This window comes from Camelus ferus, chromosome 26, assembly GCF_009834535.1.
Source record: "Camelus ferus isolate YT-003-E chromosome 26, BCGSAC_Cfer_1.0, whole genome shotgun sequence".
Classification (NCBI taxonomy): Eukaryota; Metazoa; Chordata; class Mammalia; order Artiodactyla; family Camelidae; genus Camelus; species Camelus ferus.
This window is the reverse complement of record NC_045721.1, coordinates 8,921,376-9,043,271: the sequence shown is the minus strand read 5'-3', so window position 1 is coordinate 9,043,271 and position 121,896 is coordinate 8,921,376. Positions and strand designations below refer to the sequence as shown.

The 121,896-nt window shown below is 39.9% G+C and overlaps 1 long non-coding RNA gene across 1 annotated transcript; it reads left to right on the top strand.

Annotated features, from left to right (window-relative positions):
- Positions 1–2,771: 2,771 nt before the first annotated feature.
- LOC116660063 lies at positions 2,772–71,077 on the top strand. Its single transcript, XR_004315427.1, has 3 exons — positions 2,772–2,895; positions 17,459–17,590; positions 70,968–71,077. It is a non-coding gene; the product is annotated as an uncharacterized LOC116660063 (long non-coding RNA).
- Positions 71,078–121,896: the final 50,819 nt, after the last annotated feature.

Here is a 121,896-nt window from a genome sequence, read left to right as displayed (position 1 = left end):
CTTTTCAGATAACCTTTTTTTCTAAAAATCTGGATACTTGATATATTTTTTCCTGTTAGCCAATAATTATGAAAAATCTGGATGTGGGTCTTTTTCTCATTAATTTTTCTTAATGTGTGATGGACCCTTTCCATCTATATACTTTCTTATCAGATGTTTTTCCCTCAGAGCTTTTTATACCCATTATTGGCTCATGGGGTTCTAGAGGTCTTTTTGATACCTCTAATTTTCTCTTTTCATAGCAAGTTTCTGGGAGTTCCTACTCTATGAGGGTACAAATCTAGTTCCAACTTCCTGTTTGGACAGGAAACTCCACCTCAAAGCTTTTAAGCACATATTTCTCCATAGATCAGGGGCAGATACCTGGGCAGGGCAGGCCACTGAGGCAGAGTTCAGTGGAAATCCCAAACTCAGGCCTCAGTGAACTATTGTCTAACCATCTTCCGCTCAGGAGGTAACGGGCAGACAGCGGTGTCAGGGACATTCTGGGTGCTGTGTTGGGGTGGGCAGGATATGAACCCAGGGAAGTCGGAGCTAGTTTGCTAGATTGGGGCAGATCAAGGGGCAGGGGTCGATCTGAGGTGTCCAGTTCAAGGGAAGCAGTGGAGACCAAGAATGAGATCCAAGAAAAAGTTTTGCATGGTGAGTTGACAAAAAAGGAGTGATCCCGTCAAAGAGACAGAACCCACCCGGATTCTGGAATGAAAGTATACCTGGCCAACAGAGCCCTAAATGATGACGGAAATGCTCTGTATCTGAGCTGTTCAATGTGGTAGCCACTAGCCGCTGTGGCTGTTGAGTACTAAGAAACTTGATTTTAAATTTTATTTGATTTTGGCAACTTTAAACGTCCCACGTAACTAGTGGCTACAGTGTTGAATAATGGAGCTCTAGAGTGGCTTCCTCTTACCAGGAGGGAGCCAAGGAGGCTGCAGGGTCAGCTTTAACACTACCAGCTTCCTAGACAGTGAAAATTCCTCCTGGAGTTGGCAATAGATTGATTGTCAGCCTCATTATTTGATATTCAGAAGTTTTATCATTTTCTGCATCTTCGTAGGTATTTTGGTGGAATGTTAAATACCATTTTAGAGCTTAAGTCTACCGTATTTCCCCCTCCCCCCCTCCTTCTCCCCTCCTCCCTCCTTCCCACCTTCCCCTCCTTCCCTTCCTTTCTTCCTTCCTCCCTCCCTTCCTTTTTTCTTCCCTGCCATAATTTTGCAAACGATGATAAGATTTCTTAGCCCCAAATTGTATAATCACTTTTTCCTTCCACTTCCTTCTTTTGGCCCTTTGGGAATAAAATTTTTATTAGGTATAGGAAAATAAATGCTGAATTTTCTTTGAATGGCAGGTGGATAGGATGGCACATAAAGAAGACATTCTTTCAAATTCTCAGTTCGGAGCTCTTCTTCTTAGCTCTGATCATCTTTACAGTATTATCCTAGATAGTCTATACAATATTATCTTCCTTAAGGGTATTTTAAAATAAAAGAAAATAATTTGAATTTGACAGGAATGAGTTTTCAGGGAATTCACTTTATTATATACATTCACCCACTAATCGGTTAATTGGTTCATGAAGTCATCAGTAAACATGGTGAGCTTCTGTTTTAGGCAGGTCTCTGCTGCTTACTCTGGAAGAGAAAAAGGGGATAAAGTAAAGTGATAGATGCACAATCTGGAGGATACTTAAAAATTTTTTTTAATTAAAGATCCAAGAAAGATAAAAATTAAATAACACTTGATTATGTATTAAGTATATTGACTTTACAAAAAAGAATGTAATCATATGAAATTTGAACAGTGCTGGAAAATCTGAGACATACGATTTTTATATGCTTTGAAGCAGTTCTTGCTTTGGAGAAGTCAATGTTCTTAGCTGAGGAAATAAGATATGCACAAAAATGTAGCCGCTGAAGGAGCAAGGCTGAGCTCTAGCAGGTTCATTTTTTTAGAATTAAAACTTGATAGTTGTATGTCATTTTTGTGACCTGCTTTCTAGAAACACAAAAAAACTTCTTTCGTACTCCTTCACCTTCTCTTCTTTATAATTTTATCTCATGTGCAGCTTCAGTGTTTCTTTCACGAAAAGTAAGATCTAGGGTAAATCAGAACGAGTGATGCTCTGAACTCCGACGTTCCACACGTATGTGTTGTATCTACCACATGCCATGCAGTGGGCGAGGTGCTGATCAGGGAATGAGATGCCCCTCACCTGGACAATACTGCAAAAATCGAGGCTGGATTGACACTTGACATAGTGGTGGATGTCTGCTACATAGAGAGAAGAAAGTAGGAGGGGATCTGAAGAGGGACTTGTCAACACAGGGTGAATGTGTAACTCTGAAGTCAGCTGGAAAGCTTTAGTGTCATTTTTTAAGTCCTCAAAAGACCTGTATTTTATTTTTTCTGCTTTTTCCTTGGTAAGCGTTAGCATCAAATTGAAGCAATTTTATGTTTCAAGGAAGGAGTGAATGAAAGGGAAGGAGACCCTTAAAGGTCAAAGATTCCAGTACCCACTTCGCAACCACTGTGACATGTCAATTACAGAACGCCTGAAAAGTTTTGCTTTGACTGTAGCTCTCTCTGTGCTGACCGTCAGTGGTGCCTCTAAAGCTCATAGAAACAGTTTGGATAGAATAAGATTTTTTTTTTCCCTAAAGAAGGGAAACTAACAGTCTTGCTAATCAATACTTCTTTGGGGGCCAGTATTGATTTATTAATAGGTCCATGTGTCCTCTCTTCAGCGTCTTGGAGGGCGAGTCCCAGTTATTTGTAAGAAGACAGTAGAGAAGGAGGGAGAAGAAGAATGCAGATCATAAGGCTTCCCAAAGAAAGGAGCTGTGGTGAAGTACTGGGCTTTATTCTGTACAACCTTGGCATCTTCTAGTTTTGGTGAGTTGCGTTTCGCTGTATTTCTTTATTCTTTTCCTAGTTATGACAGAGAGAGAAGTGCAGATGACTGGCTTATTTCTACAGCAAGCTAAGGAGTAGTATAATTCAAAGTAGATGAAGGTGATCGGTTTAGGGTCAACATGTGGCGGGGCTGGTGGATGCTCAGGTGGGCAGAAGTAATGACCCCTCATGCATCAAAGACTGAAAAAGATGCCAAAAAACACGAATCAGTTGCAGGGGTTCTGGAATGCAAGCTGAGACTTGGATTCTGTTCTGGGTCCTAGGATGAATTCAGGGAGGCTGGTCTGCGGCACAGTGACTTGCCACGTCTGCAGTGCGTGAGGCTATGGAATAGAGTTTTTGGACATGCCGCTCCATTTCCCTGTTACACGTGCTGTTTCTTTCACTCAGAGTCCTCTGCTCCAAAACAGAGTCAGGAGTTTCTCCCTCCTAGAGCGGTCTTTGAACTACTCTGGGTGTCCATAGGCTGACCAGTGGCCCATGTCAGGCTTTCAGATGGAGGAATCTTCACAGAGAAGAGTATTGTCTGCTGAGACAAATGGTCTTGATCTCTCAGAAATATGAACCAGTATAATCCACATGGGAATGGTTAGTTGAGGGTGGTTATTGGAGCTGAAATTGCTGGTAGTTACACTGATGTGGTCTCTTTTTGAAACCAAAAGAACCTAATCTAGATGAGGTATTTTAAAGGTACAGTAAAAATTGATTTGATTTTTTTATCCTTTGGTTTCTGTATTGGTCAATGAAATTGTTTGCTCACTTTTTTTTTTCTTTATGGAATTTCCCCTAGAAACTCAATATACATATTTTTTATCTCAGGGCATCTTTATGCTCTTAAAAATGATTGAGGGCCCCAAAGAGCTCTTGTTTGCATGGGTTGTATCTATAAATATTTACTGTATTAAATTAAAACTGATAATTTATTATTTATGTGTTTTCTTATTCATGTGTTTAAAAATAATAAATGCACTATATGCTGCTATAAATAACATTTACTTTATGCAGAAACCTATATACTTGCCAGAACAAAAAAGTAGTGAGTGGAGCAGCAGCATCTTGTTTTTGTGTATCTTTTAAATGTTTAACTTAATAGGAGACAACTGGATTCTCACATATATATTCAATCTGTTGCCGTATGTTTTTCGATTGAAGTGTATGAAGAAAATCCAGCCTTACACAGCCCGGAGGTGGAAAAATAGGAGAATTTTTATAGTCTTTTCAGATAGTTGTGGGTAGTTTTCTTTGATACTATTTCAAAATTTGACAAGTGATAGTTTCTTAAAGATTAATTGCAAAATAAGCCATAAAACCGTATCAGTGGACTTTTTGTACTTTGTTATATCAAAACCCGTTAGTCTGTGTTACACTTTGAATAGACTTTTTACCCACAGCTGATTTTGTAACATTATGTCTTGGTCATTTGTTGAAAATATTGGTTTATTTAGTTATTGAGATATGTAACATGTATATTTCATTCTAAAATATAAAAAAATAACATTCATAACTATTAACACTGATCTCTGAAAAGTCATTAAGGTCAAGATCATTATAATGGAGATATTTTCCATAATTCCAATTTTTGCTGAAAAGCTGAAATTTTATCTTTAGTAAAACGCAATCTGTTTTCCTCACAGCAGTAGGCTTCATTCATTTTTGAGAAAAAGTTTTGCGAAATACTCAAGTCAGAATAACCATTGTTTGTCAGTCATTCTTTCCAGTAAATCTGATGTTTCAGAAAGAAGTAGCTAGTTTTAGTTGCAACTTAATTGCACAAGTGCTCTTCCTCAAGACCACCATTGCATTAGACGCGCAGCAGAAGAGCTCTATGGGTGCTTCCATTTTGGCACATGGAGGGTTAAAGAGTGTACTCAAGGGAGTGAGAGTTAGTAAGATTCAGAATTGCTTCACCAAGGACATTCTTAAGTAGAATTGGCTTTTTTTTTTTTTTTTTTTTGCAAGTGCATATTGGTGAAGAATACAGTGACACTGGTACAGTTAGATGCCACTCACTGCCTTGATTTAATGTAACACAAGCAGTGTTTTCCACCATTGCTTTTATACCCTCAAAGCAAATGTCAACACAAGGAAAAAGGCAAATAATGCCTTAGTTTTATTATGAAAATAGTTTTGACCCTGTGGACCCCCTGAAAGTGTTTCACAAAGTCCCTGAAAATTTCCCTGAGGACCCTAGGACTCTGTGGGTCACACTTTGGGAACTGCTGCCCTAGAGGGCAGGTGTAGGTTTTAGCACACTGACACTTAAAGTTTTGTGTTTGCATCACACTTTCTATTACTGGAGACTGGATGACAAGAGTGAGGGATTCAAAAGTAAACACTGTTTTTTGGTTTTTGTTTTCCCCGAAAGCACATTATTGAAAAGTTAAAAGAGATGCTAGGAGGCTAAATAGACTTCCTTGAGGATTTTATGTTTCAATTTTCCCTAAACGCTACTGTGTAATTTTAAGTCAATAGCATGTCAAGTGTTCCAAGGAATATGGGATCATAAACTTAGGAAAAAGATTGTCTCCCAATGAGAGAAACACAATCAACCTCAAACAAACACGCAGATTTCAGATTCAGGCAGCTTATGCTTTGGGGAATTAGAAGAAAAGACCTGCAGAGTTACAGAAAATGTGAATTTTGTGTTACAGATGTGTTTCTAGAAAAAGTAAGATTAGGGTAAGTAGTAAATAATTACAGTGAAGTGAAGGAAAACATTGTCTAAATTCTAAGAGATTTTAATGCCTAAGACTGAACTATAAAAATCTGGATGGTAGTAATTAAGATTTGGAGAGAAAGGAAAATTAACTTAAGCTTATTAATTAGCATGTGCTAGTAAGATTCACAACATTGACAAAGAAGAAGGCTTTAAAATAACACATTATGAGAAAAGGCCAGCACAACAGTGTATTCATGGAGAAAATGTCAAATATTTGGAGAATGTTAACAGTCTGTATAAAAGAATGACTTATTTTTAATTCATGTGATTAAATCCAGACCACAGAAATGGTCATTTTGGGGGTTTTGTTTTTAAAAATAAAAAATCCTTGAAGTGACATCCACTCTAATAACACAGTCAATTAACTTTATTTTTAGATCTTCCCCAAACCATGCAGTGTGACATTGATACAAAGTTATTTCTACCCTCACTCTGAAAATAGGGGATATTTTTGGAGAAATCTTATTGCATAATAGTATTTTATTATGTGAGAATCCCACAACCTATTTGTATACTTTGCTCCATCTCTACAGTAAAGTATAGTTTGCTAATACCTTTTTTCAGCATAGTTACATAGAATTCTCTTTTTTTTTTTTTTTTTCTAACCAAAGAACTGCCACAATCCACAATGGCTTCCATATCTTAAGTATTTCTCACACCATTATAAGTGATGGCACACAATACATAAGTTTGTGTCATGACAGAGAATGATGTAGAATATACTAGTGGACTCGAGTGAAAAACTTATGTGTATGCTTGCTAATTATATTACATTTATATGTTAGTTAATGCATAGAATAAAAAGATACACACACAATTTTGACAGCAGTTTTCTTCCTCTGAGAGGTGGCAAAGGTGGTGGTTCATGATTACAGGGAACTTACACTTTTTTCCCTCTCATTTCTATGATATTTGAATTTTTCCCTAACAAGTATATATCCCTTCCAAAATCAGGAAAGATACATTAAAAAATAAAAACAAAAGTAACCTTGCATTTTGTTTAGAGTAGAAAGTTTGGAAAGTCTTAAGTTAGAAGAAAAGAAACCTCTTAATCAAGTTGGAAAGATAAGACATTAAAGTAAGTAGAATTCCAGGTAGGAGGGTCATCCATATGTGAGTATTCCAGTGATACACTTTGGCACCAGAAACTGCTTCTAACTGTAAGATCAGAAATCACCTTATTTCATCTTATAATCGTGGTGCCAGATACAAATTTCACTCCCAGATTATTTTTCTGTCCTTATGAATGAATGAAAGTATCAAGTCAGGATGGAAAAGTCAAATGCTCTGAGAGCTTTCAGTGTATACTATTGGTAAACATTTGTTTACCTCGGTTTGGAAACACACTATGAAATCAGTTGGGGAGGGGGTACACCACCCCCGTCCACTGTAAATAGACAAAACCATCTAATTATCTAATTTCTGAGAACCTCTTTGCCTTATGGAGCAATGTCATCTTTCCCACGGTCAGGGTGGCTGGTAGGGACAAAACGTGCTCTAAAAAGGCTTCGTCTGCACAGAAGTGAGAGAGGAAAGTGCCTCTGAGTGTTATTCGCTAACTGATCTTAACAAAGCCTCATGTAGGAAAGTGGTCTGGCCCTCGCCAAAATGGGGGGCAGGTGGAGACATAAACAGGAAAGGACATGGAGAGACCCTGGGTCCAGCCCGAGAGACTGCGCTCACCAGAGAAGCAGGTTTTCTGTTCCCTGGTCAAATCCTTGAAGAAAGAGGGGCTCGTTTCTCAGAACATTTTGTCTGTGGCGAGGGTGGCCACATGTCCCACTTTCCTCAGGATGGTCCCCCATTAGCTCCTGTTTCCTTAGTGTCATTATTAATAGGCTCCTCTTTTGCTCTCAAAAGCATCCTCAAAGGCGAACTCTTCTTACGGCTGAACTGTGGAGGAAACGTCTTTGTGGGTGTGGCAGACTGTGGCTCGGTTGGCAGAAAGGTCATTCCCAGCCAGCTTCTCTTCTGTCACCATCCATTACGGGGGCCAGGAAAGTGAGATACTTTGTGCAGCCTCCTTGCAGCTAGGATCGGCCATCTTACGCAGTTTTGGCCAATGAGAACTTTCCGGGAAAGTTTACAAATCTCTTGTTACTGATTTATCCCCTTCCTTTTATTTTGATTGTGGACATGATACCTGGAGTTGCAACGGTCACCTTGAAACTGAGATCCAGGAGATCGCAGAGACCCAAGCCCTAACGGCACTGAGCACCTGATCCTACTCCAGCAGTCAGCTAATTCTGAGAACAAAGTATAACTGTTCGTTTCGGTTTCTCTTAGTTGCGTGTTCTGTTACCTGAAGCTAAAAACATTCCTGCTTGACACCATGGGTTATTTTCTCTCCTTCCCTTACATTACTCAGGCAGGTGTGTTAGGCCTGGAACTCAACCTTGCTTTTTGGCATGCAGCCTACTGCCCTTTGGTGGTGCCAAATGAATCCTTTTAATGTCTCCCACTTACAGGCGCTGTGTCCAAATACCTGATACGCAGAGTGACTGAAAGAGCAGAGAGGGAGTGGGGGCGGGAGGGAGGCAACAAGTTTCTTCTTTTATCAGAGGTATTTCTTATTTTGGAAACACAACATTTATTTTCTGAGAACTCTAAGGACTGCGCATTTGGCGAGGATTATTCATTTTTCATCTTCCTCACTAATGTCTTAAGGGAAGAACAAGATAAATCTGAATGTCACCAGCATACATATGGAGCTGAGGGCCACAGTCACTAATTAAGTCCTCTCCAGAGACCCACTGGGAAGTCTCAGCCCAGGAGAGACAGCTACCTGCTGATGTCTTTTTTTTTTTTTTCCTCTTAGAGTCAAAAGACCCCAAATTATCTTGGGTTAATGAGAGTGGTATAAGAGGGCTAAGGTACACCTTACAGTCACCCCACAGTGCTGGCTAGATGGTTAGGTCCTGGTTCCCTGATAATTACTACTTTAGGGGGATAGGCATTTTATTGCAGTGCTACTGAGGAAGCAAAATTCCAATCATAGCAAGCCCTGAGGCAGTTCAAGTGCGGCAAACTAGTCCCAAATAGAATTCACTTGAACCTTGCCAAAAATAGGAATGTCATTCTCTTGAAGCTTAAAGGAAGAGAAGAGTAATTAGGGAAACAGACAATCCTTCGAAAGGGCCTCCTTTGCCTTCCTGAAGTTCATATTTCCACTGAGTTCAACAGTGTGGTAGCTTAAGAAAAAAAATCTACTTCAGTCTGTGTTTTTCCAAAGGGTTCCCTCCATCTCTTACTAGTTCCTTCCCTTCAGCCACGTTGAGAACCTGACATGAAGTTATCAGTGCTTCTCCCAAGCCTGGTCCTGCTCTACAACATTCCCAGCCAAAATCAAGCCAAAATGATTCCAGAACTCATTTTTATGAGACTAAACAAGAGTGTCTTTCCATTCACATCAGACAGCTGGATTCTGATTTGATGATTGACCTCACATTTTTGTCAACTTTTTTCTTTTTTAACCTGAAAGCTAGGTGGACCCTACATTTTTGGTGGGGAAAGTACGTTAATCTAGATACACAGTTTATTTTCCTGGAGAAAGGATGAGCAAATGGCCTATTTTTTCCATTAAATTTGCTCTAAAAAATGGATGTATATCCCTAAAAAGGTTTGAATCTGGTCACAGAGGATGCAGCCCTTTTAGCCCAAATCTCTGCTTGACCCTTCTTCCACTAGCTAGCTTTTCTTTTTAGGAAAAGTTAAGAATCACTGAAATTTAAAATCTGATTTACAGGCCGACACAGACAGCACATCCCCATGAGAATCTGTTTTTCTGTTTGGTTGAAATAGAATGAAACATTTACAATTTTGGGTATTTTCTGTATAGGCTAGGAGGGTGATACTGCTAGCCCAAGAAGATTAAAAACGAAATCCACTGGGCAACATCTAACCAAATACCAGGATGGAGCAGGCCACCCGTGAAGGTGAAATCAAGTTCTGTTTCAGAAGCAGGTCTAATAGAGACAAGGAAGTAAATTATTCCAGTTTTGCTCCAGGATAAAAGCGAACATTTGTTTCATTGATTTTTGCAGAGCAGAAGGCAGTATTCCACAATTCTGTAGTTTCTACAGCAAGTTTCTAATATTAGCTGCATATCTATAAATCCTCTGTTCATAGGAAGGTAATTATTCTTTATACGGCAGATGGATTCTATTAGGTTATCTCTGTGACATCAACAAATAATGACATGATTTCTCAATAAAAAGGACTCATTTGGTAAATTTTCCCAGACAGCTATATTCTTGCTCTCTGAGGACCTGAATATTCTTTACCCATTTGTTTGTATTAAATTGAATTTGCATGATTGCGAGGTGGGTAGGGATTCTCCTCGAATTGTGGAGAGAGGGACAAGCAATGTAAGTTGAAAAAGAAATAAAATTCTCTTAGGAAATTTGTTTTAATTGTATATACCCATTCCATCAGCTTTTCTCCCAAACGACTTGCCTTTATTTTTCTATCCTGACTTCTGAATTTATAGTAAAAATTAGGAGTAGATAGAAAACTAATGTTGAGTTGATTAATGATAATGAAAGTTAAGATTCACTGGCAGATGGTCGAGGAAGGGGTCATAAGCTTCAGAGAAGTGGGAATGTGATAGTGGATAAACCACGTAAGACCAGAAAATCCTATGCCTGACAGTATTCTGTGGGAGAGTCCAGAGACCCTCAGTTCTCTCAAGTCATAATGAATCACTGAGAGGCTCAGAGGCTCTGTCGACTGGGCGGACAGTAGGAGATGCTGTTATAGAACTGGGCTCCTGATAGTAATGGGGGTGAGAGAAACTGAAATATTAGGGTTCAGGTGGCAGTTTAACCATCGGAAGAAGGACACAGACAGTCATCACAGCAAGTGGCAGAACCCGAGTTGCAGCCAGGGGTCTCAGCCTGCAGGGAGCCAGGGAGATGCTGAATGGGAGCAGCGATCTTAGAGGTTCGACAGGTGGGCAGTAACAAGGCTATCACCTGATCTAGACAAGCAAAATAAACCAAGGACAGATGATGAGGAAGCGAGGAGCAATCACCCTAACAAAACTGAAGATCCACTGCTCAGTTTTTGGACCTTAGCCCGTTCTCAGATGTAAGACCCACTGATTGAAGGAGAGGCCAAGGCTGTGTGAGGAGGGACCCTGCAACCCCATGCTACATTTAATCTGTATGAATTCTCTGCATCTTGCCCTAAATAGACCTCCAGACATTTACTAGCATAACTTTCACTGGGAAAAGTGGAATGCTCAGATTTTTGAGGATTGTTGAGCACAGAGTCTGATTCTCATTGGTGCCTGAAGACCCAAATTGTCACCATGACCTCCCTGCACAATGAATGGAGTCTTCGCTCCGAACTGGCTTACTGTTGACTCTGCGTGGTCCATGGGCCCACACAGATGTTACTTCCTTGATTCCCCAAATGTGTAATTCGAAGGAACAGAGGTGGCAGAACACTCACATTTGTTCACTTGTTGTGAGGTAAGAGATCTCATAGAAGGAAAGGCCAGTTGAAAGTCTCTAAATCTGACCCTTGCTCCAAGCTCCCCATCTCTGGCCTGAATAGTAAATCAAAATAAATACCATATCCAGTGGGGAATATTAATGCCACTCTATCAAATACTTAATGAATGCAGAGTTGGTGGTCCCTGCTAGATCCCCATTTAATTCACTAGTCTGACCTCTACAGAAACTACATGGTTCACACTGAATGACAATTACCGCAAGTGATCAAGCAGTAACCTCAATTGCAGTTGCTCTACTGGCTGTAGGATTTTTTTTGGAGGGGGAGCAGATTAACACAGTCTCTGGTATGCGGTTTGCAGCCATTTATCTAGCTAATGTGTTATTTTCCATCCCTCTTCAAAAGGAGGCTGAGAGGCAGTTTGCATTCACACGAGGCAGAGAAGAGTATAGATTTAGTTAGGGCCTTCCCCCAGGTCGTTATTATTAACTCTTCCATCTTCACTCGTGATACAGTCCAAAGGAGTCTGTATCGTCCAGCCGTCTGTGGAACATCCTTTCATCCGCTACACTGACAACACCGTAATTGAACCAGATAAGCAAGAAGTGACAAGTACTTGATAAGACACAGGTGCTCCAGAGGGCGTGTGATAAACCTATGAAAATTCATGGGCCCTCAGTGAAGTTTGCAGAGATGGAGAGTTTTGGGGCCTACTAGGACATCCCATCTGAAATAAAAGACACATTGCACCTCACACTCCCCCATGACTAAGAAGGAAGCCCCATACTTGGTAAGCTTCTTTGGTTTCTGGAGGCAGTACGTTCCATATCTGGCAGTGCTGCTCCGTTCCTTGTAATGAAGAACACCGGCAGCTGCCAGCCAGCTTTGAGTGTAGGAGAGTCTGCAGCCGGTTCAGGCTGTGGTGTAAACAGCCCTGCCACCCAGACCATAGGCCGGGTAGGCCCTGTAGTACCAAAGCTGTCTGTGGTGGCGAAGGACACTGGGGACTTGGTAGCAGGTCCCAGAGGAGAATCACCCTGTAGAACCCTGGGGTTCTAGAGCGCTATGCAATAATGGAACTTTCTGTGATGTTCACGTGTTCTCTATCTGCTCTGTGCAGCATGGCAGCTCCTAGCCACATACAGCTACTGAGCACTTGAAACGTGACTAGTGTTATTCTCTCTCTCTCTCTCTCTCATTTTACTTAATTTAAATTTAAATTTAAACTTAAATAGTCATCTGTGGCCAGTGGCTATCATGTTGGACAGTGCAGATCTAGAGCAAGTCCATTTCACCTGCTGCACAGATTTATACCACTCAAACAGCAGCCCCTGCACGCTCCTCGCGTGTGGTAGAGGCGGAGCGTCTGACCAGGGTGCTGTCACGTAAGTGACTGTGTGGCCAGAGCTATTTCTTTTGAGCTGGGTCCTCTCCTGAGTGTTAGTTGTGACTTCCAGATCAACAGCAGCATCAGAGTTTATCTTACTAACCCTTCTCTTGTCATTTTCCCCAATGAAGAAGACCAGCCAGGATCCTGGAGAAGGTATTCTCAGATGGAGTGGATTTAGGAAAGAAGAAGTGGCTGAGGGTGGTGTTAGGTATGCACTGTAGTGGATACTGTAGTGCACTGCTCTTCAGGACTGAGACTTTCATCCCAAGATGATGGAGATAATGGCTGCAGACAGCTCAGTTTGTCTCTCACTGGCAGTTGTGCTCAGCCACAGGTAGCTGCTTCACCAAGATTTATGGCCCATGTCAGTGTTGACCAGCAAGAAATTACTGGTGGTTGCAGGATGACAAAAGCCCGGGCCCCTTACCTTTATTTGGAACACATCTGTAGGGTCATCCTACTTCTGGGTCTGTATGTAAGATCAGCTAAGGCATTAGTTGCATTCACATTGTGGGACAGCTTCTCCCTTGGCCGTTCCTGCCTTCCTCACTTTTTTTTACAGGTATATCTTTCTTAAGATTACTTCCTAGTAAATGTACACGCATGTCTCCATCTCAGATTCTGTCTCCAGGGAATGCAATCTAACACGTGTGTTAATCCTTTACATATATTACCTTACTTTGTAGGGAAAGGATTTAAAATTGTCCCTGACTCCCACCCCCCAACACCAGATTCTCCAGATTCAAGAGTTATTTGGCAAATAATGAGTGAGTATAACTGCCCTTGGCACTAAAAGAAACACTGCTACCATGGTCACTTGCTCAGTATTGCTACTGGATGGCTCTGGGGAAGACCAAAACTTCTCCTGGGTATTGGTCAATTGAAGAAAGGCTGATTCGACAAGGACCTGATTGTTAGAATGGGAGGAGGAACCTGCACACAATGATTAAAATAGTGCACAGTGTGACTTTTGGGCAGTAACAAGGTATGCTGATGCCATCAAGCAGTGGACACCATCCTTCCCTGTGTGTGAGGTCAGATAGAAGCTTGTTTGGTCTCCAGTAAGCATGGTCTCACCCATCTCACCTGCCCACGTACATGCATGTCAGGGATACGGACGTAGGGAACCATTTTCAATCAAGCACTAGGGACAGCGTTCCAGCTACTACTGCTGCAGCCACCACCCCAGAACTTAGTGTCATAGAGCATTCTGCTCGTGGGTTCTGTGGGTCAGCAATTTGGACTGAGCACAGTGAGGACAGCTTGTCTCTGCCCCACATTTTCTGCGGTCTAAGCTGGGAAAACTCAAAGCTGGGAAGTGGCTCGGTAGCTGGAGACTGGAATCATTTGGAGGCATCTCACCCACGTGTCTATAGTTGATGCTCACCTTTGCCTGGGACCTCAGCTGGTCTGTCTGCCCGGAACACACACATGTGGCCTCTTGACGGAATCTCTGTGTGATAGTTTGGGATTCCTGCCAGCATGGAGGCTGGCTTTTATGGGTGAGCCTCCCAGGAGAGCAAGGCAGATGTGTATGGCACTGTTATAATCTAGCATCAGAAACCATATAGCTTCACTTCTGTATCTTGTGGCACCCTGTTGGTAGAAGCTGTCTCAGACTTTCACCCATAATGAAAGGGAATGGGAACCTAGGGACCTCCACGTGGTGGGAGGACTCTCAAGGTTGTGTGGTGTCTTAGTCGTCTCAGCTGCTGTAACAAAATACCACGGACCGGGTTGCTTAAGCAGCAGACATTTATTCCCCACAGTTTCGGAGGCTGGGAAGTCCAAGATCAAGGTGCTGGCGAGTCCTTGGTGAGGGCACTCTTCTTGGCTTGCAGATGGCTGCCTTCTCGCTGTGTCCTCATATCGCAGAGGGAGGAAGCTCTGGTTTCTGTTCCTCTTCTTGTAAGGGCACTAATCCCATTGGGGGGCTCCACCCTCATAACCTCATCTACACCTAATTAGCTCCCAAAGTCCCCACTTCCTAATACCATCACATTGCGGGGTGGGGTTTCAGCATGTGGATTTGGGGGGGGATACAAACATTGAGCTCGCAGCACATGGTAAGAAGGGCGCATGAGACTGGAGGTATTGCTGTGGGCGTCTGTGGAAAATGCAGCGTGACCCAGGTGACTCCCAAACCACATGACTTCTTAAGATCTCCCTTCCTTACAGGCCTGTTCTGTGTGCCAGAGCCTGGCTGGGTTGGGATGTTAGGATGAAAGACTGAATTCTCCCTATCTCTTTGTTGAACCAAAATGAATCAGAGGGATTCCGGAAGGTCTTGCAAAATGCGAATGCCTGTAATGAGGACACGTGGCATGGTACCTTGCTCCTGGCTTCTGTCCTGGTTTGTTTTGCCCTAACTTCCAACCCAGACTCCTTAGAATAATAGGCACCCAGCAATCTGGGATTTTAGCAGAACTCACGCCTGACCGAACGTCACGGTGCGTCTGGGGAGAACGGAGGGTCCTTTCCCTTTAGAAGAGAGCAACCGCTGCTCGGGATCCCTGGGCCAGGAATTAGGAGAGCTGGGTTCCCGCTCGGGATCTTTTGCTTTCTATGACCTTGGGAATTTAAGGGACTTAGTTTCTACCACCTGTAAATGGGGTTGGTGGTGCCGAATAAGAATTTCATAGGATGTTTGTGAAGAACAAATGAAATATGTTAGTGAGGAAGTCCTCACATTTGTACGGCCCTGTATGGGGGAAGATGTCACAAGGGGTTTATTTATTACCTCTTGTCCAGGATTTGGCTCTTCAGTGGATAGGGATTCCTCAACATATTAATAGTTGCTTTTTGGGTAGAACCACCCTGAGCGAAGCTCTTGCTGCCTGACTGCCAAGTGGTTGACCTTGGACCTGCCTGCCAAGCTGGTGTTGTACCTGGCGAGGCTCACCCCACTTTGTGGCTGTCCTTTCTACCTCACACGACCCAGATGAGTTCATGTTCACATCCTGCTGAGGCTCATTTCCCTCTCTGGCCAGAACATTACTTGGACGCCAGCTCTCAACTTTCCATAGAGACATTTGGTATTTTAAGATCCCTCAAAGACAGTTATTGTCAGTAGATGATCCCAAATAGCTCTTAAATTTTTATTCTTCTAGTGATGAGAAAGAAGAAGGAGGCTGGAAAAAAACTGTGATTTTCATGAGTCAAAAGAGTTTCATACATTTAATAATTGCAAGTGACCATCACCACCAAAGTAGAAGAAGGAGGCAGACACTGCCACATCCTCTGCCGCTCTAATGTCTAAGCAGCCTCCTCCAGGTCTCTGTTTCTGCTGATTGGAGTAAAGCCAGCATCTGGGCACGAGTAAACATTCTTACAAAAAAATCAAGAAAAACGTGAGCTCAGACTACAGACAGAAAAGGGAAACACCGAGTTCTGGAAAATGATCTTCCTGAAATCTCAATATGAATAATAAAATCTACACAGAGCCACAACACTTAAGAGTGCATGGTGGGGGCGGGTGGGTAGAGCTCTGGTAAAGCTCAGGGAAGGTGGTAGAGTGCATGCTTAGCATATGCGAGGGCCTGGGTTCAACCCCCAGTACCTCTGTTAAGTGGAAAAAAAGAGTTCATGTAATTCCACATTCCTAATGAGCTGACTTTTAAATCCATACTTTGAATTTATTTTCCAGTTAGCTTACTCACTGTCCTTTTTTGATCACTCTTTACATGCATGTACACACAGGCACACACACACACACACACACACACACACACACACACACACACATCATACAGACCATATTCTATTTTATTGCTTGGAACTTCCTAGCATTTTTTTTTTCCAGTTTGGTGAAGTTTGGGTTTTTCAGGGATATTTTTAACAAAATGAGGATTGGGGGTTAAGTGGCAAAATGAGGAGGAAAAATATTGATGGCGTATTGCTTTGGTGCAGAGAGGCAGCCGCATTCCGGGGCAGGATGTGGTTATGGGCAAGTTTCGTGCCATGAACGTTTTCTTGTGATTCATGGAAACACCCAAAGCTTTGGTTGCACATATTCAATATGTTTTGAGCCTACACTTGCTCATAGGCAGAAAATTTCTATTTATAAATGGAAGGCAGAAAATGTTTTAATTTTGAACTCTAAACATAATTTTGTCTTGACATAAGCAAGACAACAAAGCCATGAACTCTGCCCGAGAAGAAGCTGGCTCCGCTGCCTTTGGGGTGCCCCAGTTACACAGTCTGAGCCTTATGCAAGTATTTCACGTGGCTTACTGTTTTGTTCCACTTGCAACATTCAAGCTCTTTTGAAGTCCCTTTCTCTGACTTTTGGAGGCCTTTCTTCCTAGTAGGAAGGAATTATTTGATAATTGGCAGTTTCATAAATACCAGCTCTACTTTAAAATTGTTTGTTTAAATAAGGAAAGTGAAACTGATATCAGATTGTCCTTTTGATTCCTCACAACATTCTTTCAATAATCCTGATAGAAATTCTAATTTATGTTTTTGGGCAGGTACTTTATTAAGTTCTTAAATAAATTATTTCGCTTGTCATCACAGTTCTGTGTGAAGTAGGTACTGTAGCTCCATTTTACAAATGAAGAAATCAGTCTCAGAGAGGTTAAAGAAATCAGTTAAGGTCACATCCGTAATAAGTGCCTGGACTGAGATTTAAGTCTCCGTTGCCCAGTGTCAAAGACCAAGCTCTTTCGATTTTTAAGACATTGCTTCTCAAGTCACAGTTATAAATTTCCTGGCGAGTCCATGAGTCACCATGTCAATGACACAGGTGATGAATTCAGCAAACCTGGCTCCTCTTCCTCCTGGCCCGTGGCCAGACTGCATATCTAAGTCTTCTGAGGAGTTAGTTACAGACAGGTAATAGAGTTCTGGCTGGTAGACTCTACAGAAATTATGTGTGTGTGTGTGTGTGTGTATTTTATATTAGAGATACAATTTTCAGGCCTGTTCCATAAAATCCTCTGTGTGACTCCACATTTTCTTCTCCCATATTCCAGGGGAGGATAGCATCCAGGGTAACCGTGGGAGCCACACAAGCCTTGTGTAGAAGATGCCAGAGCCTCTGTCTGTCTGGGTCCCTATGTGACTATGTGGAATGGAATTCTCTCCTGGAAACAACTGGATTTTATGTGAGTAAGAAATAAGCCTTTGTTGTGAGATTTTGGAATTTATGTTAGAGCAGCTAGTGTTGGTTTTAGGGTACGAATTCCTATGTCATGTAGGTGGTGTGCTGTTGTGATGGAAACCTGAGATGTGTGGCACTGACTTAGCAGTTGGGTGGTGAGAAAACCGATACCCCACACAGAGGAACGCTGGGGTTCCATCGTGCGCAGTGACAGTGTTTTTGGTAAAACTGTCACCCTGAGAAAACTAGAAATCAGATCTTGTACCTACTGAACCTCTAGTTCCAAAGTTCAAGATTGAGAAGCAGGGTGTTACGAGTGTGTACTGATTTTTATTGGCTGCCATTATCAAGGTATTGCAAGAAAGAGGTGAGCTCAGGAAAGAATGGGCTGGTTTGGAAGGAGAGATGGAAGGGACTGGAGGAAGCCCAGAAGTTAAAGACCTTAGAGGTTTGGAAAAATTTTACTGTGCTGGGGCCCAAAACAGTAAGGTGATAAGACAGAAATGTTTTGAGTCCCAGAGACCCATTAAAAATCAGCCTTAGGTAAAAATTCTTTCATTAATAGCCGTCATTTGCATATCTAAAAACTCACCAATGTGCTATGCTAAATTTAACTAAATTGATTATTAACCTTGAGATACCTTTAATGGTATAAAGAACTGCCAGAAGCTATGAAACCTTGAAATTTATAAAAACGTATCCTGGATCAAATTCTTAGTCAGAGTCCCCAGTCTGACTATCGCAAATCATAGTGGTGGTTAGGGGTGGCGATGGTGATTTTTTCCCGTTTAAATAAGAAAAAAAATATGTGAGTTATACACTCAGCTATTGAGTACTTCCTACAAGCATGGTATTGGGGTGTGTCAACGGTAATGAAACCAAAATCGATGTACAAAAGCAGAAGTGATGCAGGGAGCTAAAGTTCAAAGTAAAAGATTAAAAACTGCCAGAAGAGAAATAGAAAACGTTATAGGATTTCAGAAGAAGTTGAAACGACTGCCAGCTAGAACGTTTATGGAAGACTGACCTCAGGCAGAGCATTTGACCTGGGCTTCAAAGGACAGGTGGGACTTTGATATCCATGAAGAGTGGTGGGCAAGGACATCGGAGGGGAGTAGAAAGGCAGCGTTAAAGGCATGAAGTGGGAGAGCGTCCTCTTGGGCTCGCCTGTATTTTGGTGAATAAGATTTAGAGACAAGCCAGACTTTTGAGGACCTCGGATTTGACACCAAGAGTGCATTCTCTAGGCGTTGGTTAATGTGGGAACTTTCAACTATTATCAGCAACATAGGCGTGTGGTTCGAGCTATGGTAGTAGAATGTAACATCATTTGGAGAGAGGATAAAATGGACAAAGAAGACTTGTTTGCAGATCATCACTGTAGTCTTGGTTGTGGAAAGGCAAAGGAAGGACAGATGCATTACAGAAGAATTTAATAGGATGAGGGAAATACCCAAATCAGAGACACAGCATAGGCTTAAAATGTAGAAGTAAGAATTATAAGCCTTGATTTCTTGGTCTGTCCTTACATTATGGAAATGTAAGAATGCATTGTATTTTATAAGAATTTCATGAGATCCAAAATCCTGAACTGGTCATTACCTTTTTCAGTTAACATAAGGAATGAAATGTCAAAATAAAATTTACAATCTGTTGCACACAGTTGCTATAAATAAGAAGCCAGGCAGGGCAAACGTGTCGGAAGCGTAAGCCTACTTTGCTGTCTGTATAAAAATCTCCAAGTTAAAGGATAGTTAAGAAGAATCAGGCCTCTAACTATATCCATTACATTTCTAAATCATGGTTGTGTAGGGAATTATGATTGTCCCCTTTAACGTTATTAAAATATTTCTCACAAGAAAAGTGCTGCCGACTACTGCCAGCTTAGGGCAGGTGGAAGGCTTGGGAGGTGGGAAGTTGCAGATGTGACCCCATCACCAGGGACTGACCCAAGCTGGCCACTGGCAGGCGAGGGGCTCTGACCCACGTTGTCACAGAACGGAGACCCGCACCAACACCGTAAGACTTGGGGGTGGAGATAATCAAAGGGATCCTGCACAGGGAATGGTGTGCCTAGAAAGTGAGAGAGAAACACAATAAATAAACAAAATGAGCCTACAATGGCCACTGTGACCTTCATATGAAAACCAGACTGGGGCAGATATAGAGGAAATACAGACATCAGTCTCGATCGTAAGTGTAAATGCAAAAATTTTAAACGGAATTTTAGTAGATTAAATCCTAAATGAACTATTAGTAAATCAAATCCAGCATGGGTGGAAAAAAATTCCAAGCTATTTTCATTAAAGTGAAGCAAAACTGCTAGCTAGAAAGACCTGAGTGGCTTAAAGAACACAGACATTTATTTCTCTGTCACATTGTTGCTGTAAAGCTCCAGGTTAGCTGGCTGTTACATGTGTTCACTCGGGGACCCAGGTTCCTTCAATTATGATTCATCATTATTACTTAGGACAGTGGGTTTCTAACTTTAGTGCCAGTCAGAAATCACCCAGAGAGCTTTAAAAAATTCAGACTGCTGGGTCCCACCCTTAGACTTCCTATTTCGGTAGATTTTGAGTGGGGCCTGAGAATTTGCCTTAAAAAAAATGCCCAGGTGATTATGGTGCTACTGATCTGGGACCACAGTTTTACTAGAACATCACTGTCATCTGCATAGTAAAAAGTGGGTCACCCTGGGTTCCAGGCGACAGAAAAGGGAAAAAGAAAGTATAGAATATGTTTGGTTACTATCTTAAGGTAAAATAAACTGCACACATCAATTTCCTTCTCTTATGGCTGGAAAGAATCTAGTCATCTGATTACATCTAACTGCAAGTCAGTCTGGATAATACAACCTCTATAGACAGTGGCATGCTGGGAGAATCTCTTCCAGTTCTGTATTTACTGGTATCACACTGGTAGCTTGAAATTGGTCATAGTGTAAATAGAGCACAGAAACTGGCGAGAGCTACAAATCGTGGCTCCCACCAACCCAAGGGCCAGTATTTAAATGTTTACTAGCACTCTCTTGCTCAGTTGCCATGGTCCTAGCTTCAACTCTATTACTGTGGATGTAGGGGAGAATAAATTTTGGTGGGCAATTAGCAGCTTCTGCCACAATAATCAAGTAGGATTCATTTTAAGAAGACAAAGATAGATAAATATCTATTAAATAAATAACCTAAATAGAAAAATCTATTAAAGTAATAGATTAAATTAATGTAATGAATTGCATGTGATTGTCTCAATAGATGCAGAAAATGTACCTGTACAAACTCAGTTATCAAGTGGGAACAAGAATCTTGATAATGTCAAGGAGGGAAAACTCTTCCTCACCCTCTTAGGTTCAATGATAGAGGGCCAGCGAATTAAATCAACAAACAACAGATTAGCAAAAGACAATGTTTATTCACGTATGTAAATGGGAGCTCATAAAAATGTGACTCAAAGAGGCAGATAGAATTTGGGGCTCATGTATCATCTTCAGAGAGGATAAGGAAGGGCACTTATGGGAAAATGAATGACCTTTAGGGAGATGAATGGGGCCTTAAGAGAATAGATGGGAGATTTGACAGTTTTGTGACAGTTGTCTGTTCAGACAATTTCTTACCCTAGTGCCAACTTCTCTGGTGATAGGAGTCACTTTTCCCTGATTGCAAAACTCCTGGGGAAAGGATTTATGGCCATTGACTTGTTTGGAGAAGCTCTGCTTTTAGGCTGCTAAGGGAGGCTTAGAAAAACACACACACACACACACACACACACACACACACACACAAAATGAAACAAAACTCTTCCCGCATCTATTGATTCTCATATGTCTTCAGTTCAAAATAATCCTTATGCTACAATGGTAGACTCTGGTTCCCTTCAAGAGTATATACTAAGAAAACCTACGGCAAACATAAGGAGACACCTCTTTTTAAGAGCTTTGGCCTAAACATGGCACATTCCACTTGTATTCACATTCCGTTTACTAGAATTTAGTCACATGGCTAAATCTAGTTGCAGGGGAGACTGGGACATGTTATTCTGGAATACGGGTGGGGTGAACAGCCAGCAGCCTCTGCAGTGTCCTCCTCCCTTGCTTTCTTTCTCTCTGTGATGCTTATCACCCCCCAGTGTACATGTTTACTTGTTAATTTGTTTATTGTGTCCCTTGTCCACTAGAATAACTTCCACAAGGGCAGATGCTTCATTTGGTACATCAGTGTCTTTGTAACCTAGTATAGTCCCAGGACTATGGTGTACGTTTGGTAATTATTCATTGAATGACTACTGAATGACTGTGAGAATTTTGTATCCAAAATTAACACAAGGCATCATCCTTCCACAAAGATAACTCCAAGATTTGATTCCATCTGAGTGAGAGAATGATAGTGCAAAGTACAGACAGGGCAGAAGAAGAAACTTGAATTTTTGGAACAATATAAATTTGAATTTTTGGTGGGTGAGTCGGATGGATGAAGTTCTTTGGAAAAACAAAGGACTAGAACTGGGTCTGTAGAATTGGTCATATCTGCATCACTGTGATGGATAAAGCTCTCAGAGAGAACAAGATTATTAAGGAGGAGATATACAGAGAGCAGAGCAGAAACTGTGGAGAAAGGGAAGGATGAGGACCCACTCAGAGGTGGCAGAGATAGTGTGGTCCTGGAGATAAGCATAGTGAAGAATCAAGGAATCCATAAGAGAGAGGATTTCAAGACACATGGCATCTTTAAGGTCTGCAGAGAGTTTGAATAAAGCAGGGCAAGAGAAACCACAAGGGAAGCTGAGAAACTTCATCTAGCTGTGTAATCAGGAAGACCAGGAGAACATAGGTTTGGATGAGGAGCCTTGGATCCACCCCTGGATTAGCTTCCTCTGCTGCTGTAAAAAATTATCACAAACTTGGTAACTTAAAACAAGATACTCTCTCATAGTCCTGGAGGTCAGAAACCTGAAGTGAGTTTCCCTGGGCTGAAACCAAGATGCCTGCAGGTCCACATTCCTTCCAGAGGCTCTAGGAGGAAATCTGTTTTCTAGCCTTCTCCCGCGTATAGGGCTGCATTCCTTGGCTCGTGGCCCCTTCCTCTGTCTTCAGGGTAGCAGTGTAGCATCTTCAGAGTTCTCTCTTTCTTCCATTTTCACAGTACCCTTTCCTCTTCTGTCTTCAAATCTCCCTCTGCCTCCACGATAAGGATATTTATAATTATATTTAGAGCTGTGCTGGGTAATCCAGGATAATCTTCCCATCTCAAGATCCTTTAACTTAATTTCCTCTGCAGAGTCTTTATTACCATAGAAGGAAGCAGCCACAGGTGCTAGGGATGCAGACCTGGATATCACTGGGGGCCACCCTTTCAGCCACCATCCTCCCCTTTACTGGTTTATTCTGTTAACCAAAGGGCCATTGAGAGAACAGCTTCAGCGTATTTGGAGGCAGAAATGGGAAGAGTGGGAAGTTGAGAAAGGGGAGAGCTCCAGGAAATCCTTTTGGAGGGGGGGATGTTGGTGCAAGAATAGGCAGGAATAGTGGCTGTTTCAGGCTGGGGAAGACTGAGAGTCTGTTTGTAAACAGAAGAGAAGGAGTTAGTAGACCTCTCACTGGAAGGCGAGCCTAACACCACGACTCCTGCCCCAATGTGTTCACGGGAACAGGGGTTGTGTCGGCTTGTTCGCCACCACATCCCGAGCACTGCAGGCCCTGCTTAGTACTTCGTATGCACTCCGTAAAACTTTGTAGAATGAGTGGATCATATGTTTATGGAGAACTAGTGTAGACCATTGCGCTCAATCTGAAGAACTAAAGAAACCACTGAAACCTACTTTGAGCTGGTTTAACAATGTAGTAACTGATAAATTACAAAAAAGTTTGTAGGTGCCAAAATGCACTTGGCCAAGCCCAGCGTTTCTCAGATACCTATGGATATGTCATGGTTTCCAACCTTCCAGGGAGCTGGGGGAGCTTGTCACAAAGCTGCTTCACCTGTGGTGTCTCTTTTCTTTTTAGTCACACTGCACATTTTCTATACCCTGATCAGAAGTCCAAAGAAATCATCCATTAACCTATTATGTGTAATGTCTGTGTAGAGATTGGAATATTGATATTGGCATAAGGAAGCCCTGAGCAGGTTTGAGTGCAAGCTCTGAATGTTACTTTGAGGCACTTTGGCAAGTTGCTTTACCTCTCTGAACCTCAGTTTCCTCTTCTGAAAGCGGGGGTACTAATATCTGCCTTGAAGGGTTGTGGTGGTTGGGTGAACTGATACATTAAAAGTGCTCAGAATCTAGCAAACTTTCAATACATGTCGCTATTACTACTGTAGGCTTCTGGGGCTCATGTCCCATGCAAGTACATGAAAAAGTTCTAGAAAGATCACTGTGTGCAACTTGGGGGTCATGTAACACAATTATATCATGCCCAAGATGAGATTAAGGCCTTCAGAGTGAAATCTGGGTTTAGGCACTAATTGTGTGCCCTTTAGCAAGTAATTTCATTCCTGTGGGCTTCATTGGTAAAACAAGGGGCTTTTGTTACATAATTTCCAGTATCCTTTTCAGATTTACTTTTTCTGGGTCTATATTCATTGGACTCCCTGCTCTGCAAGGCAGGAATTATGGTTACTTTATTTACCCTTATTCCTGAAAGTGCACGGTACCCAGCACTTAGTAGACCTCAAGAAATATTTCTTGCATGAGTGAATAATCTAGTTGCACTGAAGTCCATCTAATGAAGGGACCCATGGACTGGTTTCATTTTTGCTACAAAGTGAATTTGTACAAGTTGAGCTTACGTCTTATGATGTCACTGTTCCTCATCAAAAAATTGAAGAGGGTAATGGCACGAATCTGCCACCACAGATCTGGTGTGGGGTGAGCATTAATCAGTCTATTTTAATTAATTGTCTTTGAGGGAAAAAGCAAGATCAAGATTAGTGACAATCAGGAGTATTTTTCAGCTAGTGATTCTGAGATTAGCAGTTAATGGTGTTTATACATAAGAATAAATTCATAAATATAACAACCTAAGACTTAAAAACTTAAAACTTGAAAGCTTACTAACACAACAGTATCAGTAGTACTTGGTGGCAGTGAAGGAGAAGGAGGTGTTTCCATGCTTGGATGGAAGGTGGAGGCTACAGGGAAAGCACATTGGCTACAGGAAGTGAGGAAGCTTGGAGCGGGCACTCAAAAGAATGGACCATGGGCAACAACAGATGATGGAAGCCAGTGCCTCTAGGGAATTTTCAGAAATTTTGATGTGGGTCTGGGCTTTCTGTAGTCACATAGGATTAAGCTTCTGTTAAGCTGAGCTGGCACAGAGGGAGGTGGCGCACTGCTGGTGCCTCAGATTCTTGCTCTTCTTACTGAGACTGAATAGGCTTGGAAGTAGATTTTCTTAAATAAATGTTGTTATATACCCTTAAATCAATTTCCAAAGACTTAAAATGTTGTTGGTTTTTAAAAAGTATTTTTTACCAGCTATGGCTGTTTCACTGGGAGACTGTGCACATCACCATTCCATATATGACACTCTCAATATTTTTTTCCTACATCCTATATACATTCTTGATTTTGCTAGGACAATTGAAGATAAGAGATAATTCATTGAAAATACATATTCATGTAGCATGTAATGTAGCTGGGAAATGAGATTCACGTATATGAATGAATATAAACAGTTCAAGATAATAAATAACTTAACGTCAAGCTAAGAATTGTAAACCATGATCATCAGTAAAGATAGGCCCATAAATGGAAAGTCAAAGACAACCTCATAGTGAAGATGGACATCGAGTACAGTCTTTGAGCTGGGGTGTTGACCTCCTGCCTTCATTTCTGGACTTCGGTAGAGGAGCACCGTTGGTGTAGCTGGCTGGTAGTTGTGTATGTACCACATTAGCTGATAGGAGATAAGAGTGAGAAAAATTAGAATAGTGTATTGCATTCGATTAGTTTGTTCCCTGCTGTGTGCACTTTGGATCAGGTTTTCTTATTTGATGTGTAGAAAGCAGTATTTATACAGTGAGATTTAGGTAGGTGAGAAGAACACAAAGCTAGGAGACATGATACCGGCGTCTGCCACCGTACAGCATCATGATCCTTAGCAAGTAACACTTTCTGTGGACGTCAGTGTTCTCATTATTCAAATAGAAGTAGCTTCTAAAGGTCCCTTATTTATTCATTAATTCTTTCTGTAAACATTTTTGAGCACTTACTTTGTGCCAGCCACTGTGCTCGACTGGGAATCTGTAACCTCCGTAAGATGTTATCCTTCTCCTCAGGGAGCTAGCGGGGGGTCCCGAAAGTGAAACATAATGTCCTACTGTAGAGAGTTCTCATCAAAAATGAGATAATGATTTGTAAGCACTTTGAGACACGTAAAAAATATCGTTCTTCCAATATTAGGGGGTGTCCTAAGAGTGATCGTCATAGTCGTCAACAACCTCAGGATGCAATTAACTTACTGTGGTTTTTTTTATCCGTGGGCATTTGGGCTACGAGGAAGACTGTGTTTCAGGTAAGACTAGAGCATCTGTATTCTTCAAGAATGTTTCCCACAAATTGACAATCATTAAAATTAACCTGTGAAGTTAATTACGATGTCTGACACGGATGGCTTTGTCTTTAGGCAGTTATGTTCTTGACCAGATGAGGTCTTCCTTTTATTAGTTTATGAGTCACAGGGCAAACATGGATGTTGTACTGTGAATGCTAAATCAGGACCAAGGAGCCCGAGTTGCTTCTGGCCTTGGAAAAAAAACCCCACCTTTTTGGCATATCTGTTTTTGTTGTTTACTGGGAGTGAAGGCGCCCTTTACGGCCGCTGTGAGTACAATCACCTTCTCAAGTACTTGGCCCCGGGCGCTGCTCTGAGCATCTCCCATTCATCTCTGGTGCTTTGGCTTTTGGAGCTCTGACAGGGTGCCCGGTCTCCTTCATCAGTTCTGATTCCCCTTTCCTTGTGCGCGGTCTCTCTCTCTCTCTTTTTCCACCGTCAAGGTCTCACCAGCTCTCTGGGAGAAGGATTGCATCATCCTTACCACAAGCCTGCCCGGAGCTTTGGGTGCCCTGTCACTGCATATGTCCTTTCCACTCCCTTCAACCAAGGAGAAGAGTGACAGATTGCTGGCCGAGAGCATCAGATGGCTGTTGGCTAATGATGGCTATAAATTCTGATAATCATAATAGCAATCATAAATAATATAAAACAATAGCACTGCAGCAGCTGACATTCATGCTGCTCAGACTCTTATTTAAAGGATTTTGAAGCATTTCTGGGGAGACTTGTAAGAATTTCAGTCACATGCTGCCTCCTGGCCACAAGGTCTTGATGAGTGTTAAGGAGCCAGCTGTTTCTTGAAGGGAAAACAGAGAGATGGGGACAACTGCCCCAGAGGGTCACCCATCGTACATTAGAACTGCATGGGTGAGAAGTAAGTCTCTGTTGTGTTAGGCCACTGAAATTTAAGGTTTATTTGTTACATCGGTGTAGCATAACTTATCCTGACTAGTATGTATCACTTATATCTCTGCGACTAATTTTTCTCATTGGCTAAGCACTGGCGACACCATGGCCAAGTTAACTCTAGTCAAAAACAATCGCCATTCATTCTGCTTTTATCAAGGTAGGTGTGTTTGGAGACATTTTGCAGTCACATAGTAAGTGATTTTTAGAAATCTCGGGAGAATTGTGTAAATTCTGAATTCCAGGTAGGAGATAGTTGCACTGAAAAAGTTAAGCAGTTGTCCAACTCCCATCCAAAGTGTATTCCTGTAAATTCTACATAAGAAAAATCTTGTCTCTCTCTTGCGTTTTGGGAACAAAGCTTATTAATCATGAAACATGACTTACAGGTTTAGTATTTATAATTTACTTAAATTTAACAAACATAAAGCATATAGATATTGGTTGGTTATGTTATACTTTAGAAATGCTGTATAGCATTGTTATCTAAGTCAAGTTTTTCTAATGGGCAAACTAAACATGGTGTGTTAACTTTTATATCCACAGTGCTTCAGTCTTGATTCTTGATTATAAGCAACAGAAACTGTCTCTGCATCTATTTGGATGAACCCATGTGGTCATGTGGTCCAGGGGTAGGAAGAAGGAGGATTCCTTCCTTTTTTGTTCATAGAGGGAAGCAGGGCACCATGCTGTACCAATTCTGCACCCAGTGGAGTGGGAGAATTTCTTGAAAATGGGGGAGGAGATGCCTTCCCAGCAAAGCTAGGTAACCAGCCGATGATGAAAACTACCACAAATGCCCACTTTTCTCAGCAAACCAGAATGCACGTGGAAAGTGTGGATTTCCTAGCAGAGCGAATGGAGGAGCCATTCTTCCTTAATGGGGTATCACCCAATGAGTATATAAAGGCGGTACTAAAATATAGGGTACCTGTTTTTCAAATTTAATGTTAGCGGGTTTTTTTTTTTTTTCTTAAACAGAATACCTTACAGAGCTCTGATCCTGATGCATCAAATAGAAATGGTGTGGTAAAGCAGGCATGGGGGTCAGAATTGTTCCCTTCCTGGCGCCCGGTGGCCACGAGGTGCCTCATCAGAGCTCCAGCGCTCCTGGACTGTTGTTTGGCATCTACTCATCAGGAGGGCTGTTTTGAATCAGGTCTTGGGTTTCTGATGCCTTGAATCTTTTAACTCTCCTTTCCTTACTCCCCACCACCCCACACTTGGGCTGGATGAAACTAAACTATAAAGAGAAAGAAGCAAATGTCAAAAAAAACACCAAAACAAATACAAAGGCAAAGCTCAGACCTGCGTTCTCATCTATTCGAATGGCGGTGGACCAAAAGAGAGAAAAGAAGAAAACCCTAAGTAAGAGCACCTTTCTGCTGAGGTTCCAAGTAAGCCGGCGTCTTCTCTCTTGCATGTGAATTGCAGTTTGGGTTTACGATCAGTGATGTGATGATGGATCCGTCTTAGCTGTGTTTTGTAGACAGTGTGAGCTGCAGATGTGGGTGCTGGGCCTGACAGCGCCCAGCGGTTCCATCATTTCTGGCAAACTCCAGCTGGGATGTGCTTCAAATGATCTGGTGGTTCTTCTCTTCGCTAAGCTGACGTGTCCTTCACGTCAGACATGAATAGTGACCGAAGTACTGACCTGTTTAGGGCCCATCCTCCTCTGTGGCCAGAGGAAAGTTAGAGAGCTATTCTCAGCCTGGGTGTGGTGTGGGGATTTATGACCGTTGAGTCCTGAGGATTAATCTTTAGGCAGATAAGGAGAGTTCAGAGGACGCCTCTCCCTGCACTGTTTTTTCAGGTGCCTACCGCTTAAGACAGTCAATATACCAAGTCGCACATTTGGAAGTGGCATGGCCCAAACTCCCACAGCCCCATTTTGGGGGTGGCATATTCTGCTGCCCCTCACCCTGCGAGCTGGGTGAGCAGCAAAGGAGGCCCACATGGCAGATGCAGGTGAGCCAGAGTGAGAACAGGAGGTGAGGGTCAGAGAGGAAACCGTTGAGTCGTAGAAGGTAAGCCAGGGTCATACGCATGCACAGAGCCGTGTACTCATTTTTAAAGATGGACATTTTTACTCTGAGTACAGTGGGAGACACTGGAAAGTTTTGAACAGAGATATGATAGGATTTAAAAAAAGAATGAGAAGGTAGAAATCATTGGGCTTTACGGGGAAATGACAAGTGGTATGTGAACACGACAGCCTTTGTGAGTGCCTCCCATGGCCTTTTCACACCGCTCTCCTCCAGGAGAATATTTATATGGGATCTTGATTTATTACCCGCTTCCTGCCCAGCTGGAAGATGCCAGAGTCTCTGGGTAGGGAGCTCCTCCCACCAGCTTCGCTAAACACTTTTACTTGGAGAGGTTTTTTTTTTTTTTTCTTCAGATTAAAAGACAAAATGCACATCTTAAAATTTGATTTGGACACAATGGACTAAATCTAGTGATTTCCCACCCTCAAAGCATCTTGGAAAATCTGTGAAACATGCTCTTTGAGTTCACCTGATCTTTGCTTAGAAACCAGTATTTTGAAATGATATTGTTGTGCATACTGGCGAGGTTTAAGCAGTGGGAGCTGACTTAATTGACACAACATCGAAGAACTGGCTTTGGAAAGTGGTGAGAACCACGAACGTGCAGGAAAACCAGGGCGTGAGAGTGAATTAAGAATCTCAGAGGTGGTGCCACTGGACTGAATCACTTGCAGTTGTTTTTGTTTTTTCCCCATCCCTGCAAAACTTCCCTGCAAATTCACAGTCCAGACAGATGATCCCGGGTCTCACCTGGGCTGTGGGCTGTGGGCAGTGGGCTAGAGCAAGACGTGACGATGGATGGCCACGGTGACTGAGAGACCATCCCTCCAAAGGATCCCCGGGCACTTGTATTAATCAGCCTTCTCCAGAGAAACAGACCCAAGAGGATAGATGCAGATACCGTATAAACTATTGATAAGTGGTAGGTACGAGGGGATTTATTACAGGAATTGACTCACACGGTTAGGAAGCCAAGAAGTCCCACTACTTGCTGTCTGCAGGCTGAAGAGCCAGGAAGGCAGGTGATGTAATTCAGCCGGAGTCCGAAGGCCTGAGAATCGGGGTTGACGACAGAAATCCTGGTCTGAGTCTGAAGGCCTGACAAGCAGGAGTGAGGGCAGGAGAAGACGGAGGTCTCAGCTCCAGCAGGGGGAGCAGGTTCATCCTTCCTCTGCCTTTCTGGCCTATTTGGACCCTCGTGGACTAGATGACCCCCCCCCCCCCCCCACTGGTGGGGCCTCTGCTTTATGGGTTTCCTGTTCAAATGTGAATCTCTTCTGGAAGCAGCCGCCACAGACACATTCAGAAGTAGTGTTTTATTAGCTGTCTGGACACCTCTTAGTCCAGTCAGCTTGACCCATAAAATTAGCCCTCGCAGCACTGTCACTCGAGAGCTGAGCAGGCCGGGACGATAGTCCGTCGCGGTCTGTGTCTGCCCTGTCCAACACAGTGGCTACTAGCTGCATGTGGCTATTTAAATTTATATTAAAATTAAGGAAAATTAAAGGAACTTAAGAATTCAGTTCCTCAGTTGTACTAGACACATTTCAAAGGTTCAGGTGCCACATCTGTCTTCTGTATTGGACAGCACATATATGGGACACTTCTATTGCCATGGAAAGTTCTTTTGGGCAGCACAGTTACTATATGTACTAACAGTAATACATCTGCATAAATTTTTTATATTGTCCAAGTGATTGATATAATTAAAAAAATACCCTCTCATTGTCATTACATTATCTCATCCCCATTTCTGCCTTGTGATGTAGACAGAAAGGATTTTATTATTTCCATTTTATAGTGGAGAAAATTGAGGCCAACAAAGGTTGAGCAACTGGCAGTAAAGATCCCCTGGCCAGCGCAAGGCCATAGACTGGGGACCGGGACTGGGGCTTCCTGCCTCCCTGAGCAGGGTCCCTTCTACTGATTCTGACTGAGGATCCCGACTTAGAGGCCCTGATGATACATGGTGTGGTAGAAAGCCGCTTCTCAAGCTATTAGAACAAGGAACAAATGTCTTTGTTGTCACAACTTGAGTCCTTATAAATTTCCCTGTCAGAGAAATAACCATGAGATGCTAGCAAGGTGGGGCTTTTAAAGGCTCCTTTGTCAAAGGGAACTGTGTACCCACGATGTTATAGGAAGAGGGACTGACGGAGAGGACATACTTTATCACAGGCTGGAGGAAAAAATGGGGGAAATTCTCAGACTCCTCTTCCCAAATGGGTGTGGATCCTGGAAGTACTTGGTCCCAGAGCCTGGGACCTGCCGGCCGGCACCTGGGTCTCCTGATGAGTAGGAAGAGGCAGTGTCCAGGGGGTGTAATTTTAAGGTGGAGTCTGTAGGCTCACAAAGCTCCAGCTCTTATCTCCACACTGCAGAGCCTTGGTAATGCAATTATAAAGACATTAGACTTGTTCCTATAAGCTGTGCATAAAATGAGACCTACTGACTTGTGGGACCTGGGGCAAGACCATAAGTGGAAACTCATTTCCCAGATGTCTAACTGTTTCACAGTTATAAATCAAGACAGGCCCATGGCTGGGTGCGTGGCTCTGCTCAGATCTCCCGGGAAACCCGCAGATGAAAGGGGCCCCACCCTCTGGGGCCAGCCCTGCTCCCTGCGAGTCGGCATGGCCACCGTATGGGCCGGGGCTGGGTCAGGGCAGGTGGGAGCCTGAGCCTGGGATCCTTGATGGGTCTGGATGCTTCTGATCCAGGGATGACTGACTCGATCTATTACCTCAAGGAGCCAGGGGACACTCCCCCTCTCCACGTGTCACTTTCTGGTGAAGGGCTTCCAGACAGTTCTAAGCAGCTTTCAAACAGCACGCTTGCAGAGCAAACGGGAGGGAGGAGACTTAGCTATGTGGGAAGCAGGCCTGCCCAGACACCCACTGCAGGGTGACTTGGAGCAGCCAGGCCTCGGGTCCCCGGGGCAGGGGCTGCCCTCCTGGTGGTCCCCTGTGCGGCCCTGTCCCCCAGCACACGCTCAACAGCTTACAGTCCTGCCGGACCTGGTTCGCCTTGTCCCACTCCCTCTCCCATAAGCTCTTTTGCTCAGTAAGTTATTGAACTTCTGAAACATTTTCTTAGAAGACCAACAAAACAGAGCAAAACAAAGCAAGGCAAACTTGCTGTTTACTTACAAATGCTGTTTGTGTGATGAGGCACCCTGTCGAGCAGGGCAGAATGACTCAGAAACTGTTTCATTACTTTATTTAAGGACACTTTATTCCATCCGTGGCTTGTCATTTTGTAGTAGATTCTGTTCAAAGTTAGTTCTAAAATTACATGGCTCCATTTTTTCTCAAAGTGATGCCATACCTTCACCTGAGGGAAACCACACCTACCCCCTTAAGCTACATCCTGGACAAGAGTCAGTGCACCTCGCATTGCTACCTGTCGGTGCCTCAGTCTGACTGTAGGCAAAACAGCAAAACCGAGAGAAACAGCAGCCCCTTAACCCAGAGGCTTGTGGCCTGAGTGCGGTTCTAGGAGTGCGTGCCCTGAGGCAGTTTACATATCCCTCACAGCGTCGCCATGACACCACTCACCACACCTGCTCCAGGATCATTTAAAGTCCAGCTGTTAAGACAGGGCTGATCTTTGGACACCATGGAGTCTACCATTGTACTTAAAAAAAATTTTTTTTTTAATTGAAGTGTAGTTGATTTACAATGTTAGTTTCAGGTGGACAGCAAAATAATTCAGTTATACATATACAAGCATATTTTTTTTAGATTCTTTTCTATTATATGTTATTACAAGCTATTGAATATATTTCCCTGTGCTATACAGTAGGTCCTGTTTATCTATTTTATATGTAGTAGTGGGTATCTGTTAACCCCTAACTCCTGATTTATCCCGCCCCCACCCCTTCCCCTTTGGTAAACCATAGTTAGTTTTCTACAAGTCTATTTACAAACCAGGAATAGACTCATGGACATAGGATAATACCATTGTACTTTTTACCGCTGAAGGCCACCCAGCTAGTTAGGAGCAATTTTAACTCTGTATGGGTTAAACAAGAGACATTTATTTCAAATAGTTCTGCAAGCTGGAAGTCTGGGACCAGGGTGCCAGTTGAGTTCTGGTGAGATCCCTCACAGAAAGAGATAGAGAGAGGGGGTGGGGAGTGGGGGGAGCATGCTCTGGTCTTCTGATCTTTTCTTCTAGTAAAGACACTAATCCCAGCATGTGGGGGGCACCCTCCTGATCTCATCCAAGCCTGATTACCTCCCAAAGGCCCCACCTTCAAATGCTATCACATTGGGAGTTAGTGCATCAGCATGAATTTTGGAGGGACACAAACATCTAATCCATAACATCAGGACAGACTTCATTCTGGTCTGCCACACAGCTGAATATACCCTCACCCAGTGTGCTTTGAATATTAACTTCTAACCATAGACTTTATAATTTTTAAATTTCCACAATAATTTTTTGAATTATAAATGTAATACATACTTATAGTAGACAATAGGAAAAGTTAAAGAAAATAAAACTTACCCACAACTCACCAACTGGAGACTCACAGTTGGGTTTATTTTTTCCTAAATGTATGTATAAGCATAAATATATACATATACATGTCCATAAATAACATTTTAAAAACAAAATTTGATTCATACTATAGAGTGTTTTTAATTCTACTTCTTTACTTGCTTTAAATAGTGAGCCTTCCCCCTTCCCTTAAAAATAATTTTTTACTTTCTCAATTTTTAATGTTTTTGGCTATCTGAATTATGAATTATCTGCATTTATAGCTTGTTTTTCAAAGATATATATTTGCTTTATATCATCTCAGTTTTTAACCTCTAATTTTTTAAATGCATTAAAAAACTGTATTTTTCCTAATTTTCAAGAAAGAAATAGTCTTTTCAGCTCTACACATGAAGAATTTAACACATTCTCACTGCACCTTTCTTCATGACAGAGCCTCAGTTTTAAGGACTGTTAGATGCTGTGATTTTTTTTTAAGATGGATATATGCACATAGGAAATTATTATACATGTAAACCATGCATTTTGTCACAAAAGGTTTAAGTTGGCAATTTTTCTACATTATGCTAATTGTTTCCACAAGGTAGAAATACAGAGGATTGGCTTAAATCCTGGATCCCAGCGTCTCCAATCAGCCCCCAATGTTCTTGCAGATTCTCAAGAGAACTCTCCCTGTTATCATTCTAAAGCATCACATTCCAATGCCCGTGGAGAATCTTGGCTCTAGGCTAGACCACATGGAAGCTCGGGCCCTATTTTGTCCCATTTCTATGGCCATGTCCAGAACAGTCCTCCTTGGTTCTGATTCCAAGCCAGCATCACAGAAAGATGAATCCTTTAGAAAGTGCATCAAAGGAGGAATATTTCTCCCTAATATCTAGGGCTCTTGATTTCTGCCAACCACTGCAAACCTCTTTCTTTTCTCCTGGATCCTACGCTTGTTTCTACTTAAGCAAGATACATGAATTTGGAACAAGAGAGTCACAAACCATGTGCTGTGTTACACTGTTGCACTATGAGCCTTTGATTTATTTTTGCTACAACCGTGGATACATCTTGAAAGGATGCTGTTCAATGAGTGAACCACTGAGTTAAGCAGGTCATAAGATGGGCTATAGAATAGGGCTCTGTGCTGGAAATTAGGGGCATGAATGGCAACACCTTGTTGAATTGGTACCAAAGAATAATTCGGGATTCAATGGAACATGTGAGTACTTTGCCTTCTGACAGTGTGGTCATGGTCGTAAAGAGTGTTATTTTAAAAAGTGGCACAGTACTGAAGTGTGCCTGTGTGAACTGCATAATAACTAAAGGCTGTCAAAGAGCATAAGGCATTATTCTCTAGTGGTTTTTGTGTTACAGTTATTCCTGGCTTATTTAGTGTTGGTGTTTTTTGAGTGCCAAAAAATTATAGCATTTAAAAAATGTGCCACATAAGCAACAAAGTTGAGAACTGCTGATCTGGAACCTTTCTGTTGTCACCAGTCAGAGACCAGAGCCAAGACTTCTTATTTTCTGGAGAAAAGGACACACAGAGAGAACAGCCAACCGAAAGAGAAACAAGAAATGTTTTATGGTTTCAGCTTTGCTAGCATACCAGTCAGTCCATGCCAACTTGTTCTGGTTCTACCACCTTTAACTCCTACAGGGAGAGAATTCTCCCATCAATAGGTTAATTGTGAAACTGAACTGTCCGTACTTTGGAAAAACATTCATCCGTGGGCCATGCAGGTTGCCTTCTCTCCTAGAGTTCATATGGGGCATTCCAAAATATAAGAACCTTTCTGATGAGCTTTTCCTTTTATTGCCCTTGTATATGTGCAGCTTCCCAAGTTATTTCTCCTAACTCCATTAACCCCTGTGTCTCAGATCCCCAATCTTCCATTAATGGTGGGCTCTTCCTAGTGATGCAGATTTAACCCCCTTGTGAGCCCCACATTCATTGTGACTTTGCATTTCCTCACTCCAACTTTCTTCTTATTTCTGTACGTTTCCTGACCAGCAAACTTGCAAGGATCTTCTTATCACTGATTTTGCTCTTTACTTGTCTTAAGAGCAGTGCCTCTGAGGGCACAGTAGGAGGTGGTGTATCTTCTGCCTACCGCTCCCAAACCTTGCTTTTCCTAAAGTCCCAGGGCCCTGCATGAAGTTGCTACGCTGGTGCTCTGGTAGAGCGGAGCTTTGCCCTTCTTATTTACAGAAGGGTCTGGCTCTTGCTTCCTCCGAGTAACAAGCCATTCTCTTAGTTTCATCTAGGAACAGCTTGTAGAGGAGAGGATCTAGAGCATCAGTTACCCGTTGATGTCAAATGTTAGCAGGTGAAAAACCTGCCCAGTGAAACTCTGGACCCTGACAGGCAAGCAGAACTCCTTCTGTAAGACCACAATCCCTGCTGACCCCACAAAAAGGCTGTCCACAGGCCCTGCAACCGGCCTCCTTGGTTCTAGTGGCGTGGGATAGGCAAGCCGCAAGTTATGCTTCTCAGTTACTCCCAATGGTCAGAGAGCCAGTGAAAATTCCTTTTCAATTCTACAGTTTTACAATCTCAACCGAGACTTCCTTGGCTCTGGCGATGAGTCTTCATGGTGTTTTGGCTTGCTTGTAGGAAAAGTGAGTAAGACAGTCACCCGAGATTTGTGGTCTCTTTATTTTTAACTATTTGTACAATGTATAAATCCCAACTTAAATAATTATTTCTTTGCCGGTCTCTTTGCTCACTTAGAAGTCGACACATAATTCCTTCTGAGAGTATGGAAAATTATTGTTTGGTAGTCTCAGTTTCCAATGCTGTTGTAATCTAGTGCTTAAAAAAAAATCTTAGCTAACTTGTGAGCAGGAAGGGAAAGTCAGGGACTGTGAGCCACCTGCCATCTTAATTTGACATCTGTTCTCGCTGCTTTCAAGCTCCTGTGCTTCGAAGTAGTTAAATGGGTCTTTGACTGAAAGGCATTAAAACAGGCTTAAGACAACCAAGAGATCCTTAATACATGTGATCAGTTGAAAGTCAAATAAACCACCCTTTTCAACATCCATAGCAAGGAAATCTGGGAAATAACTAACTCATTTTTCAAGGTAGTTTGGTAACTCCTCCATCAGGGCATGTAACATAAAGGAACAAATAACCAGCTGCATTCTCTCTGACCTTTACTTTCTCTAACGATAACTCAAGAGATGACTCTCTTCCTCAGCTCTGGATCTGAAGTCATTTCTGCACTCAGGTGAAGATGAAGCCTGTTCAGATCATTAGTACAAGTAATTTCTCATCAGAGTGTGGCAGTCTACTTTCAGTTACCCATTGGGGAAGGGCGATAGGGTCAGTGAAATAGCAATCATTTAGACACTTGCTATAAACAAAAGTTGTTGCCTCTTTTCACAACTACCTTAAAAGCAGTCTGTTGCTTTAAAATGACTCTTCCACGTTCCCTTCTTCTTCTTTTTTTTCCATCTGCTAAGAAGCAGTGAAAAAGACCAAATGTAAACAGCAGAAATGAGAACAAAGGGGATAAGGATCAGCTGCTTCTTTTGCATCATTTAGAATGCGTTCCTGGCAGAGTAGACACTCAATGCATGCCTGCCAAATTATATAATCTGAATATTCAGGATAAGAATTTGGATGGTTTCATCTGCCTGAACACAAGAGTGGTACTCCTAGAGAATTTGTTTGGCTAGAGGGAAAAACTGTAAGTGCCTTGAAAAAAAAGTAACTGGTTGTGGGGAGTCTAGCACAGTCATAGAGTGCATGTATGCTAAGCACGAGGTCCTGGGTTCAGTCCCCAGTCCATCCATTAAAACAAACAGACAAACAGACAAACAAACCAAATTACCTCCCCAACAACAACAACAACAAAAACATAAAAAATTTAAAAAAAACCCCAGTAACTGGTGATAATATTGCTCATAACTGGAGGCTGGCACAAGATAACTTCATAATAGGGCTAGGGAAGGGAAATTATTTGGAAAGGCCTACTTGACTCGGTGATGGGTTAGGAGAATGCAATAGTAACCAAATAGGTCAGCCACACCAGGGGTCATCCTGGCTGGAGCCAAAGCAAGTATAAAAACCCTAGAACTAAGTTTATCAAAATTGCAGGATATAAAGTCAGCAGGCAAAAATCAGTTGTATTTCTATACGCTAGTAATTATCAGTTAGGAACCAAAATTTTAAAATAATATAATTTGCCATAGCTCAAAAAAAAAAAAAAGAAATACATAGGTATAAGTCTAAGAAAACATGTACAAAGTCTATATGTTGAAGCTGACAAAACACTGATTTAAAAAAAAAGATTGAAAAAAATACCGTTTAGGTAAGAGACATACCGTGTTCATGGGTCGGAAGACTCAGTGTAGTAAAGATGTCAGCTGTCCCATCTAATCTATGCATTTAATGTAATACCAATCAAAATCCCAGCAAGCTTTTTTTTGTAGATATAGACTAGCTGATTCTAAAGTTTTTATGCAAATCCAGTGGAACTAGAATAGCTAAAACTATTTTGAAAAGGAAGAATAAAGTTAGAGGAAGCTCAGGACCAGATTTGAAGCAGCAGTAATCTAGGCTGTGTTACACCGGTGAAGGGATGGATGCATTGATCACTGGAACAGAACAGAGACCCCAGAAACAGACCTACACAAATATGGGCATTTGATTTTTGGCAAGAATATAAGAGTAATTCAGTGGAGAAAGGGTGGTCTTTTCAATAAATGTTGTTGGAACAGTGTGTCATTTACACACCAAAAAACGAAACTTGGCTTTGAGTTTACACCAGAATTAATTGAACTGGATCACAGATCTGTATGTAAAACATGAAACAGTAAGACTTTCAGAAGAAAATTCAGGACCACAGGGTCTCCTTGTCCCAGTTCTCCTGCCAGGAAGGAACTGTTTTCTCTCAAACATAGTTCCCGCCATGCCCAGGCTGTCCTGAGAGTGTGGCTCTGCCTGGCGTTTGCCTCAGTGCAGGGCAGGGAGAATAAAAAGAGGGAAAAAACGGGGATCCCCTCCCTCACATTCTCCATCCTACAGGAGCCTCTCTTCCCAGTCTTCTGGTTAGAAAGAAAGGGTCTCCTTCTTGGAGATTTTTCTATCTGCACTTGCTGTGCAGTCCCTGGATTTGAGCTGCCCTGCGGTCTGAGCTGGGAGATACCGAGTGGATGGAGTCAGGAAATTCACTGCCATCTGGGTTGTTCTTCAGGATTTGATTTCCCTTCCAAATATGCCTTCTATTATTGACTTGTCAGAGTCCCAAGATGCTTGCTTTATGCATCTCGTCTAAGGATTTTTATTGTAATTTGTGAGAAAGATGGGGTAAGTGTGTGCTTAAATCCATCTCAGTGGAACTGAAACCAGTAATTCTATCCACACCCCCCCCCCTTTTTTTTGAACCAAAAAAAGTAAATTTTCTTTCACTGGTGATTTGTTTGAAGTGGGAACAGTGCCAAGTTTATCAATGAGACAGAAGGGGCATCTGCTTGAGGCTTCTGGAGGAACTTTTTCTCCCTGATGAAAAGAGAGTCCATGGAGAAATCCCACTCTTCCTTCCCGCCGCTGGATGCTGCTGTATGAGACATGGTGCTGGAAACTGAGGCTGCCGTCTTACACACTGAAAGAAAAGCCAAAAAATTATGTAGACGTTAAATTGGAGCTTAGACGTCACTGAGGGGCACATTAGCTGAACCACCTGCCTTTAGACTTTTGCTTACACGGGATCATAAATTCCTAACATGAAGCCCTTTTCTTTGAGGTACTTTTAAAATTATGGTCCAAAGCATTCTAAATGATAAAATAGATAATTCCACTTTTCTAATTTAGAAATTCAGCCATCCACAAGAATAACTGTGATGGAATTAATGAATATCTCTCAGTAATCTTTAAGTTGTATTTTAAAAGAGTTTTTGAGTTGATAGCTGGTTAAGAGATGCAACATATGGGAAAAGATTGATGCTGTGATATTTTAGAACTATAAAACTAAAACATGATCAGATAGTCTCAAAAGAAATATCGATTGAAACAGAATTGTTCTTGGTTCCTCTGTGGACTTGGAGATACGTGATAATTCTATTCGTCACGTTTCTTTATTCACTATTTAAAAATATTAGTAGGATCTACATTTATGGTACTAGAAACTTGTTCTGGACACTTGGGGTATTAAGATGAGCTGGAAGTGGTTGGTATTTTTCAATGGCATACAGTCCAGTAGGGGATAGAGACATATAAACAAATGCTGTGGTTAAAAATGCAGGGTGGTATAGACTGACATGCGGCTATATATAAAATCATTGAGAAATCTAAAACAAAGAGGAAAAAAAATAAAACAAAATCTAAAACAGCCAATTTTGAGGTATTGTTTTTCTGTTCTATGATAATATATTTACTTTTGTCTTATGTGAGTGTAGTGCATTTCTTTTGGTTCTAGATTATTAGATAGTACAATATGCTTCATTTTCGTCATGTGAGACTCTGAAAAGAATATTTTTTTTGCATGTTTCTTGTATACTGGCCCCTGTATTGTTTGCTTCCCCAGAGCAGATTTGGACTGTTAGCTCAAAGCCCACTGGCACCAAACTCAAATTCTTACATACCTGCCGGCTTTTGAATGCAGCTTATGTCAGCGTACTTGCAGCCATTTACAGCTTGTCTACTTTGCATGTCCTGCAGAACTGCACCAACAGCTTCTCGCTACGGATCAGACAAACCGCCATGGCTCTAAAAGACCACAAGTTACTGCTGCCCGTTTGCGTTCTGTGACCAGATTCCCCCGGTGCTGCTGAGCCCTCACTGCATCACATCTGCCCCCTCGGGAACGCCCCTGTCTCCGGGGGTTTCCCTCGCTCTCCTCCCCTTCTGGGAAGAGGCGCCACTCCGCTGTCTTTGGAACGTTTTCTGCTCGGAGAGGCTTTCCCTCTCCTGCAGCCCTGTCTAAGCACCGCCCAATAAAGCTTGCTGTGCCGTGCAGCGCTGCCAGCTGTGGGCCTGTCCTTGCTTTGAGCAACCCTGAAGTCCTCCAGCTCACCACGTATCTCTGCTGTTATTTTTCTTTAGTGTTCATTTTCACAAGTGTATCCTCTGGATTTCTCTTCCTTGTACGTCTGCTAGTTCTCCCACACCTCCTTCAGTGTCTGTCCGAACCTTTCCTTCTCAGGAAGTCCTTCCGTGACCTTCCATCTGATGTCGCAACCGTTCCTCCAGCCTCATCTCCCTGCATTCCCACATCTCCCTATCTTGCTCTATTTTTTCTTAATTCGATAGTATTTATCACCTTTTAGCATACTATACACTTTACTGATTTGTGCTTATTGTATGTCACCCTCTGTTAGAGTGTTATTTCTTCAGAACTTGAAGATACTGCTTCATTGTCTTTTCTCCCTTAGTGTTGCTGATGAAAAGTCAAGGCGTCTCAATCCTTTGTAGGTTGCCTGGTTTTTCTCGCTAGAAGCTTTTAGATTCCTTACCCATGGAGTTCTGAACTGCACAAAACTTTTTATAGAAAGAAGTCTTGTTCTTTCTTCCTGTTTGGTATTTAGTAAGCATTTCATTCTGAAGACTTGGGTCTTTTTTCGGTTCTGGAAGTTCTTCTGTATGTATACACACACATAATATAATACACACACATTTATCATTCTGTGTGTGTGTGTAAATGTAATACATACCCCCGCCCCATGTGCCTTAAATTCTGTGTGTGTATTATATATACAGTTGACCCTTGAACAATGCTGGGGTTAGGGGCATTGACCCTAAACACAGTTGAAAATCCAGGTATGATTTTAGAGTTGGCCCTCTGTATCTGAGGTTCCTCATCTGCGGATTCAACCAAGATCATGTTGTACTGTGATATGTATTTATTGGGAAAAAATCTGTGCATAAGTGGACCCATGCTGTCCAAACCCATGTTATTCAAGAGTCAATTGTGTTAATTCATTTCCTCCTTGCTATTACAGATCTTGTAGATCTGTTTTTCATGCAACTTAAGGCTTATCTCATATTTTCCACCTTTTGTAAGTTTTTTTTTTAATGCTTTATGGGAGAATTCCTTAGTTCAGTATGAGTTTAGTCCATTATGCCATTCTGCCGATCTGTTGAGTTTTAAAATATGATATTTAAAATTTTAAAGATCTCCGTTTATTATATTTTCGTAGAAGCCTTTTCTTATTTCTCTGAGGATATGACCTATCCTTATTTTATAATTTTCTCTTCCTTTTTGTTTAGGCAGTTTGTTGAGTTTAACTCTTCTCTTTCATGGGTTTTGATTTTCCTCAAATGTTCAGTGATTCTTGTTGGGTAGCTCCTATTTTTATTTAAGAGTCTCCTTTTTTGCCTCTTGGTGGTCCTGAGTGTGGAAATCTGGTCTCAGGTGGTTTAGGGGCAGACGGGATGTGTGGCCAGTGGGTTGTGCGTGGTCGTAATCCTCTGGGTGTCGTCACTCGGGGATTGTGGGTTATGGGGGAGGGCGTAGTGCTCACTCCACCAGCCTGCGTGCTGAGAGTCCAGCCTCCTGCTTCAGAGAGCGGTGCTCAAGGCTTCTACTTAGGGACTGAAGCCAGAGCCCTCTACTTCCTTTCTATTTTTTTCTTCCGTTGCTGTTGCTGTGGAAGTTTAGTGTGACTTTGGTCTTGGCCTTTTATTTTCAGCCCCACCACTTCCACTCAGCCTGTGGTTCTCAGCTTTGTTTGCATATTGGAATCTGCAGGGTCGCTTTAGAAACTTCTAAAGCCTTTGTCCCACTCCCAGAGACGTTGATTTACTTTGTTCGAGAAGCAGCCTGGGCATTAGGATTTTTTTTTTCTTAATTTCTCAGCTGATTCTAATTTACAGCCACCATTGGTAACCACAGAGCTTGGAAATGGCCTCAGGCAGATCATTCATGGAAGGGGAGAGAAAGTTCTTGGGTTTTACCTTAGGGCAGAAACCATTCTTGCCTGCTGCTCCCCAAGAAGCAGACAGAAAGGAGCTGCTCATGCAGTATTTTTTGCCGTAGTTCTTTAATTAAACATTATTGCTGCCCTTCCTTCCTTTGTATGTGTTGAGTTCAACTTAACGTGAAGTGTTTAGAGTCGCTTTTGTGTCCATAGTTGTCTCTTTTTCTTAGTTGTTTTGGAGCAAAGTTTCTGTTTCCATCCTTTCTCCCTCCCTCTGCTGTCACTGATGTCCCATTTCCCCAGATTACTCAAAATTTCATAGTCATTAACACTATGACTTGTTTTTCAGCACAGCTGCAAATTTATTTTTAAGTGCTTATTTTTTTCTGGTTATTTCAGTGGAGTTGAAGAGAAGTGGATGGACACATTTTTGCTCATTCTATAAAATTTATTCCATCTCCCAGTTTCATTCTCCATTTGTCTTTTCCCCCTAATAGACCTATAAAGTGTGGAAAGAGATGTTTTACAGTTTCTCACAGCAATCCTGTTTTTGTTTTATGTAATTTGATGCTTTTATATGAAGCATAAAGGTTCATGGCTATTACAAATTTTATGTAGATTTTGCCTTTTATGAATATAAAATGACTCTCTTTTCCATGGAAACATTTTTTGCCTTCTATTAAATTTTGTTTGAAGTAAAAAGAGCTATACTTTATCTCCTTCTTATTTCACTCATCTGAGAAGCCTTTGCTTATCCTTGAAAAACATTTCTTGTCAACTTAATGTGTTTCTTTAAACTTAAACAGTATATGACTAGATTTTCTAATGGGGAGTTGAAATAATTTAAATTTATTATCACAGCTTGTATGCTTGACCTGGCCTCTGTCATCTTGTTTTATATTTTTGCTTTTTATGCTTTCTTGTTTTTCTCCTGCATTTATGTCTTCTACTTTGTGTACGATGCTCTGTTTGCTTTTACCTTTTCCAGTGTTCTGAAAGGGAAACATCCCTCTGAAAATTTTGTCTTTTGGTTTTTAGAAAATGATATTTCGTCTATTATTAGTCATTTTTTGTTTCAGTAAGAGTTCTTATGTGCAGAAATGGAAACTGACTCTAGTTAAATTAGGCAGAAAAAGAATTTTTTTTGAAGGATAAGGAAGCGTTCACAGAATGATGGGAAGGAGGGCAGGTGCACAGGGCGAAGCCATCGGTGGTCCTGTTGCTGAGCAGGCCACAGCCCGGAGTAGGTCTCAGGATGCCTCGCCTGCCGCTGTTGTCTCCGTATCCACCAGACGCTTCCTCTGTCGCCTGTACTGATGCCACCCCGGGTACCAGACTCCACAGCTGCCACACCAGGTGACTTCTGAAAGGTCTCTGCTTCAGGGCATCATTTGCTTCACATTAATGTCCCAAACGGGAGCACATGATGGACTAAGTGTAAGTCTCCAGCCAGTCACAGAGCTGAAAGAGGTTGGAGGGGGCGTCTCTGGCCATTTCTGCTTCTGCAGTGAAGGAAGGTCCTGCTCACACCGTTCGCCACTTCCCAGGTCTCTGCCTAATACTCAGTCCCCCCGGAGTTTTGTCACAGTCCCTTCTCAGTGTTTTATCGGCGACAACTGAAATGAAAAGTTAATTACTACTGGGAAACACTACATACCCCACTGGGGTAAAGAGAGGAAAGAAAAGGAAAGTTGGTTAAAATATATTCGTAGCAAGGAAGTGTGGATACAGGTTATGATCTTTATTTATTCAGCTGACCAGATGGCTGTGAGTCAGTACCGTCCAAAGGAGGTTTCTGTAACTGTGGAAATGTTCTGTACCTGCACTGCTCAGTACAGAAGCTGCTACCCACATGTGGGCAGGGGACACTGGAAATGGGCTAGTGAAGATGAAGAACTAGTATTTTATGGTATTTAATTTTAATTGATTTAAATTTAGATTTAAATAACTCCATGTGGCTGATGCCTAAAATACTGTCCAGCACAAATAAGAATGCCCTTTCTTCATAAGGACAGAGGAGAACACAGTTGGACCCTTTCCATTCCTAACATGCTCAATGGACAACTTTAAGTGGATGATTACTGAAGCCCTACGCAGACAAGATTAGCCAGGTTTCAGGGTTATCCTGAAATTGGGCAAAGAGCTGCAGTAATAAAATGATATTGTTCCCTTACTGTCAGCCATTCTTCAGTGAGTTGGGCTCTTTCCCAGTCCAATCCTTTGCCCAATTTCAGGATAACCCTGAAGCCCAGCTAATCTTGTCTGCGTAGGGCTTCAGTAATCATCCACTTAAAGTTGTCCATTGAACATGTTAGGGAAGGAAGAGGTCCAACTGTATTCTCCTCTGTCCTTACGGAGAAAGGGCATCCTTATTTACTTTTTATAAATACTGTCAATTACCAGTGACTCTGGTACCTTATTTTATGTATTCACCCAGGGGCAAAGGAAGCACAAATAGCCTGATGGCAGTTCAACAGGATGGTTATCCTCTTCCTTGCAAACAAAACTTCAACGCTAGGGAATAACAAACAGAGTTATGAAATGAGAATGTGTAAAATTTTTGTAGGTGTATTATTAGGTTGAATTCTTGGAGGTGTCATACCCTTTTCCAGCCATTGGCTCCTCCTGAACCCATATTCTGGCTGCAGAAGAAACAGAACATTCAAGGTATCCTTCAAGAGTGCAGTCTAACTTGGCAGGTCTTGTCTCTCGGCTGGAGTGACCGTCTTGCACAGCTCATTACAGTGTTCTGTAAGTCCAGCTGCTTTCAGATGATGGGATACGTGATAGAACCGGTGGTGGTTTTATTGCTTTTTTCCTTCACTGTAAAGTGAATTCCTTGGTCAGAAGCAATGGCGTTCGGACAGCACGCCTGTATGTAAGGCAGTCGGTAAGGGCGGTCCTTGTCGGGATGTAGTAAGGAGGGAAAACAAATCCAAATCCATTGAGGTCACATTGCTACCTTTGCCAGGAAGGAAGGTTTTCCATATAGTTAGCCTTCTACCAGGCCGCTGGCTGGCCCAGGTGTATAGTATTATACTGGGGGCTCATATTTGGTATTTTAGCAGGAAAGTTGAGCAAACAGTAGTGGTGGTAGGTTGGTCAGCTTTTGTAATGGGAAGTCCATGCTGGTAAACCCACACATAGCTTCATTCACACATGCCACCACAAATTAGATGGTTTAGCTAGGGACGAGGGGGCTGTCTGTCTGCTTGATCATGAAAATCACCCTCGATGGCGGGCGTTCATGTTGGATATAAATATTCTTCCTTTCTTTTCTGAGAACCCTCTAGAATAGCAGCTCAAATTAGAATTAAAACCTGCTTAAGTTTTGTCCATCTACTCTATTCCTCTAAATCTCAGACATTTTCACTTGGGTCTTCCTTTGATCTTGCTTCCTAATATTACCATCATGCCTCTGGCACTTAAGTGCCCACCCAGTGTGGCCTTTGTCACCCTCAGATCTTCCAATTTTCCTTAAAATCGGGAAACCAATTTCTACTGCATCATCTTCCCCCAGTCTCCCTGCCTCATAAGGAATTGTCTCTAACATGCTTCTTAGAGATGCTTGTGTTCCTTTGCTTGTGAATTTCTTGGGGTCTTTGTGAAAGGAGTCTCTTCTGGGGGCTTTCAGGAGATGTAATGATGCCGTGGATGGGCAAGTCTCTCATTATAAAGACACTGCAGCATTCCACTCTTCCAAGTCCTCGGATTCCTTCTACATCATACCAAAGTAGTTCTGGAATCTCAGATTCAACTGGTGAGAGCCACCTGTGAGTCTAGGTTTTAGTTAACAAACTAGGCAAATAATGATAGAGCCATTTCAGGTGCTCAAGCTATTACAAAGAACACAGAATCCAGTTAGAATATCTTTATTAATAAATTCAGATTTATCCAATGCTTTCATCCCTCTTGGTCTATTGTCTGAATCCATTTCCACATACATTCCTCAATTTAAAATAAATCAGTGTAAACAGGCAAAGCCCTACAGAGAGTGTGTGTGTGTGTGTGTGTGTGTGTGTGTGTGTTTAAGCAAGCAAGTTCCTCCTGGGTTTGATTTTGACTTTGTAATTGAATGCCTGGAGCATATTTATATATGGTTCTTGTTAGAAATTTGTGGAAACTAAGGCAAGGGAGCTATGCCGTATGTCAGGTAATATATGTAGGGCTGCATCAAATCAGAGAGTGAGGGCTCTTTTGGCTGGCGAAGACGGCTTACTGGAATTTGAGGGTTTAGGGTATAGAGTTCTCCAAACAGTTTCATGCATCATAATTCCCACTCTTGAGACTGCACTGTTTCTTGATCTATGCTTTGATTTTTACATTAAAAGAGTTCGTGAAACTTAGAATTCAACCAATAACTACATTTACAGCTTTTGGGCACAGACTGTTTTGTGTTTTACTGCCCCAATATTACACCTGTAGGAAATAAGAGATTCTTTTAACACGATTACAAAATACCCCTAAGTTTCGTAAGGGCCTTGATCCCAGAAGTTAAAGATTGTGTTTCCCTTTCTTGAACCCATTAGGTGCCGTTAAAAGCCACTGTCCGTTCTTCTTTGCATGTTTCTGTAGATTAAAGTTCTGAGTAGGAGTAAATGATAGACTCAGTTTGGGCCTCATGTCCACAACGCAGCTGCTGTATTAGAGAAAGCAACTCGTCTCAGTGTCGCCTGTGCTGGGAGATTGACCCTTCTTCCCACCTGTGATTTCCTAGGCATAGGGAAAACGGCTCAGATGCCAGGAAATCTAAAAAAAATTAAACTACTTGAATTATTCACACTAGGAACAAAGCAGTATTTCTGGAGTCTCCTCTGTAAAGCATGAAGAACATGGATTATTATTGTTCTTTAATTTGTCTCATTTCCTAAATCTGGGTTTAAAACCAAAACTGTTTTTATTGAATTATTTTTTAAAAAATATTAATCTTCTTTAAGATTCTATTTGGATATTTGTATTAATTTTAAAAACAAATTTCATAGTTTCTGAGTGCTTAAGTGGTGACAAAACATAGAGTAATTGTTTCTTTTCCCAAACCGTACTTTTAATTAATCTTTCATTTGATGCAAATAGATTTTAAGCAATCATTTTCAAGAAGGGTATTTTACAACTTCTATTTTTTGAAAATTTCAGTTCTGCAGAAGTGCTGAATGAATACTCAAAATGGTTACCTACATAAATTTTACCTACATTCACCAAATCACCACATTTGCATTATTCTTTCTGTGTGAGTATGCACATATACACACACTTATGTTTTCTAAACCGTTTGAGAGTAATTTGGGTCATCATGATACTTCACTACGAAATGCTTCTACATCCATCTCCAGAGAAAGGAAATTCTCCTACACAACCATAAAATTGTCACATCAGGTGGCATATTTTCTGGGCTCTTGGGCATTATTCTATTTGTGGTTTGATAGGTTTTTGATGTAGGTTGAAAAGTGTTTTAGCAGGGAGACCAATTTCTGGCAAATACCATGAGAAGCTTGGTGAAAGGCAGTTGGGAGGAGAGTGGTATAGATTCAATGAAGATAAATCCTGTGAAATAAACACATTCTTAGGTTTAAAAAGATGGAGAGAATTTGTTGCTAGCAGACTCACCTTACAAGAAACAAGAAAGGAATTTCTTTCAGGCTGAAAGCAAGTGACTCTAAATAGTAATTTGAATCTACGTGAGGAAACAAAGAGCAGCAGGAAAGGTGAGTAAGTGTTTAGAAAATGCAGTATTAATGCGTATTTGTTCTCTTTTCTTTTATTAATCGATTTAAAAAGCAACTGTGTAAAATATTATGTATGTAATATATTGCTGGGCCAATCACATATAGAAATGTTACGTACTTGTCAGTAACAGCACAAAAGAGGTGAGTGACAGCAAAGCTGAACTGGGCGAAGGAAACGATTCCAGATGATAACTGGAACCCAAAGCACGAATGAAGAGAACCAGAAATGGAAAGTGGGAAGTTTAGTATAACAAAACTACAAGTACGTATTTGCTTTCCTGTTTTCTCTCAGCTCTTTAAATTTATACCTCAAATCATATAGAGAAATAGTTATAACATTTATTGTTGTATTTTAATATTGGAAAATTTAATACGTATAACAGTAATACAACAAAAAGTGGAAAAAGAGAAAAGAGCTGTGTAAGAGTAATATTTCTATATCACACTGAAATTAGATCTAAAGTATAAATCTAAAGCTGATTCTGATAATTTAAGATGCATTTCATAATCCCCACAGCAGCTACTAAGGAAATAAACTTAAAAATATAGTGGAAAAGAAGCAAATAAATTTAAATACATCATTAGAAAATATACACCTAATGCAAAAGAAAGCAGTAAAGGAGGGTTGGAGGAACAAAAAGACGTAAGATTCATTGAAAACAGAAAGTAAAATGGTGGATGTAAATCTAACAATCATATAGTTATAATTAATGACTAATAGTATCATGATATTCTAAGTAATAATATCACTGTGAATGAATGAATAATGTAATGTAATCAAAGGCAGAAATTGTACTGGATAAAAAATACGATTCAACTATTTACTATCTAAGACAGACACACTTTAGATGTAAAGATACAAATAGATTGAAAGTAAGTGTTGGAAAAGGATATATAGGTGACCCTTGAACAATTCAGGGGTTAGGGGCACGCACCCTTTGCACAGCTGAAAAGATCTGTAGAACTTTATATTTGGTCTTCTGTATCCACAGTTTCACATCCGTGGATTCAACCAACCGTAGGTATGTCTTTTATGTTTAATTTTTATGTTTTTTAGGTATAGAATTTCCACTTGATCCTTTTATATAGTTTTAAATATACTGATGAAAATACCTATCTTTCCAACTCTTTTATTCATTTTTCTCTATTTTCTTGAACATATTAATCATAGTTATTTTAAAGTCCTGGCTAGTTAACTCTAAAATTGCGATCACCTGTGGGTCTATTTCTGTTGATCACTTTTACTCTTGTTATTCTTTACATGTGAAGGAATATTTGAATGAAAGCCAGACACTATTTATTCAAAAATGTGGAGACTTCAGATTCATGGGGAGGCTTGCTTTCTCCTCCTCTGTACAAAGTGGCAGTCAGTTGCCTTAATTCCATAAGGAATCATGAACGGCCATGCCTGTGTAAAGGTCAGATTCCCTCAGGCTCAAGCCTAACCCTCCGTATTTTCATCTAGAATTTTGGTATTTTGATGGGGAGCATTCTTTTTTCGTGGGTCTCAAATTCTAATCTTTGTGTTACGAGCCTGACAACAGAGCTCTGTTGTGTCCTTCACAGGCTTTCCAATTACATTTTTGTCTCCTGCCACATATACTGCTTCAGTATTCAAGAAATGTTTGGAGGGAAAAAACCTGCCATGTGCTTGAAACTTTCCAAATGTCCACCAAAATCTCCCCAGCTTGCTTTCTTTTCCTGAAGCAGCCCTCCTCCACGGGTTGCTCTGGGCTTCGCCTAGACTCTCGGCTTCATCAGCCCTCCCGGAGCAAGAGCCACGGCAGAAGCTGGCTCACCTCGCTGCTCCCCGCCTTCTGAAGTCTTGGTTCGTTTAGTCTGGTCGCCTCAGTAACTCTCTTCTGCTTTCGAAAAGATAACTTTCGTATTCCATCTGGCGTTTCTAATTCTGGGTTGGAGCCCTGGTCTTTGGACAACCATTACAACCTACTTGGAAGTGAAAGTCTTTGTGTAGTACACATTTTAGAATAGCTTTCTGTTTATTCACGCATGAGTTGCAATTTAGCTGATTTCAGAATTTAGGGGACATATTTTTCCTTGAAACTATAAATAAAATCTAATTTCACCGCCTTCTTGGCATTTAGAGTTTGATGAGAGTCTGATTTTTATTCCTTTTGTGGATATACCCATTTAAAAAAATGTCTGTTTTTAAAAAGTCTATCTTTTTCTGTCTTAATGAAAATAGTCTTCTTTCCCCCCCAGGGTGTCTCTTTATGTGGGTCTCTTTTCAGTGATTTTGAACAGTTTGTGGTAAGCGCTTCACACTAGGCTCCCTTGACAGCTTTGAGACGTGTTTTTCACTTCAGCTTTAGGTTTTGCTTCTTTTCTAGTTGTTGTGGTGTCTTCTTAAGAATTCTTACAACACTTAGGCTCAGTCTCTGTTTCCTTTACTATCTTTTCCATCAACTTATTTTTGGTCATTTTGTATTTTTTTTGTACTGCATTCTGAAAAATTTACCAAATTATTTTATGCTGGTATGGTTAGATTTTTCCAAGCTTAATCTTATGCTTCATTGAATCCATTTGCATTTGACTCCTAATAGTGTGATTTTTATCCCCCTTAAATTTTTCCTACTTTGTGTCTCTTTTTCTCTTTCCTACTCATATTTGTCTTTTATTCTTAGTTTTTTTAATCTTGGCTTCCTGCTGCTGTTTCATAGAAGTCATGCATTCTAATAAGTATGACAAAATTAAAAATTTTCTTCTCTTTCCTTTAGCAGTAATTTTCGGAGATTTATTATCCTCGTACATTTTAAGAATGATCTTCACTTTCATTGCAGTATTTTTAAAATGAATTATTTATTAAGGTATAATTTATATTTATGAAAATACATTCATTTTAAACGAACACTTCAGTTAGCCTTGCTAGTTGTGTATATCTGTTTATCCACTACCACAATCAAGAAATGGAATATTTCCACTTCCCTAAAAAGTTCCCTGTACTCCTTTTGTAGTTAATACATCCAACATTTATTTCATGGAACCACTGATATGATTCCTGTCACTGTAGATTAATTTTAGGCTATTCTAAAATTTCATAAAAGTTGAATAATCTGATACGTACTTTTCTTCCCAACTTCTTTTAGTCTGCATACCGTTAGTTTGTTCCTTTTTGTCGTTGAGTAGTATTTCAGTGCATGTGTAATCTAATGTGGTTATCCATTTATGTTATGTTTTGTTTGTGTCCCCCTCAAGTTCATCTTTTGAAGCCGTAATCCCCAATGTGATGGCATTTGGAGGTGAGGTCTTTGGAAATGATTAGGTTTAGACGAGGTCATGAGGGTGGGTTCTCACGATGGGATTAACGTGCTTATAAAAAGAGGAAGAGACTAGAGACCCTTCCCCTCCATGCTGTGAGGACACAGCAAGAAGGTGACCGTCAGGAAGCCAGGAAGGGAGCCCTCACCAAAAACCTGACCATGCTATCACGCTGATCTTGGACTTCCTCGTCTCCAGAACTCTGAGAAATAAATGTCTATTGTTTGAGCCAGCCAGCTGACGGTATTTTGTTATGGCAGCCTGGGCTAAAACAGTTCTCCTGCTGATGAACTCTGGATTGTTTCCGGTTTGCAGCCATTATGAATAAAATTACTGTAAATATTCATGCACCAGTCTCCCTTTGTCCATATTTACTTTTAAATCCTTGTATGTATCTAAAACAGCTATTATGAAGTCCCTTTCTAATTTAGTCATTCCTGTCTTTGTCCATTTCTATTAACTGATTTTTCTCTTGGATTTGGGTAACATTGTTGTGCTGTTTTCATGTGCATAATTTGCATTTGGATGCTGGACATTGCTGAGTATCTGAATACCCCCACCTTATCCTTCCCTCCCTGCCTTCCTCTAAAGATTTTGGAATTTTTCTGTGTCAGGAGGTTAATTTATTTCTAGCATCTTCATACTTTTGAGAATTGGTTTTAAGTTTCTTCCAAGTGGATTTAGCCTAACTCCCAAGGTATGGGCTCACTGGGAATGCTCCAAGTGTTCAGCGATATCTCTCATTGTCGGCTGTGAGAACTCATACCTCCTGCCCTACCTTAGGGAGCTGTTTAGCTTTCAGCTTCCCAGTGCTTGTTTTTTTCCTGGCAGCTGTTCTTTGCCCGGCTTCCTGGAGTCTCCCCCTTGTGCATCACAGCTTACTGCGAAGTCAAAGACTCAAGGAAGCCCCTCTGCAGAGTTCTGCAGCTCCTTCTCCGTGTAATTCCTTCCTCTTCACCATTCCACACCACGAATGTCTGCTGCTCCAATCTCCTTGAACTCTGATCTCTATTTCCTCAGCTCAGAGACTGCAGGTCTCTGCTGGGTTTTCCTTTTCCTGTTCCAGGGGCTAATAAATGCCTCCAGGTGGAGAGCTGGCGCAATCATGAGGCTCATCTTGTTTGTTTCCCTTTCCTCAGAGGTCACAGTCCTGGGCTGCGTGTTATCTAAGGTCTGAAAATAGTCGTTACGTATGTTTTGTCTAGATTTCTAGACATTTACAGCAGGAAGCCTACTCTAGTATCAGCAGTTCATCATGCCTGGAAGCAAAAGTCTTATTTCAGTATTTTCAAGAGGTAAATAAAAATTAATTTTTCTATTTAATTATTTCAAAATGGGAAGAATCTGTCCATCCCCAGTATTTTCTTGGAGTCCAGGTGAGTGGTTTGCTGAGATACTACTGTTTGCCCTTTTGGAGGATGGTTCAAAACTCTTCCACATAGATAGCTCGACAGCAAATTGACTTCGTCATTCTCAGTGAAATTCTCAGCAGTTACTTGTCTTTCAGCTAATATTGCTGAACATGGAATAGTCACACAGGACATAGATCTTTGATGGTCTGAATAAATGTTGTATGAAACCTTGTGGTTCCCAGTATGTTGTGTAATTAGGAATCCTCCTCTTTTTATTCACAGGGAAATCTTCGCTGCCCTTCTTTGAGGGTGGTAAAGTACGACTCTCTTTCTTTCTGTGTAGTGTGACATGAAGATGTTACATCTTGGCACCACGATAGTAGGTAGAAGGGTGGTAGCCATAGTAGGAAGTGAGCTCCAACTTTAATTTATACAAAAGCATTTATTTAGCACATATTATACCTCAGACACTCTTTTGGGAGCTAGAGATAAAAAACTATCTTGAGCTTGCATTCCATTAAATCAATCCATTGCACTGATAAACCAAATAACCCTGCAGGCGTACTATTTTAGGTTTTTGTAGTTACAATAGACATTTCCCCATCTTTATGGTGTAAAGCCACCTGAGTTAAGTTTTCTGTTACTTGCTGTTAGGAAAGGCAGTCTCCAGTGGGCCCTGGGGTGGGGCTTCCTTACCAAGAGATGAAGAGCCCACACAGCCTGTGTGGGGCTTATTGCCTTGTGTGGGGATATCGTTTCCTGTTTCAAGTTCAGCATATGTGCCTTTGTTCTACTTGAGCATGTATGTCGGTGGCCTTCAGGCGTGTCCCCAGCTTTCCGTATTTCAGACTCCACAGGGGAGGGGCGGGTTCTTCCATGGTGGCGTGAGAGGGATGCATGTGGGAAAGTTGCCCTGCATCAGCTGCTGAGAGACACCCTCTATGAAAGCTTATCTTGCTCTGTCTCTTAAAGTAAAGCATTGTTCATCCAGAACTTGACTGCATTGTGTTTTTCTTGGCAACTCTGATGCCAGATTCAGTGTGCAGAAGTGTTTGGAGCCCTGGGATGGTAAATGACTTGTGGTGTTCTGCTGGACACTACCAGACAGACTATTTAGTGAGTTTATACCATAATGTTGTCATTTACCACTGCCAACTCCCCATCCCTCTTCTAATCAAATTCTTGCCTGGTTACTGTTTAAAAACGATATGCATGCGTATCCGACTAGACTGATAAGAATGACGGCTAAAGTTTACGAGCTTTTAGTATGTATGGAGTACTTTCTAACCACCAAATATGCATTGAATCATTCTGTCCTCAAAACAAGGCAATGAAGGAAGTACTCCTATTACCCCCTTTTACAGATTAGGGCGCTGTGAGCTTTCCCAGAGTCACATTCCCAGTGAGTGAGGTGTCAGGGTTTGAATGTAGGCTACCTGGTTCCAACAGACGAGCTCTTAACCACAGTGCTGTTCTGCTCAGCACTTGCTTTGATTCATTTACTATATTGTGGGTATATTTTTATGCATTAAAATATCCTCTTACAACAGAATTACCCATTACTCCAACACATTCAATCATTTGAATATCATGCTGTATTCCTTTAATCAACATCTTTTTTTGGCATTTATTTATTTCTAATTTTTTCATTCAAATAATAACTTGCCATGTACATTTTTATATATTATTTTTAGAAAATCTCTCCAATTATTTCTTTCGAAAATTTCCTAGAAGCAGAAAATTTGGAACCAAATGTATTTTAAGATTAAGTTGAAAATTGCAAAGTTGCCCTCCAGAAAATATGCATCAATTTGTACTTCTACCAGGAGTATATCTTCCTTGGTATTTTAGTACAAAATTTGGGAAGCATTACCATTTAAACTTGAAATTCCTTTCATTCATTTTTAGTACAGATTTTTTTTCTACCCATAAACATTTTATTTCTTAAAGTGATCTGTCCTTATCTTTTTCTCCTCCCTTGGAGAGTATCTACCTGAATTCTATGTTTTTAACATATATTTTGAGTTTTAAAGGATTGGTCTCTAAACTTGCTGTGGGTTTAAGGTTTTTTCCTCTGAGACCTTGAGACCTCACTAAAATTTTCGTTCAGCAGGACCTTTCATGAGTGGGGTAATTACTTAGATATTGCGGATGGAAATGTTATTAGAAAGTTAAAATAAAAACTGATTTTGGGCTGGAATCACTTAGACTGACAATTTACTTAGATCTCATTAACTAGTTTTCTGTTTTCTTATTTTTTCTTAAGCCTAGATATCACAGTGACATTTAAACTCACGTTCATAAAGAAAAGCCATTTAATAAGTTCAGTATAGTTTATATCATTATTAAGGGTAATGGTGTGGTTTAACTTAAGAGAGTTTGACTTTCATTCTGTTTCCACAGACATTTTGCCAAGTAAAGACTTCTCTTTTGTACCTGGAGTGACGTTGGCTCAATGCACACTTCTAATAACTAATACCTGTGATCAGAATGTTGGCTCTTACTTGTACTCACAGTCCCCCTTCCCTGACTATTTATGGATTTCTTAAACAACAATTTCATCTTTATCTTCAGCTGTGTAAGAAAGCAGGTTTCAGGGTGAAGTAGAACCAACATAAATGAAGGTAACTGCAAAGTTGATATTGATTTTGCCTTTTCCCTTCCTGTCTTTTTAGATTGTTTTCTGCACATTTCTCACATCTCTTCTCCTGATTTATGTGAGGTACTCTTTCTTGCTCCAGGCCTCTCACTGTCTTGAAACATGAAAGGGAACATCAAAGACTTTCCTCATTTTGGGTTTTGGATCTGACTCAACATTGACAATGGTGAGGGGCTCAATGTCATACTAAGCTTTCAAGTTTAGCTCAGCAATGCCCTTCATTTCTCTGTACTGATCATAACATTTCATCCCTGCTTGAAGCTTAGATGATCATTCCTGAGTGACTTTAGACTCATCTTTGGAGTCAGAAAATCCCAGAAAGCATCTTTTCTTGGGGCATTTTATTCTATTTATTGAAAACATTCTGAACAAACACACTTTTCTGGGTATAAAATGCCTAGGACTGTAGATCATACTGGGAAAATTGAAATAAACAAGTAGAAAGATGCAGTCACATTGTCCTGTTGCACCACAAAATTGTATTTCAGGTTATTTTCTTCTGACAATTAGAAAGTAGGCTCATCAAAATGTAGTTCTCTGTGTCCCAAACTGATGGACTTTAAAAAATTAATATACTTAATATATATTACATATATTATACTTAATACATAGTAATATATATTAAAAATTAATATACTTAATCTACTAGTCAAACATCTAGCTTCAGAAGGTGTTGTTTACACCACAGTCAACTCAACTATTATTATTATTTATGTTGTATGTATGTAATGTTTTTAGAAATAAAAAAGTGTTATAAGAATTTCCCTTGTAAGCATTGATTCAAAACTAGCCAGGGCTTGATATTTTTACAGGATAAATTCTAAAGTAAAAAAAGCAAGAAATCTTTGTGTTTGAACTCCTTTCAAGGGAGTGTTCCCAGGTGATGCTACTCAGTTACTGTTCCTTATACAGACTAAAAGATTACTCTGCTTACAATTAGCAGTTTACATTTTCATACCTGTGGAATTAGGGAAGTAGCCGGCAAGTTCTCCCTCTCATCTGACATCAGCTGTAAGTTTGGGCATCCCCAAGATCACCCTCAGGTTGGGTACTTTGCTAGAAGGATTCACAGAACTCACTGAAACCTGTTATATTCATGGTTAAAGTTTATTACAGTCAAAGGAGACATACAAAAATAACCCACAGGAAGAGACACATAGGCAGAGTACAGGAGATCTCAGAACGTGAGCTTCCAGTGGTCCTCTCCCAGCCGAGCTCGAACTGCATTAACTCCACTGGGAGGATGAGGAACAGTATGCACGTGGTGTTGCCAGCTATGTGTATACTGTGAGATGTTGCTATGTAACACGGAACCTTGGTGCCCAGGGTTTTTATGGGCGCTTTATTGTGTAGACATGGTTAGCTAACCTCAGTCTCCAGCTTGTTTAGAGGTTGAGCTGAAAGCACGTGACCCAAAGACTCTACCATAAATCTGAGTGCTGAATTATCTGGCATAGTCCAAGGCACTCTTATCAGACAGGACATTCCAAGGGCATAGCGCTTGCTTCCCAGGAGCTAAAGGCGAAAGCAAGAGCTCTCTTTGGGCAAGGTTAAATTCTTTACTACATGATACCAAATTTAGCAACTGCCTTTTGATGCCTGTGAATGCATAGTAGGATATGTTTCTGCATGTATTTGGGGTAGGAGCAGCGATCTGTCATTTCGGGAAGGTCATAGCAGGGTGGATTTATGTGTAGGTTAGGATGTTTGAATCTGTAGTTAGTTCACCTGAAACCACCAACAGGAAACATTTATCCTTTGGCCAATATTAGGGTGGTTAATATCAAGTATCAGCAGCATACAACATGCTTACATTAAAAGACAAAAAAAAAAAAAAAAACCAAACCAAAACCTTTTTGAGTGCATTTTAGATGAAATCAGTTCTGTCAATGGAAAAGTATATTTGCTTAAGGATTAAGAAAAAAGCAGTGCCAGTTTCATATTTTCCTTAAGTTCATTTCCATTTGTTTCAGAAAACACATCCATTTCAGTTAGGATCAACTTTTTGAGTGAGCAGTGAAGGAGCAGATAGACAAGGGTCTTCCTGAAAGCTCTTACAGATGGAATTCAACAGTAGAGACTTTTTGTTCCTCCCTGTTTCTTCCAGTTCTGGGAGGATTGTTTATCATCTCTCTCAGAGCTGCCCCCTTGCCTCTTCTATTAGATGAGAAGGTGTACACCATGCTGTCTCCTGCAGTCTTCCCGATCTTGGTTAATCACAGTTCCATCCTTCCAATTGCTCAGGCCAAGAACCTTATGGACATCTGTATTAGTCATTCTTGCTGCATAACAAATTATCACAGACATAATGAATGAAAACAGGACCCATTTATTAGCTCACAGTTCTGTAGGTCAGAAATCTGGGCATGGTACAACTGGGCTCTTGGCTCAGGGTCTCACAAAGCCAAAATCAAGGTGTCAGCCAGCTGCATTCTTAGCCAGAGCTTGGGTTTTCTCCCAAGCTAATCTGGGTTGTTGGCAGAATTTAATTACTTGTGGTTGTAGCACTGACGTCCCCATTTTCTTGCTGGATGTCTGCCAGACTTTACTCTTGGGTAACTCCTGTCCTAGCCATGTGGCCCTCTCACAACGTGGCAGCTTCCTTCTCTGAGCCAGCTGGATAATCTTTTTCCCAGTCTGCTAAGATGAACTTTTATATAACATCACCTAATCATTGGAGTGACTAATCCATTACCTTTGTCATTTAGTGCAACCTAATCAAAGGAGTGACTATCCCATCATATTCACAGGTCCTTCCCACACTGAAGAGAAGGGCATAAACACCAGGGGTTGGGAATCTAGGGGTCATCTTAGACTTCTGCTTGCTACCACATCTTTGTATTGTATTATATTATTTGATACAATAATCACACACTGCTTATGTAATCTGAAGCAAAACTTTGAACCAATAAAATTTAAAAGAAAAGGGTCAACCAGAGACTTTAAACATCCACGTAACTGGAAATAAGAAAATAAGAGAACAATTAAAAAGTTCAATAATTCAAAAATTTAGGAAGGGAGAAAACTAAAAAAAAAAAAAATTACATAGTTAAAAATGTAAATTGCTAGAAATAAATCCAAATTTATCAAGAACATCACAAATGTTCATTATTCAACCTGCTGTCAATTGGAAGAGAGTCTTAGGTTGGATAAAAAAAATAGAGTCACAACTACCTGCAGTTGAAAGAGTGCGTCTGAAACATAGTGACATAGAAAGGTTTATCCACTAATTCATCCAACTAATGTCTGTGCCAGATAGTTTCTGAAGACTTGCAGTGAGCAAATCAGAGCACCTGCCCTCATGAAGCTCACATTATAGTGGGAGGTGGTGATAATGAACAAATGAGCAGATACTGTCCTGGAAACGGATCAGTGCCACTAAGGATGAGGCAGGGTGAAGGGATAGAGGGTAGCTTGGTGTGGGAGGCACGTGTCTTTCAGATGTGCTGTTCAGGGATGCTTCCCTGATTAAAAAGAGATCTGCAGGGATTGAGAGAATGAGCCACGTGGTGTCTGCAGGCAGAGTCAACGCAGAGACCCTGGGCCGGGGTTGTGCTTGGTGTGTTTGAGTAGCAGCAAGCTGATAAATGTGGCTGAAGCAGGTGGACAGAGGAGGAAATGTGCAGGGAGAGAGTGTCTGGACAGGTCACATTGGGCTTTCAATGAAAAATAAATGGATGGGGAAGGATATTTATTGAGCGCCCATTTTGTGCCACACTTTGGTGCTTAGTTTTGGAAATACAAAGTGGGTAAGACAGATGTGGGTCTTGCTCTCTTGGATCTTTTGCTGAATTTTGTTCTATGAAATATCACTTCTGGTCACAAAAACGCAAACAATAGCAACAGCTTACCCTCTTTGGAAATGGTAGGTCCATCCAGGCTCACCTCGGGCCACGAAAACCACTAATGTCATTATTTCTCTTCCTTCCATCTTTTAAAAAAGCTGTGATCTTTTGTTTGCTCTTTTAAGAGTTCAGTTTAGAATATGACATGGCTGGGCAGTTTTTGGTCTGTCTTTTGGTGATGAATGACTGACCATTCAGCCTTACAACAACTTTTGGCCAAAGTTGTGTTAACCAGTGGCAGGTTTGCCAAACAGCACTTTGTATGACAAAGCACATTTTATTTGTATGCATCTGAGTTTTCTAAATCATCTTTGCCGAGCATTTATTTATGCCACAAAGTTTCCAAATGCTTGCCCCAGTCATTGAGGGGAAAGGTGTCGGTTCCAGGGCAGTAGAATGGGTTATTTCCCTGCCCACTTTGTGCGTATTTCACCCCATTAAGCCCAGGCATGTGGCATTTAGGAAAGGATTTATTTGTCACAATTCAACTGCAAGTAGGACATTCCCTTCTGAGCGTTTTTGGAAATGTATGGCACTCCCTTCAGAGCTTCATTTGTCTGTGTAGAGATTGCCAAGACCCGCAGTGCTCAGATTTTTGCTAAGTGCAGTCAGGAGAACGCCTCCTTTTTATTGCTGAGCTCTTAAAACTCAGGAGAAAAAAACAGAAAGCCCTGGAGTGGAGGTTCTATGCAGGTGTGGGGAGGGGGCCCCAAGGAGCAGCAAGATGAGCTCTCCCAGTTTTGGGTCAAAACGAGTGCCAACTCACAAGACAGAAAGCATGTTTATGCTTGCCACCCTAATGTTTGGTCTGTCTCATTAGACATAGTGAATCATGTTTGCAAACAGGCAGAGAAAATTCAAGCTGTGTGTGTTTATCTTCTTAGAGATAACTTTTGTAGCAGGAGATTTTTGTCATTCTTCCTGTTGGTAACTGGTAAATACTTCTCTGATTCTGAAGTTGTTTTTGTTTATTTGTTGTCCCATTAAAAAAAGTTCAGTTAGGTTAACTCTGCCCCTCACCTCATTCTGTCCTGGTGGTACAAGGAATGGCATCTGATTAGCAAACTAGATTAATTGTAGTTAGTAATTATATGAATTGTGTATAGTCTTCCCAGCTTGACTTCCTCCTGGGAGGGCGGCTGCCCTGGGAGGGCAGGTGTTCCCTTCTGCTTGTTCTGTCAGCGAGGCCGAGCTCACCCTGTTGTCCACCACTCCCTGCGACCCAGTCAGGTGAGTGCCTGATGCTGGGGTTCAGTGGCCACGTCTTCCTACCCAGCCATTTCCTTACAAAGTTGATGTTTTAGCTCTACCTTTGGCCTTTTATTTTTCTTGTGCAAATGGTTCAGATCCCTGTTTGGAAAGAAGGGTGCTCTTTATTGATGCCACCTCAGAGATTTCCACTGCAGAATCCCCAAAGAGTGATTTTATGGATGTAGAAAGCAGAAACCTGGTTATCGACCATCACTACAGGAGAGAGACCCAAATTCAAGCCAGTAGCTTAAAATGGCAAGTTGCAATAATAGTTTAGCCCTCAAAATAATCTCTGCATAAAGAGCCTGGCAGTAGTCATTTAACCAACAGAAAAGCTAATCAGCATTAGTCCTACAGAAAGAGGTCTGAGCAGAAGAAATCCACGTATCAATGGATCTCTTTGTGAGGGCAAAAGACCCCAAACGCTAATACTCCTCTTTGTTGCAGATGAGTTGCTGTCACATTGCCCCAGCAGTGAGCAGTTCTGTGTAACAACTGCTCACTTGGCTTTCCCTTCCAGAACAGCAGTCACAATCGTTAAGCCTTGTTCTTAAGCTTTAGTCTGCATGCTGGGTTTCAGCCTGGCTAAATGCTATAAATGGGGAGATGCTGGGACTCAGATGGGGCCCATATGAAGTGGAGTTCTTATGACAGGGGTGTATGTGCATCATAAACTTTTTTCCCCAATGTGTAGATGACATGATTTTACATATGAAAATCCTAAGAGATTCATTAAAACAGTGAGTTCAGCAAGGTTATAAGGTAGATCAGTATTAAAAAATCAAGTATTAGATGTGTACACCAGTGAAACTACCACCACGATCAAGATAGCTAACAAAATTGTCCATCTATCAAAATGCATCAAATGGCACACCTGAAATGTGTGTAGTTTCCTGTACAGGAACCACACCAATATAAAGGTGCTAAAAATCAGTTCTATTTTTATATACTTTCAATGAACAAACTGAAAACGAAATTAGGAAAACAATCCCAATTCACAGTAGCATCAAAAATAAAACCTACTTAGGGATACATTTAACAAAAGAAGTGTAAAATTTATATCTTAAAGTGTGAATCATTGTTGAACTAAATTAAAGAGGATCTAAATAAATGTAAAAGAAATCTCATGTTCAGGGGTCAGAGGGCTTAATATTGGTAAGATGCTAATATTCTCCAGACTGATCTACAGATTCAGCACAATCCCTGTCAGAGTCCTAGGTGGCTTTTTTGTAGAAATTGGTAAGCTGATTCCAAAAGCATGAATTGCAAGAGACTCAGAATAGCTAAAACAATTCTGAAAAAGAACAAAGTAGGAGGGTTCACACTTTCTGATTTTGAAACGTAACTACAAAGTGATGGTAATCAAGACAGTGTGGTACTGACATAAAGACAGACATATAGATCACTGGAGTGGAATTGGTATTGACATGAGGATAGACATACAGACAAATGGAGTAGAACTGAGAGTCAAAAATAAGCCCATGCATCTGTGGTCATCTGGTTTAGGACAGTTTGTACATTAAGATATTTTTTGAGAGAGAGAGAGATCACACTTACCTAACTTTTATTACAGTATATTGTTATGATTGTTCTGTTTCATTATTAGTTATTGTTAATCTTATTGTGCCTAATTTATAAATTAAAGTTTATCATAGGCATGTGTGCATAGTAAAAAAAATGTAGTAGTATATTTAGGGTTTGGTATCAGCCGTGGTTTTAGGCAACCACTGGGGGTCTTGGAACGTATCTCCCGTGGATTGGGGGGATTACTGTACTAGCAGCAATATGAGAAGTGGAAGCTACTTAAGAGATTTTACCCTATACATTAAAAAAAATTATTTTCCTAATTCTAAAGGAAATGCATACTTAATATGAAAGTTATAAAGTAGAAAAATCATAAAAGACAAAAATTATTTATAATCCAACAGCCCATATTTTACCAATGTGAACATTTTGGAATGTTTGCAATTTAAAAAATGGCTTAGATAGTAAATATTTTAATACTAGGAGTTCATATCCCAGTATTTTAAGTAATAATATGTGTTCCCAGCCCATTCAAAAGCCCCAACCAATTCCTAAAATATGACTAAAATATTCTTAAACATCTGTAGAGAAATAGACAGGAATGTAAAGTATTTAAAGCACCAACTACTTATTTAATACTTGACAGAATCATAAGTGGGTATGTTTGTGTGTTTTATGAAACAGTGCTGAATAGTGTTGGATAGAAATGAAACATTTCTCCTGCATTGCAAAGAACATGCACTGTCATGTCATTCAAACAGTTAAATATGTCAAAGATGCAAAGCAATGCAAGTGACAGTTAGCAAAATGAAATCAACAGGGCAACTTAAAAAAAACTTATTGAAGTATAGTCCGTTTACAAAGTTATATCGGTTTCTGGTGTACAACTTCATGTTTCAGTCACACAGGAATATACATATATTCCTTTTCATGTTCTTTTTCATTATAGGTCACTACAAGGTACAGAATGTTGTCCCTGTGCTATACGGAAGAAACTGGCTTATCTATTTTATATACAGTAGTTAATATCTGCAAATATCAGACTCCCAGTTTATCCCTTCCCACCCACTTTACCCCCTGGTAACCATAAGTTTGTTTTCTATGTCTATGAGTCTGTTTCTGTTTTGTAAAGAAGTTTATTTGTGTCTTTTTTTTGTTTTTTAGATTCCACAAATAAGTGATACGGTATTTTTCTTTCTCTGTCTGACTTACTTCATCTGTGTTGCTCCAAACAGCATTATTTTATTCTTTTTTATGGCTGAGTAGTATTCCATTATATATATATAATGGATATATATATATATATATATATATATCCATTAATATATATATATATACACACACACACACACACACAACTTTTTGTTTACCTTAGGCCAAAGATTTTTTTTTTTATAACTTTTTTTGTTGAGTTATAGTCAGTTTACAATGTTGTGTCAATTTCCGGTGTAGAGCACAATTTTTCAGTTATACATGAACATACATATATTCATTGTCATATTTTTTTTGTTGTGAGCTACCACAAGACCTTGTATGTATTTCTCTGTGCTATACAGTATAATCTTGTTTATCTATTCTACATATGCCTGTCAGTATCTACAAATTTCGAATTCCCAGTCTGTCCCTTCCCACCCCCTCCCCCATGGCAACCACAAGTTTGGATTCTATGTCTATGAGTCTATATCTGTTTTGTATTTATGTTCTTTTTTTTTTTTTTAACATTTTTTATTGAGTAATAGTCATTTTACAATGTTGTGTCAAATTCCAGTGTAGAGCATGATTTTTCAGTTATACATGAACATACATATATTAATTGTCATACTTTTTTTTTCCTGTGAGCTACCTCAAGATCTTGTATATATTTCCCTGTGCTATATAGTATAATCTTGTGTATCTGTTCTACATTTTGAAATCCCAGTCTGTCCCTTCCTACCCCCCACCCCCTTGGCAACCACAAGTTTGTATTCTATGTCTATGAGTCTGTTTGTATTTTGTATTTATGTTTTTTTTTCAGATTCCACATATGAGCAATCTTATATGGTATTTTTCTTTCTCCTTCTGGCTTACTTCACTTAGAATGACATTCTCCAGGAGCATCCATGTTGCTGCAAATGGCATTATGTTGTTGGTTTTTATGGCTGAATAGTATTCCGTTGTATAGATATACTACATCTTCTTTATCCAGTCATCTGTTGATGGACATTGAGGCTGTTTCCATGTCTTAGCTATTGTAAATAGTGCTATGAATGTTGGGGTGCAGGCGTCTTTTTGAAGTAGGGTTCCTTCTGGATATATGCCCAGGAGTGGGATTTCTGGGTCATATGGTAAGTCTGTTCCTAGTCTTTTGAGGAATCTCCATACTGTTTTCCACAGTGGCTGCACCAACCTGCATTCCCACCAGCAGCGTAGGAGGGTTTCCTTTTATCCACAGCCTCTCCAGCATTTGTCATTTGTGGACTTTTGAATGATGGCCATTCTGACTGGTGTGAGGTGATACGTCATTGTAGTTTTGATTTGCATTTCTCTGATAATTGGTGATATTGAGTATTTTTTCATATGCCTATGAATCATCTGTATTTCTTTCTTGGAGAGTTGCTTGTTTATGTCTTCTGCCCATTTTGGATTGGGTTGTTTGTTTTTTTTTCTTATTAATTCGTATGAGCTGCTTATATATTCTGGAGATCAAGCCTTTTTCAGTTTCATCTTTTGCAAAATTTTTCTCCCATTCCATAGGTTGTCATTTTGTTTTGTTTATGGTTTCCTTTGCTGTGCAGAAGCTTGTAAATTTAATTAGGTCCCATTTGTTTATTCTTGCTTTTATTTCTATTGCTTGGGTAGACTGCCCTAGGAGAACATTTTTGAGATGTATGTGAGATAATGTTTTGCCTTTGTTTTCTTTTAGGAGGTTTATTGTATCTTGTCTTATGTTTAAGTCTTTGATCCATTTTGAGTTTATTTTTGTGTATGGTGTAAGGGAGTGTTCTAGCTTCATTGCTTTACATGCTGCTGTCCAGTTTTCCCAACATCATTTGCTGAAGAGACTGTCTTTATTCCATTGTATATTCTTGCCTCCTTTGTCGAAGATTAGTTGACCAAAAGTTTGTGGGTTCATTTCTGGGCTCTCTATTCTGTTCAATTGGTCCATATGTCTGTATTCCATTATATATAATATAATATAATATAATATAATATAATATAATATCTATCTATCTATACCACAACTTCTTTATCAAGTCATCTGTCGATGGATATTTAGGTTGTTTCCATGTCTTGGCTATCATATATAGTGCTGCTGTGAACATAGGGGTGCATGTATCTTTTGGAATTAGAGTTCTCTCCAGATATATACAACAGGGCAGCTTTTAACAAAATATTTAATTGCCAGTTAGTAGCTGCCTGAATGAGACTAGTGGGAAAGAGAGCTGGAGGCCGTAGTCACAGCATTGCTGCCTGGGGAGTGAAGGGTGGGTTGGTGGTGGGTGATGGGATGTGTGAGTGAGCTGGAGATAAGATGAGGAAAACAGCAAATATATGAGGTTTCTTCTTATCTAAGTTCAGGAAACTTTGTGCTCAGTCTTCTCTTGTTGGGCTTAAGACACCAGAAATTGGTCTGTTTTCCACAATTCATTGGAGAAGAATGCTGCAACCTCACTCTTAGATTTGCAGTATTGTCTTCCCCAGAGAATTCTATTCCCTTGATTGAGATGTACATTTATGATTTCTCCCTTGTTTAGTCTGTAAAATTAGGGTCAGCCAGATGGTCAGCGTGACTGATTTTACTTTCTACAAGTAACATTAATGGAAATGAATGCCTAGCCTTTCATTTTATGCAGCACAGATGTTGGCTAGTTAAGCTTGCCTATAAATCATATTTTATCCATAAACTCCAGTGTATTCTATTTAGAACCACAGAGTAAGAAACTAATAAATACAATTAAACTCTTAATCCAGGGAGGACTCAGATTTTAGCCTGATTTTTATTCTCTTTCTCTCTCTCTCAATGCTTTTAGTAAAGTGATACAAAATAAATATCCAGGCTGTATGGTTTATATTCTAATTCCTACTTAACTCTTGGAATGGGGTCTTATTGAATTTTGAAATGCTAGTAGGGAAATGGTATTGATGTAGCTTGGAACAAACAGGTGCAGAAAAAGTTTTCGTAGGATGAATTTCTATCTCTATTTTATAAAAATAAACCCCCAGGAAAAGGGATCAGGGTCCGTTAACCTAATCACTATTTCTACGCTGCAAGAAAATGGGCTGTTATTCTTCATTTTTCACCACACTGATTAGTTTAAGCACTCACACTCTGGCTTCTGAGATCCAATGTCTGTTTCCATGGGAACTGCAGTGGCCAGTAGCCCCTGAGTTGTCAGGCGCTTCTGATAATCTGGGGGAGCTCGCATCTGGGTGCAGGTCAAGTTCTTCCTCCAGCATCTTTGTTCATTTAGTGGTTTCTGAGCCTGTAGAGATATCTTGAGATATAGGAAGCTGAAATATGTAAGTTATATTAAAATGAGTGTGTGCATATATGTATATATATATATATATATATATATATATGTCTGTGTTATAATTTTTACATTATAGTGCATAAGGTATATTTTTTTATGGGAGTAAGAATTGACTGGGGAAAAAAAGGGATTTAAGGAAGGCCATATAGCGTAAAACAGAGCTCTTGTCTTCAAGAAACTTAAAACTTAACTTATTTGGATGGTTGTCTCCTGTATTCCATGCTCAAAACAAAGATCTTAAAATACTCTCTGGAGAATGTTCCAACCAAATGCATGTTCTTCAGCCCTGGCTTGAGTTTCTGCCCTGAATCCTTGCCCCTTTTTCTCTATCATGAACCAGGATGTGTAAACTAGAAAGATGTTTAAATATCCTTGCTTTTAAGTCCTTATGTGTTTCAAGTCTGGGGATATCCTTGAGCAGTTAGAGCTTTGATTTATCTCCTCTGGTCCTTACTCTGGGCACTCTTGCTGCTAAGAAGGAAAGCTGTCTCCCCCAAAGGGTCCTCAAACACATCTCTCCCTGAAGCAGCCTCCAAGAACTCCTTATCAAAATCCCCACGAAGACTCTGCTGTAAGGGCCCCTTAGATTTTACATTGCTCTCACTTAACCGCCCCCCCATCCGTCCTTTCATCCCTTCAACAAATATTGAGAGCTGCCATGTGCTGGGCCCTGTGCTAACTGTGAGTACAAAGTCTGCCTTCGTGAAGCTGAGAGTTTAGTGGGGAAAAGCCGTCACAGAAGTAAACACATACCTCATCTAACAACACGTCACACAACAATACAAACACACACCTCATCACATAACAATAAAGGGCTTCAGTAAGTATTGTGAGATTTCCACAGAAAAGAATAAGGGGTGGGACCTAATTTATACCGGGTAGGATTCATGGAGGTTACTTTCTACACTCAAGATGCAAGTACTGAGTCTGAAATACGTGGGGTGGGACAGATGGAAGAGGATGTCTCCTGGGTTGGGGACTTTCTCCAACTTCCCTCACCACTTTCTGCCTTTGCCCTCACCTCTGTTGAGCACCTTTATGGTGGTCCTTTAGTGCTCTGTCATCAGTTTTGGTATTTAGTTGCATAATAGATTCCTCTTTGAGAAAGGGAGGTTAGTGGGGTTTGGAAGCGGCGATATAGACACTCAGCAAGGAACTAACAACCCAAAGGCACCCACGTATCAAAAGGACAATGCAGACAGCAAGGGTGCGTGAGGGCAGTGGTTGAGGCGGCTGACGAGGGCTGCAGGGGAGGCAAGGACTTGGGCTGGACTGAGAAATTTCTTCTGCACCCAGCCTCGTGTTCTGAGGCAGCAGCTGCCAAGTCCAGAGCCTCTCCAGGGGTGCTCTCTTCTCTGCATGTGGCAGGGCGAGCGTGGTGGTGAGGGTGGCCTGGCTGCAGATCGCTGGCTGAGGACTCATCTGATGACCCCTGGCAGGTCCCTGGCGATGTGATACACTCAGTCACACTTCACAGTGGTAAGTGTGCTGTGGGACAGGATCAGCTCAGCCTGAGAGATAGCCAGTACGTCTCCCCATGTCCAGACTGATGAATAGCTTATGCTGGGTGAACAGAAATTAGTATCAACCTCATTCACTTTATTGCTTGTGAAATCACGGCAGTGACTTTTAGGATGGCTGGTTTTCCCCTTCCTTTTGTGATGTTAAGAGGTCATCCCATCATTTCTGGCTTCTGTGGATCCTGCTAGAATGTCAACTAGGGATAAACTTGGAGTTTGGGACTGGCAGATACACCTACTACATACAGAATAGATGAACAACAAGGTCCTATTATATAGCACCGGGAACTAACTATATTCAGTGGCTTGTAGTAACCTTTAGTGAAAAAGAATATGTATATATGTATATATATAACTGAATCACTATGCTGTACACCAGAAACTAATATAACATTGTAAATCAACAATACTTCAATTAAAAAAATGGGGAAAAATGAAAGTAATGCATTTTTTTCCTCTGACTGTTTTTAGGATTTTCTTTTTGTTTTCTATGTTAAATATACCTATTTTTTGTACCAGAAAGATTTTGCATCCAATGAGTTTTTGGCTTAGTCACATATTATAGAGTAGTTTAGAATAAACAAAAGGTGTAAAATACACTCACAGGTTTTGTTTTACAGCTTTATTGAGGTATAACTTAAATACCATGGAATTCACCAACTGCAAGTTTACAATTCAGTGAATTTAGTATGTTTATAGAATTGTGTAACTGTCACCACAGTCCAGTTTTAGAACTTTTCTATCCCTTGATTTTTTTTTTTCCAGGTCCTTTGCTGTCAGTTTCCACTTTACATACTTTCTCTCTGCCTCCATTTCTAGGCAATCACAGAGCCACTTTTTGTCTCTGTAATTTGTCTTTTATGGATATTTCATATAATTAGAATTACCTATGTAGTTTTTTATGTCAGGTGTACAATGTGTTGATTTGATACACTTACATATTGCAGAATGATTATAACTGTAATGTTAGCTAACACCTCCGTCACATCATATAATTACCATTACTGTTTTGTGGTAAGAACATTTAATATTTGCTCTCTTGACAACTTTCAAATATATAATGTACTGATAGACTATTGTGAGCTATAATCACAATGCTGTGCATTAGATTCCCAGAACGTACTCAGCTTCTAACCGGAAGTTTGTGTCCTTTGACAGATATCTCCCCATCCCTCCCACACCTGTGACTGGTGACCACCATTCTACTGTTACTACAAGTCCAGGTTTTTTAGATTCCACATGTACATGAGGTCATAGTATCTGTCTTTCTTCATCTGACTTATTTAACGCATGTTGTCACAAATGGCAGGATTTCCTTGTCATGGCTGAGTATGATTCCATTATATGTATGGAATATATATAGTTTCACATTTCCTTTATCCATCTGTTCAGCTTGTTTTCATATCTTGGCCATTGCGAATAATGCTGCAGTAAACATGGGAATGCAGATATCTCTTTGAGATCTTTGGATAGACATATACCCAGAAGCAGGACTGCTGGATGGTAGGGTAGTTCTACTTTTAAATTTCTGAGGAACCTCCATACTGTTTTCCATAGTGGCTGCATCAATTTGCATTCCCTCTAGTGCATTAAAATTCCATTTTCTCCACCTTATTGTCAACACCTGTTAATGACACTTCTTGATGACAGCCATTCTAACAGGTACAGGGTGATCTCTCATTGTGGTTTTGATTTGCATTTCCCTGATGGTCAGTGATGTTGTACTTTGTTTCCTGAACCTGTTGGCCATTTGTATGTTTTGGGAAAAATAGCTCTTCAGTTCCTCTGCCCATGTTTTAATTGGATTGTTTATTTTTTGTTATTGAGTTATATGAGTTCTCTGTATCTAATTTGGATATTAATTCCTTATCAGACATACGGTTTACAAATATATGCTGTCATTCTGTAGGTTGCTTTTATATTTTGCTGACTGTCACATGAAGGTATTTTTGGTCCTTTTTAAATGTGGTATATATTGTGGTATATGTATCATAGTATATAACATCCAAATTATCTTCTGTTTTATGTTTTTTCACTTGATTATCAGTTACATTTTTATAACTCTTCATGTATGTAGCAACTTTTTATACTGTGACAATGTGAATAAAAGAAACTTGGAAGTTGTGGGTGGTACTGTTTTGCATTAAAAAGTTTCTCACTTTTTTCTCTTAGGAAGATAGTTTGAGAGGCATGTCACTTCAGTCTAGTCAGAGGTGATCTGTATTGAGACTGGATTAGGGTTTTTCTAAGATCTAGTTTGCCTCTGGTTAATCCCTGGGCTAAATTCTTTGTGGTCTCTGTCTCTTGACGTTTCTCTCCTAGGAAGATTCAATCTGACCCCTAGAGGTTTTGAACATAGCTCTTTAGGTTTTTGCCCTACTTAGCTTCAAAATCTGGTAGACGTCTTAAGGGCAACAATATAAGCCATAAAATACCCTCCTGTGGTATTTTTTTATCTTGAGAACCATGAAATTGTGAAAGTTTTACTCTGCCTTTCCAACTTCGCTCCTGCAGCCTCCCCTGCTGCCTCAGAACCCAAGCACTGACCCTCGGTGAAAGCTGACCTTGCTGCTAGGGCTTATCTAGCTTCTAATAACGTCAGCAGCTGTGACGCCTCTAAATTCACAGCTTCTTTCTCCTTTCCCCAGTAGGGTCCCTCTGCAGGGGCCAACTTCAGTCCTCATGCCTATTTTCAAATTGTTAAGTGACCCCAGGAAAGAAAATGCCTGCTGATTTTCCACTCTCCTGGAAAAGGCTGGTCTGAAATTTTACTTCTTTGGTCCTCATTGACTCCACAGCTTTCTGACATGTTGGTACGTATGATTTTTGTAATTTGTGTGGTTTTTTTCCCCCTAGTTGTCAGGAGGAAACTTGACGTGCCACAACCAACTACATCCTTCCCAGAAGCAAAGTTCATTTTTCTGTTAAAGAGGAAAAGAGAAGTGAACTCCATAATCTGTAAACCAGTAAGTTTGTTTTAGATACCAAGCAAAATTCTACAATTTGTTATTTATGAAGTAGATGGAGAGTTACTATAAACACACACAGTAAACTAAAGCTAATGCAGGATCACTGAGAATAATTATCTGTAAATAGAATAACTCCATTTCTTTGCTCTCCCCGCCCCACTTTGGTCAAGGTTACAGAAAAAAATAGATACGGTCTATCTGAAACCCAGAAAGATATTTGACAAAGTTTTTCATGGTATCCTTGTTAAGATGAAGAAATGTGGGGTTGATGCTAATGCACTGAGATGGCTTTATACTATAAAAGGATCTTAACCTGTGACTCTGGATGACTTTTTGAAGAGATCAGTGTGAGTTTGAAGAAGTGTTTCTGGATAGCACTTGTTATCCAGACCAGCTAGGAGATTTTAATCAGTGAATTTGATGAAGGCAAAGATAGCACACAGATCATGTCAAGTCAGAGTGAATTCCAGTAGACTGAAAGAATCAAGGATCAAAATATTTTTGGCAGGCTGCAATAAATAACTGTAATGGGTACAAATATAATATCCTGCTTTGGAATAAAATAAAAAATAAAAATGCAGGCTGAAAAAGGCATGGCTTACGGAAATACATGTTTTAAAAAATCACTTGGGAATTATTGTTGGCATGATCTCAGAATGAGTCAACAGTGTGCTATGGCTGCTAAAAAGGTCAGTATGATTTAGGCCAGCATTTAGTAGAATGTACGCTACAGAATGAGGTAGCTGGCGAATCCATTGTACTGCATCCTCCTTGGACATATGCTGTAGCAGTTACATTCTGAGCATCATAATTTCACGGGGTGGGGAACCATATCTGAAGCTCACCCAGAAGAGTGTAACCAAGATACAAAGGTGGGGAACATAAAGACAGAAATAATTGCAGGATATAAGAGTGTCTAACTTGGGAAAGAGAAGGTTCTGAGAGATATGAGCATTGTCTTCAAACATATGCAGAACTGCTTTGTCTTTGAGGTTAGAACCAGAAGAGAAATAGGGGGAAAGCTTGCATTTCTAACATTAAGAAGAGCTTTTTCAAAACACTTACATAGGTGTCTGAGTCTTGGATGAGGCTACTTGGTGTAGTTGTGAAGGTCTAGGACTTCCGGATCAGGAAGAATGTAACAGCAGACTCCTCTGTCATTTATAAGCTTTGTGGTGTAACCTAATCCTGTCAGGCTCTCAATTTCTTTATTTCTCAAATGGGGACAATTAATAGTACCATTTTTATAATCATTATAAAAATCAAGGGAAATAATTCAGGTAAAGGGCTTGCCATGGTGTGTGGCACATTCTATATGCCCAATATATGTGAACTATTTTTGTGGTACTGAGATGTGGTAAGAAAAGCACCCGCCGCTTACGCCGGACACGGTTTTTTGTCGGTAAGTACGAAACCAAGCCTCAACTCAGAATTTAGACTTAATGCCCGAAACATAGGTCCCAGTGATGCTGACTTAATCTGATGTTACCATGAGGAGTCTACAGACCATAAAAGGTAATTCTAGAAGACTTTTCAGGTGTCATTTTCACATAGATCTTCTGCTCGGACGAACTCATAGTATGAGTTGAGGAAACATCAATTTATTTATTCCTTCTAGGTGGGCAGTTTTAACCAAATGATGAATACGTATGCAAACACGCATCCTGAATTTTCCAAGTACGGCCAGTTTCAAATAGCTTACTCCTTCTCCCCTCAAAGTGCATTATTACACGTATATGTAAGATGTGGTTGGAAAGACAAGCAGAGTCTATATATGTCGCCCAGTTGTGCTGAGATGGTCAGAATCATTTTCTGTTAAGAAACATGGTTCAGAAACAACTGTGAGGCCCCATTTGACGCTCATCAGCAAAGATGAATGTAACAGCCAGAAAGGATGCAGAGCAGTGGGAATGCAGACTGCTCAGGGAGCGTGAGTTAATAAAACCACTCTGGATACCAATTTGGTAATATCTATTAAAATGGTAGATGAGCACACTGTATGACTCAGCACATCCATTTCTGTATATCTGCCAGAGACACTTGCACATGTGCAAAAGAAGAAACAGATGGAGTGTTCCTTGTAGCATTCAACATAAATGTTCATCAAGTGGAGAGAGAATAAATAAGTTATGGCTCAGTCATCTGAATGAATTTTATACCAAAACTGAGATGAATACACTAGAGGTACATCTGTAAGTGTGGACTTGTTTTAAAAACTAATACTGAGTGAAAATACTCTTTGTGGAATGATGTTTATAATGATCCCACTTATAGAGAAACTTGACTGTAAAATAATGTCTGTGGTTGTAAATATGGAGCAAATATATAGAACCCTTCATGGTTGAGCCTTGTTTTGGAGGAAAGTAAGGAGAAGAATGGGGGAATTGTAAATGGAGGAGGGTGTTAATTCTATCTGCAATATTTTATTTTCTTAAAAAAAAGATAATTCTGAAGCAAATGTGGAATAATGTTAATATTTGATAAAGGAGGATATTAGGTACATAGCATTTTACTATATTACTCTTTTCTTATCTACATGTTTAATATATTTCACAATCCTTTTTTCTTTTTTAAGAAAGAAGGGATCTCTTTTCTATGTCCTTGCTCACTTTTTCTGGAAATGGGTCTGGTAAGACCCAGGGGACTAAGACCACTGGGTGGACCCGAAGAAAGAGAAGGGTCTGCCTCTAGTTTGGTCTCATAACTTGAAAGTCAAAAGGCATTGTCAAGTCTCCTGTTCAGTTCAGCTGGCTCACCAGGTTTGGAGGTCACACAGAGACTGAGATCAGAGTGCTAGAGAGCAATGGAACGTATTCAGAGATCCCTTACAAATCTAGTGTGGTTTTAAGTAGTGCAATGAGACCGTGTGTCCAAAGATTCACAAACCATATACTGTTCCCACTGAGAGATTTAAGTAAAAATAAGTTTCCATTGGAGAGGTGGGTGAAGGGTAAGAACAGAGAAAGGCAAGGTACAAGGAGGGTCTTAGCGGGGGTGCTTCTGAGGAGAGCCCTGGCCAGTGGGTGTCTGCGTGGAGACCCTGTGCACTTGGGGGAAAGGATGAAGGTGGTGTTAAAGAAGGAATTGCGGATGGAAGGCATAAAGGCCCAGTTTGGCAACTTCATCCTTTTGCTTGTGGTTTTCTGGTAATAACTACCCTAGAAAATCCAATCATCCAGACAGGAACGCTTGGAAGTGTAGCTGAGTGATTAATGAAGCTCGTGCTACTTAGCTGAGTGGAAGGATTGCACTTGCCTAAATGTCCAGATGGCAGCTTGTTCCTTTCCCTCTAGGGTCCTCAGAGCCTCGAGGGACTCCCGCTCTGTCCCCTCGTGTGGTCGATGGGGTGAATGGATTCCCAGCGTGCCAGAGGCCGAGGTCTCAGTAAAACCCTCCTTCTGGCTTTTAGTGATTATTCTTCAGTCCTTTTTTAGTGTCCTTAGAGGAGAGCTTTCCATATTCAATAAGAAATTGGTCTCTTTTAGATGCATGAAGTGTTTCTATGTTTGAGCAATGAAGCAAATGGCCTTGAGGACACATGACTAAGTATATCTCGTCATAGAAAAGCATCCCAGGCTCTTTAAAAATGCTATCTTAGAAAGGAGACTTTGCCTTAAGGAATAATGCTGGAGAAAGAAGTTCGGGAGTTTAAGGCAGGCTTAAGAAACTTTAAAATTTAGATGCTTTTCCAGTTTATGTATTTTGGTGTATAAGGAGGAGTGGAGGAGATGTTAGAAGGAGAAAGTGAAGAGGACCAGAGGTGAGGGAGAGTTAAGATGTGAGGGAGGTGATGACAGTGTTGGAAAAGGTTCCTTCATTTCCTGGCATGGACAGAGGTTTATGCTATAAAGAGTATCCATCAGATTATTTCCCTTTTACTTTAAAGAAAATTCAAAGCTTCTGTTGTTAGCCTATACTGCCTTCTCCTGGTTAGTCTCAGCTTAGCAGCTAAGATATAACAAAAGTAAACGCTGTGTGAATGAATCCACATGTAACACAGGCATTGCATTGCTGATTATGCTGCCTGCCTGTTTGCCACAGAGCTGGTGGTGTGTCCATATATTGAGGGGCTGGCTTAGAACCGTAATGCTCTTGGTTCATGACCCTTACCACTGTGACCCCATGCGTATATTAATAAAATGTCTGAGTAGAACATTTCAGTTACTCCAAAACTGAGGAAGGCATGTGTGTGCAGACTGAGGTAACTGTGAGCTGCTTACTTCTAAATGACAGACGTTATACAAAATAGTAAGCATATGAAGGGACATTTCTTGCCAGCCTCCAGAGTTGACTTTAATTTTCTCTCCTATGACTTGGCAGGAGTGTGATGGAGAGATTTAAACTATAGCCTCCAGAATCACAGACAAATCTCAGTTCAGTTCAGAGTATTGGTCCTTTCTCAGTGAGAAGAACTGTCTCCAACAGTCAGACAGATTTTGAGATTCTGAGAATTATATCTATAAAGTGAAAGAAAAGGAAAAGACTGAGAAAAAGGAAGTGGAAATATAAAATTATTGATGTTGAGTAGGTAAAGCCAAAGCTTTACACACACACACACACACACACACACACACACACAGGAACCTGGAAATTGTACAATGTAGGGAATCTATCTGTGAGTGACTTAAGATGGAAAGGAAATAGGAAATGTTGATATGAAAAAAAAATATCGAGGGTGAGGAGCACGGCTTAGGTTCTGTCTCTAGCCTTCTGTCAGAGCATCCCTGCATTTGGAAGTGCTGGGGATGGGGAAAAGTTTACGTCCAGATGGTGGAAGCTTGGGAGGCTGAACACAGAGAGGAATTAAACGCAGGCTATCGCCAACTATACAAACTGAGACAGAATGGGAACTAAGTACAAACAAGGAAAAACAGAAGTAGGAATCAGAAAGCCAATGCGCTGTCATGTAGGAGAAAGGAAACGTGGAGAAGGAGGGAAATCAATCTGGGTCAAATCCCAAAGAACCATAAATGTCACAGTGGGAGCCAAATACACCTACACTGAGCTGAGACAGAATTTAGCTTCATCGTTTCTTGTATTTTCAAATGCCTTTTAATTCCTGGTTCCTCCGTGCACAGAGGTTCTACTCCTGGAGTGCCTAAGGCAGCAAGTGGCTTCTAAGGAACATTGTTGGGAGGACATTAGCTAACCTACTTAAGAGAGATTAGTGATGAATATGTGTACATCGTATTGTGTGTGTGTGTGTGTGTGTGTGTGTGTGTGTAAAGTCATTGGAACCCTGTTGTTTGTCTTGGTTCTTCTTAACTAATTATTTTGTCTTTAGAGTCTCAGACAAGAATTCCATTCATGTACCTTTAAACCAGAAAGAAAGGTTGGCTACGGTAAACTTGGAGTAAACAATAGAGGCATAATCAGATAAGGTCCCCTTGGATGGAACATCAAACCTGCTGTCCCACCAATCAGATCTTTGCTATCGAACTGATTTAAGAGTAGAGACTATTTCCACCTTGTAAATGATAAGGACAGAAAGATTACAAACATACTGTAAAGTGACCATCTGGTGTTCTTTATAATACAAAAATATGGGACAGTGTTGTCTGTTGTTTGTTGTAACAGAGCCTAGAATTCAATAAATATTAAGTGACAGTGGTAATGTGGAAATCTTCCTGATTGCTCCAGAGATGACCAACTAAACCTCATAGCCTTTCCCAGAGATCTAATAAAAGCTAAGATAACTGATCAGGACAATGAGTGAAAGTCAAGCCAAACCACAAGAAGATGATCCAAGTTAACGTACATGATCAGGCAGGTGGCTTCACCATGTTCCAGTAGGAGTATTTTGATAGCTGGAAGCAAGATGAAAATGGAGTGTTAGTAATCGTCTTTTTCCTTCATAGTTAAGATATCAGAAACCAGTGAGATATTCTGTAGCCGGTGAAGGCACAGTCTCTAAGAGCCAATTTATTTTATTCTAATTGGAGAGGTTGGCAAGACTTTTGAGATTGTTATTTTAAATACCTTTTGCTATTAAACTGTGGTTAGGAAATCCGCTCAGCCAAAATGATGCTAAAACAGCATTAAGTTTATGAGTCACGGAAGCAGGAATGAATCCAAATAGTTCCCTGCACTTCAGCACAGTAGAAGTCCTTGATTGCGATGGAGCACTGCTTTAAAATTGATATAAGACAGGAGCTCAGAATCCTGGCTTCCCTTCTCACCTTGCTTATTGACCAAGGAAAGGTTGGGTGAGCCATTGTGTGGATTCACTTGAAAGACTCCTCTTCTGCAGAATGGGGTTAGTGACGGGCACATTTGGGTCTCCTGGGGCACAGAGCAGAGTGTCTTCAGTGAAGTCCTTTACACACAGGGAGCAGGACTGGAAGGTACTGTGGGTCTGACTCCCTCTCAGGCCCTTAGATTCCGCTTTCTCTCTTCCACTGTCCATCCCTCTGTCCCTGCTCCCTTTTCTTCCTGATTTTGTTTTCATTTTTGTCTTTTAAATTTGTCTACACAGTTCAGTTTAACTTACTTCCATCCAGTGCTCGTCTTCTGAGCAGGAAATGGCAAGTCAGCCTATGGGAAGGCTCATGCCTTAAGTGGATTAATTGGCACAAATAAAATACCAGCACACATGGGTTTCTGGGAGCTCCGGAGGTTTTTGACTGTCTGTGTTCTCGAGGGTTTTCAGCTTTTTCTGTCCCACACATTGTTCCACAAGGCTCAGAAGGGCTTAATGAGATGCATCACTCAGATGCCCAATAGACTGTCTGGCTAATAGGTCAATGAGTCTTACATAGTATCACTTTGAACAGAAAATTTAACGGGGAAAAGGCAAGGGACTTTCTCAGATCTCCATCATCGCAGTGAAAGAAATAGAAACCAGTGGAATTTCTGATACGCTTTTTGCCCCAACTATAAAAGCAATTTATTTTCATTTTAGGAAATTTGTAAAAGGCAAAGCAGTACAAAAAAAAGCAAAAACAGAAAACTGTAGTCTTACAACCAGCAGACACCTGGTCTTGGTTTTGTGTTCTGTTTCCTCCCAGTATTTTAATGCATTATTGTCTTTTAGATGGAATCATATAGTACAGACCTGGTACCTTGCTTTTGTCGGGTAGCAAACATTTTCCCAGTTACGAAAATTTCTTAGAACATTTTATTTTTCGAGGTAGTGTAATTCCACCACGGGGATGGATCATAATCTACTTAACTATTTTCTAGTTCTAGATATTGTTTTTATTTTTATATTGTAAATAAAAGTGATGAGCAGTTTTAGACATACATTTTGTAATATTATTGAGATTCCTACATGTAAACTTACTGAATAATCAAAATCTGCCCATTTTAAGGCTTCTGATACATGTTTCCAAACTGCCTTTGAGAAAGGTAGGAACAGTTTACCCTCCCAACATCTGTATTTGAGGAGACCTGTATAACACCGTGGTATTTCACTGGTGTATTAATTTATGGTTTTATTGTTCATGAAGTTGAATGCATATTTTTTGTTTCCCTGTATTTATTGGCTGTTTTCATTTTTGTTTAATTGCCTATTCATATTCTTGATACATTTTTCCATCGGGTGTTTAATTTGTCCTAATTTTGTAACAGTGTTTTATTTATCAGAGACAATATAGTTGCCTATAGTACATATTTGCTCAGTTCGTTATACCTTTGCTTACTTTGGATTTTTAAAATTGTTTTAATTGCCTATTGACAAATGACTGTGTGTGTGTGTGTGTGTGTGTGTGTATTTACAAAGCCCTTCTCCACCCCAGTACTGTCCAATCATTCAGCTAACATTTAAATTTGTAGTCTCCCTGGAATTTATTTAGATGAAATGCATGAAGCAGAACTCTAATTTGATTTTTCAAATGGGCAAATATTTATTACAGTATCTATGATATTGTAATAAATATTACTATCCATTCTCTTCCCTACTTTATCATGTCTAAACATTTTTAATGTATGTTCCTTTTTTACTTTTGATTAAATTTCTTTGGTTAATTTCTTATTTAAATTCACCAAAAATCACTTTTTAAAAACTATTTGAGTATTTTAAAATCTGTAAGGGAAGGTGCCATTTGTCACTCTTTAATTATGTGTATGTAAGTGTGTGTATATTACTTCGGTATAAGCGTTCTTCCTGATAAACTTTAGAAGCACTTTATAAAGTTTCCAAACAATGACTCCATTTCTCCAGCTTTAAATCACTTTAAATTTATGCATTAATTTGGGTAGAACTTAGGCCTTTTAAATATTAACTCTTCTCACACATGTATTAGGATACTTCCTTATTTATTTAGCTTTATACAATTTTATGTTTTTTTCCACATGATTCCTTAATGGTATTTAAATTTAATTTCTAGATAGTTTATATGGAGATCTAGAAATGTTACTCCTATATCTTCTAGTGTCTTATATTGAAGAAAATAAATCTATGGTCAAGCTGAATTTTATTCCTTTGTGAACAGTGTAATATTTTTTGGGATGCTTGTGGGATTCTTTAATCTTGGAAATTTGAAATTTCTACATGAGTAAGTCTGGTTAATTATAGTTGTCTAGTCACTTTCCATGAAGTTTCCCCAAATATCAAGAAACGATTTCAAAATTCTACAACAGTGTAAATTTCAGGTTGGGAACAATGTCTTCTGTTATTTCTCTGATTATTGATTCTGTTTGTATTTGTTTTGCTTTCTGTTTTTATAGGAGGCAGCATCTTCTAGAATTATTCTTCATGTCCTTCATCTTCTACCTTCTTGCTTTCATCTCTGTATCTTCTTCTGATTCTGGGAGGATTTCTTCTCCATCACAGTCATTTCCTGCAGTATCCCATAGTCTATTTAACATCATTGTTCAGTTTTCAGTTGGTCATTATGTTTCTGAACCTCATTTAGTCCTTCCAGATTTTAGTGAAGTCTTTCTTTCTGATTGTTTCTCAGCTAGGTGGATGCCATGGTTTCTTGAATGTTTTTGAGAAGAGAATCAGATATTTCTAAAAATTTGTTATGATTTTTAGAATAACTATTTCAAAAGGTGGTACTCCAGCTGATTTTTTTACAATGACTTAATTATTTTGAACACCAGTATTTTTCATGGACTTTGGATTTGCTCTTTCATAGAGAGGGAGGTTCTGTACTGGTTATTCATCAAGTAGGAATTGAGGTGGGCTAATGTTTGTATGTATACCTGCCTCAATCATTTGTAGAAGGACCCTTAAGTAAAAGACCCCAGAATCTCCAATGAGGTGAGAAGTGGGAATTCAGAAGTCTATAGGACCCCTTACAGCCATCATGTAATATTTTAACAATATGCCACAGTTATGGGTAGATTATTCAGGAAATTCCTACCCCTCTTTACTACCTCATCTTTCTCAATTTTATGTCCTCCTCTACTTACGTGGACCTCCATTCTAGGAGGAACCTCAGGCATAGTTTCTCATTTAAAAATTTTTCTGTGCCTTGGGGCTGCCAACTTCAGGAATGCTTCTCAGATTCTTTCAGTGTTGCTAGCAGGATTAAAGTCCAGAAAAACTCAAAGGAGTCCTAGTATCCAACACCCTGTTCCTAATGCCGTTCCTCACTCTTCTGAATTCACTCTGGGGTTGAGTGCCTCTCCTCCCACAGACATCCATGATAAACTGCTGTGTTTCATGGTAGCGAATGAACACATGTATCCTTCTTTCAATTTCATCCCACTCTTGCTAGATCCAACAGAAATTCCTAGAAATATCTACCCTATTGATGGCATCCACCTCTAGTTTCATCCACTGATGTGGGTTTTATTATTTTTAAAAATTAATTATTGATTACAAAGAGTTTGTGGGGGAGCACAAAGGGACAGGTATCGGTAAGAAATAAAAACATGGACTTTAAATGTCTTAAAGCTACACAAAACCAGTGGAAAGATGAGTTGATTCTTAGACAAGTCAAAACGTCTCCTTATACCTTATTTTCTTATCTTGAAGTGAAGGTTTTACATTCAGTTTCTACAGGAGCTTCCACAGACAAGGTTTGGGGATACGGATGGTGATGACCATGGTAATGTTGATGAGCACAGAGGTGATGATAAGTGTAGGGATAATGATGAGCGAGCTCATGGGGTGTTTAATTGATGATAATTGCTAATATTTTTCAGCCTTGCTGCCTATCAGGTACCAGGCTAATTGCTTTACACACATGATCCCAGGAAATCCTTATAACAGGCCCATGAGAAAGATTTATAAATTCTCATCTTACAGATGAGGAAACTAAGAAACAGACTCCTGAAGTGCAGTGCCTGAGGTCACACGGATCATCCCTGACAGCGCTGGGATTTGAATTCAGAACAGTCAGACTCCGCAGCCCTCGTCTTAACCACTATGTGAATTTGCTTCCTATTTGTCTTATTAAAAATATGACACATGATGAGTGTCAGTTACATGAAGTTTCCTTTTATGTGTGAGTGTGTGGTTCTTAAAAGACAGACGAGGGGGTGCACATAGCTCCATAAAAGAGTTTAAGAGTTTGGAACATAATATGGTGATCAAATTTGTGATGTGTCCAGAGCAGGAGGGTAAAAATGGACAGAATAGTCAAGACAGGAAGGTGCTGGAGTTAAGATTAAAATGTCTTAGAAGTGAGAGTTTCACCTTCATTTGCCTGGTGTTTTTTACATGTAAGATTTTTATGTTTCCAGAGCCCAAGGGATAAGATGGAGAATTCAGCTCAGGGTTAGGACATAGGAAATAGTTAAACTAATAGGAAAGAAAAGGTTGCATAAGATGCTCCCGAAAGAACCAGTCTATCTAGAGAGATTAAGATTATTAAGACTATTGGATACCACAGGGATGAATTCAGACTTGAGTGAAAAATATGCCTAGTATTTACTTCTTTTGTACTTGGAGATTCCAGTGCTCTTTGGTAAGAATAACACATGTCTATACTGAAGGGGCAGGTTGGCAGGAAAGGTCAAATGGCAAAAGTCATTCATGGGGGATGCAAGGATGCCTCTGGACTGTGTATGTGTTTGTCTGTCTGTTCCTATTAAGCAACGGTAGGAACCCAGGAAGAAAGCTTTATGTTTGTGGAGAGTGTTTTAATTCACCCAGTTCTAGTACTAAGAAATACGGAGACAGCTACAAGGCATATTTTATCCTATAAGTAATAACAATGTAATGCCTTTAGAATAATTTTGTCATGATGAGCATTTAGAAAAAATTTTTAAATAGAAATCTTCTGTCTATTTGAACCCATAATGTGATTAGGACTAATTATACTATCAGTATAAATATGAACAATCATGTCATTAGAAACTGTAATTGCCTATTTATGACTTGTGCTGATGCGGTGATTTTTGTTAGATCTCAATTTTGGCTCTAGGACTGCTCTAACAAATCTGGAGGCAGAAATCAGAGTCAGTTTTAGTCAAGTCAGGGGCTCTTATTTTTTGGTGGCTCTCAGTAATTCACCAGTAGAATTTCTCCATGAATGGGGGGCCCTGGACTCTTGACTTTCCTCTGCTATATATTTTGTACCATCCCACTCAAAATTTAGATTATTGCTCATTCAAATGAAGTCATTCATGGATGAATATGAAAGAGAAAGAAAATAAAGTTATTGATATAGTGTTTTTTATTAAATTTGCATGAAATTTTATTATTCTTCAAAATCTTCAAAAAAGCTGATCAAAAGAAACTCTTTGTAGATCGAAATCATTCCCCTCACCACTTCATTAAGGTAGAACACTGGGGTGGGATATTCCTAAGGAATCACACACAAAACTAACAAAGGCACCATGTGCCCTGACAACCTTCCAGCAAGCTTCTCATTCTCCTCCTGCCTTCTTCAAGACCGCTTTTACCCCATCTGCCTTTATTTCTATTTGTTTGTTTCCCGGAGGAAAGTCTGACAGGCAGGCTCCCCAGATCTGATTTGGGCGACCGGATATATGGGGCCATTTATTCTGTAGCAGGTGAGATGTCCAGTAGTGCAGACAGCAGAGGAAATAGTTCACATCTCTCTGTCTTTGGAAAATTTGGTGGCTAGCAGCCGACCCTTGTAGAGAGAAAACAAATGATGTCTAGAAATTCCAATTTGGAAAGACTAAGTTTTCCCCATTTTGTTGGTCTGTTTCTAACATTCTAGTGTTTCCACAATGACCAATATGAGACTGGTTCTGTAGGAGTTTGACTGCTTGGAGGTAATCTTTGCTCCTGGGTTTTATGTTTGTGAGTGTTAAAAAAGAGTGTACTAGGGGATTTTCCATAATAAGCCCAATTTGGACAACAGCCAGGATAAACCTATACATTGAATTCTAAATTATAATGTGTAACGTTATAGCAAAACTCCTGAGTCCTTCTCTCTGTGTCCTAGGACATTAGATATTTTTGTCTGACAGGCACATGGGCAGGAGCCCATCTCACTGCAGTCTGATAAAGCTATTTCTGCAGTTGGTTAGCCTGCCAAATGTTTCCATTTCTGCATGCTCAGTTCCCTTGCTTTCCCACTGTTTGTAAACTGCTGGGGAGGCGTGTGAACATTTTATTTAATGTCACGGGGAGTGGAAGTTGTGATGGTGGGAGGCTGGGGTGGGGACGATGTTGGCTCTCTCTAGATAACACTTTTTAAACTCTTCTGCCTTTTTCAAATTCTTTTTAAAGAGGTGGATAAGTGGATGAGTATTAGGTCAAGGTTAAACATAGTCCTAATCACCACAAATCTCTGGCAATGTTTTATAAGATAAGTGGTGAATTAGTTTCCTAGGGTTGCTGTAATGGGGTACCACAAACTGAATGGCTTCACACAACAGAAGTTTATTCCCCCGCAGTTCTGGAGGCCAGATGTCTGAAATCGAGGTCTGCAGGGCCATGCTCTCTGAGAGGGAATCCTTTTTGCCTCTTTCTAGTCTCTGGTGGTGCCGACAATCCTTGGTGTTCCTTGGCATTGTCAACTGAAAAAAAATGCACAACCTACAAGCTGAGGATTATGTTTTACTCCTCAGACTTTCTGAGGACTTAAGCCCAGAAGACAGCCTCTCAGAGAGCTCTGAGGGACTGCTCTGAAGAGGTTAGGGAGGAGCCAGGATGTATAGGAGTTTTTGTAACAAAAACCAGATAGTTGGAACATCAAAATATTACTGTTAATTAAAAAAAAACCCAGACACCTCAAGTTAATGAATTTAGCACTTTTCTAGGTATTGGAAGATGTAAGAGTCTGGTCTCATGGAAATCATTCCTTTGATGTGCACCTTAGCAATCTAGGGCTGGTATCCTGTTTGTTTCCATCCTGAGTTTCCTCAGGCTCACCATCAGGGCAGCTGCAGTGGCTGATGGCTTGATGGCCGCAACATCTTTTGTTTACTGATACGGTAGGCGACATTCTCAATCTCTGCCCCCATCTTCGCATGGCCATCTTCCCTGTGTCTCCCTGGCCAAATCCCTCTCTTTTTATGAGGACACCAGTCATTGAGTTGGGGCTCACCTTCATCCAGTATGCTTTTGCATCTTTGCTTGATTTCATCTTCAAGAATTCTATTTCCATGTAAGGTCACATTCTGAGACAGCAGGGTTTAGGACTTCAGCATATCTTTTGGGAGGATATAATTCAACCTGTAACAAATGGCAAAAAGAACGTTTCATTTTTGCATTTGTTCAGAGAAGAGTCCCTCAAGACTGTGAGATAGTTACTAAGCAGTTTTCCCTAGAAGTCACACAAGACTTCGGGATAAATGGGCCTGTTTTAGATGTAAGAAAGGCTGCTATGTTTCAAGACCATCACATTCAACACTTTATAGTTTTTATAGTTGAAGAAATGTGTTAACACAGTCTTAAATAAGTTGCAAAGTTCATGCAGCTGTGGACGAAGGGCTGAGCACGGGATCCCCTCCCAGCTTAGGGCTCTTCCTGCTGACGCTGAGCGGTTGAGCACTGAGGTGCACGGCAGACTAGGGTTACCCAGGGAGGCAGTGACACACAGCTCCATACTGAATCCATGAAGCCTCTGCGTCACCTGGTGGCTGGGCACCCCAGCGTCTTCTCTGAAAGCGGCAAGGTCTAAACAAATCAAATGAATAAAACAAAAGCTTAAACTGTTATCTTTCCTTTGGGATATTTGCATTTCAAAGGAGCAGCCTGGGCTCCATCCCAGACCTCTTGAATCATGATCCTGGGGGAATCTGTCTACTGCAGAGCTCACCAGGTGACTCATATAATAGGGGTGTTTAGGAAACACTGGAAGAGAGGAATCCTGACTTCTGCAACAGGAGGGAGTAAATATTTAGCAGAGGGGTTTTAGGTAAGAATCGAAAGGGGATGGTGGAGGAAGAGGGTGGGGAAAGTGAAAATTAATTACTCAGTGCCTCCAAGGAACACGAGAGTCAGATGCATGATTCTCTACTCTCTGTGCCAAGTTTAAGGCCTGGTGTCTGCCTTGGGAGGGATCCTCAGAAAAGCAGGTTTTCTGCTCTCAGAGTTCAGTACCCGTCTTAGCAGAAGCAGAATAGATTTAGAATTGCTTATGAAGTGCAGAGGCTGGGGCTCCTAGGAGGCTGGGAGGCCAGTGGCCTGGGGGAAAATTCTAGCCCGACTCTCTTGCCTCCTTTGTTATACTGCAGGCAGCCAGTGTTTATGTGTCCTCTCTCTCTCTTAAAAAGAATTGCTCATTATTTGTCTTGCACCCGAAGTTACAGTTTAGTGTCTGTGAGAGCACACTTGATTGTTTTTAAATGAAGGTGATGGGAAAGGTGAAGAAATGACTAGGGAAAAAATCTGGAGAGCAGATGACAAGATAACAGTGTTTTTGACTCCCTAAAGTAAACATGGTATTGAAAAACGATCCAAGATCCTTTGCTTGAAAAACCCCACTTGCTTCTGAGCAGTATTTTTCGGAGATATTTTACAATTTATCTTTCTTTGAAGGCTGATGCTCTGCAATTGAATCTGAAGGCTGCTTAATACCAAAGTGTGACGTATTTTCTTCTGCCAGGTTTTTACAGAATTCTCTTCTCCATTTAGTGTCAACAAAGTTAATTTTCATTATTTCTGCATTCAGGATGGAAATTCCCTAGTGATTTCTATCTGAATGGGATCCTCCGTAAATGGTGACACCTTTTCCTTTATTTCCTGTTTCTTTGTATCTGCCACCTTTCTTCACTTTTACTCTGTTCAGTAACATTTGGGGAGGCTCTCTGCTAGCCCTGGGCTAGGACTGAGGCCCAAGTTACTCAGGTGAAGCCCACCAAGTTCTTAGCAGGACTTAGTGAGTGAGAAGAATCTGGAAATGGGTTCCTTCCATGCACCATGAGAAGAGACATATGACACACTTTTTCAGGGTGCTCAGGGAACATAGACAAGGTGAGGTGACCACAGTTAGAGGGGTCTGGGAATGCTTCCTGGAAGAAATTACACTTGAGCTGAAACTATGGGTGTGAGTTAGCTAGATATGTGGTTGGGGTGCAGCATCATTGGTACCCACTGTCGGGGAGGAAAAAATTCCTCTACATGCAGTTTCAGCGCTTTGCCTATAAAGTAAACCAACAAAAGGCAAATTGACAAGAGAATAACAAAGAGTTTATGAGTACATGCAGGCACATGTATTGATATGGTTGGGCTTAAGACTACCACCTTGATGTTTAATTTAGAAAATTCCCGTTTGTTCTTTGTTCTTCCATTTTTCCATTCCTGGCTTCTTTTCATTAAATCACATTTTTTTAATATTCCATGGTGTTTGAATTTTTATCTATATCTCTATTATTTTTTATAGTAGTGGCTATAAATTGATTACAGTATGCAAGTTTAAATTGTCACAGTCTATCTTTAAATAACATATTCCTTCACAGACTATAAGAACCTCACAACAGTGTGCTTCTCAGGTCCTTCTCACCGTTTGTGATCTTTTACATATTTTACTTCTTCGTATAGGATAAACCCCACAGTGTATTGCTACTGTTGGTTTTTAAATAAATCAGCGTAAGTTTTAGTGAAGTCTGAAGCTTTAATAACGTTAAATGTTGCAAATTTATTTAAAAAAAAACGTCAAAGGTGGTTTAAAAATTTTAAATATTAATATATCTTTTACTTAGCTTTAACATAACCAACATCTTATGCTATACATTGTCTTAGTCAAAATTTGGATTTTGTAAAAATGTCATGAACTGCTGCTTGGTGACCCAAATGAACAGTGACCATTTGTAATCCTAGACTCAAGATCATCCAAAGAAAATTGTTTTAATATCTACATGATAGTTACCAGTTACCTACAGAAAGTATTTCTTTCTCTTTATATCCTCAAAGAAAAAGGCTGGTGGAGAGTAACCAGGTGGCTCTTATGGCCAAACTAGATACTTCTTATACCCAACTATCTAGAAACTGCCACCCACAAAATATTAAAAATCAAAATTCACAAAATAAGCATTTAGCTTTAGATCAATAAATGTATAAATGAATTTTTTTTATAAGTTTGTAACATTTAAACTTTTCAAGTTATTAAAGCTTAAAACTGCTCTAATAATTTTGGGATACTTTATATATAATAACCTTTTTAAAAAATAAAATGGCTTTTTATTTATAAAAATATGTACTCTTTCTGGTGCAATTTAATTTTGAAAATATGTTTTATCTGAATTTTTATTTCCCTTTAGCTTGAGAAGCTTATTCTAGCTTTCTATGTAATGCAAGAACTTTTATCTTTCTGAAAGTGTTTTATTTTGTTTATATTTCTGAAAGATATTTTCCTTGGATATCGAATTCTAGTTTGAGCAGTTTTTTCTTCAAGTGCTTTACAGATGTCATTCCATTGTCTGTGGGCTTTATTCTTTCCAGTGAGAAGTCAACCATCAATATAATTGTTCTGTTTGTGATATGTATTTTTTTTCGGTCACTGCTCTTAAGATTTGTCCTTTATTATTTTTTTCAGCAGTTTGACGATGATATGTCTAGGTGTGGCTTTCTTTGTATTTATCGTGCTTATAGTTCCTGCACCAAGTTTCTTAGTTCTATAGGTTGACATATTTTGTCCATTTGAGGAAGCTCTTTGCCATTATCTCTTCAAGAATTTCTTCTGCCTCATTCTCTCTCCTCTCTTTCCGGGTCTCGAGTTACACATATGTAAGGTTACTTGATGATGCCTTACACATCTCAGAAGTTCTGTTTTCAGTTAGTTCTAGGGTATCTGAAAATAGTTCATTGAACTGATTCAATCTAAAAAGGAACTAATGACCTTGTTTCCAACAGAAAAGGAAACTCTGGTTGTCAAAGGCATTCAGTAACAAAAGAGTGATTTAAATTATCAGCTGTAGACAACTGTAACCAAGTGCTTATAGAGTCAAGGATTTGGATGATAAATTATTCATTGCTGTGGAGTGAGAGCTATTATGGGAGAGAGAGTCAAATGGAAGCCATTATAACGTCCTCTACCTACAAAAAAACCCCCATATATATATGTATGTATATTTAAAAACTGCACCCTGGATGGATTTTAAAGTTTAGTAATATCATCATAGACTTGGAAGATGCAGGAGTGGCGATTCCCCATTCAACCCGCCTATTTGGCCTGTGCATACAACAGTCACGAAGATCCGTGGTGGGTTACCTAAACTTAATCAGGTGGTGACTTCAATGGCAGGTGTTCTTTCAGATGTGGTTTTGTTGCTGGAACAAGTCAACACATCTCCACGTGCCTGGAATATAGCTATTGATCAAATGAGTGCTTTTGTCTGTCTACACTTGTTAGTAAAGACCATCAGCGGCAGTTTGCTATCAGCTGGCAGGGTAAGCAGTACACCTTCCCTGTCCTACCTCCAGGCTACTCTCCATTCCAAACCCATTATGGAGTCCTCAGGGGCCTTGGTCCCCTCTCCCTTCTGCAATGTACCATCTGGCTCTAGAAGTCTTAATTCCTGAGGGAAAATTGCTGCTCCCAGGAGACATGACAGTAGTTTCATTCATCAAGAGTTTCCTACTCCACACGCTCACTGGCTACTCTTTAAGCTTAATTTTTCTTTGTACACACACGGGAAATGACCTAAGGATTTATAGGTAGTTTTACTAAGAGTCTGAAAATCAGGTTTTGAAGGCACTTTTATTGCAGCTTAGAGTTCACACTTTTGAACTCTCTTTCATAATTTTTATTATGATTTTTTATTAAGGGCTTTAATTAGTCATTTTTTTTGTTTTATTAGCTTTGCTTTTATTTCATACAGAAATATATTAGTGTGTAATGTTTTCAAATGCTAATTGTATTATGCATCTCTTTGGTAGAAGATTCAAAGCAGTACTCCAGAAAAACTTGGCAGCAAATTCCTCATTCATTGGCAATCTGAAATGTAAATGTATTGGGCAGAAACAATACTTCCTTATCTGATCTTAAGTCTTGGCCTGATTACAACGTGCTTGTAGGCCACCCAGCTGGGATCTGATCAAGTATAGGAAAAAGGCCAATTTACTAATAGAGATTGCAATAATGAATGGGAAAGAAAGAGTAGGCTGCAAAATAGGTATCTTAAGAGAACAGTGTATGATATATTCATGGTGGGGGAGAGGGAGGGGACATAGAAGCTTCTGGGCATATCCCAGAACATTAATAGTATATAAAACAATATATTATTTGATATAGGGAAGTGTGACTGTTGTAAATAGCATGTAACTAGCTTGGATTTAATGGAGGGATTTGATGCAAGAATTTAACTAGATAATTATGTATATCCAGTGCAATTTATGTGTCAGATACCATGCTCCTTATGAATTTCCCATAATCATTATCAAAAGGTAGTACATTTACCAAAGACTGGAAATAACCAATAGTTGAAGAAGAATAATATTTAATGAAAAGATTGGAAAGATTGACTCAGAGTATTCAGAGAAGAAAAACTTAATGGAATATTTTAAGTAGTAATTTGAAGAAAGAAGATAATACAGTTTTCCAAAGAAAAGATGTCAGAAAATATAGAACAAAGTAATTCAGAATCTGAGAAGCAGAGACTTTGTTTTAATAAGAAGAGGGTAAATAGATACATATTTAAAGATTATAGCTGGTAGGATGTAGGCTGTGACCAGAACAGTGAGTCTCACAGCCTACAGAAGGGACAAGGAGGTGCTTCTGAAGGACCTTGCACAGACGGAGAGACACAAGGTCATTGTCAGATTTTTCTGGTCAAACAATCTTATATCTATAAATTTACATTATTTCTGGAAAACAACCAAACTCCTTATGACTTCATTTTAAGCAAATTATTGAAGGTTGTTAATAGTTGGAGTTCATTTAAAAGTTAGCTTATTACTGTAGTTTATTGAGGTCTTTGATTCAGTTTTCTATTAGGTTTCATGAGACTGCTACACAATGTTGAAAACCAACTGGTGCACACGAACACATACTTACTGTTTAAATTTCCACAAAAGTATAAAATCATGACCAAAATGGCAAGATTGATTTGGCATTAAATGTAATATATCACTTGAAAATTAAAGAAGAAAAACCCTACAACTATCTAAGTAGATGGAGAAAAACTTCTCCATCCAGTAATAGTAAAAATTCTTAGAAAGTTTAGAGTAGAAGGAAACTTTCTTAAACCAAAAAAGAGTTGTAACTAAAAACCTAAAGCAAATGTAATGCTTAAAAATTAAAGAATGGAAACACTCGTTCTAAAATCAAGACACAAATACCCACCACATACATTTTCTCTCAGTCTCTCTCTCTTTCCTTTTTCAGTGTTGTGTTGGAGGTCTGAGGCTGTTCAGGAGGATAGGAAAAAATACTGGAATATGAAAGGAAGACATATTTGTAATTATTTATAGATGATATAATTAACCACACAGAAAATCCCCAACAGAGAAATTATTAGATTAACAAGAAGGTTTAGCAACAATACTGGGTACAAGAACAATATATAAACCCAACTATGCATCTATACACAAGGAAAAATAGAAAATATATGAAACAAATATTATTTATAAGAGCAATAAAATGATTGAGGGCCTAATAATAAATAAAGATATACAAGACTTCAATGAAGAAAATCTAGAAAGCTTGATTAGAAGATGTTAAAGAATACCTAACTAAATGAAGAGATAGATCATGTTTATAAATAGGAAGACCTAATAACATGAAGATCTCAGTTACTTATATATATATTTCAATACAATTCCATAACAACCACAAACACTAATTTTTATTCAATTATACATGCTGATTCTGAAATGTTCATGGAAGAACAAAGGGCCAAGAATAGTCAAGATACAACTGAAGAAACAAAATTAAAGGGATTATAACATAATAATTAAGAATGGATGGATATATAGATTCATGGAACAGAACAGAAAGTTTAGAAACCGACCCATTCATTTAGGGAAATGAACCATTTGGGAGAGGTGGCAATACAGATTTGTGAGACATTAACTATTTTATTATGTTTCCTGGGACATTTAGTATAAATAGAACTATATAATATATGGTCTTTGTGTCTGTTTCCTTTCATTTAACATAATATTTTCAAGTTTCATCTATGTTATAATAGGCATCAGTACTTCATTCTTTTTTATGGCCGAATAGTATTTCATTGTATGGATTATACCATATTTATTTTTCCATTCATCACTTGATAGACATTTGATTGTTTCCATTTTTTGGCAATTATGAGGCTGCTACATACATTGATGTACAAGTTTTTGTGTGGACATATACTTTCATTTCTAGTCGGGTCTCTACCTAGGACTGGAATTGCAGGAATATTTGGTAACTCTACATTTAATCTAAGAAACTGCCAGGCTGTCTTCCAAAGTGGCTGCACTATTTTATATTCCCACCGGCAGGATTCCAATTTCTCCACATCCTCATGGGCACTTGTTATTATGTGTCTTTTTGATTATGGCCATCTTGGTAGATGTGAAATGGTATCTCACTGTGGTTTTGGTTTACATTTCTCTGGTTGCTGAGGTTGTTGAGCATCTTTTCATGGGTTGATCTGCCATTTATATGTTGTTTTTTTTTGGTGAAATATGCTTTCTTTTCAAACACAAACTGTTTCATAATAATACAAATTTTAAGACCAATAGAAGAAACATGAAGGGAAAAACTGAAAAGTTTATGTAGACAATTCTTCAGATAAACATGGCTATGAATGATAGCAGAGGAAGGCGATAACTCAAAGGAAATGAGAGTCGAAGGAAGACGGCAAATATTTTGGCTCAGCATTTTTTTTAACGCCATCGTGGTAATTGTAGTCTGTGGTCACCGTCTCGGTGGGCAGGAAAGAGGAGGCAAAGTGGGGAACAGTAACGGGCAGGATGAAAGTGGGATGAGATGGATTTCATTGCAGGGTTAATGCCTGAGTGGTAGACAGTCGCATTGTGCGACCGAGTAAGTGTTGGCAGTAGGTCCTTGTAGGTGCAGACGGAGAGCTCGGACAAGCAGACTTATCCCCTGTGTGTCAGAGGCTCCAGTCACTGCTTGCTTCCCTGTCTCCTCAGGGTCCTTACTCCCCCTCATTTCAAGGAACTAGCTAAGAAAGAAAGAAAGAAAGGAAAACACCTCAGCTAGCTTTAAAAAAAATCACACAATTCATAAGAAGCCCCTCAAGAGTATGTTAATGTAAGTACAGCTTATACCAAACCACTTGCCTTATTTAAACACACAATAAGACCTTATTAAAAATGAGTTTGCTTGAAAAAACCCTGGCATGCATAATCCGAATAACTGAACCGATGAAGGGTGAAATTAAAATAAATGTTTTCAAATAAAGATAGGCAGTATAAGTGAAGAGAACTAGGGTTCAAATTCTGAGTTTTATAAAAATTATATGTAACAAGACTACCGAAATGATCTCAAATGGCTATTGTTCCTACTTCTTCACTTTTTGGTGTATAATGATGAAGAGCAATAAACCAAATAAAACCTTTTTGATTCGGATATAGAAGAAATGCAGGCTATGGGAAGTACAGTGTGACCGTCAGTGTACGTACGTATATACCTACGCTGGCGTTAGGCTGTTGCTTTAATGTCAGTCCCTCCCTTGTATCCTCTGTCTGAGCTGCAGGCCCAGGGCTCTGTAAATCTCATTTCTCTTGTGCCATCGGCTACCTGTTAGGCACTGCTGTTTGGCGGATGCTAGGGACAGACTAGAAAGCTGAAGGAGGAAGAAGGAGCACATTCTTCCTGTTGGCTTCTTCCTGCTTTCAGTGACATCCAGCAATTGTTTTCATCCCAACAATAGTTTGTTTCAAGGGCAATGGTTGGTTCCAGTTTGTAGTTTTGATAACATTGCTAGAACTAGTCTGACTGTGAGGCCCCCTCCTGCAAAGTGTGGGCCCCAGCTCTGAGTCACTCAGCTTCTAAATTGTAATAATTCTAACCTCTTCTCTCTGTCCTCTCTGCCCTAGGAATGGTAGCCGCTTCCTACAGTTTCCTATTCCGTGATATTTTCGTATCCCCCTTTGCCTTTTCAATTCTTCAATATTTGGCTGGCTAAGAATTCTTTATATTAAATTGTCTCTGTAAAAATAACTGTTGTGTTTTCTATTTTATATCTTAAGGGGACCCTGGCTGAATGACTATATATAGTCATTCAGTTTACCAGAGCACAGTGAGATACAGTTTATGTAAAATTAGTATATATATGTATTTTATAATATATTCTTATTTTATTACACTTCAGTACTGAGTCAGCTAAGTTACAAATTTTGTTTATATGTTTGTCAGTGAAAATAATTGCCTTTCCTCATACTGTCTTTTTCTGGGTTTGATATTAGTCTTATGTCCTCTCTGAGGAATGGGCTAGGAAGCTTAGTATGTGTTAATTAATTAATTATAATAAAGAAATTCTTTTTGAGAGCAGTATAAGGTTCATAGCAAAATTGAGTGAAAGGTACAGAGATTTCTCGTACACTCCCCACCCCCCAAAATGTACAGCCTCCCCCATTGTCAACGTCCCTCACCAGAGTGGGACATTGGTTATGATTGATGAACCTACATTGACTCGTCGTTACCACCGAGAGTCCATAGTTTACCTTACGGTTCACTCTTGGTGTTGTTCATTCTGTGGATTCGGACAAATGTCTAGTGACGTGCATCCATCATTGTGGTATCACACAGAGTATTATTGTTATTTATTCCTCCCCCCATTACCCCAACCCCTGGCAACCACTCGTCTTTCCATTGTCTCCACACGTTTACTCTTTTAGCATGTCATGTAGTTGGAATCATACAGTATGTAGCCTGTTCAAGTTGGCTTCTTTCACTTATTTCATGTTTTGAAATAACTGGTATAAATTGGAATTATTTGTTTCTTGAAAGCTTACGAAATTCATCTGTAAATCCATCTGGGTCTTGTACAATTTTTAAGATAGTTCTTCAGCTGATGTTTCAATTTCTTCTAAATCTTTTTCTATTTTCAATTTTTTTGAGTCAGTTTTGAGAATTTTAATTCTCTTAAAAGTGTCCTTTTTTGTCTAGATAAGTAATACAGTATTTTTAATAAAATTTAAAACTCATTCCTTGTGTTTCCACTTTTCATTCACATTATTAATTTATATTTTATCTCTTTTTTAAAATTACACTTCCTGAAGTTTTTTAAGTGGGTGATCTTTCCAAAAATCACCTTTTGGTTTTACTAATAAACTTATTTTCTAATCTCATTAATTTCTTTTTTAGCCTCAAATATTCTGCCCCAATTTTCTTAGAGTTGTTTTTTTTTAAATCTAGTTGAAAGCTTAGTTCAACAATTTTCAGTTACTCTTTTTTAAAAAAACTGCTTTGGTATATAATGCAGTGGGTGTGTCCTCATGTTCTCATTCTCACGTTCTCAGTAGTTCTGTACAGCTGGTAATTTTCATTTTGTTTCCCCCTTGACCTAAGAGTATTTTGAATGTGATTAACAATTTCCAGTTATTTAACTCTTTTTAGTGGGAGGGCTGTGTGTTTCTAATTTTTTGTATTATCCTTGGTGGTTGCTATGATTTCCACTTTTGAGAACTTGTTGAAAAACCCTCTGTGGCTGGATAATCCATGGTAAACTTTTGTCAATGTGTCTTTGAAAAAAGTGTATAGACTTTGAATTTTACATATAATATTTTATGTGTTCTAATTATTTTTGTTTTGTCTCCTTGTTTCATCAGTTTTTGAGAGAGCTTTGTTAGCATCTTCCTTTAGGATTTTTTATTGTTCATATCTCTGTATTTATACAGATTTTCTTTATGTAAATTTCAAAGCTGTTTTATTAGCTACTTATGGATTTATTACTATTGTGTCTTCTTCTTGGAATCTTCCTTTTCTTAAGGAATCATTGAATATTTTCACATTAAATTTTCCTTTGTCTTGTATACTTTTATAATTTGCCTAATGTGTATTTTCCCATACTGTTATTTTAGATTTTCCCTTGTACTTTCATTTTAAGGATGTTTAAGGATATCTCTATAAACAGTTTATAGAGGGTTTTTCTAAACTAATCTGTAAGGTTTAACCTAGTCTGTAATCTTGCTTTCTCTCAATAGATGAGTTTAACCCTGGCATCTGTATTATAAAGAACAATTCATTTAACTTTTTCCTGAAATTTTATTTTGTTTCCTATTTACCTCACTTGCTATATATTTCTCTTTACCTCTTTTCCAGCCTTTTGTTAGATTGATCATTTTTTCCCCCTTTTTTCCTCTACTGGTTTGGAAGTTAATTCTGGGTAATTATGTCTATATTTCTATTGTACAAACATATATTTAATTATCCATGGTTGCAGTCTTCCCCATTAGTTAGACAAGTACCTCTGCACATTGTTTGGAATTTGAGTTTGATCATTGTTGTGGTTTTATTGCTCTGTCCTATCAAGAAGTTTAGGCAACTCTATAAATGTTCTTCTGTTGTTATTGTTCATCGTTAATCTTTGAATCCCACTTTTTCTTATTTTATTTTTAATCTTTCCTTTCTCCTTTTATTTCTTTTCTCTTTCTTCCCATCTCCCACTCATTGCATCCTCTAGTAATTATTTCAGACAGCATTTACAAGCAGTAAATAATGTCAATCTTTCTGTCTCCTCCTGTGACTTCTATAAGTTGGAAGTTCTGTATTTATTTATCTGGTTAGTTTTTATTTCTGTAGGCAAAACTTCAGTCTCCTCAGCTTCTTGTTGGTTTTATTTTAGGATGAAATATTCTCTTGAATCTTTTGTTGGAATATTATCAATAAGGATCAGAAGTCCTGGCCTACACACCCTATCAATTTTCTTTCTTTGCATGTAAATTTCTTCTCTTTGTTCAATTTCCTATTGCATTTTTATGGTGTTGGCTTTCTTTAAATATTTGATGAGTTTTGCACACCTTTTTAACTGAAATTCTCTTAAACTCAGAAAAGACTGCATCTGTATTTGCAGTTTCTTGATGGGAGAAGCAGGACCAGTTTTGAGTGAGATCAAAGGTAGATAGAACTCTGTGCCCAGGGCTCATTGTTCTCCCAGATATTGAGAGTTGCCTGGGACACCACCCTCTGTCTCCACCCACACTCTCACTTACCTGAAGGAGAATTTTCTTATTTCTCTTGCCTGGAGCTTGGGCAGGTTGGGGAGAGCAGGGAAGATGTGTGTGTTCTGGGCCCTCTCCTGCCACCTTCAGTCATGGGGGGCACCAGTGTGTCTCCCATCCTTTCCAGCTTCCCTCTCTTAGTTGCATCTTGGGCTGTGGTCTCCTTCGAGGCAGTTCTCTGCTTCCTGCTTTTCATGGAGTCCTCCTAGTCTCTCCTTTCCTTGTTTTCTCCTGTTGAGATGAATTCACTTATTTTGTTTTCTGTTTTCTGGCTTGTGAAGGGACTTGTGCTGGAAAGGAAAACAACACTGTACACTCAGCCCACCATCCTGAGCTGGGATCACCCTTCATTCCCCAGGATAATTTTCCTTATGCAAAAATAGCAAACTTCACTAGTCTGTTTTACATCCTACATGTAGTGTTTGGCTTTTTAACTACAACTCACAAAGCATAAGGGTGGCATCTGGAATTAACATCATCAGCTAGCAGCTACTTAGGGCTATCGTTTTGGTTATGTTTAGATATTCTGTATTTTCATCCTCTGTTCTCACACTCTAGAAAAAATAAATCTTGGGCTATATCTATATATTTTTAGTCTCAGTATTTAGTCTCAATATTTTTTCTCAATATTGAAATGGAGAATAGGTGTTGGACAGTTTTCTCATTTGTTTGCCAACTGGAATGTTTTCTTCTCTGTCACTCAACCAAATGAAGATGCAAAGCAAAAATATTTTTGTGAAGAAGGTAGATATATCCAAGCAGTGTTTTTAAAGCATGAGGTCTAATTTTTTTTTGCATTTTATTGTCGTCTGAATATACCCCTACGTAATACTAAAATTGATGAGAGATGTTTGCTAATGATCCCAAAGGAACTTTGCTGATTAGGCTCAAATACAAAGATGCCGTGTGATGATCTGGAAGGCTGGTTAAAGAAAGCTGCAATATTGGCTACTTTGTTTGTGTACTTTACAGAGAGCGTCCCTGGAATTCAATAGGGGATTTTTATTGTATTCTATGGTCTAGTAAGAAAAATTCATAAAACTTTTTCTGGGCTGATCCCCTGGCATATCAACATTTAAATAATCTATGAAGTGTTGGTGGGTGTGTGATTTTATTCTTGGAATCTTAACAGGTTGTTAAGTGGGTGTTTGCCTCCATACACACCCACCTCAGCTCCTCATTCTCACATGTGGCTCTTTCCTCTTGCAGTTTTAAAAATCCTTCAGAGAAAGATACTAGATAATATTAATCTCAAAGCCTAATATTCCACATGACTGGCATTATTTCCATTGCCTCATCTCAATATTTTGGACTACAGGATAAACTGAATTCTTGTATTCTTTCTTTAGTAGCCATAATAATAATTACTACTACTTCGGGGGCATGACTTCTCAACTTGTAAATATAGGAATGCACCTGGAAGTTATTTGAAAACTATAAGGCAGTATTCAAAAATATTAATATTATCCAATGCTCTTACTGTCATTAGTGTAATATCTTGTTGCCAGCATCATTGACTTTAAGGATGTTAGATTAAAAAGGAATGAGAAAGTATATGTGTGTGTGTCTCTTCCTTTCTCTTTTGGTAAGTTATATGGGTCTTCTCAATATCAGGAAATAAAATAAAAGACTTCTTGAACTTTCCAGCTAACAAATTGATAGTTTCATACACCAGTTGGCATGAAGATAAGGCGTTAGCATGGGATTTAAAGAGTGTAAGTTGTGGGTGAGTTTGATGAATATGAGGAAGTAATTAAACTAGCATCAGTTGTGGTTGGTGGTTGGCAAAACACACTTTTTGGAGGAACTCGAAACTTCTCAAAGAAAATCAGCGGTTTAACAGAGAGTGATCTGCATTCTCTTTGTGCTGTATAGTAGCCATAAGTCTAAGTCTTTCATGCTTCCTCTTCATTTGTGAAACTGGGATCATAATAACCCTCTCTTTCTTAAAAACTTGTTGTAAAAAATACATTATGGATTGTAAAACCATGGGGCGCTCCCAGGGACTTCAGTGTTCATCTAATACCCTTATTTTTCTAAAAAGGAAACAGCCTCAAGTGAATAAATGATTTGCCCCAACTGAAAAAACTAGTTGAGATGTAACGAACTGTAGACTTTTTAAATCGGAAGAGACTTACTAGTTATATATTTAAATCTTTTATTATATCAGAAGTTCTCTACAACGTATCTGGCAATCATTTGGAGATCTTTCCATGCTAAGAAAATGACTTTTTCAGAGCAAAGTGTTCTGCTTTTGGAACACTCTAATTTTCGGCAGTTATTTCTTGTGATGAATGGGACCCTAGGTTCCTGTGGCTGCTAGACCTTGATCTATCACAGGTGGGATTCCCTGGAACGCAGACTCTAAGATAGGAAAGAGCACGCAGGAGGCTTATTAGGGAATGCTTTGGGGATCAACACTTATGGAAAGGAAGAGAAAGAAACAGGACTTGTCAGAGAGAGAAATAACCTGCAGGGCAGTGACAATGGAATGTTTCAACTGCTGCTGCAAAGAATGTAGAAGATGTAAAGACCTTCAACCTATCTTGAAGCTTATGTCTTGAATTTATAGTTGGAATGAGAAGGCCAGGTCTTTACATACCTGTGTCCATCAGCCACTGAATCCAGGCAGCCCTGGGAAGAGGGCTTGACCTTGCTGAAGCAGCTTTCTTTTGCCTAGGAGATCTCAAATGGGACAGACATCTGAGGACGATTTGCAGTTGACACTACTAGTGGCTAAAGAGCAGAATTCCTTCATTTCTGGAAGGGGGTATGGGTGATACTTCCTAGCACCCACCACACATGATAAATATTAGCATTTTCCTGTAAGCTTCTACCAAAAAAATCCTCACTGCCTTTGACTGGGATTGTGTTGTATCTCTAGATAAATTCAGGGAGAATGGATATATTAACAATCTCAAATCCTCTAATCCATTAGGTATGTTATATACCTCTCTGTTTATTTAGGTCTTCTTTAATTTCTTTCAATTTGTAGTTTTCAGTGCACAAGCCTTAAATACATCTGGCGATATTTGTCCTTAAGTATTTGATGCATTTTTGATGCTATTTTAAGTGACATATTTACATTTTTATTTTTTAAATATTTATTGCTAGCATATAGAAGTACAATTACTGATTTTTGTATATTGGCCTTATATTCTGACACTTTACTAAATTCACTTATTCGTCATTATGGATTGTTCAGTAAATTCCTTAGGATTTTCCACGTTCATGTTCATACAGTCCACAAATAAAGAGAGTTTTGCTTCTTTATTTCCAATCTGCATGCCTTTTATTTCCTTCTGTTGCTGTATTGCGATGGCCCGGAGCTGTAGTGCAATGTGGAATAGAATTGCTGAGAGCAGACATCTTCCCCTTGTTCTCAGTCTGGTTGAACAGCATTTAGTCTTCCGTTAAGTAAGATGATAGTAAATTATAGTAGGTGAATTAAGTTCTAGAGTAGCAACATGAAAAATACGTGTTAAGAGACAATTGCTTATACTCACTTTAACTGCATCAATACTGGATACAACAATAGTTGGAATAAGTTGTAAAAAATTGCCTACTTCCTAGCTTTGAAAAAGAGCATGTTTCACATCCTGTGGAAACTTTTCCAAAGTAATGATGGAATAACCAATTCTTTAGCATAAGGAAGAATCATAATGTCCTGCAAAAATAATTCTGTAGAGGAAAATTAAGTAACTCCATCAGATATTCATCACTTATGTTTGCTGATGTTCATGCTGAGAGATGGCCATGCTTAGACTGGTCTTCAGACAGATTTTACCTGGGATAAATCTTTTTACCTGACTCCCTTTGGAAGGGATGTTGACATTTTAACATTAAATGTATAAACACATCTCATATATGTGTAGTATCTAAACACCAGCCACTGCTGCAAGAAAGAGCATGATCATACTCATGGACTCATTTCTCCATCACTTCCTCCCAGCCCACCCCGTTTGTATAGGAATTCAGCTTCCTCTTTTTTTTAATTGAAGTGTAGTTGATTTACAATGTTGTGTTAGTGTCTGGTATACAGCATAGTGATTCAGTTATACAGATATATCCATATATATATTCTTTGTCATTGTAGGTTATTATAAGGTATTGGGTATAGTTCCCTGTGCTATATAGGAGGACCTTGCTGTTTATCTATTATTACATATAGTAGTTTGTATCTGCAAATCCCTAACTCCTAACTTATCCCTCCCCTGCTCTTTCCCATTTATTAACCATAAGTTTGTTTTCTTTGTCTGTGAGTCTGTTTCTGTTTTGTAAATAAGTTCATTTGTATCATTTAAAAAAATCCCACAAGTAAGTGGTATCATCTGATACTTGTCTTTGTGTGACTTACTGCATTTAATATGATAATCTCTAGGTCTATCCATGTTGCTGCAAATGGCATTATTTCATTCTTTTCATGGCTCAGTAGTATTCCATTTGTGTGTGTGTGTGTGTCTGTGTGTGTGTGTGTGTGTGTGTGTGTGTGTGTGTGTGTGTGTGTGTGTATACATATACCATGCCTTCTTTATCCAGTCATCTGTTGAGGGACATTTAGGTTGCTTTCATGTCTTCGCTATTATAAATAGTGCTGCTGTGAACATTGGGGTCATTCCTCTTACAATCTCCCTCAGTCCAGGCTAGAATTTTTCGGGATGGTTTCTCATTTATGCTCAGCAACAAGGCTGCCCACTTTGTACAGTCTGCCTTCTGTTTAGAGCTCACTTGCTTCTGCTGGTACTGCTCTCCCTGAAAACGTCAGTGTTTCTGCTGTGCGTATGGTCCACCTGAGGAGCAGTCCTTTAGGGGTCTGACTCTGTGAAGGGCTTTGTCATGTAAGCCCTGGAGCATCAGTGGTCTTGGTCAGTCTTCCTGAGTCTTTCATGAAGTCAGCTCCTTCAGCCCATCACTGTCACATCAGGGTCACACGAGGAGGAGAGTGGAAAGTTCTTTGCTCTCTTCTTTGTTATCTTTGCAATTTCTCTCATCTTCTCTAACCAGTCATACCCCAAACAAGCAAACAACAACTAAAAAACCAAACATTTTCTTCCTGTAGTCAAAACTACTATGCATATACCTGCAAGGGTCACCTACCAACCAGTGATAAACAAATTTGACCTCTATTGGAGACCTGGCTGCACAGCAGTGCCTTGATTGACTAGAGTTAGCCAGTTGGGTTTCTGTTTGCAAACTCAATCCAACAGTCATTTACTGAAGACTCACAGAGTGTTATGATGGGGGATATTGAAATGAATATAGATTAAAAACAAAAACATAATCTTCTCCATGCCTTCTATTGAGAACAGCTTCTACTTCTTATAGCCTTTTTGTTTTGTCATTATTTTTTCAAATTAACTAAAATCCAGCTCATTATTTTCCAGGCACAAATATTTGCTCACTATATTTAAACATATAAATATTGGATGCCTGGCAATTAGCAGTGGACATTTGATTGCAAATGGAGTACAGCTGATTGTGACATTATGCAAGTGAGGAATGGTGAATCTCTTCATGCATTGAAATTCCCAGACAGTCAAAAATTACACCCTCTCTAAAAACTCACAGCTGTACATTCAAAGGTGTGTACAAGACCAAAGGTAGTACTGGATGTTACTGCTTGTAGTCATTTAATTTAATCAGCAGTGACACAAATGCTATTTAGAGGATGATTGAGAACATGAACATCTTGTAAATATCCAACAAGATCATTCCCTGCATCATTTCTGATTCCTACGCTCTCAAGCGTAGTCCAGTATTTTCCTGTGTCTCATTTTTGCTCAACTGGAAGAACAAAAGCTGGAACAAAGACACCACCTCGTTATTTAATCATCATTTCTTAAATAAATACACTAGTTATTTATAATAACCAAGAGTATAATAATGCCTCCTCCTAAAAAGATAGATTTTCATTTATAAGATAGTTTTCTGAAGTGCTTTGCTCATTTATCAAACTGGAGGTTTTGATGAATGAATCAGTTAAATTTAAAAATTTTAATTTGCCCCAACTCTGTGAAAATTTAATGAGCTGATCTGGCTCATAACATATATAAATGTGAATATATATATTTCATTCTTCCATAAAATTTTCGCAATGATACAGATACAAAAAGTTTAATTCATGATTTCTCTGCTGCCTCAATTAGAGGTTTTCAGCCTATTCCTTCCAGCTACCACTGCATGAGTCATATCAGGAAATAGAAATCAGCATCCTGAAATAACTTGAATTGGGGTTTGGGTAATGGTAGGACGGAGCGGGATCTCGCCAAATGAAAGCTTTTTATTAACTCTGAAGAAAATAAGACCATCATCAGGCTAGAAGTCTTCAATGGAGCCTGAGAAGGATAACTTCCCCGGTTAGGTGGTGGACGTTTCCAGGCTGAGAAAAACTGGCTCTGCCCAGATCAGATGGCCGTGATCTGCTGATTTCCTGCGTTTGCTGTCACTAACATCTCAGTCCCAATTTCATCTCTGCTGATGGGTCTCATATCCTCCTCCCTCTTCTCTTCCTGTTAAAATTGGAGCCATTTTTCAAAGTCTAGCTCAGGTCTTTCCTCTGAAGCCTTTTCTGATCCTCCCAGCTTGATCAGATCTCTTCTTCCTCCTTTTACCTCCTAGCAGCATTTCTAATCTGTACTCGTCATTTGACCCTTAATCATACGCTATTTTGTATAGTTCATTGCATTTTCAAAGCTATTTGTCTCGTCTCCTTAGCTCTATTTAAAAGTCTTTAAGGGCAGGGGCTGTTTGTTTTATGCTTCTGTGGCCCGATGGCTTGTACAGGGTGAAGTGTTATGTGCCTGGAACTACAGACCATAATCTTGTTGCTCCAGGAGGACTGGTTTCATTGGGATATAATATGAGGTCTGTTCTAATTCATAGTATCATAGATATGGTCCTGCAGTCAGAGAAACCTGAGTTCAAATCCTAGATCCATCACTTATGAAATGTGCATGTGGGCAAGTTCCTTAATTTCTATAAGCAACAGTCTGCTCATCTGGAAATAAAAGGAATAATACAATTGTTGAGAGGATGAAATCTGATAATACCCCTGAAGCACTTAGCAGGGTTCTTGACACATAGTTAGCACTAAATAATGGTAACTATTATCATCACAGGCACGATAGGAGTTGAAGCACAGTAGAAGCTCAGGGGTGCTGGTCAGTGAGGAAGGAGGATTGCTTGGTGGAATCCTTGCCCAGAGTTGTGAAGCTGATCAGCCAGTTGTCAAAAACCACAGTCAAACACAGTGGGGTGAACTCACACTTGACGTAGGTCCTTGTTGGAAGAGAGGCAATATGTAAACGAGACGCATGCCAACAGGAGTTGCTGGAAGTAATACTTCCAGAAATTTGGCTTCCGACCAGTACAGGTTTGGGGTGATCGTTTCAGTTTGGATTAGGACATTGGACAGCAGCTTGGATTTCTGAAAAAGGACATGTTTTTCTGAAAGGCAAGTTAGAAATGGGATAGGCAGACATTCAGATCGCTGGTCAAACAAATCAGGGTTTAATGTTTTGTTTGTGTTTCATGTTAATACTTTTTCTTCCAACAGTGACCCAAAGTCTGTCTGCCTCTTCTCGTCTGTAGAGTCATCTATATCCATTGTTACCATTTTCTCATCTCCATTCTTGTACCAACCCAGTGTAAAAGGGCCTCCTTTCCCACAGGTCCACCAAATTCCATCGAGATCATTCAAGACCTTCTTACTTCTGACTCCATGGCCTCATCCTTCGTCTCTCAGCAGCATTCAGCTCAGTCACCTGCCTTCACGTTCCTGAATTTTCCTCTGCTCTTGGCTGCTGCCAGACTAGTCACACACGCTTAGTATTTCTGGTTCCTTTTTGATTATCCCACCCAGTTTTTTTTCTTCCAGGTTTCTCTTTCTGCCATCTTTGAAGTGTTGGTATTCCCCCAAATTCTCAGTCCCTCCTTTCTTCCAACTCTACACACTCTTCTTTATCGATCTTGCCTACCAGGGAGTCCTCACAAGTTCACTCACCATCTTTACGGTGAAGGCTTCTGAATCTCTAGTGTGTGTCCAGATCTTTTTTCCTGAGCTCTGACCTATAAGTCCAATTAACGACCAGACATCTCAAACAGATTCAAAACAAAACTGTTCACTCTTACAACTCTCCAAATTTAGTCTTTCTCCCGTGTTTCTTCTCTCAGGGAGCACCACCACCACTCACCTCATTGTTGTTCGAGTAAAACAAATGCGCATCCTCCTGACATCTCATTTCCTATATCCAATTAATCACCAAATTCCTACTCAAAGTTCCTGAACCCATGTTCTTCTTCTGGGTAGAGAGGTCTTGTTCTGTCTACCGTCTGCAAACAGATGGACTGGAGTGCTTACTTAAAGCTGTTCTCTCTCTAACCACCTGTTACCACATAGCTTAATCAGTTTTGCTGCTTTCTTTTATGTAGAGGTTTAGAACATGCACCCACAAAAAAGCTTTAGACTTTGCATAGTCAGGGATTCTATTTCCTTTCCTCTGGTGAGCCAAATATATTGTTTGTTAATAATGGTAAGTAAACTGGACATCATTTGCATTACAGAAACTAATGTGTGTGTTGATTATAATTCCAACGTCAGTGGAGCTCATACCAGTAGTATTTGCAGCACTACTGCTTGAAATAACGCTCACAATAAATGTTTATGTTTGTTAAAGTAGTTGTTGCAGACAACTTAGAAGATCACATTGTGCTGCATGCTTGTAGTACTGTGCACTGGGTATCAGTCCCCGGGGAGGACTCTGACCACTTCTGCCCCTGCGTCATAGTATCAGAGTTAACAAGGAAGACACAGCACAGCCAAGCACTGGGTGGAACAATGCTTTATTCACGTAGAGAAGAGACCGAGCAAGATCAACGTGAATAGTAGGCGTCCGTCCCCCACGTCCCAGAGGCCAACGCAGGGCAGTTCACTCATACACCCCTCTCATCGTAGGACCGCAGCAGACAGAGCTTGCCCCTCTCCAGGGAGGACAGCTCTGATGGTGAGGATGGCAAGGTACCATGTGGCACGTGTGCTCTAAGCAGAGACAGACACTCATTGAGCCTGAAAGAAGGAATGGATTCCCACACAAGGTGATGAGCCAGGGCAGGCTGTGTGGCCCCTGTCTCTCGGTGAGGAAGTGTCCCTGTCCCATTCTGAGTGGGCACCAAAGACTGACCACAGGAGGCTGCCTTTCTCAACAAAAAACCACATTCCCATACCTCACCCCTCCCAAACCCAGGCTTTTACTCCCCAGAGGCAACCACTTTCACTGTTTCAGTTGTTTCTTCTAGTATTGCCTCTACATTTCTAAATAAAATGCTTGTGCTGTGAATTCTTGACTTTAAACTTTATTATTTGTTGACTTCTTGAGAATTTTGCTTTCTTATATCACACCTGTCTCCCCCACTACCTCTCTCTCCAGCCTCCTAATACATTTATATCCTAAGTTCTATTTAAATCAATGTTTAGGATTTTTATTATCATGACTATGGTTATAGCTGAGCCCGGAAGTGTACTATATTACATTTTCTTTTTACTGCAGATGTTTTTGTTTTTCCTGGAGTTAAAATGTTCCTATATTTATTTGTATTTATTTATTTTTTGTTTTTGGGAGTCTTAAACAGATACTTTATGGATATATTTAGGAAAATGGATAATGTTCTTACTTTTACTGTGTCTTCTTAAATTTATTTTTACCAGCCACTAAATCAGTCACTTGCTTTATACAAGAACTATAAAAATCTTCTCAATATGGTTAGGTTCATTTTTTTTTCTTGTAGAATTTCTCCTGAAACCCTCCCTCCCTCTACTCTAACCTTAACTGGTTACGATCTAAGCCTGTTGTTCTGGACACTTCTTTTCACTCTTTCTGGGAATTCTCTCTACCTTTCTCCTTGATTCTTTTTAGAATTACTGAATTTCTTACTACTGTGTCTTAGATGGCATCTTATTTTGGTGGAGAACGTTTACCAATAACTTCCTGAGAAAGGAGTCAAGGGAAATAATATTTGGGGGGAACTTGAATGCTGACACCATGTATTCTGTTGTTATAGTCAATTAACAATTTTGCATGACATTGAATTTTGAATAAAAGAATCCTTTTCTCGCTGAAATTCCAAGGTACTTTCCCATTGTCTGTTATTTCCAGTGTTACTACTGAGAAGTCTAATGATTCTTGTCTTCCCAATTTTCATATATGATATTGTTTTCTCTGAAGCTTTTGGGAGCTTCTCTTTCTCCTTGATATTCTGGAATTCCACGATGAAGTAAATGGCATGAGTCATTCTCATTCATTTTTGTGGGCCCTAAATGGGCCATTTTAAATCTGGAAACTCACACCATTCATTCTGTAAACTATTCTTGTATTATATCTTCCATAATTTGTTTTCCTTTTTATCTTACTGCTCTCGGTCCTTTTATTCTATTTTCTGCCAGATTTCCTCAATTTTATCTTTCACCTGTAAAATGTTTATATTTGCTGTCATATTTTTAATTTCAAAGGGCTTTTTTCTCATTCATTCTTTTATTCAACAACATTTATTGCATTACTATGTTATGCCAACCACTGTTACACGTGCTGGAGAGAGACACAAATCCCTACCCTTGATGGGGAGTGGTCTTACCTCCTAATGGCTGAAGACAGACTGGGGCTTGCAAGTACCAAGAGGTAGGTAGTATCGCTTTTTTAAAAAGAGAGTCGGGGTGGGCCTCATTGAGAATGTTGCATCTGAGCAGAAAGTTGAAGGAGATAGACATTTTTATTTTCTGAAGTCATGTGTATGTGTATATATATATATGTATTTCAATCTCTTCTAATTTCAAGAGCATGATTTTTTTTTCTCATCACTTGCAGGATATTTGCTGTAGAGTTTTTTGAAGTTTTCTTTTGGCCTCTACATAACTCTTGTTTCTCTTTCCCCTGATTTCCTTCTGCCCTACTTCTCTTTTTTTTCAATTTGTCTCTCATTTTAAAACCTCGCCCCAAATGTTTGATATTTGATTCCTCATCATATTTATAAAAGAAGTATGAAAAAATCTTCACTGCCAGCATGATGTGGGTGTGTGTTTGGTGGGAGGGGTTGGTTTGTCAACTCTTGGGCCTTGCCAGGGATTAAGTGGGTATTTAACTATTTCTTTGGGTCCTTTCTCTTTAACTGGCTGGTTTCCCCAAAAGGAGCTTTCTACTGCTGTCTGAGACATGGGTGCCTGGCGTCATGTCAGTATGTAGGTTATCACTCAGTTACTCTGTGTCTGTTGGAGACTCTGTCCCACCCCTGGTTGAACCTGCTGTCCCTGAGTCCAGAGCCTCTTCAGTTCTGCCTCTGCTGAGAGTGAATCTCCTGTTTTCTGCCCACGAAGGAAGGAGCAGCTGTTTGGCATCGTGGGTTTGGGAAGTAGAGGAAGATGTGTAACTGACTGTGCTACGTACATGGATGTCTGTCTCGTCCTCTGTAGTCGGCTCCAACCCACAGCCCTGTCTCGAGAGTTATGGTTCCTTTGTGGCTCCAGTTCCTAATGGCTCCAGGTCCTGAACCATAAGAAACTTAATTTTTTTTTTCTTATTTCACAGAGTTTAGAGTGGGAGAAAAGAAGAATCTGCCCTGTAAACAGGGCTCAGTCTTTCCTGTTAACTAGAAGTCTATAATAAATGATTTAATCCAAGTTACCTGTAAATCTTCTTACTATATTAAATAAAATTGACTCTTTTGGCATGAGAAGTCCTTCATTCTCTATGAATCCCCCAAAATAATTTAATGATTGGGAAAGTAGATGTATTTCCTTAATGTTTCATAAGCCTTTTGGCTAGGTGCTAAAGTTAAGTATTAATATCGTTCCTTAGTTAATTATATTCAAATTGGTTCACTGGATTTTATTTCAATATTATGAGTAAGTTGGTTTTCTCTTACTGGAAATCTTTTGGGCTTTAAGATGTGACTCCTAGGTCTAACATTAAAAAAATCAGAACACATTGTTCTTAACAAATACGATCAGAATTTATAAACTTCTGTTCTGAGCCTAACAATATGCCTGGTTCCTTGGACCATAAAAGAATGGAAACAATCACTTTATATGAAGTCAATAAACTTGGACTTTAATCCTAATTCTACCATGGGCTAATATGACCTTGAAAAAAAGAAAGAACCTTTTTTGACCTTAAGCTCTTCATCTGTGAAATTAGGCTTAAACTAGTTGGCCTAACACTAATATTGAGTGAGTCTTTGTTATTTGTAAATACATAGAAGTACACTAGACGGAGGTGTTGATGGAGATACTATAAATGGCATAGTCCTTGTTCACAGGGACCTAGGAAGCTGCAGAGGCAGCAATAATATCAAACAAGAGGAAATGAGGCTTAGGTTGTCTCCTGTTCTTTAATATCTCTTTTAAACAACCTTACTAAAGTGAAGCTGAGACATGTTGTTTTCTAGCTCAAAAATCTCTCCATAGTCTACAGGATGAATATTATCACTCCTTTCCGTCTGCTCTTCAATTCGTGCCCCATGTACCAGTCATTGCCAGTGATTTCCTATTCCTCAGAAACTTTGCACATAACAAGTACTTAATAAATATCCATTGATTTGAATGCAGTGGTAAACAGACCAAGATGATATGAATGCCTTTTTGTGCTCATGGTCAATCTTAGTCCTGAAACCTTATTCTTCAATTCTATTTTTGTCTTCTATGCTGGCAGTAACCTTGCTCAGATTTCTAAGAAAACATTTTTTTCTGGTTCAAGAAGATACTTTTTTTTGTGGGTCAGGGTATGGAGATCAGTGGAGGGGGAGAATTTTACTTGTAAAATGACTGCTAAATAGTGGAAATCTGAGCGATTCTACTGCTCAATTCCCAGGCTTTCCCCAATCCTTAGTGGAAAAAAGTTAATGATAGATTTTGCTAAATTTGAAATGTTTCTCTCATCTACTTTTCACATCCTTTTGATGCTTCCTTGCCTATACGAGGATTAAAGTAAATGATGATACCCGATTTATTACAAAATCAAACTTCTCCTTATTTAAATTCATGATTCTTTCATGCTGCTTTCTGTGTGATAACTCTAGGGGTAAATTATCAGTAGAAGCGAGGGAGACGTGGAGGGAAAAGTATCATGGTGCCAAAATTGAGAGGAGTCGAAGCAGAGCGAGGAAACAAAACGGAGGAGAATTGGTGGGACAGGGATGGATGGGAAATGGGGACTTCTGAACTGAAACAGGTCAAGTTACCACACAAGGAAAGCTGGCTCCAGAGAACAGTTTAACACACTTACTTTTGCTGTTTCATTAACTCAGGCATACTTGGCTTTTTATTACTGCTATGGAGGCATAATAGGAAATACCAACTTAGTGGTACAAAACAACATACCACTTGTTTAAGTGACGGAAAGACTAGAACAGTTGCATTCATTTTGTTCTTCTTACTATCAGCTCTGATTCTCCACGATGCTTCTCCACACACAGAGTATTTATTAAGAAAAACTTTGGTGATGATACTACTGTGTCGCATAGACATCGGGAATTCAGTGATCAATGAGTAATATAAAAAAGGCCAGCACAGAGTAAATTCTGTAATATTTTAAGTCACACTGATGAGACACTTGATAAGAAAATGATTTGCTTTTATTCCGGCATCATCGTTCGTTCTGAGTAAAACTAGAAAACAAATAACATAATTTGCATAATGAAACCATTGGGAGTAAATCGCCGTCATTCGTCAGGGTATCTGTACCATTTTGACTTACAGTTTAAATTCATTCAAGTTTATTTCATCGCCTTACCCCAACTAAACCATGCTTTTGATTTATTCTTGCCATTTAGTGTCATAGAAAATAAAGTGTTCCGCTCGGAGGAGAAACAATTTGTCAAGGAGAACTGTATTAAGTGAAACATTCTCTGTGATATGTTTTTAATTTGTTTTATTCTCATTTTTCTATTGTAATTTTCCCACCTGCCAGTGGAGATAAGGGACCATTTCGTTCTTATTCCTTTGGCTCACGAAGGCCACATGTTCATTTTGTCAAGGAGGGTCCACCTACCTCCAGCAAGAGGAATGGAAGTCAGCTCCGGAGGAGGGAGAATCCTGACCAGGGACTCAGCCAAGAGGTCTGACCAGCCAGGAGTCACTTAACAAGCGCTCCTGAACCCCTGACTACTATTTATCAAACATGGTTTTAAGATCTGAAAGAAAAGCACAAAACAATGTTTTAATCTGGGCTGATGAAACCTCCTGCTAATTCAGGCTAGTCTGAACACTTTAAGTACATTCTGAATGTTGTCCTTTCCTTTCTCCTATGGAGTTTGTTTTTTTTTTTTTTAAATTATGGTTTTAAATTGAAGTATCATTGACTTACAATAGTATGTTAATTTCAGGTGTACAATATAGTGATTTGCTATTTTTATAGATTATCCTCCATATAAATTTATTATAAAATATTGACTCTACTCCGTGTGTGCTGTACTTTACATCCAACTTATTTATTTTATACCTAGCAGTTTGTACCTCTTAATCCCCTTCACGTCTGGCACCTCCCCCCACCCCTCTTCTCGCTGGTAACCACTAGTTTGCTCTGTATCTGTGAATCTGTTTCTGTTTTGTTATATTCGTTTGTTTGTTTTATTTAAATATAGGGTCCATGGACCCACAGAAGCCCTTGGAAAGAATTCAAATGGTCTGTAAAAATTCCTTCTTTTTTATTATTAATCACTAAAATTTAACAATTTCATCAATCTGTGGGCCCAAGCCACAGTAGCATTAAGATTATCTGTGACCTTATCACCAATAGAAGGTAAAGAGATTTTCATATGACGTTGCAGCTGTTGCAGACCTCTGGAAATGCCATTTATGCCTAATTACTATTTTTAAGTTAGAGTAGCTACTGGTCCTGCAGCTAGAGCTTATTATTTAATGCATTAATGCAGAAGCACATATATATCACTGAATTGCAGTTTCTTTCTTTTGATATTTCACAATCGTATTTCTATTCAATAATTGTCTTTGTAATGCTCCACATTTTCTTTTGTACATTCAAAATATTGGTCTGAGAAGCAGTCCATGGGCTTCACCAGTTGGCCGAAAGGGTCAGTGACACTAAAAAGGTAAAGAGTCCCTGTCAGCGGTTACCACGTTTGGTAATTTCTTTATTTGTTCATACTTCCAGCAGGAAACAGAAGAGGGACAAAAATGGAAAGAATTTAAATTTAGAGGCTGAATTTCAAATATTAAGCTCGAAGCAGTTAATTGCATTGAAGCTTCTGAGTTATTCTTTTGCTTTTACGTATTTGCTGCGTTGATAATTGGGAGATCTCTTAGTAACTGACCTTGACTATCCTGGCAAGTTTTTCTCTCTGCTGCTGCTCACCTTCCTTTTCTTTAATCTGTCTAATCATGTGACCTTGGGACATTACTTTATATCCCAGCCTTACTTTTCTTCATTTGCTGATTGGAGATAGTAATGCCTAGTTTGTTGTTACTATTTTGTGTTTATGTGTGAAGGTCATGTTCCTGGCTCACTGGGTAAGATCTTCAAAAATACTGAATGAATTTAATTAAATAAGAATGTATCTACAGGCAGTTTGAAAACTCTAAAGCATTTACAAATATACAAATGCCATGAATTACTGTTACGAATGTTATGGGTGACAAATTCTTAAAAGAAAACTCTTGTCTATGAACTAAAAAGTGCTATGCCGTTGTTGGGAGAAGCACGAAGCTTACATAGTGTCAGAAGGGGAACCCTATGGCGATTTCTAGTGGGCACATGGTGCTGAGATATGCTATAGCGCTCAGCTTTCTGGGATATGATGTGCTGTTGTTAGTTTCCTGTCAAACATGGTTCTCACCTACAAGTGCATTTCCACAGTTAGGGTGGGTGGTGGGGTGAAGGGGCATTCGCATCTTTTGATGCACCCATGATGCTGCTCCCGTGACCATAGTTTCTTCTCAGTAGTTGAAATGGCTTAATTTCCCCTTGCAGAGCTGAGAACATGTTACAGCTGGTAGAGTTCAGGAACATACTGGTCCATCCATCATCTATGTTGCTGTAGACATTATATTTTCAGTATGACTAAGAGATCAAAATTTTCCATAAATAACAAATGTAAACTTTTCTAGCACCTAATATTGTATACTGTAGCAAAAATACCTGGAAGAAGTTGAGTGTGAATGTAGAAGAGATGGTTGTAATGCAACACCTCTCCTGGCATTTAAATCAGCATGACAGCCAATATATTTTAAACTTTAGGTGATGGTGATAACCCAGTGTCCTCCTTGTGCAAGGCATTTTATACTAATTTTTATTAGTTATTGCTCACAGTGCTCCTGGGTGGCACCAAAGTCCCCATCTTGAGCTGTTTTTTGAGAGCCTTGATCATGAGGCCCAGCATCGCCAGCTCTCTCTCTCTCACTGTGCAAAGTGAGCAGGTAGGGGAGCAGCACTTAAAGAACAGAAAGGCTTTGAGGCAGGCCAGCAGGCATTTCCTTCTCCTGGTGAAATTTCATAGCTAGATTTTTATTTCTTTGCTAGCACCTACAGTGCCATGAATGCCGCCTCCCAACTTCATGTCGGTGTTCTGAACTCTGCCAGACAGCAGAGAAGGAGGAATAGGCGATGACGTGTGCCAGCAAGCTCCTCAGTGCCACTCTTGCTTAATTTAAAGTCTCTGATCGATGTCAATCTTTGGTGACGTCATTACAGCCTTTGCTATTACAAGCTACTCTTTGAAATAGAAAGAGAGGAGAAAGAGAGAGAAAGAATGGAAGGAAGAAAGAAAGGGAAAGAAGGAGGGAAGAAGGAAGGAAGGAAGGAAGGAAGGAAACAAACCACTCTGGTTTAGTTCATTGACCTTATGGAGCTAAGGACAGGCAGATGTTTTCATCTTAAAACTGTCTAAGAACCAGGGATTGAGACCAGGATAAATAAGGCAACTTTGGCTTGTAGAAAGTTTGAGAGCGAGAATACTCAAAATCATGATATTTTGGTTTAAAGGACTTGGACTTTATCCTCTTGCTGATTCAGTGCAATTTAATGGCAGGATTTGAGAAAACAAACCAAAAACTCTCTGACATTCATTGAAGAATAAAGAATAAAAAGCTTTCAGAAGGTAATAAGCAACAAGGAGCTTCTGGGAGACGTTAACATAGAACCCCACTATTTCTCACTGCCGCCCGCCCCCCACATGCAGTCTCTGTTTCACATAGCCTGGAATCTGTGGGCTGTGCCATTATATGCTTATTTTTAACATGGCTCATTTTAAAATACATTATCGGTTCAGAGAGATCAGAATGAGAAGAGGAGATACGCTTTTACTGTATGAGCTGGCAGATTTTCACTGCAGCTTTGAGACAGGTGAGCAATTTGCCCTTCCTTTCATGGACTCTGTGGGCTGTCAGTCAGGACATGAGTAAAGAGCTCCCTTTAGAGAGTAACCACTTTCTGACAGTAACTGCGTCTTGATGGAGAGCTCGGCATATGAGTTATGAGTTCTGGCCTGTGAGCTGTGAAAGCTGACTCAGAAAAGACAGCCTTGGAGGACTCACCGAGGAGGTGCCTCTGGCAGCACTATGCCCTGAACAGATTCAGCTCTCTTCTATTTTTGGCTCCTCTTCAGAGGTCCAGGAGGGCACACGCCAGCCACCAACCCCGTGTCTAATCACTCCCCTTGCAGTGTATTGACATCTCTTTTCTTCTTCCTGAGAGTGTGTGGAGCCAAGGAGATGAAAGCAAGGATGGGAAAGAAAAGGGGTAGTTTTAAGCAACGTCTACGATAGTGACCAGAAAGGGGTACACGTTGAATGTAATGGAGCAGGAAGGCAGGAGAGAAATGGCATTCAGGAAAGAAAAGCATTTGGTGACACTTAAAACACATGTCTGAGGAGTTTGGTCAGTAAATGCTTTATGAATATTAAATAAGAAAAACAAGATAGAAAACCCATGTGATGCAATAGAGGTGGTAAAGAAAGGGAAACGGGGAGAGAACAGGAAATTTTGATACTAAGCTTTGTAATAGTTGTGTGCCACCACTCAATACTCATTTTGCACCCTTGTCATTTGCTCAGAGTCTCCTAGGGATGGCAGGAGAAGGTACGTGAGGATAAAAAGAGGTCAGTAAAGAAAGAACAGAGAGATGAGAAAGAATGAAGTAATAGGACTTAAAAAATTCTTTTTGGCAAAGACCTTAAGAATGTTTTTCATAAGGACTTAATTTTTTTTTTCTTGGCAACAAAGTTATTGATAAAATTGAAAATGCCATCTTAAATGCTGTGTTACAGGAATAATGATTGTGGGATTTTTATATTTAGATCCACAGGCTATTAGAGCTGTAAAGGACACTAAAGATCATTTCGCCTGCCTCTCGTTTTAGAGACGGGACCAGAGGCTTGGAGCGGTATTCCCAAGGTCACAAAACCAGCGAACAGCTACTTGGGAACTTAAATTCTGGTTCTTCTTCTAGGACTAAAGGCTGCAGCAGTTTCTTTTCCTTCTCAGTAAAATTGATGAGGGAAATAAAGGTCATATGGTTTATTGACTTGACTGAAGTCAGTCAACACATTAGAAGCAAATACGTGACCAGAACCAGTCTCTTGATTTCTAGTCCAGGGCATGAGTTTCCTTAATATGACACCATCTGTGGTTTCATAGGTTGGATTCTCTGGGATGTCATGGAGATTAGTGGGCAGGACGCTTACTAGGGAAATCTCTTGGAAACAGCATCTATGGAATGGAAGAGCAGGAAGCATAATGGTGCACAGGGGAAAATTAGGCTGTGATGCTGTCTGATGAAGGTCATAGGTGACTAGGACAGGACTTAGGGGATTGTCATGAATTGGGGCAAAGGGGCCAGGACTTTATAATCCTCACGATCAGTCATTATTTGCTGAACCCAAGGAGAAGCCGTGACCTTGAGCAAGGACCTTACCTCTCTTCAGCCAAGGCACTTCACAGAGGGCTGACAGTAAGGGCTGGCAGCTGGCAACAGTTTTAGAAGCTAGTGAATAACATCTTCATTCCTAAAGGGGCAACTTGGCAGAAGCTCAGTGTACTGCTTGTACCTCTTGGATCCACTTCATGTAAATACTGGGAATCAATTTTCCAGGATACCAGTGGGTTTCTTTTCTTGGAGGATTCTTATAAGAATACGGCTGTAGGATAAAGTAGCACCACTGCTGATAAGCTTGTTGCAAGGTCTCAAGTGATACTCACCAACTCCCTCCTCCGTTATCCACTCTAGTTTTCCCTCACCCTTCTCTGGTCATGGTGGCTTTCCTGGTGGTGTGACCCTAACTATCCTGAGCTTCTGGTCACCTTGCCTTCTTCACACCTTCATTGTTCTAGTCCATTTGCCATCAAGGTTACGGTGGTGGGTCACGTGGGTGCCAGGCATATTTCTTCCTGTTCCCATCGTATATGAGAAGCCCTCCTTTCTCCCAATGATCTGGGTTAATTTCCCCCGCCAAGATGGTGACTCCTATTGTAAGTTTGTCACTTGGCTGGAGGTGCTGGAAATGACTAGGTGCCAGCAAAGCTTATGGTACAACTGGATTCTTTCTGTTCCCTGGTGTAAACATTTCTCCTTTGGAAAATGGGACCTCAAGTCACACAGTTCCCAGAATTGCAGGAATGGGAAGCACAAATTACCCAAGTGGGTCACTGGGAGTAGTGATAAGTGAGACTACTCTTGTTTCCGTATATCACTTCCTGGGCTCTATTCCTATTCAGCCAACTGGGACACAGCACCATGCAAAGATCCTAGAGTATACAACGCATTTTGAAGGATGGAGCCTCGTATTACCAGTACCACCTTCAAGCTGGCACTTCAGCCTTTAACAAGCTGGCACTGTGCCTTTAACAGACTGCTTACTTACTCTATTGGGCCAGCAGCTCTTGGTGATACGGCCAGTGATCTCAGGGTCAAGAACCAGTTACCCATTCCTGTCCTTCCTTCCTTTAAGGTGGACTCATTGGTCTGATGCTATGTATGTAGGATGGCACTGGTAAATCGAATACTACACGTCCTCAGATAGTGGTGCTGACTAATGTGCTGTGGGCAGAAAAGCCAGATCCAAAGCCATAACATGTGTCTGTTCCTGTCAAGTTATATTAAAGCCTCTTCCAAGATGAACAGCTACCAAGTAGCTATCTGGTCTCCCACAGGGATAGTGCCATTCTGGGGAATTAGTGTTGGTTTCTGTTTCTAGCAGGCTGAACATTCAGTCAGATCAATAGCTCGATCAGTCTTGGTAAGTAGAGGCAATGCCTTTGAATCCATGCATAGCTTCTGTCATTGCCACTGTAGCTGTTTCATTCACGGGTCCATCGTGCTAGCACTGAAGAGGTTGATGACAGAGACTAGCTGATGCCAGCTGACTAATTTATGATGTCTACCTGATTATTTAGTGCCTCTTCCATGATGGGTGCCCTCTCCTAGGTGTTAATCTTTGATACAAGGATCTTCATACTTTAAATCTATTCCCACTGGTCCATCCAAATCCCTTTATCCCAGCTCTTCTTTTCCTGCCCTTGGAGTTTTTATTTTCTTGACCACTGACCTGCTGGTCAAGCCATGTGCCACTGCTCTTGAGTCTATCCACATTGTAACCTCAGGACACTTTTCTTCCCACAAAAAGAACATGGGGCCATATGCATTGCCTTAAGCTCTGCCTGTTGGATTTCCTCTTGCTACTGACGTCACCTCTAAGTGAGGGTACAGTAGAGCCTCCATCCATTTCCAGCTTTCACCAGCACACCAAAAAAAACCCATCTGTAATCACATTTGGATTTTTTCTTCTTCTGTGTGTTGAACGTATAATGGATCCCCCGATAAGGTGACTGGTATGAGCTGATGGTCAAGTGCTAACAGCAACGATAGCAGGTGACTGCAGTGTGTAAGATACCTGCTCAGGTTAGCTTTCTTTGTGTCTCCTGGTCCTGTTAATGCTTGATTTGGGGTACACCACTTCTATCTCATGATGCATTGGTCCTAGACCCACCTGACCTCATGACTTTGTAGTCTGAGTGGTACCCAGCTGGTATGGAGAAGTTCAGGCCTCATGGTTATGTGGTGTCCATTGTCAGGCACTGTATTTCTACCTGGACCCAGCAGTACCCCAGGACCTACTATCAAAAGATGCATAAATATCTGCTGTGGATGGCAGGGCCTTACTCCCACACCCCAGACATCTGTGTTGTGATTCTCCCATCTGGGCTTGCTCTGAACACCATACAGCACCTTTGCCCCCACAGACTCCTCTACTGCCATGCCACCCTGGGGGCTTCTGTTACTCAAGTGACAGCGATACTAGCACCATCATCTGGATCGCTGTATGTTCTTTTCCTGCTTTGGCTTTTACTCAAAGCTGGAAGCCTTTTACGCTGCCTGGCGTATGATTTGGTGCCATATTCCCAGCCATGGACTATGCCGCCTGCAGACATGGAAACACCAGCTAGGCAAGGTCCTTCCTTCTTTGTGGTAGAACAGTACAAGTTGTAATAACCTGTTCTTTGGAGGTGATGTCCCCAGATTTCCAAGAACATGGGACTCCTAAAAATGTTACTGATGTGGAAGGCCCTGAATCTTTGTAGGACTTCTCTCTCACTCTCTGGTATGCATGTGTTTTACCTAGGCCTGCCACTTCTTTTTAATATGGTCAAAGTCACATAATATCTTCGATGCAGTGGACCAGTGAGATTTCCTGTGATGTGCCTAGTCCATCAAGATCTCTTCTAACTCTGCTGTGACAGGGAAAAAGAGTTAGCGTTGCCCTTGGGTAAGATTGCAGATGTATGTCCCTACTCATTCCAAGTGCATGTGAGTTCTTTCTTAGCGTCTTTTCTATTATGGTTAGAAAATAACGCATTTGACAGATTGGTGGCCACATACCGTGTGCCTGAGGCCGTAGTGATATGTACCAGGAGGATGCCAGGTTTGGCAGGCAGCTGCCGTTGGGCTACTACTGCTTAGTTGAGTTCGTGGTAATCCATTGTTATCCTTCAGAATCCATCTCGTTTTTTGAAGGTGCATAACTGGTGAATTAAATAGAGACATGATGGGGATCATTACCCTTGGATCCCTCAGGTCTTTAATAGAAGCCATGAAATTTATGCCATTCTTCCTGTCATGTGATAGCTTATTAGAGAGTGCTCTAGGGAAGAAAAAAGCTGTGGAAGGGAAGAGGAAGAAGCAAGATTGGGCAGAAGGAAGAGCTGGGCTGGGATGCTAGTTCAGTGAATGCCACAACTGTCCCATGGGGACATCTTGGAGTGAACTGGCCCCGCACTGAAGTGGGGAGACTGAGTATTTATACTCCTGTGCTGACCAGTCATTGGATGCAGGATGTCTTAGGTTAGGCAGCTCTCTTCAACTGATGCACTTCCACATCAGAAGGCTCCTGGTGAGGGCTGGTGGCTGGCAGTACTTCCAGCCCCGGGGAGAATAGCTCCTTCATTTTGAAGGTGAATCTGGGCAACGCATCACAGAATCAACTGCCAAATGAAATATGGGAAGGAACCCTTATATAATGTGATATAACACTCAAAAATTGAGTAATATATTTTATATATATTTTTGGAAAAAGTAGAAGCTTTTAGTAATTTGTAGAATATTCGAAGTGAAGGATACAAAAAAAAAAAAAAAGGTAAAAATGTGGAGTGGGGAGAAAAAAGAAATGCAGAGCCATGCTGTAATTACAGAAGAGTACCATTAACAATTAGCATACTGCACAGACACAGAACTCAGAAGAGAATGGTATTTGTAGACTGATGAATGAGTCTGGAATTAACTACTTCCCATAAATTGCCTAAATGAAGCTCAGGCTGGTATAAACTAGTTGCCCCAGGCTGGCTTCCCTGTTTCGTTGGAAAACAAGTAGCACTTCACGCTATGGGAGTAATTGCATTTGGGATGCGTGTTCAAGAGCCGTAGGTATACCATGGCCTGGCATTAATCCATAACTAGTAATTACGTCTTCTACTTAAATATTTGGACACAGTGATCTTGGACAAGACTTGATCTCATTAAGGATATGAGTTTGATGAATATTGTTAGGCTTAATGTCTTTATTATTCAAAATATGAGAAGATGAATTGAATCAGGAATCTCAAAAGTGAACATTCATCTGAGAAGTCTTCTCTGACTTCCCCATTCAGGTAGCACCTTCCTCGTTATTCCACGTCTCCTTACCCTTGTTGTGTCTTTATCACTATAATACACAGCATTTATCTTTGGGGGGAATTACTGTATCTTCTATCTCCATTGGGAATGTGAGTTTCATGGAGGCAGGGAATTTGTCTGCTCTGTTTATTGCAATGTCACTGACACCTAGAAGAGTACTTGATGTATGGTAGATGCTCCATAAATATTGGCTAAAGGGTGGACCCCTGCCTGTAGGGGTCATATTCTGTTTGGTTAATAGATTTCTCTGCTTTTGGAGCACATATTATTGTTCATGTTAAGGTCATTAGTGAAGTTAAGAATTAACGGTTGAGGGGAGGATATAGCTGAGTGGTAGAGCACGTGCCTAGCATGCACGAGGTCCAGGGTTCAATTCCCAGTACCCCCATAAAATAAATAAATAAATAAATAAATAAATAAATAAATAAACAAACAACCCTAATCCCCCCACAAACAAACAAACAACAACAAAAAAGAATGAATGGTTGCTTTTGTTGAATTCAGGGCTAGGATATCTGTAACTTTTCCTCTGTGAGAGTCTCAGAAGTTTTGGTCAGAAGAGTTACCTGTGGTGAAACCTCATTACACAGTCTAATTTCAGCAGCCAGAGATGTCCCGATCTCATCAGTTGTTCTATTTTGTGGCTCTTGACAGCTGCTGCTGATGCTACTGGAGCTCTGAGGAGGATGGTGATGATGAAGATGATGACAGCAGGTAATGTCCATTGAGCAGTGTTTGCTAGTCCCAGTGCTGAGAGTCTGGCATTCGTGAACTGACGTGATGCTCACTAAAGCTCTATGAAGAAAAATTTACCATTATGCTGACGACAAAACTGAGGTGAAGGGAAGTAAATATCCAAAGCCATACCCCTGGCTGGTGGTAGAACCAGCATTTGAACTGGGGTGAGACTTACACCAAAGCCTGTGATTGTCATGACTAGGGTATTCTGAGTGAGGTGAGAGGGTGCAGAGGAAGATGATATAATTTGAAGGAAAATAAATATCATACTCCCTTTACAAGCTTGTGGTGGGGAATGGAAGGGACTGTTGGAAGGTAGTTCAGAAACACCGTGTGCAAACAGGTAGCCATGAGGCAGGAAGAAACATGGCGATATCAGGACATCACCTGAAGATTCGTGAGAGCAAGAAGGAGATCCAGTCTTTTGAGTGGGACAGGGTAGGCTCATAGAGGAGGTTCTAATTCAGCTGAGACTCAGAAGTAAGGAAGAACATGCCAGAAAGAAGGGACAATGCTGACATATTGTCAGAAGGAAGGTCTGAAAAGTAATCAGTGTAGTAAAAAGTATAGTAAAAAACTTCTAAGTAGGATATTGCAACATATTTTATATAAAGTATATATGGTTGAAATTTTTGTAATTCCTCTTTCATTCTTCCTACATTTATTACTTGCCATTTTCCCCATCATTTTTTGAGCAACTTCTTACTTGCTGGCACAATAAGATATTCCAAGCTCATCTTGTACTTTCTCCCTCTACCCCTGGAATCAGCCGTTTCTCCAAGGAGCCCCAGTTCTTTTGTTGGGTAATGGTGTCTTGAAACTAAGATTTGGGTGCTAGGTGTGCTCCTGGCTACTGTGATTGCACATACGTACATTTTAATGTTGCTATAATGGGACACGTGTCATTGAACATCAACCAAGTGAGTCTTAAGGGTACATCATGGGAGGAGTAACCGCCGGTTACAAAGAGCTAAAATAGAGTTGGAAACATGGTTATATAAATTTGTATTCATTTAGTAAGTAATGAAAGCTATAAGGGACTGCATAATCTTTTAAAGTCATCTGGAGAGGAACAATCAAGTCTGTTTCCCAAGTAAGCATCAGTTGGTTGGTGACCCAGACTCTGTAACCTGAGATTTCTGAGATTGTGTTCTTTATCCTGTTGATTTAATAAGAATACTGTAACTCTGGGATGGTATCAAAGTCAGTGTGTCTGTAACACTAGCAGTATATAAGGACATAGAAATAATAAAGAAATAAATCAAGCTCATGTTAGTGTTTAGAGAAAGGTTAGGTCTAAGTATAGTAATACATTTTGAAAACATTGTATTTCTACAAATTTTTTGTTTACTGATTAAGGTATTTGAGGGATTCAAAAAAATCAGCCAGGCTAAATTTTAGTGTATTTTAAATTGTTTAAGGACATTTAATTAAGTTTATAATAAAGATTGAAGTATTTAAGGAAGCAATTTATACGTTTTAT